At 41.4% G+C, this 121,896-nt stretch overlaps 11 protein-coding genes and 2 long non-coding RNA genes across 19 annotated transcripts in view; 10 read left to right on the plus strand and 3 right to left on the minus strand.

The window, feature by feature from the left end:
* The window catches only part of gdf11 (growth differentiation factor 11), a 24,132-nt gene extending 23,148 nt beyond the window's left edge, over positions 1 to 984 (plus strand). For both annotated transcript variants that reach the window (XM_069709489.1, XM_069709498.1), the window contains exon 3: positions 1 to 984. This exon is cut by the window's left edge. The gene's annotated coding sequence lies outside the window, so the exon portion shown is untranslated.
* Positions 985 to 18,001: 17,017 nt separating this feature from the next.
* On the plus strand, positions 18,002 to 19,694 carry gpr25 (G protein-coupled receptor 25). The gene has a single exon (XM_069715232.1). It carries the CDS (start codon positions 18,138 to 18,140, stop codon positions 19,257 to 19,259), a length of 1,122 nt encoding a protein of 373 aa, XP_069571333.1. The 5' UTR covers positions 18,002 to 18,137; the 3' UTR covers positions 19,260 to 19,694.
* A 4,909-nt stretch (positions 19,695 to 24,603) lies between these two features.
* Positions 24,604 to 40,528, plus strand: inavab (innate immunity activator b). Of its 3 annotated transcripts, XM_069709523.1 has the most exons (11): positions 24,604 to 24,811; positions 28,187 to 28,311; positions 31,175 to 31,298; positions 33,714 to 33,847; positions 35,203 to 35,325; positions 35,481 to 35,712; positions 35,918 to 35,971; positions 36,252 to 36,552; positions 37,222 to 37,377; positions 37,490 to 38,192; positions 38,912 to 40,528. In XM_069709523.1, exons 3-11 carry the CDS (start codon positions 31,244 to 31,246, stop codon positions 39,002 to 39,004), a joined length of 1,851 nt encoding a protein of 616 aa, XP_069565624.1. In that variant the 5' UTR covers positions 24,604 to 24,811; positions 28,187 to 28,311; positions 31,175 to 31,243; the 3' UTR covers positions 39,005 to 40,528. The 3 variants fall into 3 exon arrangements, with proteins under 3 accessions (XP_069565624.1, XP_069565632.1, XP_069565642.1); XM_069709531.1 differs by lacking the exon at positions 28,187 to 28,311; XM_069709541.1 differs by lacking the exons at positions 24,604 to 24,811; positions 28,187 to 28,311 and adding an exon at positions 29,225 to 29,269.
* Positions 40,529 to 41,691: 1,163 nt separating this feature from the next.
* On the plus strand, positions 41,692 to 50,991 carry adipor1a (adiponectin receptor 1a). Of its 2 annotated transcripts, none has more exons than XM_069709559.1 (8): positions 41,692 to 41,780; positions 43,321 to 43,536; positions 43,617 to 43,730; positions 45,247 to 45,418; positions 45,604 to 45,790; positions 46,550 to 46,737; positions 46,979 to 47,172; positions 49,083 to 50,991. In XM_069709559.1, exons 2-8 carry the CDS (start codon positions 43,390 to 43,392, stop codon positions 49,209 to 49,211), a joined length of 1,131 nt encoding a protein of 376 aa, XP_069565660.1. In that variant the 5' UTR covers positions 41,692 to 41,780; positions 43,321 to 43,389; the 3' UTR covers positions 49,212 to 50,991. The 2 variants fall into 2 exon arrangements, with proteins under 2 accessions (XP_069565660.1, XP_069565653.1); XM_069709552.1 differs by having other exon boundaries at positions 41,707 to 41,950.
* Positions 50,992 to 52,149: 1,158 nt separating this feature from the next.
* On the plus strand, positions 52,150 to 55,121 carry rabif (RAB interacting factor). 2 transcript variants are annotated; one of them, XM_069709571.1, is made up of 3 exons: positions 52,150 to 52,232; positions 52,561 to 52,786; positions 53,950 to 55,121. In XM_069709571.1, the coding sequence occupies exons 2-3, from the start codon at positions 52,643 to 52,645 to the stop codon at positions 54,196 to 54,198; spliced, it is 393 nt and encodes a 130-aa protein (XP_069565672.1). In that variant the 5' UTR covers positions 52,150 to 52,232; positions 52,561 to 52,642; the 3' UTR covers positions 54,199 to 55,121. The 2 variants fall into 2 exon arrangements, with proteins under 2 accessions (XP_069565672.1, XP_069565681.1); XM_069709580.1 differs by lacking the exon at positions 52,150 to 52,232 and having other exon boundaries at positions 52,528 to 52,786.
* A 2,148-nt stretch (positions 55,122 to 57,269) lies between these two features.
* Positions 57,270 to 75,229, plus strand: kdm5ba (lysine demethylase 5Ba). The gene is made up of 27 exons (XM_069709591.1): positions 57,270 to 57,695; positions 62,124 to 62,201; positions 62,588 to 62,710; positions 62,822 to 62,992; positions 63,191 to 63,316; positions 63,802 to 63,895; positions 64,003 to 64,109; positions 64,235 to 64,393; positions 64,509 to 64,628; positions 65,798 to 65,956; positions 66,276 to 66,457; positions 66,573 to 66,735; positions 67,156 to 67,275; positions 67,522 to 67,716; positions 68,121 to 68,302; positions 68,704 to 68,825; positions 68,945 to 69,095; positions 69,500 to 69,620; positions 69,775 to 70,130; positions 70,973 to 71,111; positions 71,204 to 71,383; positions 71,479 to 71,637; positions 72,206 to 72,625; positions 72,741 to 72,831; positions 72,927 to 73,114; positions 73,840 to 74,112; positions 74,249 to 75,229. The coding sequence occupies exons 1-27, from the start codon at positions 57,543 to 57,545 to the stop codon at positions 74,384 to 74,386; spliced, it is 4,470 nt and encodes a 1,489-aa protein (XP_069565692.1). The 5' UTR covers positions 57,270 to 57,542; the 3' UTR covers positions 74,387 to 75,229.
* Positions 75,230 to 75,722: 493 nt separating this feature from the next.
* Positions 75,723 to 82,012, plus strand: nelfcd (negative elongation factor complex member C/D). The gene is made up of 15 exons (XM_069709604.1): positions 75,723 to 75,897; positions 76,459 to 76,571; positions 76,674 to 76,783; positions 76,870 to 76,979; positions 77,080 to 77,187; positions 77,322 to 77,474; positions 77,922 to 78,052; positions 78,262 to 78,427; positions 78,524 to 78,658; positions 78,881 to 79,020; positions 79,682 to 79,796; positions 79,894 to 79,989; positions 80,088 to 80,228; positions 80,818 to 80,947; positions 81,177 to 82,012. Exons 1-15 carry the CDS (start codon positions 75,841 to 75,843, stop codon positions 81,209 to 81,211), a joined length of 1,740 nt encoding a protein of 579 aa, XP_069565705.1. The 5' UTR covers positions 75,723 to 75,840; the 3' UTR covers positions 81,212 to 82,012.
* Positions 81,580 to 85,918, minus strand: ctsz (cathepsin Z). Its single transcript, XM_069709618.1, has 6 exons — positions 85,660 to 85,918; positions 84,199 to 84,362; positions 83,921 to 84,100; positions 83,594 to 83,744; positions 82,725 to 82,887; positions 81,580 to 82,249 (listed from the first exon to the last, which is right to left on the minus strand). Exons 1-6 carry the CDS (start codon positions 85,785 to 85,787, stop codon positions 82,124 to 82,126), a joined length of 912 nt encoding a protein of 303 aa, XP_069565719.1. The 5' UTR covers positions 85,788 to 85,918; the 3' UTR covers positions 81,580 to 82,123.
* Positions 85,919 to 87,102: 1,184 nt separating this feature from the next.
* On the minus strand, positions 87,103 to 93,147 carry npepl1 (aminopeptidase like 1). The gene is made up of 12 exons (XM_069709629.1): positions 92,939 to 93,147; positions 91,830 to 92,015; positions 91,452 to 91,622; positions 91,277 to 91,366; positions 90,719 to 90,800; positions 90,207 to 90,349; positions 89,480 to 89,557; positions 89,296 to 89,396; positions 88,982 to 89,105; positions 88,694 to 88,870; positions 88,281 to 88,391; positions 87,103 to 87,261 (listed from the first exon to the last, which is right to left on the minus strand). Exons 1-12 carry the CDS (start codon positions 93,086 to 93,088, stop codon positions 87,103 to 87,105), a joined length of 1,572 nt encoding a protein of 523 aa, XP_069565730.1. The 5' UTR covers positions 93,089 to 93,147.
* Positions 88,390 to 90,714, plus strand: LOC138627362 (uncharacterized). Its single transcript, XR_011311378.1, has 2 exons — positions 88,390 to 88,501; positions 90,192 to 90,714. It is a non-coding gene; the product is annotated as an uncharacterized lncRNA (long non-coding RNA).
* An 847-nt stretch (positions 93,148 to 93,994) lies between the features above and the next one.
* On the minus strand, positions 93,995 to 105,637 carry ankrd52b (ankyrin repeat domain 52b). Its single transcript, XM_069709646.1, has 28 exons — positions 105,507 to 105,637; positions 104,708 to 104,791; positions 104,263 to 104,341; positions 104,099 to 104,169; positions 103,801 to 104,001; positions 103,448 to 103,535; positions 102,799 to 102,941; positions 102,421 to 102,633; positions 102,232 to 102,310; positions 102,019 to 102,133; positions 101,341 to 101,423; positions 101,127 to 101,244; positions 100,772 to 100,840; positions 100,549 to 100,689; positions 100,392 to 100,445; positions 100,172 to 100,283; positions 100,002 to 100,073; positions 99,709 to 99,910; positions 99,410 to 99,497; positions 98,891 to 99,008; positions 98,558 to 98,777; positions 98,342 to 98,429; positions 98,171 to 98,254; positions 97,584 to 97,729; positions 97,269 to 97,351; positions 96,765 to 96,847; positions 96,547 to 96,638; positions 93,995 to 96,459 (listed from the first exon to the last, which is right to left on the minus strand). The coding sequence occupies exons 1-28, from the start codon at positions 105,531 to 105,533 to the stop codon at positions 96,269 to 96,271; spliced, it is 3,144 nt and encodes a 1,047-aa protein (XP_069565747.1). The 5' UTR covers positions 105,534 to 105,637; the 3' UTR covers positions 93,995 to 96,268.
* LOC138627377 (uncharacterized) lies at positions 100,399 to 103,461 on the plus strand. The gene is made up of 3 exons (XR_011311379.1): positions 100,399 to 100,696; positions 102,427 to 103,013; positions 103,406 to 103,461. It is a non-coding gene; the product is annotated as an uncharacterized lncRNA (long non-coding RNA).
* A 655-nt stretch (positions 105,638 to 106,292) lies between the features above and the next one.
* On the plus strand, positions 106,293 to 121,399 carry slc11a2 (solute carrier family 11 member 2). 2 transcript variants are annotated; one of them, XM_069709667.1, is made up of 17 exons: positions 106,293 to 106,448; positions 110,394 to 110,478; positions 112,096 to 112,232; positions 112,381 to 112,500; positions 112,855 to 112,974; positions 113,160 to 113,266; positions 113,379 to 113,449; positions 113,542 to 113,609; positions 113,698 to 113,853; positions 113,973 to 114,131; positions 114,228 to 114,314; positions 115,207 to 115,326; positions 115,407 to 115,556; positions 115,681 to 115,754; positions 116,466 to 116,619; positions 117,004 to 117,057; positions 121,157 to 121,399. In XM_069709667.1, the coding sequence occupies exons 2-17, from the start codon at positions 110,445 to 110,447 to the stop codon at positions 121,232 to 121,234; spliced, it is 1,689 nt and encodes a 562-aa protein (XP_069565768.1). In that variant the 5' UTR covers positions 106,293 to 106,448; positions 110,394 to 110,444; the 3' UTR covers positions 121,235 to 121,399. The 2 variants fall into 2 exon arrangements, with proteins under 2 accessions (XP_069565768.1, XP_069565777.1); XM_069709676.1 differs by lacking the exons at positions 106,293 to 106,448; positions 110,394 to 110,478 and adding an exon at positions 110,928 to 111,029.
* The last annotated feature ends 497 nt before the right edge of the window (positions 121,400 to 121,896 follow it).

The following is a 121,896-nucleotide window of genomic DNA, read 5'->3' on the forward strand; positions in this document are numbered from 1 at the left end:
ACTACATCCTTTTGACTTAAAGCAATGTGTCGACTGTCTTGCATAGACGTGTTTTTTTTGCCTCTGTGTGTATTTTAAGTGAAAGCGCCCATGTGAGAATGGGAGGAGTATCCAGGGACTGTTAGCCAAAGTAGAGGATGACATGTTGTGTGCTGTAACTGTTGTGAACGCAGGAATATGCTAGAACATTTCAAAGGGATAAAAAATAAAATTAAAAAAAAAATTAAAAAAAATAAAAAGCTGGTTTAGGGGGCAGTGGTTGGAAATAATTCAACTGGTCAATTGTCTATTTATTAATAATAATTATAATGCATTTCAAGGTCTGTCTACCTCACTTTAGCCTTCTAAAAAAAACCTTGCTTTTAAAAAAAAAAAAAAACGACAAAAAACCCCAATTGTCATCAATTAAACTGTGCAAGCACTCAACTCGTAAATTGAACGTTCGCACATTCAATTTACGAGTACCCTTACCCCCCCAACCCCACCCCACCCCTCCACCCCCAACATCTCCAAAACAAAAATAGTAGAAGAAAACCACAGGGTCCCTTTGCTCTCAGGTTCAGATGGAGTTATCGACAGAGTGACTGATGGCTCTGGTAATGTGTGGTCAAGAGAAGATAATTAGCTGTGCCCTCATCTGTGGCTTAACTTTGGTTAAAACTGTTGAGAAGTTGCATTTTGAATTTTAGTGTTTGTATGTGTGAGAGTTTTTTCATATAAATATATGAGAGTAAGAAATCTCTATGTAAAAAAAAAAAAAAACCCAAATGTTGACATTTTATGATGTTTTGGACAGGTTCACCGCTTCTAACGTTTTTCTCACTTTCCCCCTTCATTCCTCCGTTCTTTGTGTAGTTAAAAAAAAAACACCCCAAATTTGTAGTTTAATGGTTGTGCATATGAATAACTGTTCAATTATTTTTGCCTTTTGTTGTTTATTTACTGTCATTTTTCTTTTGTACAATAAATCATTTATTTAGCTTATGGGATTTGCTGGTTTTTTTTCCCCGTTCTGTGCAGACGTGTAACTTCGCTGATGTCTTTGCTGCATTTTATTTGAAGTTTGCTAAAAAGTTGCCGCCATGCTACGGAAGCCCAGAATGGACAAACCAAAACACTGGTTTGAGAGAGGGCCTTTTGCAATTGTCTTTGCCAGCTCATATTTTCTTGCGTGCACAGATCTGTCTTGTCATGTGTGCACAGCTTTCATTCTCCACCGAGAGCATTTCAGACGCCACGTGGTTTTTTTTTTCTTCCTGATTTGGTCATTTTTCTCTTGATTTTTGAACTTCTTGTGGGTCATTGTTGTTAAATGATTTCTTCGTTGTCCGTTTTGTGTTTGTTGTTGTTATTTGCTACTTTGTGAAGTAGCCTGCACATAAAGTTAATACAGCTTTCTGTGTTTTAGTCATTAAAAAGAACATCCATCCTCCTGATTATTTTTATGGACAGTTTTGTTAATACATTGGCATTGCCTGCTTAAAAGTTTTTTTTTTTTTTTTTTTAATCTATATCGCATATGTTCCTTGTTTTGTTGTTTGTTTCATGGTTTTCACATGTAATCCCATGGATTTCCCATGGCAGTGCATATGGGTTTAACATAGTATTTAATATATAAATATTTGGGTTTATATGGGACATGTCATTTCATAGGTTCACATATAATCCTCTGGGTTTGTTGCATCTGCCCCTGAAACATCATGTGACCTGCAGTAACCTCTCTCAGAGCAGCTCCCCCTTCCTTCTCTCTTTGTGTTTGTGTGATTGTCTGCAGGTGTGCCAGAGTGAGGGGGGGAGGGGGGCGGAGCCACCAGCTGCACCTCATCACAATAATCAGGACCTCTTCATCTACTAAGATCTGCCATCGCCACGCTGCCGGATCGTGTTTTGGCCTTTTCGTGACTAACTTCATTCTCTATCTCTTCCCTGTCCTGACTCCCTGCCTCGTCTTCCTCACCTGCCTCGTCTTCCTCACCTGCCTCTGTCCCTGGCCCTCACTGTTGGATACCTGCTCACTCACATCAGCTGGAGACTTCTTTGGACCTGTACACCTGCGCACCGCTCCGCCCGTTACCAGCTTCCCTCTGTGGACTCACCTTCATCCCGTCAATATGTTCTTCCGTTAAATCCCCTCAACTGCTTCCTGCCTCCGTAGTGTGTCTGCATTTGGGTTCACTGGTGGAGCACCTGACAGGCTTTCCACATACATCCCTGTTTTTACGTAAGTAAATGTATGTGTTTCACGTGGGACTACATGGGTGTCACATGTAATACCATAGATTTCAGATTTGGGAATCTCTGTGGGTTTCACACGTTACACTCTGTTCCAAAAACACGTTTGTTGAGGGAAAAATACGTTTCACATTTACAAGCACGTGTTCTCTAAATATTTCAAGTTTTCACATTTTGTGTTTTACACGTGTAAAATCACATGCATAGTCACATGTCGTCACGTGTTTTTGAATGTGAATTTTTTAGTAAGGGTGTGTTTTATTTTGAAAATTGATTTCATGCTCTTTCCTCTTCCTGACTTCCTGCCCGCCGTGTCTGCTACAGATCGATGCGATCTCCGTCGTCAGCACGGCACCGAACCGTTTGTGGGATTCTGCTGACGCTGCAAATATCAACCGTTGACTTGAACTTCTGCGACGAGTCGGAAAACACGAAACGGATGGAACCGGTGGGAAAATAGCCTTTACATGTTTGTTGGGCGGAACGACGCCAAGGGTAGGTGCAATCTGTAACCTCACCACTAGAGGCCTCTAAATCCTACATAGTGCTCCTTTTAACTGGGTTTGTGTGTAATTCTCAACATCACTAACATGCTATAACTATGCTAAGTTTAAATAAGAAGAGCTGACCAAACATTTGGTAATTTTAAAGGATAATGTGATTTATTTTTTTGTTCTTTCTCTCTCTGTTCTTTGCTCAAAATGTGATGCGTTGTGTTTCTGTGAAGTTGGTTGTACCAGCTCCTCTTAACTTCTCTACAAATGTGCTTAATGCTTTTTACAAAGTAGACATTTAAGTATTACCAAATGTGAACAGGTTAGATTATTCACACTGTTTACACACAAAACTAATGTTGGCATATAGGCTACACACTAAAATAAAATGTTTTCAATGGGAAATGGGAACATTTTTTAAATTACTTTTCACAGAAGTACCACAATATGCATAAAATTACAAAATGTCATAATACCATCAAATGAAATGAGCAAGTTTTTGGTTAGGTTAGCATAATAACACATTTCAACCGAACTCTAGCAAACATTTGCCTGCGAAGGATTTGCCAGTTACGCTTAAAAAAAAAAATCTCGTCACCCCTGAGTTGCAATTTTTTGGCAGTCTGATATATACAGTGAATTTCTGGAGGGAAATGCTGAAACATTTATTTATCGTTGTGGTAAAAGTAGCTACATTTACATATTGAGTCATCACTGTTGTCAGCAGGAGTCAAACCTGTCTTCTTCCACCTTGACACACACACACACACACACACACACACACACACACTTACTTTGGTACTTAAGCCACTGGTGGCATCATGATTCTTAGAAAACAGTAACGGGCAGCAGAGGTGGCAGGAAGCAGATTCACTGCGAGGCTAATTGTTGAAAGAGCTTTCAGGGGACAAAGGTTTAGTGTTGGGGTTTTGCTTGCCATTATTTGGATTTCATATAAGATCCAGCCTGACCCAATTAATATGCCACCTGATAGGAGGGCCTCTCATCAACCTAATTTAGAGAATCAATAGGGGACAATTGAGAGTGAGAACGAAGCTCTTTACGGATGCAAACAGACAAAGACCACCCAGTACAAGCTCGAGGAGCCTGATGCCAGCAATGACATAAACCTTTTGACAAATTCTCACTCGACATAAACAAACATTCACACAGTCCCCTGCACCTCGAGTGCATCAATGTGCCGCACACATCATCAGTCATACCCGCCCTACATAGACAAGGGAGGACATTGATGGATGTTTTTATTGTTTTGCCACATAAGAAGCAGTTGTACAAGTTGGACGTGAAGTGTTAGAGGTTGAATGCTGCATCCAAAGCCTTAAGACTGCTAACATGATGAACTCTGACCCAACTTCATTAAATAAAGACTAAACTACACCATGGAGGCCCACAGAAAAAAAAAAAAAAAAAAAAAAAGTACTGTACAATGGAAATATTGAACACGTTACAAAGCCTTCAAGAAGAGCCCTGTGGGGCTGGGAGGATTTAGGAGGAGCTTTATGGCAATTATAGCCATAAAGTTTAGAAAGAAGGTGAATTGGGGGCAGCACTCAATGGCTTAAATTGCTGGACACAGTCATCAGTAACACCTTTTTGTCTGGCTCGGCGACTGGCTGCTGTTTAGAGACGGGGGCACTGTTCAGGAAAGATCACACACACACTCTTATGGGATGAAAGACTCTCGCATGACAGTAAAATAAACTCTCACAATGACAAATATTCCTCTAATAATCACTGCAGGACAGTTCATCTTTTTATTTGGTCGCAATATGTGATTTTTTGTTTTTCCTTTTTATAAGATATAAATCTGAAATCCTCTCCACTCTTGTTATAATGGAATATAAATGAAACACTTTTATCTTACCAGTCATAGTTTTTGATAGTTTTTATACATTAAGTTCGCACTTAGTTTCATGTTTTGGAAATGTTGTTTTGAATGGAGCTTAGAGATATTTCACCAGTGTAAAGACGGTCTTTTGTTTACGAGTGTCTATGCTCTTTATAGGTGCAAATATTTTTGAAATTGCTGCTCTATGACCAAAGAAAACAGAGAAAATGGGCTTAAGTATCAATATTTTTTTTCCAAATTTTTTAAAAATAACTTATCTTGTGTTTTCTTCTCTATTTTAGATTCATTCTTTGCATTTCTTGCATTGTAATCTTTATATTTTGAGTTAAAATATCACTAAATCCCTGATCTCATACTGTAGCACAGGGGTGTCAAACTCATTTTAGTTAAGGGGCCACATACTGCCCACTTTGATCTCAAGTGGGCCAGACCAGTAAAATCATAGCATAATAACGCATACATAACGACAATATTTATCTTTGTTTAAATCATTGGTGAAGGTTTTTGGATGATAAACCCTATTTTAAGGTCTTTCTACAATAAACTAGAAACATAAAGACCAAAAACTCAGACATCAGCCCATTTACGCTGTTTTTGAAGCAATTACTGGATCGATTAAAAAAAAAAAAAAAAAAAAAACGTTTGTACTCATAAACCTCCATTTTCTCAAAGAAATGCAATTTATGTCTTTCTGTAATTTTCACACTTAGCAAAATCATCCGGCGGGCCGAGCTGGACCCCCTGGCGGGCCGGATCCGGCCCGCGGGCCGTATGTTTGACACCCCTGCTGTAGCAGCTGCATCTTTATTACCAGGAGTACACAGTGTAAAAATACGCTCAATATCTTTCCTTCAGAATCAGAAAGAAATCTTTAAAACATGAACTTTATATCTACAATAATCTATTTCTATTTCCCCCCGTGCATCCATGCAGTCATGAACTCCCAGCTCACTGCAGAGGTTTCTGTGTCTCGGCTCTCATGAGTGACAGCTGTCACTCTTTTGTGCTCCCGGCCACACCATCTGGTTCACAACTGACAATTGCCGGCTCTGCTGTAGATGTGTGGAGAGCTGTAGTCCTGCCGGGGCATGTTGATGTACGGCCCCACAGAGCTAAGAGTATACCTGGGGACCGGACGACCACCCCTACCCTGAAGGTTTTCCTTTCTAACAGTCGGGCCCAAATAGGAAGTAACAAAAGTCTAAATGATACCCAGGTTGGACCATCCTCCTGCTTTTTGACCGCTTCGGATGCAGTGAAGATCTTTTCATTCTCACCACTGCAGCACCATAAAAAAAAAATCGACAATCTGTTTGAATTCCAGCTCTTACAAATGCTGGAAAACAGATTCAGTTTAAAGTTATTTAATAAGGACCTGAATCTGTCATAAAAGTGTGTATTATAACATGACTTGAAGGAACAGATCAATTATGGTCTAGATTACATTTAACACTCAAAAAAAAGCATCTGTAAAGGAAAAAAAAAATGTACCCTAGAGTTTTTTTTAAAAGCAACAAGTAAGCCAAAGTGTCACAGGCTTTCTTCTGTGAGCATCTTTACCTTTAAAGCTAAGACTTGTGTTTCAAAACTGGCAGGTGAATTGTTTAATTAAATCCATATTTAGTTACGTAGCTCTAAAAACTCTCTGGTCAATATGCGACTTCAAGAACACTGCAATTATCTGCTGCTGGTTTATTGGAGGTTGCCAGCAACAGCCAGAAGAAAATCTGGGATGCAGCTTTTGTCCGTTCTTCTCCAAAGCTGTGGAAGAAACTACCTGTAGATCTCAGGGAAGCTCGATCAGTAAATACTATTAAAAGAAAGCTGAATACGTATTATTTTACTTGAATCTACTCCTGAAGCTCTCTTGCACTTTGCACTCCTTTGCCTTTTAAATGCACTTATTCTATATTTCAACTCTTTAACTTGTCTTGTGTTTCATTTGATCTGTTCCTATGCATTTTATTTCTTTTTTTTTATATTCTTAAATTACATTTTTGTTCTTTTATGTATTTTTTTATGTGGAGAACTGCGTTTATTTTTCTTGCTGTAAAGCACTTCGAGCTGCATTTCTCGTATGAAAGGTGCAACACAAATACAGTTTATTATATGTAAAGTAGGTATTCTCAAGATTATAAGAGATTGCAGCAGTGATTAAGTGCATATGGTGCAAAATCCACACAAGTGATCATAGATTGGTTTGAACTATTTTAATGAGAACAAACATAACCCAGAAAATCTGTCACGCATGAGTGTGTGATGTGAGAAATGATTTGTCTCTGTGGTTCTCACAGGTGCAACATCCTGATGATGACTGAAAATAATTAAAACACCAGCTTCTCCTCTGCCGGTGAAAAACAATCTGCACATTCCAACCACTTATTTTGAATGCTCCTCACAGCAGTGTGCGATTACTTGAAAGTCAGTCGGACATCTCTCTTCTGGCAACGACAGCAATCAGCTCCGGAGTGAAAAACAAAACCTTTTGTCCCTCGCTGTCGCCCTGCAGTCCTGCGAATAATCCTAAATCTGCCTCATTTTTTGGAACAGCATCTTCGATCCGTGTTGCTCATGGAAACAGAATTATTATGCGGCGCTATTAATGAACCCTGAGGAAAACAAACATGACATGACACAAAACAAACAAAGCCAAAACATCAGGAGGCTCTGTTTCTATATCAAGAAGCAGTGACAAATTTGCCAGCTTCTCTTTGGAGTTGTTTTTGATCAAATTCGTTGGGATGATATAATAAAAACAGGAAGGTTACACGAGGACACAGCTGCTCTCCCTCTGTAACGTGGTCGGACTCGACACACTGAAATATTCCAGGTCACCGATCAAGACTCCAAAAACACGACCTTCGATCAACTTGGACTTAACTCCTCTGTTACACCTGAACTTGATGTGCAAGAAAAGTGACGACAAAATAAACAAATCAAAGCAAATTTGACTTGAAGTTGTATTGCTGATATACTTCAAGCCAAACTTACACTTTGAGAAATTGAGAAAGTTTCTTTTTTTAAATTCATATTAGCCTTTCTATAACTCTATATATATATGAATTAAATATTGTTTTATGACCTGTCAGGATTCAGAAGGCCTTTTATTTTGCATTATTTGAGACTGAACTGTTAATATTTTCAAGTTCCCTTTTGGTTCATGGATCATATGAGATTTACAAATTTCCAAGTTTCTTTTTTTCACATGGCACCAGTGTATTTCAATATATTTTTTTTTATATTTTTTTCCAACTTTCTCTTATTCTTTTAAAGTTTTGCTATTTATTTTGTCAACAAAAAGCTCTGTTAAATGACCTTAATTAATTTGGTCTTGTGCTTTACTGTCAGTGGTCAGCAGGCCCTAAAGGTTCACCCTCAGTGTGAGGATGAAGTGAAGTCAAAAAAATAGAAAATAAAAGAAAAATAGAGAGAAATGGCTCCCTGCTTTTTGTGAAACCCTTGCAGATTGTGACCTGAGCTCTGCAGATTTTAGATTTACAGGAAAAGTGGCATCAGAAACGGCAATAATGGGCGTCCAAAATATAAACTCGGGGGAAGAGATGCCATCGGTTACAGTGCCGGCCAATAAAAAGGGGTTGTGGATTTCTTTGAGGCTTGAGCAGTCAGTGAAAGGCACTGTGGGGTCTCCATAGTTCACATGGCAAACTCTCAAACACCCACGGGGGGGTGTGCAGGGGGGGTGTCCTCCCTCCCTCCCTCCCCTGTCATGCCTTAACTGAGGCTAGTGTTGACACAGTGCTGGCCAATCTAATTTTGATTGTCAGGAGCAAGGAATGGTGATCCTCCCCCCGCCCCCTTGAGATCATCAAGTTCATTTCTCTGGTTGCATAGGGATTTTTTTCCTTCCCTATCCCCCGCCGCCCCGCCACCCCATCTCCCCACCACTAGAACAATATTCAGCCGTTCCTGGGCCTCTCAGAGTGAGCTCACTGGAGTTAATCTCTCAGGCCTCTCTCCTCTCTTTTGCTGCCTCTCTCTCACTTGCACTCCCTCCCTCTCTTTCTATTCAAAAAGCCATTCGAGAACAGCTTGAATTAGTGACAGTTATTATTCAGACTAATGAGTAAAATCTCAAAGGCAACAAAACCAGCATTCATAAATCATTCATTCTTGGCAAGAGGGGTTTATTAATAAGTGGGTGACAAATATAATTTTCTGCAACTTATGAAATTTTAATGGTCACACATGGATGAGAGCTGCAGAGATCTGCTGCGGTGGTGCGAAACATTTAGAGGCAAATCTGTGAAATGTCACGAAGCCTTCATTGTTTTCCCAGATCTGCAGCATCAGAGAAGACAGATGGCCCTCTGCACATTTGTTTGAGTGTGTGTGTGCACGCGTGTGTGTATGAGAGAGAGTAAGTGTGTGTGTGTGTGTGTGTGTGTGTGTGTGTGTGTGTGTGTGTGTGTCTCAGAGATTTAGGAAGAGAAAAAAGGTCAGGTTTCAAGACAATGTTATTTTACATTTGAATGCCTTTATTTGGCATCATTCAAACTGTCAATTAAAACAATCCAAAATAATAAAAAAACCTAGATCATAATCATCTTACTGGATGATAAATGACCTCATATCATTATTCATGCATCCTATGATACACTAATTCATCCTAATGCTTTCCATCATTTCAGATTTAGGTATGCATGATGAGTTAATGCATAAAACGGGGTTACTTAATGTCTTTTGTGTGGCGCAGAAAGAGGGCGAAACTGCACAGTGACGAGCTCTGACATTTGGTGGACGCCTCCGACCCAGTGTATTCAAATTCAAGCAGTCGGAGACATTAAGACAGACGTTCATTTTCTCAATGAGCTCTCTGCCAATGAGATGCAGTGACAGTCCAGCAGCGCGTGGCTCTGTGCTGTAATTAAAACTGAGATGTAAAAGCAAACTAGGAAAAAAAAAAAAGGATGGGATCAGTCAAATCTAATAAAAAAAAAAGCAGGCATCAGAGAAGAGATGATTGATGATGCACCAAAACTGTTTTCATAATCTTATTGAAACCTTTACATTTACATAATAAATCAACTATACACTAAATGGTGTTAAATGTTTGTTGCATAACTCTGCAGAAATTAATATTTTCAGTTACCTTACAGAAGCTCAACTGTAAATACAGTGTAATAAATTGGCCAGATGGGGGCACTACAACTAAAGGTCAAAGTTTACACTAGTCTCAAACTCTCCTCTGTGTTTACATTAGCTTGATCCCACCATCAGTTTTCCATTGCTGCTGTTGGTTATAGATGCTTTTTTTTTTTTATTTTTTTTTGTCATATTAGATTTGTGTACTCGAGTTTCATAAAAACCTTTAAACTCAATAATAAATGTCATCTTTGCCACCTTAAATATTCATAAATACATTACAATCTACACTCAAATCTACATTTGTTGCTGCTGGCATGCAGGAATTGATTTTGTAGACTATTGTTGAGTGAAACTATAATTTACCAGAAATGTTTAAAGCAGTTAAAAACTAATTTCATACACATCCAGAATTTAAAGAGCAACCAGCTTTGCATGCTTTACAGTTTATTCACTCAAACTTAGTGCTTTTTAAAACCTTAAATTCAAACATGACGCTGTGGTGACCCTTGAAAAATGATTGTCTTTGTCATTTTCTGTATGTGAAGACTTTATAAATAAAAATGTCTGTGTTTTAAAGCACCTTTTGTGCTATTAATCAATAAGCAGACCAGAAGACCAGAAATAAATACAAAAGAGAATAAACTTTAAACAATGAACTAAAAACATTCAAACTATTACTTTATGTTGACACAATTAATACGAAATTTGTAAAGTTTACCGGACTGACAAAAGATCTGTGTTTAAATTGGGTTGATACAAATTAAAAGTGATGCACAGAAGCAGGATAATCAAACATATTCTGTGCTTTTAAACCGTTAAACTCCCCTAAAATTAGCAAAACAGCAGTTTGCACTTGAGCTGAGAGCACAACTGCAGCTTGTCAGAAGCAATCTTGACATTACGGAAAACTATTTCAAATCGAAAGATCAAAGGTGAAAGGTCAGAATTATTCTGTCAGGGGTGGTGAGTTCACTGAGGGGGGAAAACGGACCGAAGCAGGGCCCCAAACCTGAATGGAAACACAAACATCAGACACAGATGCACGTTTAAATCCCTCAAAAAAAAAAAAAAAAATGACACGTGGCTCTTTTGTGATTTAAGAAATGCATGTTTAAAAATGAAGGCGAGAATTAAAGGGGGAGCGCAGGGGGAGGGGGGGTTGGGCGTAGGTGTGTGATTTGCAAGCTGTCATATGACGGCCTTGCGGATGAAGAGCAGTAGCCCCCCACTCTCTGTCCAGTGCTCGGTGTTCCCCACCCCCTCGCTCAAACGCCTCCCCATACCCCGTGGGAGGAGGTCTGTTGCGCTGTGGCCACACTAAATCAACATCGTCCTAATGAGGTGTCACACTTGACCCCCAGCAGCCTCAGCCCCTCACATGGGTGTCAGGGCCACAATGAGCGGCCCTCCATCTCCAGCGCCTGGCTGACACATTTTGATTCATGAGAGAGCCTGGGTCCTGTCAGGTCAAAATTACCCCTATCAAAATGCCACCATCAACACATTCATCAACTCCACCTCCAAATCCGCCTTTTTTCTTTCTCTTCAAAAAACAATTCTTCTTCACAGTCAACAACGCTTCCCATGCTCGTGCTGTGCATGTGTCCAAACTGTGGAAGCACACGTCCGTGCCGACCACCTCGCCGATGCGACTCGTCGTGATCGTCCTGCCCCGTCTTCGGTCCCGGGTGCAGCCTTCTGGTCCTTAATGGCTCACTGAGTGATGAACTCTGTGTCCCCCAGGTGTTTGGTGAGCCTGTCCTCTGACCTACTTACCCACAACACTCCTAATGCAAACAGGTCGGCGCAGCTAACAAAACTGAGAATTAAATCTCAAGAGAGAGAGAGAGAGAGAGAGAGAGAGAGAGAGGCGGAGTGCTTACTCATAGCAGAAGGTGAGACACGGTTTCTTCCCAACTTCCGCTCGAGACCGTCTCGAGACAAAACTTCACGTTCATATCACTCATCTCCAAACTGCAAAGATTAAGGGTCACTTCAGGGGGAAGCCGCCTGCTCTTCCTCCCCTGGAGATCGGCTCTGTCATTATGAACACAGCTGAGGCTTTTTATCTCCCAGGGATCACCCTGGGACCAGATCATCTCCCGCTTAATCAGCACGACTCAGCAGCAGATGCTCTCCTCCAGGATCAATGTCAACCAGCGCTCCTTGGCCCGCTCTGTACATCAGTAATCACATCCTTTGTTACAGTTTGGTACAACCTTGTTCTTCTCTTTACAAGGATAAGCTCGAGCATGTTGGCCCCTCGCTGAGAAGATCATTTACTGTTAGCTGACACTCATCTCGGCCCAGCAAGCGACCATCTGCTCCAAAAACTTTCCCCTGGGACGACGATGGCAGTCCAGTACGACTGGGATACCTGTCAACCAACTGGTTCCGTCCTGAGCCGCCTACAAATGTCCATAATCTCGTCATCATTATCGTCCAAAAGGAGGATGTGAAACTGTCACTATTCATTATTTCAACCATCAGCTGTCTTCGAGCAATCTTGCGATTCATCACACACACTTTCAAGGATCTATTTCAGTTTAAGAACATCAGCAATCATGGAAATTAACATCTAACGTGCGAGAAGATGTAGGTTTACATCAACGAAGACAGAATTGCAGTGATATTAAACGAGTAATACACAGTGTGTCTTTATGAATGGGTCATAAACTGGAGTCCATGTAAAGATGTTACGACCCAACACCAATAACATTAATGAAGCAAAGCAAAGGTCTCCTGTGCCTCATTTGTGTCCAGATTTAATCACAATGACATTATAATTGAGTCAATCTAGCATTTGTTCCACAATTGAATGTTTTATTGTCAACAAAATAAAAAAATAAAATATAAATGTCTGGCTTTTTTAAAGATTTTATTGTCGAAGATTAATAAATAAACCTGAATGAGACATCTTTGTTTACGTATTATACCTGATGACCACCACTTCACCTGCAATTTTTTTTTAATTAAAACACCATTTCTACACGTCAGTTGGTTAAAATCTTTCAACTGTTTTTTATTTATTTATAAGACCAAAGTTTGAGATCACAAATATCATCATTGAGACAGCAGAAACTTTTGAATTATTTATCTTGAAGAGGAGAAAAATTCATCTCGAGACGTCTGATTGTTCCAAAGATGCAGCAGGACAGAAGTAACTCATTCTTATTTTATAAAAAAAACAAACATTGTGCTTTGTTTATTTGTAAGCCATGTAATAGTATTTCTATGTAAAACTTTAAATTCAGATATATTTAACATATGTCAGACAGTGACATATTTAAAAGTTTATCAAGTCCCTCTAAAGCTGTGAGGCACAGTTTGAAATCATGCAGGTATATCAAAGAATATAAATCCAATCAGAATAAATTAACATCATGATTTTCTTCTTCATACGACCTCCCACAACACAAACCTGATGCAGCTAAAGGGTCCTGCATGTCTCTCTGTCTGTCTTCTCTCAAAGCGGCTCAATAAGTTCTCCTCATTAAGTCAGCAGCAGATGAAACATGACTCCTTTCTTCGTGGTTAAATCGTGTGTTTACTAAATGCTCTGAGATTAAAAGATAATCTGAGCGAGAGGAGAAACATGTTGACTGAAAGCTTTCAGTCCACAGCACGTCATAAGGATGAAAATTGAGACAGTCCTCTTTCTGAGCTCAACAAATGTCACCACTGATTCTCATGCGCCGTCTCTGAACTGTGATCTTGTCATTTATGGGGCATTTGTCATCTCAGCGAGAGCAGCAGCTCAATGTTTGAATTTCTTTCTTTTTTTTGCCATCACTATACACTTAACATTGAATATTTTTTTCTCACTGTGAGTTCTGCCAATGTGTTGATGCTTGATTTGTAAAGTCTCCACTAGAGCTGTTAAAAATGTTGAGATGTCATATAGAAATATGTGAGAAGGTTCAGCTTGTGGAAAAAAAAATCCTCCTGTAAAACATGCAGTCAAGCAGTAACTTAACATTTAGTCATGACGTCACGTTATAACTCATTATAACTCAACATATATGTTGATATGAGCACTCATACAGCGTTATTATTAAATATAAATGACACTTTCTGAGCAAAGAACATTTAGGTAAGAGCTAAAAGTAAGTTTTCTGAACTCAAAAATGTTTTTTTCTAACTGTGATTTGATCATTTTAATACCACACACACACACACACACACACACACACATGAAGTTGAAGTCCTAAATGCAGGTGCTGTATTCTCACAGCCTCCACTTTACGAAGACTGATGCCCCTACAGTGCTACATGGTGCACCCTAGCAGAGTCAGCAGCTTGTAGACTGTTTTCTAACAACTTAAAGATGGAAAAATCACTATCGTGTGACTCCACTGTGGTCACTAATGATGCAAATGATGATCCAAAGTCCAACACCTAAATTTACTACTCGTATTGAGTGCCAATTATATGGGTATTGAATGAGTGAATAAGGGAGTGGGAGCCTTAGTAACCACCTAGTGAAACCCTTAGCAACCACTAACAGCCTCTGCATGGTAACCACCATTTAAAAAAAACTATGAAGCAACACCTGGGCATCATTTTGAAAATCAAACCAGAGAGTTTTGTCCAACATTTTGACTATTCGTTAATTGATACCAACTCTCCATTGGCTGAATTGGGTCCTGCACTCAAGCTGACGTTGATGAAGGAGGGTCAAATACCTGGGAGTTGTAGTTTATTGTTTGACAAAGCTACAGAGGAACTGTGACTGTGACCAATTTATCTTCCCTCCTTAACTCCCAGTAATCCTGTATATACGTCTCATCACGTGGTGCGAGCTTTAAGGTGTGACTGATTTATTAGTTCATGTAGTTTGTATGTAAATGAAGCAGAAATGGAGCACCTAGCATGAGGCGAAGCCGTGAAGTATTTCAGACAAAAGGGGAATAGTTCAAATCACTTAAAATGGCACATAATGACTACTGCGATCCATTGTGTCAGAGGAACTTTTGATTCAGTTAAACTGCTAAAACAAGAAGCTTTCACTCCCAAACAATGGACTCCTTTTCTTAAACTTTGCACTCGACAAGTGAGGAGCAAATTGTGCGTGTGTGTGTGTGTGTGTGTGTGTGTGTGTGTGTGTGTGTGTGTGTGTGTGTGTGTGTGTGTGTGTGTGTGTGTGTGTGTGTGTTGTGTGTGCGCGTGTACGAGTGCGCACGTGTGTGCATGTGACCCCCCCCCCCCCATGTCCAACAATCACCCTGACGCATACCACCCTTTCTCTCCTCAAATAAAAACAGAGTAAAAGGAAAAGAGAAATCATCCACTGTTGAAGTACTTTTACGAGATCCTCCTCTAAACAGAAAAAGGACTAAGTATCCATGGGAATCTTAGCACGTTAGGGAGGCCTTTCTCCCTTCCTCTCATCCGCTCTCCCCCGCTGCACCCATGGACCAATGCAATTGTTTATTTTCTCCTATTGAAGCTGCTCCATTCACTGGCTCTCACATTTACTCTGCTCAATTGGAGTGAGACAGCACTTATTCGAGGAGAGGAATGTAGCGTTCCACTGACAGAGCAGCAAGAATGCAGGAGAAATAATTAAAACTTTTCCAAGGAAAAAAAAAAAAAGGTACAGCTAAGCGCGAGGGGAGAACGACGTCGAACTGAACAATGAGGACTGACAGGATTTTCTGCTGTGATGAGTATATCCACACATCACCTTGACACTACAAAGTAGAGGAGTGTTTGAATAACCCAATGCTGCAGAATGGCGCAGGGATCCCATAAGGAGGTCATTCATTCGCTGCGCTTTCTTAACTGAAACTCCTCCGCAGGACAATGAAGCGCTCTCCGGCCTCTTGTAAGACGCGGCCTGTTCTCCAACCTCACTTTTCCCGGCCCCCAACAACAATAGTATACGAGCTGGAGCACGGAGTTTATTCCTCCTGAGGTCCATCCTGCCTCCAAGAGGTCGTCGTAATGACACTTTCCCTCCCTGCGACAATGGCCACGGCTGTCAAAGCCTCCTCTGTCCTGTCAGACTCTATTTATCTTTCACCTCTGAGACATGAAACAAAATCTGATAAATGCTCCTGCAGCAGAGGGAAAAGAGTCACATCCAGACTGCCACCGGCACCGTATTAGATAAACATGACCGCTGATGCACAATGCAGCAGTTTCCAGTTGCGTCAGCTGGTTCTCCAGGGTAGATTTTTCTTTGAAGGTATTTACAGTGCAGGCCTGGCAACTCATAAAGAAAAGCAACTCGATCTGCATGTCACTCTTTCACTCACATCTTCTGCTGCCACAGCCCACAGGATATTCAAGCAACAACAACTCTTTTGTTCTTTTTGAGGTTTTAGCTGCGAGTTGCCATGAAAACAAGTCAATTTTGCACCTATTTTTTGCAGCATAAAGGCTTTAAGGTCTGTACAGTTTGCATGCCCTGCTTCCTCAAACACTCAGTTCAGATAAGAGGAGAAAACTTGAACAGGCAGAACGGGGAAGAAACTTCAGGAGGAGAGACAGAACAGACAGACAAGCAGGTGATGTCTTTTTTACAAAGTAGACAGAAATGAAAATAGAAATTATTAACCCGATGCACTTTTACAATCTACTGCAGAGACAGTCCTTCAACGGCGTCTACAAATAATAAAGCGGACCTGCAAGCAGAAGGTCACCGGGTCAAATACCCGGTCTGACAGGTAGAAGTAAGACATGTATAAAAGAGTGTGCATCCTCTGTGCTTAAAGGGATGAAGCACTGTTGAGCAGAGACACATATAGACTCCAACTGATGTCTGCATATTTTATATTTTCAGGTGCAGGAAGTTTACAATGTTTCACCCTGAAATCTCTGCTGTGCTTCCATCATGAACTACGACCTACCGAGAGGCTGCAGGATGTCGATCAGACTTGTCTCGAAGTGGCAGTTTTGAGGATGTAGCAGAAGAGTGAACTGGTATTTACTTATTTTTACTATTTCTATAAATGCTGCTGTAGCGAAAAAATTTCCCCTTGGGGATTAATAAAGTAACTACCTACCTACCTACCTACCTACCTACCTACCTACCTTCAAAATTAAACAAAATGTGGTGATACAAGAACTTTAAGTTGACAGAAACAGAACATTACATGCAGGAACTTGTGGGTTTAAAAAAAAAAAATCTAAATCTGCATTATAAAACAAAATCAATAAATAGTCTCATGAGTAAATATTAATAGATTATAAAATTCATGTTAAAACACTAAATCTGATTTCCAGCATCGTACACTTGCCCCTGCCTGGTTTAAACCAGAATCACGTCTTCTTACTGAAGAAAAAGAAACTGTTTCTTTTGAAGAAGATCACTGACATTTGCTCGAGAGCCACAGTCGGTCTGACTTTAGGTAGGAGGTCAGCGTATGTGAAACACAAGTAAATCTTACCTGCCCCCTACTGGTCAGACACAGGTAATACGCGATGAAACACTTTTCTGTAGCAGGTCACGAAAAGCAGTTCAAGGGAGGAATCTGTCTCCATGTATGTTGATGATAATGATGTAGTGATTAGTGAGAGTAAGTATCTGCTAAGTAGCCAAATTCACTAACAAACATATATATATGATGAAATACTGATACCTTATTTAGCAGGGAATTTATGAAAAGATCAAAATGAAAGAGTTGTTCTTCAAAAGATTGTACTGGTTCTCTGTGATAATGATATGATGATGTTCACCTCTGTCAGTATGGTTTTCTGCCATGTCCTGTTGGTCCTTCTCATTTTCTCCTGGTCACCTGCTCCGGCTTTCTGCCGCTTCCCTTCAGTGGATTTTCAGTTGGTTCCTCAGTAAGTTTCGATGTACCAGCATGTGTTTGTTTGGTTTTCTTTGGTTGAGCTTTTTTTTTTTACTTCTTGGATCAGCGCTAACTTGGTTTGCTTTTTGTTTTTCTGTGACTTAACGCACCTTTGTGGGAGATCAGAAAGTTGCATTAAAATAAAATATATTTGTTGAGTGCTTAACATAAAGGCCTGACTTTTAGCCTGCATATAAATTCAGTGAGTTTATTTTCTGAGGTAGATGGACAAATATACATTTTAGACAACCAGCGTTGGTAACTTGTCCCATATTGTCCCACATTGTCCTTTACGAACAAACTCTTTGGCCCACATCTGGTTTGTTACAATCTGGTCACCCTAATAATGCTGCATTATAATAATCGAGCATCATACTATTGTTTTCTAATCAATAATTAAATCAAGTCTTTTTGAAGTCACTTGAACGAGGTAAGAGACGTCTTCAGAGAGGAAGTCATCACAGACACCCACTTAGTGCAGAAAGCGCTGAGAGACAAGAGGAAGAGAACTGAAAAAGGACCCGTGTGGTTTTGTCTTGTGATATCAAGTCGCTGCATGTTGACATAGTTTAGGTAAACCAGCCTGCCACAGTTCACCAGCTGCACTGCACATCTGCTCTGTGATCTCTCAAAATGGACGACTACGTTGCTTTCATAGACTACAACTACTATGCCGACAACTTCACTGACAACGGGTCAGTCAGTATCAGTTTCCCTCTGGACTGCTCCGGCTCACACCTTCACGGCTCCAACATCTTCCTGCCCATAATCTACTACCTCATATTCTTCTCTGGATTCCTGGGCAACCTCTTTGTCATCTTAGTGGTGGGCAGCAAAGGTAAGCGAGGCGGTCGTCTGGTGGACACCTTCGTTGTCAACCTGGCCCTGGCAGACCTCATCTTCGTCCTCACGCTGCCTCTCTGGGCCGCCTCCGCCGGCCAGGACGGCTACTGGAACTTCGGGCCGGCTGGGGGCTTACTGTGCAAGCTGAGCAGCTACGTCATCGCCGTGAACCGCTTCTCCAACATCTTGTTCCTGACCTGCATGAGCGTCGACCGCTACCTGGCCATAGTGAAACTGATGGACTCGAGGTACCTGAGGAGAAGCCGGTGCATCTACGGCACTTGTGCTGCAGTGTGGTTGACCTCCCTGGTGCTCGGCATCCCGTCTCTGGTGTACCGGAGAGTGGAGTCCAACAGCGATGGAGTGTCCTGTATGGAAGACGACTCCTCAGCTTTCTTTCTCTGCATGAGCCTGACCATGGCGTTGCTCACCTTCGTCATCCCGGTGTTGATCATCATGCTCTGCTACGGCACCATCATCATGCACCTCAATAAGCACTGCTTCACCGCCGGAAATCCTCGAGCCGACGCCCGACGCAGACACTCCGTCAAGATGGTTCTCTGCATCATCGTGGCTTTCGTGGTGTCCTGGCTTCCCTTCAACGTCTTCAAAACCATCATAGTCGTCTCGCAGATCTCGGAGGCTGAACTCAGCTGTGAGACTCATTCGTGGCAAAGAAACGGGTTCCTCATCTCCTGCTGCTTGGCCTTCCTCAACAGCTGTGTGAATCCGGCCATTTACTTCTTCCTGGACCATCACTTCCGAAGGCGAGCGCAGATGCTGTTCATGAGCTGCGTGGGAAGGTCGAAGTTACCGCAGAGCTACAACTCTTCAGCGTCGTTCACCAACGGCGGCACCTCTGAGAGCTTCGCAGCAACGAGTGGGAGAAGTCAGCTTCAGATGCTTCAGTAGGAAGAGGACAGATTATTATCTTAAACTGTGAAGGTGGTGAAATCATTATTTTATTATCCCCTTGAGATTTCCATATTGATTTATTTTGTATTCAGTTCTTCAAATATCGTGTCTCATTCTTCTTCTTATAATAAATCATACAAAAGTTTGCAGCCAGTATCCACCGATATTTCATTTGTTTAAAAACATTTTTGTATTTTGCATTAATGGAGTAGAGTATTAATTGTATTCATTTCAAGGGTCAAATATTTGTTAACAGTTGTAATAGGTTAAGAAATTGTAATATAATGATGTAAATAGAAACTTTTCTGACCATTAATCTTGTTATGAAATGTGTTGTTATGATTAAACTGCATTTTAAAATTGAAAGTTTAGAAAAGTATTTTTGTGTGTTAAAATGTTCTAGTTGTTTTGTTGTCAATTTGACTACAATAAAACGGGTTGTTTTTTTTGCTAATGATGATGTGCTATTATCATTTAAAGGTTGCCAAAAACACCAGTAAACTGAAGAATTTATGATCATGTTTTAATTGTATTATTATATAATAATATTCTTCAATTTAACAAAATTGCTCACCCAACTTTTGGCACATTTCACCGGTATATTCATAACTGATTTAATTGTATTATAATATATAAGTAAGAGCACATGCAAACATTTATAGCAAGCTTTTCCATAACTAAAATCGAGAAAACAACCTTCACAGTAAAGCAAGTTAAATTTGAGCAATTGCACATTTACATTATGTGCAAAATGGCAAGTTTCAAGTAAGTTTGGACCGACATTAGTTTTGTTGCTGTTCAAACATACAGAGAAGCAGACACAACTGCAGCTTCATCAAAACGTGTGCAAACACAACAGTCTTATTTTTATCTAAACTACATTTAAGTATTTATATATACACCTGTTGTTTGTGTAATATTTTGTGACTGATATTCAGCAGCAAAAGATTCCTTCCCCGTAAATGGAAATAGTAATAACAAAAAGTAATATTTATCCAATTGTAAATTATTCAAATCTCCAGTGCGGGACTGCTCGGTGTAGCTGTATGAGTCACCATGTTTTACACAGTAATTATGAGTTTTAAAAATACACTAGAAATGTGTGACCTGTTTTTGACTAGACTGAAATTAAAACAGTCTGCTTTGCTAAAAAGACAAAAGACGAATATTTGTATTTGAAAATGCTGAGACACAAAAACTAAATATTTGTGCATGTTTTCAGGATATTAATTAGCCATGTATCTAATTACGCAACAGTGTTTTAAAAAACAACTGTACTTCTCTGATGAAGGCAATGAGACATATTTCACGAAAAACAGCAGCTGGGTTTAATAAAGGACTTCACCTTTCTCTCAGGGTTTATTTTGTCTTTTAAGTGTTTCACTTTGTGCACTTTGTGTTTAGTTTCACCGACCTCTTGTTATCACAGAGTGCAACCAGAGGACAATGAATACAAAAAAAAACACACACACATCATGCAGGCTCCTCTGCAAAACTCCATTAGATACGTGAAATATGAGGTAAATCCTAGAAAACACCAAAAAAGGGAAGATGAAAATGAGAAACTAGCACTTAATCAAGTGAGGAGACGCTGAACTGACAGTGACTGCAACAGGAAACAACAGAGTGGAAGAGGGTGGAAATTTTCACATGCATTTTGAAAACACCTTCAGACCACAAAAAGTCACCAGCTGGCAGGGAGGTTCACATTAAAAGAAAAAAGAAGCTCCCAGGACATGATGCACATCTTACAAGATAACAACTGTAACAAGAGGTCTCTTGGGAGGAACTGAAACCCTTTCTAACTTATTCCTGGTCTCTTTGTGAAAACCTATTTTTTTTTGAAGAAATATGGTCACTCAGACATTAAGGTAGCCCTCAGTGCCTCCCTTCTCAGAATACAAAGGCTTTCTCATGATTATGGAAGGGAAGTCAGGTATATGAAAGTTCAAATGTTCATGTGTGCCCAGTTGTTTTTCAGTTCTATGTGTGGTATGAGTCGAGTGGTTTTAAGACTGAGGAAACCATGTTTGGAGGTGCAAAGTGCTCACACTGCTTCAAGAAGTAGATGACCATCTTTTCTCACAATAGATATTCTGCTGTGCTATCAGTTCAAACAGCAGTGGTGACTCTGATCGGGTCTTACATTGACATTTATTTTCTTTAAAGACTGCACATGCATGTGAAGTAAGAACAGGTGCGGAACGACTATTTTAGCAGAGCAGACAAATCTTCCCTATAAATCTTCATCTATATTTACAGTGATTTCTTATTTAGAGCTTTTTTTTTTAAGTGCTTTGCAAAATGTAGAGGAAATGTTCACTGTCTATTTCAAACTTGACATCTTTAATTTTGCATTCATCAGAATGAGAAAACATTAATTTTCAGTGGAAATAAATGAGCGGTTTGTAACTTCAGACAACTTTTAAGGTAAATTTAAACGAATCTTGTCTATTCGTGGTAGAAGTATGCTTCTTTTTGTGGATTGCAGTTTCAACCTGAGAACAGAGTTGTTCACAACACACACACACACACAGATGGCAGCAGAAGTGGCAGGCGCTGCTGCTCTTCTGAAGTTTGGAGAATTGGTCAAGAACACGTTGTCATACTTGTATTTGTTAACCTTTACATGCAAAGTTTTACATTCGCTATTCTCAAATCAACTCACTAATTCAACTTATTTTAACCCACATTTGGTCAATCTTAAACACTTACCCATTGACTAACAAGTATTAATATATTTCATATTACTTTAGCATATTTTATTTAATTTGATCTGTCATTTAAAACATTTGAATTTTATCTATAGCAAAAAAAGTTATGTTAGAAATGAATTGACTCCTATGAGTGGGACGGCTGGATCATTATTGTGCCAGCCTGCCACACACAAAACGAAAGGTGAGACCTGGTACGCAGACTTTCTCAGCGGCAGAGCGTCTGTTGCTGGTGATGGTGCGACCACAAATTTGTCATTTTCTCACTTGCTTCTCTTTGTCAGTTTTGAAACAGAACCAGTCATCCTCTTTGACTCATGAATTTGCCCTCAACTCGCAAAATATACAGTTCAACGAATTCTTTTTACATCCAGTTCATGTTCAGTGTTGGAATGGTAAAAAAAAAAAAAAAAAGGATCTGTAAAAGTGGAGATATATAATAATGTTTTATTGAAATACTGACAGAAGAGCAAACTGTTGAAAATGTTAGTCTTGAAAGTTTTTTTTTTATAAAACTGTCCCTAGTTTTTATTCATCAAAGACATTATTTGATTTAGGAGAACTTTTTTTCTTCTCTTCTCTGCTTGTGCTTTTCTAACACCGTTTTTTAAGGATTCATTATCATTCTCTAATTCTCTCCTAATTTTTTTTTTCTTTTAATAGTTTTATTTTAGGATGGTGTTACAGCAAAGTGATTCAATTTGTGAATCTGAACTTGAAGCTGAGTAAAAACAATAAGTTAAATATTTTCTTTGCACACCTGCCATGATCAAAAGAAATACAGATTATTTCCTGTACCAAAAATAGCTACAATACACACACAAAATACTGTCTGATTACTTATATCTGTTTTATTTTGGACCATGTCCATCTTGAAGTGCAACTGTTTGAACTTTTGAGAGGAAATGGGTGTGCACAGGAATAGTTCACAGTAATTTAGCCATGCATAAGATTTACAACAACATAATGCCAACACTGCAGTTCTCAGATGAAACGACTGGCTGTGGTTTCCCTGTTTCTGAAAACATCAAGTCAGGTCTGTATGAGTAACATCTGACAAGCAAAGTCAAATAAAAAATTCCACACTGAAAGTTTAAGATTCACTCGAAGACATATTTAATTTCTTACGTCAGCAAACCTTAAAAAGTGTCTGTGACTTTAAAAGTGTTTCCTGTTCAGTAGTTTGGACACTAAACGTACATGTTTTCAGTGATAAACATGTTTTGTGAGAACAATTATCCTTCCAATTAAAAAAATTCCCTTTCAATGCATCAAAGGACTGTGGTTTTAGATTTATTCACAACAACCAACTGCCTGGAAAATAAAACCCCTACGACTGATCTGGTTGAAAGTTGTTGTTATTTCCAGTAAACAAGCAAGTATTTATTAAAAGGAAAAAAACAGACTTTGTGTACCACTAGTCGAGGACTTTATCCTCTGTCAAAAAGAAGTTAAAAATAAATAAATAAATAAAATGAGATATCCACCAGTCAGTGTAAAAAAACATTGTGTAATTCTTAATACAACAATCTCAGACATTATACATCAGTGCAGTCAGCATGAATTCAACATATGATATCACAATACTGCATGTGCTGTTTAATTTATTCAGTCAAGTTAAGTCAGTAACCAAACATAAAGCTTACTGTGCTTTGAATTTATGATCGATGTGGTTATAAAATGATATTAGATCAGTGTGAATGTTAAGTTTTTATTTGGATGGTAAGTTAATGGTTGATTTATCAAAATTTGACTAAACTATCAGTCCATAATTTATCCATAATATTTAGAATTTATATGTGGGTTACTTCTATGATTTTCGTCATTATCGTTTATTTTACTAACTCCATTGCAGGGTCATCGGGGTTAATAAACTAACAGTATACTCTATTTTGTCTCTGCTAAATACCACAAAGTGGATTTATGGTCACATGTAGAACTTCTCTGATGTGCCACAGGATTATAAAAGTCTATGTAACGCTCTGCTGACCTCTAGTGGATGTAAGAGTACAGTGTTAATGCTGGCCTCCTCTGATACGTGTTATTATTGTCTGCAAATGCATCCTGTAAAGTGTCATCATCTCTCCTCAGAAAAATGTGCTTCCCGCAAACCGCCCACAGTAGCGCAGTAGAGAAGATCCATGTGGCGTTCACAAACCCATCTGAGGTGTCGTAACTTTCAAAACTGGCTTGGTAAACATGACTTGAATCCCCTTTAAAGTGGCAGAAAATGACAGCAAGAGCAGGGTGACACATAGAAGGAGTGTTTATCAATGTGGCTGCTGTTTTATTTTAACAAATGAAGAAACAGACGAGTAAAATCCCCAACAACAGAGGAGTTTACAGGAGAGGTGAAGCACGAACCTAAAAATAAAACGTCGGTAAATGTATGAATATGTTGTACAAAAGTACTTGCCTCATTATGTTTAATTCTGATTACCTCACTTTGACATGCACGCGCATTTGTCGCGTGTGAGAAGCGCGGTTGCCATGGTGAAACATGTTGCGATCTCCTTGTTTCCCGACAGCACTTGAAGGCATCTCCTGCGTTGCTTTACTTTACCAAGAATCCCGCAGCAGCGTCTCTAACAAAGGTCGCGTTTAAAGCTTCAGCTTAAAGCTTGAGTTTCAGTTTAGTGACTGAAATTAGACCGCAGAGACGCAACGGGAGGAGTTGGTGCTGGGGTTTTTATGCGCTCTTTTTTTGTTGTTGTTGTTGTCAGTGAAAGTAGAAGAAAAGTTCCAGCTCAGATGTTGGAAGCTGCGAGCGGATGGAGCGCAGACTGAATGGAGGTAGATGAGGCACGATGCGAGCGAGCTAACGAGCTACCGAAGGTACGAGCGGGCAGCAGGGCGGCGTTAGGACTCCTGGTTACTTTGATTTTTTATTGTTTTTATTTAGTGCTTTTGAAAATAAGTAACTGCCAGCTGGGGGTTGAAGTTTTTGTGAAGTGCTCGCCGCTGAAGGGAGTTACTGAACTTTTGTGAAAGTTGAAAGCTCGAGGCCCAGAAGCAGCTTGATGCAGCTGACAGGGCGGGAGGTGGAGCACACGCTGCTGCAGCACTTTTTAAAGTCCAGCTCACAAACTGCTCATCACACACTGTCTTAATTCTTAAATCTGCCCGCCCTGACTTTACATTACAGGTGTATGTTTATATGGCAGGTAACATCTCCTGAAAGGTAACACACAAATCAAAAGTGCTTTACAGAGTTCAAAATGTGTAAAGAGGCAGCAAAAGCACACAGGAGAAAAAAACAACAACAACAACAACACACTATTAGGTTATGAGTTGGGACTTTAAAGTAGTCAATATGTCTCAGGTCTTACCTTCTTCTTGCATTTTTAGTTTTTGTTTCCACATCTGGGCAGCATCAGAAGAACAGAAAGCTTCACCGTGTTCAGATTACCTGTTGGCACAACTTTAAAGGCTGAAGCAGCTGAGCTGAGAGGTTTGTACCGGGTCAGGAGATCCGGTAATGTGGCCGAACCTTTCAGTGATGTATAAAATGAATTATATGCTGAGATTTTTCAGTCCTAGTTATGATCCTGGTGGATCAGCTGAAGCTGCTGAATTAATGTTTTAGACAAAGTTCCCCCAAATTTTACTTTGAGATTGAGTCTCTGATCCTTGAGATATTTTTCAGGTGGTAAAAGGTGGATTTTATTATTAATTTAATGGGAATGCTGAAATTTAGGTCTGAAACAAGAAGTTTGGCTTTTATTCTTCCAGGACACACTGTTCAGATTAACATGCAGATAAATGCAGTATTATGGTCCTCAGAGCTTTCATCTCTTATTCATTCCTTTTTTTCTTCTTACAATAATAAGTATAGGTGTCATTGACAGTGGCAGTCATTTTTTTAATTGATGCGTCCGTTGTTCGTGAACGAGAAAAGTAAAGATATCTGACTGCACAGAGAAGCGATGAGTTTGCAACGGCACTTTAAAGAGGACGAGTCTGATCGGTGAAGCTTCGGGTGGTTGATAGATGAAAAGAGAAAGAAAGAAAAAAAAAAAGACCTATACAGCACCACGCAGTCACTTTTCCACTCACCAAATTTACTAAAATGTTTTAAAGCAGACATACTAGAAACTTAAACTTACTTGATATTATTTCGTCTTCAATTAGTGCAGAGCTTTTTCTTCTTCAGGCTCCCCTTCAGTTTGTGTGGGATTCCTGTTCATTGAAACATTTCTGCAGCCCACACATTCCTGAGCACTGACCTGGGGGCAAAAGGACAGAAGTGGCTTAACCCCTGCAGCTTCACTGACCTGTGGGTGCAGCAGTCATTACAGACTCCTGCTGTGCAGCCCAGCACTGCTCCAACCTGCATAACTTGGTCTTACATGGTAGAGGAGATCTTAAAAGCTTCCAGAGATATCAATCATGCCAAGTTAAACTTCAGGGAATGAGTGTAAAATGTGCAAACATGTCAATGTAATGATACAACCATTAAAAAAAAAAGAAAGTGAAACCCTCCTTTGGGTCTTGGGTTTGAATATTTCAGAGTAAACATTGTACATCAGGTTAAATGGAGAGCAGATACAAAATATGGGGAACGTGTGGTTGGAGTGTTTGATTTTAATCCGCCGTTAAATCAAACACTTTTGATCACAACAATCACACAAAAAAACTCCGCAAAATCCTGGAGGACCTTTTATCTGGTTGTTTAACAGAGATGACAACAACTCTCATGATCCCACGCTGCTTCACGACGTCAACAAACTCCGTTTTTTTTGGGGGGGGGGCCTGTTTTGATTGAGACCCACCTCTGCACACTTGTTCTCCTCATGGATGTATTTTTACACATCTTCATTACAGTCAATTAGAGCCTGTAGCCAACATGAAGCTTAAAGTCAGAGCGAGAGGGAGACGGGGTTGTTGTTTTTTTGGTGGCCTCTTAAAATTACAGGACTTGTAGTACATTCGTGCCACTTACTGTACAGTAATAGCACTTTTTATCGACGCCTTCTTGATTTAAGCATCATTACAGCAAAAATCTTTTGGCACCCGGTGGATGAAGCAGGGTATGAAGTAGTGAGAGGAAACGTGTGATCCCGCTGGCAGTTGTTGGCGCTACGCTGGCAGCAGTAGTCGAGCCGTGCACTTATAAAAGGACTCAAGAATATTTAAAGAATTTGTTTGGCCAGCTGCCGTGTTGCCAACACAAAGCCGGCTCTCTGTCTCTCAGGGACCTCTGGTTTATACAAATTACCCATGACATCCACCAACTGCACGGCTACCACAACACCGGACGGAGACGCCTGTGGGAACATGTTTGACTCGTCTTCACATCAAGCATTGTGGACTTGAAATCAAAGTTGTTGTCGTTGCATTATTAATACTGTCTCTTATTAGATTTTAAAATGCGTCTGGGTGTATCTCTGTTGCATTAGTATCTCCCAAGTTTCCCAACAGGTTACTATTTGTTCATATGACTGCCCTTCCCTCATATCTGATTTTAGGTTATCAAACTTCTCAGCATGCACTTGACGGCGTTGCAGCTTCAGGCTCTTCTGCGTTGGCCTCATTTTTCAAACCCAGAAGCTACAAACACTTTTATACAGTAAATGAATGTTGGTTTTTGACATTTCCAGACTGTGATCTCCGGGGAAGTGAAATCCAAACATGTAGATTATCGCCGACATTCTTACTGGAAAGTTTATCAGGTAAAATAAAACCGTCTAATTCAACAGTCCTACAATAAATCCAACTAATTACGTTTTCTTAATTTGATTGCATTCGTCTTATACAAGTAAAAAAAAGTACTAAATTCAACTTAGCGGTAATGTTAGAGTAGTATCAGACCAATAATAGCTTGTTTAATGGCTGTCCTAAGGAGAGAACTAAAAGTCTCCCAAACTGATATCTGTATTTGTATGTGTTATATTTTATTACATCGTTTTCTCTTCCAGCAGTGCTCACGCTGCGAGGTCTAAATGTAGAAGTCACTGAACCTAAACTTTACAGCTTTTTGCCGCTGGAGCCGCGGCTCTCTCGGTGCCGTGTCATTTGAGATGTGATCCTTTGAGTGTCTGGGAATTGCTGGACCTTTTTCTGGGTGTCTGAGCACCAACATTCCTGGAAAGCCAAAATGAATATTGAGATTCATAATGAATGCGAGCCATGCAGTTTCAGAGCAGGTGCTGCCGGATCCCTGTAAATCATGTGGACTATCCCATCGCCATGTGTTTCCCTCTTTTTTAGGGGAGGCAAAAACGGCATCCTGAAAATTGGCCTCGGTTTTGGCAGCTGGAGAAGTGTGCAGACCAAGCGGTGAAGCTTCGGGGTGCTACGTGGAAATCCAGGCGAGTAAAGTTTTAAGTTCATAGGTGGTTATCCATTTTTATCTACTTTTAAACAACCAGGAGATGGCAGTAGATCCTATTTGATCTTTTGAAGAGGCGGAGGTGAACTTTCAGTAGTTAACAGTGATTTATAGCCGTCACTGTGAGAAAACAGTAGTGCTGAACTGAGAGGGAGTCATAAACGGGAAGTTATAGAGTCATTTAAAACCTGCCTGATGTTTGGCTTGATTTATATTTCATACTGCAAGCTGTCCACAAACAAATTACAAAGTCAAACAGTGACTCTTTTGTCCTTAATTTGTTTGTTTGCCCCTGAAATGATGAGAATTTATCAAATAATCTTCCGTGTAACTTTTTGGTCTGAAAATGTTAAAACCAGGGAAAATAAAATGCCCATCGCAAGTGTCCAGATATGGTGGTGATGTTTTAAAGGTGCTTGTGTGGTTCAAAAAGTCAAGTCAATCCACAACAACATTCAAGTCATACACTTGATTTAAGATAAAGAAAAGCAGGATAATTGGCACATTAATGAGGCGGAAACTAGCACATTTTTAGCATTTTAGCACAATCAGCTCATATCTTTCTTCTTCGTCAGGCTTTTGCCATACTGTGATTTATTTTTGTTATTTTTTATTATAGCAGTAATGCTTTAGTAGCGGGACACACATTTTTGTGGAGTTGCCGCCGCCCACCTCTGAGTGGACTGATAAGAGGCCGAAGTGACTAATGTCTCGGTGTGTTGCTCATTGTCGTTGACACAGTTTCAGGCAGCAGATCTGAGTTATATGATACCGCTGTAAGTGCGCAGCCCTCTGTGTGCGAGGCCACTCCTCTTCAGCAGGCAGCGCCGTCTCAGTGGGCGAGTCTCTCATTCCTGCCCAGACTGCACTCACCTCGGCCTCGTTCGTTTCCACTGGAGTTGGGGAAGTTATCACTCTTTGGATTGTGACATTTTATTCTGCATTTTTTTTTTCCCCCTAAAGTAAGTACATTTATCAGATATTGTCCATCTGGCAGTGTTTCATGTGCTGTGTGTTAGTTAGTTTTTTTTTTTTTTTTTTTACATTAATCTAATGCCCTCTGGGTGCATTACTCTGGATTAATGTAGAATAGCGTGCATTGTGATAAATCTTTTTAATCCTCTTGTTTGAAACTATGTCAGTTTTGAAATGAATGTGTTGCCTGCCCATAACAAAGGTAGCAAAACAAATCTGTTTACGTTTTTGCAAAATATAACATAGAAAAGGAATATTTCCACACAGATAAACCATGTTTAACTTTTCATAGTGTTTAGTTGTAATGGAAAGCCATTGAACATCTACAGATCATCAAACTACTCAGTTCCCTCCCTTAAAAACTCCACTTCATGCGTACTGGAGAGGTGAGTGCAGGTCGGGAACTGAAAACTCATCATGCTGATTCCAACCTTTCAATCACAGAGTATTTGCTGCTTCTCTCCGTTGTTTATTTGTACGTGAAGCATCTTTGGGACTGGAGGTGTCCCTGGAAAAGCTTATTGAAGACGTTTGCCTCTGGGAACGTCTGCCGGCTATTTTTCAGACATTTTATTAAAGCGGAAAAAATATATTTTGTGATTAATAAGTCATTTGTTCTTTGTCTTCGCTTTTTGTCAACTTGTATTATGCTTCATTTCTTAGCAGTGGGAGTCAGAAATCGTAGATTGTGTTAACATTGCTTCCAAACGTAGCTTGGGGTTACGTCATTTTTTTAACTTACTTAGTTAGATACTTCTGTGCTGAATGATCTTGTTGTTGTTGTTGTTGTTGTTGTGTGCATCAGCTGTTTCGCCTTAACCCTCCTCACGCACAGCCCACAGCGAGTTATCTGTGACTTGGAGGTGTGAGGATTCACTCACAGTCATATGAGCTTTGTGCCGGATGTGTGTCATGTGTATGTTATACATTCAGGATGATGCCGGGGTACGTTTTATGGATCCATGAACATTACTCGATGCCATATCTAGTAGAAATGGGTCTTGTATGTTGACATGACTTCAAACCACATCATTGTTTCTTAAAACGCCGACTGCTAGGAAGCATTGTGTCGTTAGCTGACAGAGAAGCTCCCCTGTGAGCCGTATCACCACATTCCTGCGTTCACCTGGTTAATAATCAAACCAACGGGCCTCATCAACACTTTTTATTGGACACCAGCTGGATATGTCACTCATGCATCATTAGCCACTTATTGCCAGAAAATGAGATAATGGCAATCGTGACATCAAAGCAGGCAGTCACAGGAAACACCCTAGACTTGGCAACATGTATGTGTTCTCATGCTGTGACAGACGGATGACTACACCTGTCTGTTAGGTCAAGGAGGCCAGTCACACCTGAGTCACCGCTGCAACAGGTCACATGATTAAGTAATGGGCGGTCTGGGTTCATGCTGTTTTGGATTTTGACTTATTAACTACAGCTTCTCTTTGTAGACTAATGTCTGGTTATGATTAATATTGAAGTGTTTTTTAATAAAGTTTCCCTCCTTGTGACTGGACTCCTACAAGCAGTAACACTGGGACTGTTTAAAAGTCTGAATTCATCCTAGTTTGGTCTTTTGAAGCTGTGCTGACAAACAATAGCTTCACGAAATGCCAATTAAAACGATGTGGAATGTAAAAAATGTGTACTCGTTAAAAATATTATGTAAATGTGATGAATGATTTCTTTTGGGAATCATGATGTTCCCAAACAGTCTTTTACTTCTTGTTTCCAATTTCAGTTTTCATCACGTAAGCAGACATTCAATTCTCTGTAATAACAATCGGATGAATTGGCCACTAAATGAAAAGAAAATACCCCTCAGTTTTGTGAAGTTCAGGTTAATATGTAAATAAAAGGTCTAAATGTGAACTCGTGCTTCACAGGACATGGTGTGAGCCCGCATTATCCTTCACCTCCACCCAAGAACTGCACCAAGAAGTCGAGCTACTGTCATGGAGGGCAATGGAGAGATCAGCGACACTGACAGCGGCATCATCCTCCATTCAGGTAAATCTTCTTTGTGTATCACTGATATTATTTTTTAATTATGTTTCAGCACAACTGTCTTAAATCATAAAACATTTCAATTAAAGGAGTGCACATTGAAGCCGTGTTTTTCCGGCACTAAATTCCCTCCCTGTGTTTTACATTCATGCCACTGCAACATGATTATTACATTTGATGATTAAGGAACATTAAACAATGTGGTTCCATTTAGTTTGTGTCAGTGCAGAACAACTTAAAGCAGCGCCGGCACGCTGAAGCGCTTCAAATAATGTGAAAACAAAAAGAGGATTTAAGAGTTAAACATTTCAGACATTTGAAACAATTATTTATGAAAATGTTCGTTGACTATTCAGACTTGAAAGAAGCACTGAAAATTCATGCGAGGCTTCAATAGAGGTCCAAATCAAGTTCAAAACTGAGCACATCGTCCGACCCAGCTCTCAAATGAGCCCAAAGAAATAAAGTCATAGCGTCTTTGTTGGCTCTACGTCTAATGTATTTCAAACGCAATTTATTTTCAAGTAAAGATTTTGTTGTAGAGTTTGTTGTGTAAAACTGGTGGAGTTTCCCTTTAACGTCTGGATTTTATCAAGAAAAATAACTCAAAGTAATCAAAAATTTTGCTTTATTACAATTTTAACACTTGTTGCTAATAGAGATGAAATGATGAGTGATTATTCAAACTTTACCATGACAAGTAAGAAATTGTAATAAACAATGACCTATTTATGATTATTTATTTATTTATTTTTTAAACAAAACCTGTAAAAACAGACTGCAGGCTCTCAATACTGACCGTACACTGGATGTCTTCCTCTTCCGTGATATTAAAGTGGATATCTTTGGGTTTTAGACTGTTGGTCGGTCGAAACTACTGCTGCAGTTCATCCATATTGTCTTGGCTTTTAAAAACTGCCCAGTTTTAAAGACGATGAGCCACAATTTGCCCGACTAATCTTCATCCCTTGTAATTGCGTTGCTCTTTGTTGTATTTCTACTTCAGGCTTCACAGAAATGTGTGCCTATAGACTGATCAATTGTCCCACCTGGTAACAATACCAGACAATTAACAACAAACATCACCCGTGTTGCTTTTCTACGCCCGTTAGCGCCCACTGATCTGTTCGGGCAGCGCTGACATTCCTCACGCCCTAATTGAGCCACGTGACGTCTGCGCTATACAATGAAAAAGTGTCAGTCTGCAGAGAATAGGAGGGGGTAGTGTCCATCGCAAGAGGAATTCTTCGGCCTTTTGTAATGCTGTCACACTTCTTTCCTGTCGCACCCCACATGTGTGTCGCTACCTGCAGGGACTCTGTTAGTAATCTCTGAAGGTATGTGGTGCTCAATGCCTTTTTGCCTGAAGCCACTCCCACAGCCCTGAGACTAATCTTAATATCTTTAGTCACCAAGGCTACAGATACTACCCGTCCAACACACACACTTGTTTGTAGCTACAAAGATCCTCAGACTGATTCTGCAGTTTTGGTGTGACTTGTGAAAACAGCGGCGAAAACAAAAGGTGTATTCTTCTGTGGGATATCTCTGTTGTTTTGGCTGCAGATGACTCCAGAGTGAGTATCGCAATGAAAGGAAAACATACTTTCTAATTAAAACTTTGGATGAGGCAATACGACTACAGAATACTCACAAGGCAACAGAAAACAGTGAAAAACACTTCATATATTGATATACAAGACAATTGATTTAAAATAAGACATCTATAGTATTTAAGTCATTTTAATTGGGATCATCAAAGGTACATTAATAAATCCATGTTGGACTCAAATACTTTTTAAGCAGTCTCAAACATTCCTTTTCTCATACAAGATTGATTGGCTTTGTTTTAGATTAGAACTTATTACTTTATTTTCACCCACTCTTAATGCACATAAGAGTTGTCATTATAATGTAATGCAATGCAACAGCACTAGAAATGACCACAGTTGAAGCAATGTCAATAAATACTGCTTCACAAAGGCAGGAAGTGTTGCAGGGCTCCTGGAGATTCACCGGGCAGCTCTGTGTACGTGCTGTGGACGTCCATGTGCTTTGTAAGATTGCTTAATGACAGAAAATTCATCGATAAGTGTTTGTTTTTGTCTTTAATATCTATGATTGATTAGTGATTTATATTTTCTGGTCTACAACCAACTGTTATTGGCATGTCAATCATATTAAGCACTTTGAACTGCAGTAAAACTATGAAAAGTGCTATATAAATAAAGTTTGATTGACTGATTGATAAGACGGTATTTAATACATCAATTAGCAAAATTGGATTTAAATGTGCCATCTTCACGTTGAAATTACATTTAATAATTAAGCTGTTCTACCATGAGGCCTTGAGTGTTGACCACTTCATCACATGATCTCAGATGAGTCCATTTGCTTCTTTCCTGTTGTGTGAAGCAGGCTCTGACAGCCCGACGACGCACACGAAGGACGTGACCACGCACACACGGGCCATGAAGCTCAAACACCAGGAGCTCCAAGACCGGCTGGAGAGCTGCAACCTGAAGCTGAAGAAGCTCTGCATCCGAGAAGCCGTAAGTTCAACGGTTTAAAATCTCACGAGGCTTCATAAAAAATAAAAAAAAAACATGTCAAATGAGTCACATAATTATGGTGATCTAAGTTAATTAAAGTCTTTATGAAGGTTTATTTTGACCAAGGTGTTTTTATGTGTGACTGGGCGAGCTGTTACAAAGTGATGATTCAGCACCTTTTTGTGAAGGATTAATTTGGTGGGGCAGTTTTGTGCAGGATTGTGATGACGCATTTTACTGCAGGTTAACAAAGTAACCTGCAAGACTGAACCTCCATACGTGCTCGGTGATCTCCGTGTCTTCTCTAATGTGGAGGAATTAAAAGAGACACTTCAGCTCCAGTTATTAAACACCACGTCAAGAAAAGACGGGGAGATTTTCAAGGAAGAATCGATGCTTTGATCAACAGTTTCCAAAAGAAAATGGTCAGAAATGGGGACTGCGTACACGAAGATCAAGAAAAGAGAGATACTGATTCGTTTTTAAATGTGTCTCCACTGTTTTAGTTTGTTTACCTTTCCATTCTCATCCTTTCCTTTTATATACATGGTTTAGTGATATTAAATCATGCTGGCATGAGAGTTTTATACTTTTAAAAGAGGTGTCCTGGTGGATTTAAATGTTCCCATGACAACCTGAGTTTGAATCCGGCACGAGACTTAAGTCGCACATCTTTGATTTTCCTTCAGTCTGCCTCTCTCTAAGTGTCTCTAAAGTATCAAGTAAAGGCTAAAACACGTAAAGTCATTTCAACACTGGACACTGACTCAGTTGCGGGCGTGTTGCTGCCGTGCGTCGCTGCTTCGGGGTAAAATCCCAGGACAGATCGTTCTTTCCTGTCTCCTGTTGGGACACGCTCAGGTGAACTAATGGGAGTCACGACACTCCTCTCTCTCTCTCTCTCGCTCTCTCTCTCTCTCTCTCTCTCTCTGTGACAAAAGATGAAGTAAGCTCTTTTGCTGCAGACTTGGTTTTGTGTCTGTGTGAAGGTTTCTGTCTCCGAGTGACTCATAGTCAAGAGCGTTCATCGACGGCGCGTTGATGAAGCTCGTGTCACTGCGTCGTCCTGCTCTGCGTTCGGTTTGGAAACAGATACTCGATACAGCGATAAAGTGAAGCCCAAAGAATGTGTTGTGAAAGGAAATCTATGCAATCGCAGAATTGGGCAACTCGTTCCCTGAACGTATACGTCTGGACATGTAGAGTCAGATACTTGAATACTTGAACGTCATTTGAAAACTGCAACAGAAACGAAACTGAATAGATTCTTTTAACTGAGCCTCCATGAAACTTTTTGTCATTTTCAAATGTTGCATGGTGGACGGTTGGATATAAAAAATGTTTTCCGTGTGTAGGAGTTGACAGGCCGGCTTTCAGAGGATTACCCTCTGCTGCCAGGAGAGAAGCCTCCACAGATTCGCAGACGTGTCGGAGCTGAGTTCAAACTGGACGAGCAAAACATCCCTCGAGGAGCAGAGGTATAAAAAAACAAAAAAAGATGCAATAATGTCCTTTTAAACCACTTCGTAAACCTCAATGACATCATTTCAGGGGTCTCACTGCTGTCTCTCTCTCTCTCTCTCTCTCTCTCTCTCTCTCTCTCTCTGTTACACCCCGCCGTAAACCTTTACAGGACTCAAAGCTGAGTTTAGTCGACGTGGACTTGGCGCTGCAGATGAAGATATATGAAGCTGCGCGAAAGCTGTACGAGGAGGACAACCTGAGTAAGGCTGTGAGGAAGAGCCGGCTGCAGCAGTGCAAGAGAGCAGAGAAGAAACTCAAACATCTCCAAGAATCCGCTTTCCAGCTGCAGCTGGAGCACGGCCGTTCATCGCCACTCCCTGCTTTTAATATTACACAACACGGTGAGAGACACCTGGCAGACGCCATGAAAAAAACAGCCTGACGTCAAACCCTTTTCATAATTATCTGTGCTGCTCGAGGATTAATTGACTTTCATTTCAGAATAAAAGTAGTCAGAGTTGGGTACTTTTGCGTGTTTCCCAGATTAATAGTGATTTATCATTTCATTCTTCACATTTGAATGACATCTTTTGTTTTGTCTTCCAGATTTCTGCACATCTGATGACAGCTCTTTATCTGATTCTGTTGTGCAAGACGAAGGTACGACTCGACTTGTCTCAGTTTCTTCCAGCGATAAAGCTGTCGTTCTCCTTTCAGTCTCGTGTTGACGAGAGCACAATGCCAACGTTGTGCAGTTTAAAAGCAGAACGGCGTTCGCCACATGACCGGTTGGCCTGAAAATGAGTGAAAATGTGTAGAATGGATCTTGAGTAGCGTAGCTGTCATGATTTCAATTAGTGGAGAGTCTGTGGTGAAGATTAATGTGTAACGACACCAAATACTCGATCATATATCATTATTTCTGTTTTTCTGTTCCCAGAAGTCACAAGCCAGTCCTCCCAGCCGTCCTCAGGTCTCCCTTATCCAGCAGAGACCGATGCTCCCCAGCCTCAACATGTGTCCTCACAGTCCTGTGTGGACGGCTCCTACTCGTCTCCGTCCATGACTCCACACTCCCTGCAGCTGAACCTGAGTCAGTCTCTTCACCCGAGCCTCGACTCTCAGTTGAGTTTAACTTCCAGCCCCGTGTACGACCCTCCCCCCATCCAGCACTCCCCGTGGACTGAGTCCAGTCTTGACCAGCCGTACCAGAAGAGCAGGAAGTTACGCTCCTCCAACAGGTAATAATCCATCATGACTCATTTTCCTGTTCATCTAGTTTTTACTACTGGAAAAACAAACTTTGATTTGTGCTGTTATGTGAACAAAGCCGTGTACACCCTCATATTATTATATTTAGTGACTCTTGGTACTTTTCTCGATGTCCTCCTCGTCTACTGTTGCACGAACCTCCTGTTTACTTCTATTACTGCTGCTGTGAGCTACTGAAAGAAGTCAGTGGTGATCAGGAATGTGCAACACTGCCATCTGCCAACAGTCGATGGGTAGAGACACACAGAGCTATAAATCTTTGTAGTTTATAACTTCAGCACACAGGTACAGTTCAGGCTTTACTACTCCAGCTTGTGAAAATGTGTTTTCTTCTTTGTCCGTGTCATGAATTTAATGTTGCGCACATTTACGAAAGTCAGTGACGACGGATTTCAGAACCATTTAGACATATTAAAACCCTTAAAGATCGAGAGTGACCCTGAACCATGCTGCTATAGACGCAGGTTACTACTTTTGGAAATAACAAAGATGTCTTTAATGTGTTTTTTGTTATTTGATTTCCTTGTCGTGTGTTGTTTTGTTATTGTAAAGTGATTTGAGACCGTGCTGCGTGGTGATTTTTTTACACCTAAAATAAAACTGAATTAAATCATGTGCTGCCATTTTGTGTGTTTCAGTTCTCCAGCCAAATCTGAAGTGTTGCCGCCGCTGGAGGTTTGTTTAGCGCAGTCTGCTCTGCCGCACCAACTCTCCCATCTGAGGGTGAGCCGCTCCCAGTCCAACAGCACGCCCTCCACTCCGGAGATGCGTCTGCACCGACAACTCTCCCTCAGGTAGCTGCACCTCATGCACATCTGCAGTGCTTCTATTCAGAAGCTGCGTTTGAAGTTGTGCGAGGTTGTTTTTTTTTGTGCCTCGTTGATATTCTTGCCGTTACCTGCACAGGCTGTCCAGTCCTGAATCTCCATTCGATAAGGACCGCGGTCGATCCAGAGGCCCGAGGAGGCGACTGACCGAGTTCTCTATCACTTTACCGGAGACTCCTCCCCCTGCGGTGAGCTATGGGAACCACGCCGGCTCTGAGGACAGCAACTCTGAACACTCGTTTGCATCTTACAACAGCTCCCTGTGTCAGGAGCTGGCCTGCGATGTGCCCAAACAGTATCAGTCTGCGCTCCCGCACTCGAGCCTAGTCGGCGGCTACGGACCTCCGGCCTTCCCGCCTACCGGCTTCTACCACTCTCCCAGGCACCTTTCCAGCCCCGGGATCCAGAAGGCCTATTACAACGAAGGCATGGTCTACCCGCTTGATATGGACATGGGAAGGAGCTACATCCCTCAGCAGGCTCCCTGCACCCCCAACAGATATGAATACTGGTATAAAGACACCGTGGTGCCCCACCAGAGACCACAGAGGCTATTACCTCCTGATGTCAGATGCATGCCTCCAACTCAGTGGGACCATCCACACTACCGCTCCGGCGGTCTCCCCCGACAGGTAGTGAACGAGCAGCTGAAGTCGTGGCACTGGCGCAGTCAGCTCAAAGGCCCCCGGTCTCGCTCTCTGGACAGACACGGAGCGGTCAGAGTGAAAAACATGGCGGCCCGGGAGGCACCCTGCTACCAGACCCAGAGGTACCACGACCAGGTGAGCACACAAAACTCTCTCTACACACAGCAGACATTTGAACATCTCACAGAGGCAGAAGCACAGGTTTGGATTATGAGATTACTGATGGCTGAATTCCATTTAGCTGCATCATTTTCAGGTTCCTTTCATGAGTGTACACCTGATAAATTTGTATTATTGCCTGTTACACGCTAAATTGCTGGAAGAGAAATTTTTGATCAAATGGTTCTGAAATTTATTTTTTTTTTTTTTTTTTTTAAACCTAAAAACTAATATTTTACTAGTTTAAGTGCGAAGTTGATGATTTTCACCAGAAATAAGTAAATATTGGTACTAAACAAAAGAGCACGATTGTATGCTTTGTGATCGCTGGTTTTAAAACGATGAAAGCATATCTGTAGGTCAGATTGTGCTCCGAGATTTTTCTCAGTTTCTTCAGTTTATTTAGACATGTAAACATCTTCCTCCTCCGAGTTTGTGTTTTTAAATGCATGCAAATCACTGAAACGTCACAATGGAAGTCCAGTCGAGTGCACCAGAGTTTTTATTGATGATTGAGAAGTGCTTCATTTACCATTTAACAGTGAACAAACATGTGGTTCCTGCACTCGTCATAGTGTGACAGTGAGAATAAGCTGTAGATAGATTTGGATGTCACCGAATCAACCCTTTGCCATTTTATGTCATCACATCTTAATCATGGCTTTAAAAGATTTTTGTCTGTTGCTCACCTCCAGGTTATTCCAAGAGGAACTCTCCAAAGAGCTTCGGACGGCGTTCAGGGCCGCTGGCTCTTAGAAGACGGCTCTCACTTCGTAAGCCAGGTGTGAAGAGAAGAAACCCGAGACGCTGCAACACATCCCATTAAACCAAAGTGAAGATGAAGTGTTTATGCCCATAAAGACATTTCTTTGTCCACGGAAGCTCTGATCAATCTGTTTACCTGCCGGGCTGCGTTTGAGCACTTAGAGGAGCGAGGAAACAAACTGCAGCATTTTTACTAAATAATGCAACAGAGTACAACACAAACTACGGTAAAATTGATAGCAGTGCAGTTGTATTGGATTGGAAGTGCAACTGTAATGTGTTGTTTTTGGCCACTGTCTCTCTGTGTTGTTTTGAACCACTGAACTCAATGCTTGTGAAATATTAGAAATGGAAAAGAGGATAAAAGCTACTTCTTGCCACCAAAATTTTCCACTGCAGTTAGAAAATGAGAAATTTAACTGTTTAAAAAAGGACTTTTCTCATATGAGGTTGTTAAAATGAATCTTAGATGAATTATGATTTCCAGGTAAACTGCTTTAGGTGTTTAATCATACAACGTAGTGCTGCAGTCGATGACGTTATCTGTAGCTGAAACACACTGCCCAATCATTTTGATTTGTTATATGATGTACTTCAAACAGAGAAGTTTGCTTTTCGCAGTTGATTGGAAAAGAAACTCCTTTTCAACGAGCTGTATGAAGGAAATATATCCACTGTATATTAATGTAAATTAGCAACACACCCTTATATGTAAATTGTTTCTTAATAATGTTGATTCAGTCAACAAGTTAATGAATTTGAGCTGCTTCCAGGTTCGTCCTCTTTATCGTGTACTTTTTGGAGGTAAATCGGTCTTGTTTTTATAGTTAAATGTGTCTGCGGTTCGACCGGCTAACTTGAACTACTAATGGACTTAATCAGCTAGTTGACACTAGATATTAATTCACTCGCCTGACAGTAGCACATTGAGACAGAAGCAGGGTCTCGATGCTCGGCAGCTATTAGTGTGTCAAGTTGAAATATAAATGTTCGGAGCTTTAACTGTGTCTGTGTTGGTGTGTGAAACAGAAGATGACTTTAACCTTTCTGTTCGCACCAGTAACAATCAACATCTGAGGTGGACTTTATTCAGAAACACTACCAATATGTAAATCGACAAACAGAAGCCCACCTCTTTTAACCAAACTAAATAAAAAAACTAAAACAAGAGTTAATCACTATAATTTCAGCTACGGTGACACACTGACTGGTCTCTCACAATGATCTATTTATGTGTTAATTTATTGTGATTTGCACCATTGGACCCATGAAAAGTCAGACTTGAAATAAAAGGAGACATGGACCAGAGTTTGCGAAACAAATCCAGTGTCTAGTTTTACATTTAGCAAAAAAAAAGAAAAGAAGACCACAATCATGTTACCTTTTGTGCCTCTTTTTTTACTGTCTTTATTATTATTATTATTATTTATCAGATAAAGTAGTTTAAGTGGACCTAATGAGTTATGTTGCTGTTTAAAAAAAAATTTAAAAAAAAAAAACCTGTGAACATGTTTTCCCTGTGGAAGTAAATAAAGAGTATTGTTTCATTTTCTTGTGATGTGCTGTTATTAAAAGGGGAAAATGTGCTTTTTAGAGCACAATAAGGTTTAATACCGCCAATCACCTCTGGTACACTGTCGTTTTTACTCTCAGAGGCAGCACATAACAGCCAGTTAGTCTCTGTTAATCAACCCACTGTGTTGTGTTTGAGACGTACATCTTATATTAAACTCACATTAAATAATCATTACCACGTTCAAACAGTGTTTTCAGAAAGTGGCACAAGTGTACGTTTATTTTCAGAGGAGGCAGCCATCTGTTCATGACAGGCTGTGAGGATTTAGGCTTTCATCCAACTCAATATCTTTTTCTCCCCTCCCTCCCCCCACCTTAATATGCTATTAGTTTTGTTGATCTCAATGCATCTTTTCTCTTTCCTTTGTGACCTTCACTCTGGGTTATATCTCAAAGACGTTAAAAACAACAAGATTCTGGTCACAATGCATTTCAGATGGATTTCATGTCCCAGATATCATCATGCTGCGTATACATTCAAATAGAAAAACTGTCTGTGTGCTCAAATATGACACACATTTAAAAAGTTAGATAGATGAGACTTAATTGATCTTTATAGAGAAAATTCACGTTACAGCAGGAGGAAGAGCAGAGTAAATAAGTGATAAAATAAATAAACATAATAAATACAATAAAACGTACCTATGTATAATGGTGCACACATGTTGTGTTGCATTGCACAAACAATATTGCCTTTATGGTTGTGATTTCACAGAAATTACATGTTATCCTAAGGGGTTGAAAACGAATATAAAGACAAAAGATAGATAATGATAAATAAATATGACAGTCACACGTAACATAAAAAGATAGAAAAAAATGTATCAAGTCTGTTTTACATATTTTAAATCCTTCTTAAACTTAAACTGCACAAACTGCTTTTTGGGGTAAAGTAAGCGTAATGCTGTTTTAAGTATCAAGAGTAGACACAATAAGCTTCAGCTTCACGCTACACCTTTTTTCAGTCAAAAAATATGTTTGATTATCTTCCATCTTTTGACAGCTGTATGATCATTTGCTGTTACTGGATAAAAATCGATCTATCTGAATGAACGAAGGCCTTTCCTGATTTAATGACTCGGTTTTCCACCAACACATAAATGGATGCTTTTATTTTGAAAAACAACGACAGGTTTACGGAAGAGACCTCAATTTCCGGAAAGATTTGTGTTTCGCAAGTCGATAAATAATTCACCTTCCTGGTTTTGAAGGCTACCTCGCCAGGTAATTTTTGTTGTCCATTTGAACCCCTTGTCGCGGCAGATGTCGGTCCAGTGTTCTGTCTCTGTGTGTGGACGGTCGGTGTCGTCCTAAAGACTTCCGTCCTGCTGCTTTCAAGTTAATTCACAAAAACTGCCTCCTGCTCGGCTGGTCAGCTCAGCGCTAGCTAAAAGGTAACGTTAGCACCGTGATATGTGAGCGGTCCCCGGACCAGCTGACGTGTTAACATCTCCCCTGCTCGCTGTGTTTTCATTCAAAGCCCCTTTTATGAAGGGAGAGAAACCGTCCTGACGTGGTGAAATGCGGGTGAAGTCGTCTGTACGTTGCGGTTGTTTACATGTTGTACTCCGTGTTCCGTCCGACGTTGAGCTAACCATCATCAACATCCGTGAGAGGAGGAAAAAAAGACGAAAAAAACAACAACAACCTTTTTCTTAAATTGTAACTTGGGATCGTTTCTGGAGTCATCTTTGCACCAAAATGTCTTCAGTTCAGAAATGCTGTCTTATCGTTGATTATTTTGGCACCTCTAAGTTGAGCTGCTTCCTTTGTTCTCTTGTTATTGTTCATCGATGAAACCAGAGTTTTAAAATGAGACCCAGATTAAAAAACAACAACCCTTTTAAAACCAGCACGTACATGCATGTTTTGCCAACGGTTTTGAATTTAATCCTCTCTCTCTGTGGAAGAAAAATGTAGGCCAGTGTATATATATATATATATATATATATGCATAGTGCAATTACATGTGAGGCTCTGCACACTATTTATTGCATCTTTCCTTATATGCACATCAAACCAGCTGTGTAGTCTGTATATATATATATATACTGACATTTTTATTTTCCTACAGGTAAAATCTATATTAGAGTGGATTCGATGTCAATAGAATACTGAATAGATTAAATAACCCAGAGACACCGCTTTTTATTTATTTATTTTTAAATGTAGGTTAATTAACATCAGTCCATTTCTTCCTTGTTGACAGGAATTTACAGGTTATAGACAGAATACAAAAAAACATTAAACCAACTGACCAGAACAAAAATACTCTGCGTTTTCAGTTACTTTTATCGGATCCCCTTCAGAACCAGGTTTTAGGTGGGAAAAAAAAAAAGCTCCACATTACTGGACCTAATTACCAGGTTAGACATAAACGCAAAGAAATACTGCCCTTTCCATCATACACTTTATTTAGTTTATTGAAAATCAATTTGGGTCAATATTTGGACCAAGTGACGGGTTTTCAAGTCAGGAGTTTGTGTTTTTGTGGGCCTGTCACTAATCCTGGTTCTCTACTGTGCGGTACAGCTCAACACACTTCTGGTACCACGTATGTTTCAAATAGAAAACGTAACAGTTTGTTTTGCACGTCTTGCTTGTATTTTTTTCTTTTCTTTACGTATCTTTCAATTACTGTTTTTCCTGTCGCTGTACGTCCGTGTTTGTATCTTCCTGTATGTTTGTTCTCTGCAGTGCAGTCATATTCCACTACTGTGTCGTACACCACCCAGTAAAGTTGACTGTGATTCTGGTTCAACAGGAGGAAATTGAAGTGTACCATCTGAAGCAGAATACAGAGACTGTGAGTGGGTCATCAGGCAGTCTCCCTATGTCAGGCCGAAACGGGTCTGCTAGTGATGCAGACTGTCGGATCTCTGAGGACTGCCATGTCCCAGATGTTGAGCTGATGGAGCTGGGGCCTCTCCTGGAGGAGGGAGGGGGGAGGCAGGCAGCATCTAAAGGCGTCCATCCAGAGGTAGGACCGGTTCAGAGAACGACCAGCAGAAAGCTCTTGTGTCCAAGTGACTTCGGTAACCTCTTGTGATGTGTTTGAAGGGAGCCGGGATGCTGGGTGATGAGGAAGAGGAGGATGACGAGGTGGGAGAGGTCCTGACCTTGCCGCTTCAGGCTCACCACGCCATGGAGAAGATGGAGGAGTTTGTACACAAGGTAATAAAGGCTCTTTGGTGCAGTACACATAAGACTGATAACATTTTTAAGTGAGTAACAAGAAATTAAAGCAGATAAATGCAATAAAGATATTTATTTAGGAACGGTGTCTCCATCACTTCGTTTTTCCATCCAAGACCGATGTATTGTTATCGCGTTTTAACTCTTATATCTATCATACTGCTTTCAAACGCCCGGCATCAGTCAGGCTTAACTTGAAAAGGTACCTATTTGTTTTAGAGCATGAATCTTGATTTAACTATCCACAATGCCTCTTAAAACTTTATACATTACCACTGGCACAGTTATCGAGGTTTAACAAAATCCTCATCTACTTTTCTCTGATGATAATAATAAAGGAGCTTGAAGTAGAAGTTTATTGAAATAAAGTGAAAAACGCAGCACAACAGCATCAGATTTTTTTTTTTCCTGCATAGATCTTTAGTTTCCCTTCATGAACACACCCTGCTGTGGACTGACCCTCTTTTCAAACCAGTGGATGAACCTGTTTGACATTCATGTGAACAGGTCAGCGCACTAGTTTAGTCCCCTTTAGCTTCACATCCTGGGCTTTAATATAAGCATGATACCGCTCAGCTTCACTGTCAGTTGGTAAAAAGGTTTCGTAGGAATGCTAAAACCATGAAACCAGATACCAGCAGTGATTTGAAGCTCTCAACAATAGATTCTGCTACTCAAGTTGACAGGCCACCAGTTTGTCTTCATTGTCAAACGAGCATAAATATTGCAGCGGCCTCCTTTAAGGAGCAGAAACTCAACACTGTGCTCAGCTCATAAGTGACACAGACGTGGGATTTAATAAGACACTCAAATGTCACCGTATGACGCGAAGGTCGTAAGGAGAGGGTTTTTTTTAATTATTAAATTGCCCATTATCAAATAGTTTCCCATAATGCAAGTTAACATTGTTATAGCTTTTTAATGAATAGAAAAGGTGTTTCAACTCTGAAACGCCCTTCAGATCGCAGGGAAGAGTTGTCGCCGTGTGAACCGGCCTTTCTCGGCTTCACTCGAACCAGCTGACGGTTTCGTCTGCGACTCGGCTTGTCCAGTCACCGGTGACGCTTTATGTTTTTTCGAGGAGACACCAACTCCTCTGCTCCAGAGAGGACACATTTGTTAAAACGTGGGAGATCTCTCGTCTCACGTTCACAGCAATAAATCTGCCAAACTTCTTCCGAGTATCCCGTTGAAGCACTCGTGGGCGTTTCCCAAGTCTCCACCCTTTCTTTTATGTTTTTCCCGTTTCATCACTACTAAAAATACAACTGTTGCGAGTGAATCACGAGCACCATCCTCATTCATGTTTTAAGATGCTACAAATTATATCCAGCTGCAAGAAAGTCTTGATAAAATGGAAGCGCAGAGAACCGTCGTTGCACCGCCTCGTCACCTTGTTTCAGGTTTCAGACGGGAAAAGTTTCAAAGCATCTCAATGCAAATGTTTGTCATCGTGGCTTTAGGCCTCTGAGAGAAAGTTGTTCTTGTTTTTCAGGTGTGGGAGGGGCGCTGGAGGGTCATCCCTTTTCATGTCCTGCCAGAGTGGCTGAAGGACAACGATTACCTCCTGCATGGACATCGACCTCCGATGCCCTCCTTCCGAGCCTGTTTTGGAAGCATCTTCAGAATTCACACAGAGACAGGAAACATCTGGACTCACCTGTTAGGTGAGCATAAAATAACATTAATTATTTAACAAAGTGTTTCAGCAGCAGATTTGAATTCTGTTAACAATCACACATTTTTAACTGAATCTTTCTGTATATTTTTAGTCTGTTGGCTTTTTACTCAAACTGCCTTGTTTCATGCAGGACTTGGACAAAGAAATGTGACTCTGTTTTGTCTCCCTCAGGCTTGATCTTATTCATCTGCCTGGGCACGCTAACCATGCTGCGGCCCAACATGTATTTTATGGCCCCTCTGCAAGAGAAAGTTGTGTTTGGGATGTTCTTCCTGGGAGCTGTGCTCTGCCTCAGCTTCTCCTGGCTGTTTCATACTGTCTACTGCCACTCTGAGAAGGTGTCCCGCACGTTCTCCAAGTAAGACTTCACACGTCCTACGATGATTGTCACCTATTTTACTTTGTCATGTCATAAAGAAATCACTTGGAACTGTTTTTTTCTCGGTTCACGCCTCTTCTAGTTGGCAGATTTGTAATTTTAGTCTCCCATAAATGGCTTCATACTGGACATGCTGCTCCAGCTCGCCGTCGAGAGTTCAGTGCATTTAATGGGGGATAAAACCACAATTATAATTCAGGGAAATATTAAGAATTGTTTCTCTTAACTTTTTAATTGCCTCACAAAAAAAAAGTGATTTCTGTTTTGACGTGTTAAAGCTGCAGTAATTAAAAAAAAAAAAAAAAAAAAAACACCAAAAATGAATGGCTAGTTTCGTCCACTAAATCGCAGCGTGGATGGTTTGAACCCAACCGCTGCTGTCCGTATGCCAAATGTCCTTGAGTAAGAAATCGGACCTGAAATTGCTCCCGCAGAGCCTGTCAGCAGTTTGCGTTGAACTGCCACCATTTTTGTGCAAGTGTCGGGGAATGTGAGGCACTTCGACTAATCTGTGGTTAAAGCTGCAAGATAAGTGCATTTCCTCCGCCAGCCTGTTGTAGCGTCGCTTCATTTCTGGTTTAATCTTCATCTTATTGCATGACTAACAACACTAAATAGAAAATGCATCGTGTTTCTGGTATGTTATTGTGTGCAGGGAGAGTATGTCGTGTTTTTTTTACAGAGAAATCTTTCATCCAAACACCCAACGGTTGTCTCTGTGTCACCGTCTCTCTGCAGGCTTGACTACTCGGGCATTGCCCTCCTAATCATGGGCTCCTTCGTGCCCTGGCTGTACTACTCCTTCTATTGCTCCCCTCAGCCTCGACTTATCTACCTCACCATTGTATGTGTCCTCGGCATTGCCGCCATCATCGTCGCCCAGTGGGACCGGTTCTCCACACCTCGTCACAGACCTACAAGAGCAGGTGTGAAGCTTTTAGACGCACGGTTTCCTCTGAAATCTCCTGCAGCTGTTTGCTTCTATGTCGTAATCGCAGTTTTATCACGAGTGTCACGTGTTGATGTTCTTGCAGTGCAGAGGAAACACTACGTGCTGTGGTTAGGAATGACTGCTGACTTTTGTTGAAACATCTGAAATGATTTCACAATAACTGCTGATGAAGACCCTTTCAGAATAAAAGTAACACCCGTCCGTGCTTCTCTTAGGCGTGTTCATGGGTCTCGGACTCAGCGGCATTGTCCCCACAATGCACTTCACCATCGAGGAGGGCTTTGTTAAGGCCACCACAGTTGGACAGATGGGTTGGTTCTACCTGATGGGTGCCATGTACATCACTGGTGCTGGTCTGTATGCAGCCAGGATCCCTGAGCGCTATTTTCCGGGCAAGTGTGACATCTGGGTGAGTTTCGTAATTACTTTTGATACAGAAAGGTGGCAGGTTTCACAACGTTTAGGAAGCAAAGTGTCCCCGTCCTGACCAAAAAATATGAAGTAAATAATGTACTTCATTCACTGTTATGGAGGAGGAAAATCTATCTTGAAAAGATACCTGATTCTAAGAAATTTGTTTACACAAAAGCTGAGTTTCAATACCACTATCTTTTTTTTCATTTCACACTTTTAAAGTGTTAAAATATATTTTTAATTCCGTTTAAAAAAAAAAAAAAAAAAAGCTCTCAAGGGTTCTTATATGTTAAATAGTGTGTAAATACAACCAGGAAGAACTTAAAATAGATCAAATACTAGAGATACATTGGTATCAGCGAATAAGTTGCCTGTTATGAAAACTTTTTGCAAAGAAAAAAATTGCTGGGGATGATTTAGAAATGTTTCTGTTTCTATTTATTCAATTCAATTCAATTTTATTTATTTAGCGCCAAATCACAACACAGGTTATTTCGTGGCACTTAACACATTAAAGTCCTTACAGCAAGACTACAATATTATACAGAGAAACCCAACAATACAACAATTCCCACATAAGCTAGGAGGGAAAAAACTCTTTAAGGGAGAAAAACCTCCAACAGAGGGAAGGAAAAACTCCCGACAGAACCAGGCTCAGAGGTGGGCGGCCATCTGCCTCGACCGGTTGGGGTGAGAGGAGAGCAGAGAGAGAAAAGGACAGCATAGATATAGAAGAGAAGAACTGTTGGTGGAGACGACAAGCGCAGGGCAGAGACATGCAGCTCCATGACGGGACATCTGAAAAAGAAAGAACAGAAACTACGCGAGCGAAGGAACTGAATGGAGACAACAGATAATAAGAAGAAACTATGGGAGAGAAAAAGATGGTGAGGTATGAGTCAGTTAAAGAGTAGGAGGAAAGAAAAGAAGCTCAGCATGTAACGAGGTCCCCCAGCAGCCTCGGCCTATAACAGCATACCTAAGGGTTGGTTCAGGTCTACCTGAGCCAGCCCTAACTATAGGCTTTATCAAGAAGGAACGTTTTGAGTCTAATCTTAAAGCTAGAGAGGGTTTCTGCCCCTCCAACACAAACTGGGAGCTGGTTCCACAGGGGAGGAGCCTGAAAACTGAAGCTCCGCCTCCCATTCTACTTCTGTAAACTCTAGGAACCACAAGTAGACCAGCGTACTGAGAGAAGTGCTCTGCTAGGATTATATGGTTCTATAAGATCTCTAAGATATGATGGAGCCTGGTCATGTAGAGCTTTGTAAGTCATCAAGAGAATTTTAAATTCCATTCTTGATTTCACAGGAAGTCAGTGAAGAGAAGCTAAAACTGGAGAAATATGATCTCTCTTGATAAATCCCGTCAGTACTCTTGCTGCAGCATTTTGGATCAGCTGCAGGTTTTTAATGAGTAATTTGGACATCCTAACAACAAGGAATTACAATAATCTAGTCTAGAAGTAACAAATGCATTTATAGTTGTTTATTCAGTAATTATCACATTACCTGTCACTGTTTCACTGCTCTGGTGTCATTTTGGAGAACAGTTTATGGTTTAACTGTAAAATGTCCTCCCTCTGTTGAATATCTTTGTCATCAGTGTTTGATAACCACATTTCAGCCAATGATTCAATATTGGATTTTTTTATTTTTTAAATTTCCTTAATATCGGCATCAAGTACTGCAGACGAGAGCTCAAACGTCTGATGCACGTAGTAGTCCGGAGTCTCAGTTTACAGCTCGTTATATGTGGATACTTCACGATGTATTGAACAGTCAGGAAATGAGAGGCTGAGTCAGCAGTTTCACGCTCAGCTGTAGCCTTCGAATGTACTTTTCTTTGTTTGATCGAACACGGGATGTTACTAATACACACAGGTCTGTCTTTCGCCCGTTTTAGTTTCATTCTCACCAGATTTTTCACGTTCTGGTTGTGGCCGCGGCGTTCATCCATTTCTACGGAGTTTCCAACCTGCAGGAGTTCCGCTATGGCCTCGAGGGAGGATGCACAGACGACTCGCTGCTCTGAGAGGCCCGACTGTGACTTACTTTTCTTTATAGCCCCACAAACACACACACACACACACACACAAACACACAAAATGCTGCTGGAATTCAATTTAGTCACTTATTGCTCCATCTGATTTGCTACCATCTTGTTTGGGTTTATTGTGGTCTTTCTGCTTTGGCTCTTTTTTTGCTCCAATAAAGTAGCATTAAATAGCCAATGTATTCTGGAGGGAACAGGCACTACTTGTTACTACAATTATTATGAAGCTCAAAGTCGGTGTTTTTTTTGTTTTTTTTTCCAACTAAGATAAAAGTGGGACTTTTACCAAAATTGCGTATTCTTGAAACTGATAGTCTGCTGTTAGAAGCTCGCTCGTCCCCCGACCTTTTTCTTCATCGTCTGTTACTGTTGCACAAAGCATACAGGGAGTATTTTTTTGTGCTGTAGCAGAAGGCACATACTGTAAATCATCCCCTCCCCCAGTTTCCACGCAGGTTAGAGGATGAATGTGCTGTCCACCAGGAGTTTGGTGTAGAGCAGTCCACGACCATTTAGGTGCTTGACAACTTACAGTACACACCTATCTGTATTAGGAGGATGAACATAAACACATGCGAGTGTGTGGATGTCATCAGATATGTGTTTTCTTTTTCTTTCTTTAAATTGTTCTGAAACTGATTGTTCATATGTCCGTTAAGACGCTGAGTACCACCCACATAAACCCATTCAGCAATAAACTTTGAGCTGTACTCCGATCTGAAAGCCCAAAATCTTCTATTCTGAGATTGTTTTTAAGGTGACGTGCTGTAACATCTGTCCAGGAATACAGATGAAAGAGAAAAAAAAAACGTAGTAACGCTGGCACATTTAGAGCAATGTTTAATAAACCAATCAATACAAATATCCCTTTCCAACTAAATGTATGGCCCAGGGTCCATAAATATAATCTATGTGCTGTAATCACAAAGATAATCAGACTTTCATGGGATGTCTTTTAAATTTTATTTTGAAGTTTAATTTTTTTTTTAATTGACAAAAAAAAATCCCAAACAAATCATTTTCTAATCGTTTAATGGCACAGTGAAGCTGTAAAAGTGTGAAACTGATGTGGAGTAAGGCATCAGCGTATTTAAGGTTAGACTGAGACAAGAACTTACCCGTCATCCTCTATCAGTCAGACGACACGTCACTGGTTCATTTCCAGAGTAATTTAGTTCCTGGGCTACGCACAATGTACAGATCTGGATGGGTTCAATTATGTCCGCTAGAGATTTTTTTTTTTTCTTTTGTGCTAGATTTTCAGATGCAATGAGAGGTGTAAATATCCAAAGCACCTTGTGTGTACTATTAGATTCAAAACTTTAAATCACCATATGAGGTTTAAATTGTGTTCTGTATGATTGATATAAACTTTTAGTATTCCTGTGCCTTAGGCCAACGGAAATGTTTTTAAATAAAACGGCCTATTTTAACAGTCAAGGGAGCATCAAGGATTTCAACGTGTTAACTTTTCTTGTTTTCCTGGCCATATATACATATATATAAATATATACAATCCAATCATTATTGAATTTACATTTCCATTGATAGGTTGTATGAACTGCTGTTAAGACTCCTTTTTCTAGATGAACTTCTTCAAGCTTTATTACGAAGACTAAAACGATGTGTATTCTTGACTTTGTGTTATGTCCTGTGTAGAAAGTGATAAATCATACATTTCACTGAAATGTAAACCTAAATATTTATTAATGGTAATCTTGGAAAATTATTGGAATAAATTTTTTTCCACACGTACAAATATGGTATCGTGTTTTTCTCCGAAGCATGTTCGAAGGTTCAGGTGATTTAAAAACAGCTGGAGAGAGTAATATTCACCCGGCGGAGTCAGCAGATTTCTCACAAACATGCGACCTTGACGTTTGATGCATCAGCAGTCAGCAACTGTAAAGAAAACTGCATTCATGGCTTTCTCCTCATAAATTGTTTATCACCATGGAAATAAATGTTCTCTCTTTAAAACAGGAGTGGCAGAAAGATATGTGTTCACACTGTTAAATGCTCTCACTGTATGTTCTCTTGATAAAATAAACGGAAACATAAATTGATTGTATCAAATAGCCAGATTGCTGCAAGTATAAATCAGATTGAATTAGAAAGCACTCAAATTGCATGCGTCCGTCAAGTTTGAACAAACCAAATGTGTTCTGATTTCCACATTTTTGGCTTTATGCCGGTGAAGCCGACTCATGACCTCGATTTACTGAGTGCGATCAATGTTTTGTTCAACACTATACATAGTAAGTCTTTTCATTCAGATTTAAAAGGACTTATTGGCACTAAAGTTGCCATTTAAATGTTGCCAAACTACAAAATTATTGTTTGTTCAAATATTTAAATGAATAATAACAGTATTTTTTATTTATTTATATTATCATTCGAAGCTACTGCTTCTATACATATAGAAAGGAAACATTGTACTTTATACGCCCACATTTATTTGACTGCTATATTTATATCAACATGGTGCTACAATATCATTTAGTAATTATAATTCATTAACAGAATATACCAGTGACAGGGACCATTTTGCATAAGATTCCCATTTACTTTTACATTTTTAAGGACATTTTTCTGGCTGTACATTTACTTTGGTAAATATGCCAAATTTTACTTTTTTATATATATATTGGTTTTGCTCTTGTTTATTTAAAATATCTGAATACTTGTGCTTCTATTTCTTAAACCAAACGGACAAGTCACACTTTGGATAAAGTCAAAGATTACTAATTAATCCTAAAACTTAAAAAAAAAAACTTTGTCAATAAATTTTTTTAATCTACATTTCTTTTCAAAATATCTTTACCTTGAAGTGGCCAAGAGAGCCCGTTTAACAAAGAGGAACCAAATCTGAGCAACGTGTTTCAGAACGGGACCATTTACCGGCTGGTACACGTCACGACCAGCTATGTGCTAGCCTAGCCCAGTTAAATTGTCGGTTTTACGGTCGTATTTAGTTTTTTTTTTTACTTCAACCTTCAGGTATGTGCTATTTGGTCTAATGAAAATAAGTATAACTACTCGTTATATATATGTAATGTAGGTATTTGTTGAATTTAGTGTTAGCATAGATGGTAGCATAGATGCCAGAGGCGGGGCTACCCATGCGACTGTATTCTGTCATGACAATTAATATCCTTCTTATTATCTTTTACTACAAATATATCGGGTGGTGGTCGAGCAATACTTCTAATATGTACGCTGTGCGTAATTAAAAAAAATGAATAAATTTTAATTGACACGGACTTCCGCACTACAAAGGCTGAACACTCGTACTTCCGGTCCAACCTTTCTCTTCTCACCGAGACAGCTCGCTGAGAGACAGAGAGACAGACAGAGACAGAGAGAGGCCCTGTCCCGAGCCTCTTTGTTTCGGTGTGTCCGGGCTCGAGATGGACGACAGCCGGGAGTCCGGAGAGCGCGCGGACCGATCCGACCTGGTTTCTGACGACGGAAAAAACACCAAGTCCGTGTTGTGTCAGCGCTGCGGCTCCAAGGTGTTGTGTCCCGGGATGGCTCTGTTCGCGGAGAGGGAGGTAGGACGGCTCACGTCCACCTGGAGGGACAATACATGTGGTTTTATAAAGCTGCGACATGCAAAACAAAATGACACAGGATGATAAGAGCAGGGGTAACAGTATATCATATATATATATATATATACAGTATATATATATATATATATATATATATATATATATATATATATATATATAAGTACTCATCTGAGGTGGTTTTACTTTACTATTTTTTATTCAATTCCATTTTATTTATATAACACCAAATCACAACACAGGTTATTTCATGGCACGCAACACATTAAAGTCCTTACAGCAGAACTTTACAGCATCACACAGTTGGTGGTGATGGGAGAGCAGAGAGAGAAAAGGACAGCATAGAGATCCAAAAACATGAGCTGTTGGTGCAGACACACGCAGCTCCACGGATATCTGAAACTACGCGAGCGATGGGAACTAAATGGAGAGACGACAGACAACGAGCAGAAACTATGGGAGAGAAAAAAGCATGAAGTTAATGAGGTGTGATGGTGAGATACGAGTGTTTGTAGAGAGGGAAGAAGATCAGCGCATCACGAGGTCCCTCGGCAGCCTCGGCCTACAACGGCATCGCTGCAGGATGGTTCGGGTTCACCTGAGCACTGACAGCTTTATCCAAAAGGAAAGGTTTGAGTCTCAAAGCTTGAGAAGGTTTCTGCCCCTTGGACACAAACTGGGACCCTGAAAACTGAAGCTCCGCCTCCAGTTCTTTAGAATTCACATCTTTCACGACTATATCTACTTCTACTCTACAGTTTAGAGGGAAGTGTTGTATTGCTCGCCTCTAAATTGACTTGACAGCAGGAGTTCCTAATCAACAGAAAATAATCTCCAACTCTTCTCATAATCAATTGTTTTTTTAATAATTTTTTAACTGAAAAAAATGAAAGAAATCCCCTGATTTAAGCTCCTTAAATCTGAATGTTTTTGGTTGTGGACAGCTGGACAAAACAATACCTTTTTTTGAGGCTCCAGCTAATCGATTAATTGAGGAAAATAATCACCAGATTAATTAATGATGATAAATAAATGTTCCTTCTTGTTTTTGTTTTTTTCATGATAGAGAAATAGATCTGTTGACCTGTGAAATCAGGCCTTTGGCGAATACTCGTTCACAAGTTCCACGTTTTGCCTCCCACCAGCTGTTCCTGCCGTCCATGCGGAAAAAGAGCGGCCTCGGCGCCGCGGACGGCTCGGCGGACGGCGACACTCTGACCGCCCACTGGGTCGTGGACGACATGTACACTTTTGAGAACGTGGGCTTCACCAACGACGTGGGGAGGATCAAGTATCTCATCTGTGCAGACTGCGAGATCGGGCCGATCGGCTGGCACTGTTTGGACGACAAGAAAAGTTTCTACGTCGCTCTGGAAAGGGTAAATCATGAATAGTATCCAGGCGTGTGTGAGGCCACAAGAACTTAAAAAAAATAAATGTGGCTGTGCCGAGTTCACGCCAACTTAATCCATCACACACACGCACACACGTTTACAGATACGGTTATGTGTTTATAGTGACAGGGTTGTGTCAGGTTCATTCTCATCGTTCACACTAACAACAGTACGACTATGTTCAAATAAAAATGTTTTTTCCGAAGCTGATGTTGAATGCCGTCCCTGCAGTTTTCTCCTCGATGAAATTATCGAAGTTTCGTCATATTAGTGTTTTCAACCCCTGAAAAAAATCAAGGCAAATCAAATATTACTGTGTTTTGAATGCAGTCTTAGCTCATGTTGTTGTTTTTTATGTTTTTTTTTCATAAAACAGTTGAGCAATTAAACCATCAGATTTATCAATGCACGGTAACTCAAGATTTTTTTTTTTTATTGGTGGTCAGATTTACAGTCAAATGTTGACTAATTTCACCTTCTCAGATTTGAAGCTTTGCTGCTGTTCTTTGGATTTTGGACTTCTGGTTGAATAAAAACCAGCAATATTAGAAAATGAAGCCCTGAAAATAAATACAAAAAACCCACTGTTAGGAAGAATCATCTGTGTGGGATAGAGGTGAACCAACTCTTAGAAACCTCTCAGTGTTCAATACTTTAAGGTGCAGGTTCCGTTTTCACCACTAGAAGCCCTCATTGCTCAACACAGACTTCCTTTATTTCCTGGCTGCCAGCGAATTTCCTTTATGATGTGGTCCTTTGTTGTTAGTCTGTGTTCTGTGCACCTGTCAGCGAAAGGCTCCACCACATCACAGCAGCGAGCTGAATACTCTTGTGTGGTGGTGGTGGTGGTGGTCGACCTGTTTGAGGTTTCATTTGAAATGTCTTCTTTTTTTTTTAAAGAATAAAAATAATGATGGATGCAGTGTTGGGTCAAGAATACTGTGAAGATTGGCATTAGAAATATGCGTGGACTTTAAGCAGTTGTGCAAAATTTGCATGCTTTAAAAAAAAAAAACATTTACAAAAATGAACGGGTCAAAGCTGTATATACATTACTGTCTGTTTGGAAAGTTATGTATTGTTGCGGAAGAAGTATTCAGATCCTCAAACGTAAAAATACTCCATAACAAGTAAAATGTAGTATTAGCAGCAGGTTTGGTCTTTCTGACTAATTATTAAATCCTATATGATATCATTAGATTGTTTATACTGAAGCGTCTGTGTAAGCAGCATATTACTGTTGTTGCTGCTGCAGGTGTATCTATATACAGTACTTGTGTAAATGTGTTTGTAGGATCATATCCAGGATGATGACAGAAAAACCAACTAATCCCTGTATACATAGGATTCAAGCTTGTCACCTTTAAACCTGCTCAGCTCATTTTTTTCCCCTCTTAAGACCAAGAGACAGCTGCCATGTAGAAAGTCCTCTCAGTTTACTGTCCAACGGGAAGTTCAAATGAAACAGAGAACAGGAAAATTCAAATCAGGTCTCACAGTGAAACAAAAGACGCAGTCCGTCATATTTTTAGCAGCAGTTAACCGGAGAAGTCATGTCCACTTCATTTACAACACGTGTATCTGTTGGAAAAATTACTCAGAGGCTCGGTTCAAAATCAAAAATATCGGACATTTATTCTTGCAAGAAGGAGCAAATACATGCACCCTCAAAGAGAGGTGTCCAGCAATGCTCCCAGATCTCCTCCGTAGGGCAGCTTTTATACAGTGTGACAAACAGTTGACAGTCACCCCCATTCCCTTTGTATCTGCTTTCGTATGGTGATACAGAGTTGGTTGTAGGTCACAAGATAAGGACACAGGGGACTCGTCAATTAGATGCAGAAAGCAAAACAAAAAGGAATCACTTGCAAATAAGAGAAAACCGAAGAGACTTTCCAGAGCCACAATGCAAACGAGGAAGAAACAAATCTTTTTTTCCATCAGTATCCAAAATGTCACAGGTCCATCTGGCCCAAATCCCATAATTTGGATGTGGGATTACATCAGTGCCATAATCTTTATTTTTTTTTTTTGTAGGATGACAAAACTGGTGCTTGGTGAAAAAAAATAATAATCAAAAAGTGGTTTAAGATTAAGTGATTGATAAAACAATGTCAGACTTAAGACATACACTATCAACCAGTAGATAATAGAGGATTTAAACAGTCTACAACAGCAAGTAGAGCTGAACTGATGAGACAATTAATCACAAACTATTTTGATGATCAATGGACTGTTTTGTGTCATTTTTGAAATAAAAAAAAATGTTAGAAATGTCTGTTTTCATCTTCTTACCATTGTTCTGGCCATTTTTTGTAAAAAAATATTTAAACATTTCATCGATTAATTGAAAAATGTATAACAGATTAATCAACAAAACAAATGTGCCACAAAGTCCTGTATATTTCAGCATTTTTGGCACATGTATATATATCTATATTATTTAAATTTTGCATTGTTATAAGGGCTATACTATAAGCACGAGGAGTTCAGGAGTTAGTGTTGAACAAACGTTTATTATAAAAACATAAACAGCTGAACCATCAACACGTGACGAGCCTCCACCAATCAACGAGTTCCTCTAGACCATTTAAAAACGAAGTGCCGGTCAGCGCGCAAAGATCTGGTGGATGTGTTCGAATCGGAAGCGCCGAGGTACCGACTGGTACGTCTATTCTCTCGCCGCAGCCGGGCGGAGTCAGGAATGGCCAACCACACTCGTGTATTCATTTGTCGACCGATTGAACTCAGTGCACCGTCGGGACGTGAGGTGAAATAATCCAACGTATCCAACAGGGATTCAATCATCTGTGAGGAAACCACGGAACCAATAAGATATATAATACTAAAACGAAGTCTTCTCCAAGTGTTAGCTGTGTCAGCAAACTCTGTCGTGCTTTATTTTCAACGATATTAAAACGACGTTGAAGCCGTAACTCTACCACAGCGCAGTTTTACAGCCCTTCAACTCCTAATATGATATAAAAATATTAATTCACACGCAGTCATTGAATCTAAAAACAAAACAACAAAAAAAAACAACTGCCTAAAGTGCGCTTTTTTTTAAATTTATTTATTTTTTGCTGAAGAAACAGCCACAGAGTGTAAAAAATAATAATAATTGCAGCCTGGACAATTCGCGGGGTGTCTACTTTCTGAAGCGGACGGACACCGTGCCTGGCTGTCACCAGCTCGTCTCCAACTAGATAATTCGTCTTTGACTTGAATGAGTGGAGAGTGGACATGAAGTGAAAGACCCGACGTTTCACAGCGAGACTATTCGGCGCCTGGAGCCCCTTTTCAAAAGAGATAATTTCCGTCGGAGTCACAACGAAGATGCAACGATGACTCAGCCGCAGCTGAATGAGTTCATTCCGCCTCCGGAGTGCCCCGTTTTCGAGCCCAGCTGGGAGGAATTTGCCGACCCTTTCGCGTACATCAACAAAATACGACCAATTGCGGAGAAAACTGGCATTTGCAAGATCCGACCGCCTCAGGTGAGCGCCTCTTCGTCTCCGCGGCTCTCCGGGGGTGTTCGCGGGGCGTGTTGGCCTCCGCGGCGGAGGATAATGTAGCAGGCAAAGTTGTGTTTTTAGACAGGTTTCCAACATGGCGGCGGATTGCGGAGCTCCGAGTAAGAATAGCCTGTGTGTGTTTCTGTGTGTGTTTCTGTGTGTGTGTGTGTGTGTGTGTGTGTGTGTGTGTGTGTGTGTGTGTGTGTGTGTGTGTGTGTGTGTGTGTGTGGCTAGCTCCAACGGCTGGAAGTCCTCTCACACTCAGGAGGAAATATGGGTGTAGTTTTAACCTCCAAACTGTCACAAGTCCTTTTATTTTAACAGCCGCGGTAAAGAAAGTTAAAAAAAAAAAAAAAAAAAATTAAAAAAAATAAATCCATAAATATTAATAATAATTCAAACACCGAAACTTTGCCCGAGTGCTAAAATGATCGTTTAGGTGAGCGCAGATTGAAAGTGCTTCCTGGAGTGTTAGCGCGGAAACAGCTCACCGAGATGTTGAACTCGTCGTTTGACAGCACCGACGGTTCGCTTCGGTGAAGCATCAACTCTTGTCAGCGGGATTTGACGGATTTAGCCCGTGTGAGGTACCCGAGCTGAGGGTGATCGGGCCCGTTTAAAGCTGCAGTTGTCAGACGTGTAACGCTGGCTAACGTACGTGCTCGCTGACCAACTGTTTATGGAGAGAGAGGCTCGGTCCAACTCGGCGCTTCACGGCCACATCGTGTCTGCTTTCAGACCACTTTTTGTCATGTTCACCTCATTCAACTACTAATATCCGTGACTTTATTGCAGGCTATTTATTATTATTATTATTATTATTATTATTTTTTTTTTTTGTATCCCCAAAATATTAGACTTGCAGAAATGGCCATATAACGCTAATTGTTGGTCTTACAGGAAAAGAAAGAAAATAAAGTAGTTGAAATATTTGTCCAAAAAGGACAGGTTAACCTCACAATGATCCTATTTCTGAAATGTGTGACGGGAGTGGACAGATGCCTTATCCAAGGGTGTGACCATGCATTAACGCAAATTAGATAAAGGGCAAATTCAACTGAAATTCGTGATGTGACCATGGCTGACGCAGTTACACCTCTTTTGTCAGTGTAAAAAAAACAAACTCCTAAGATCCTGAGAGGAAATGCTCTTTGTTTGACCTGTTTTCTGTTGGATAATTTCTAGTGCACAAGTTAGGAAATAGTAAAAGGCCATTTTTGCACGGTTTAAACCGACGGGTAGGGGTACAAGGGACTGAATTGTTATCAAAAAACGGGTGGGTGGGGTGACTGCTTTGACTGTTTGCTGGGCCAGTGGCTGAAAATGCACAGCTCATGTAAACAAAAGAAGGCAGTGGGAAAAGGTCTGAGCAAAGATAGCCTGTGTTTATCCTGAAATGAAACAGTAAACTAAAGGGACTGTTGATCAATCTTTTGTTCTCGCCACTGCACAAGCATTTTCATCCACTGTGTATGTCATAGCCTGTTCATTGGTGCGTAAGAAGGTCCCATTTTCAAGTTTGTGTCCACCGTTTGCTTGACACGGCGTATGCACAATTATTTGCATGCACCAGCAGTTTCATCTGAAACTTCAGACCAAAAATTAGCTTCCTGGGGGGGTGTGTGTGGGCCAAACAAACAAATAAACAACCGTAAATCCTTCTGCAGGCTGAATCCCAGCTCCCGAGAGAGGATTTCTGCTTAGGCAAATTTTAAAGTGTGTTTTTTTTTATGTTTTTTGTTTTAAATTTTTTTACATTTGTTTGTTGGTATACCGAGCATCAGATCCTCGGGCTCGTCTGGCAAATGTGGCTATAATTTGCATGTAAGATCCGGTGTTTGCAAATAAGATGCAGCTTTTTCTCCTTCATACAGTTCAAAATATGAGAGTCTTCAGAGCGGAAGTAAAGATCGAACCACAACCTGTTTGTGTGATTTTTAGGGGTGCATAGTGTGCATTTTGAATTTCCTCTGAGGTTTTTCACAGGGCACATTTTGACTGTAGCTGTTTGTCACACACATGCAGATCAGTGAGGCGCTAGCAGCTGCGTGAGGTTACCTCTTCACCACTCATATTTGGCATTTTGCTTTTTAGAAGAAGGACAAGTCAGGTCGAGACTGAAATTTGTAATATTAACTGGTGTGTTCAGACCTGTGTGGGGGATGTGCATTAAAACCCAGTTTCCAAAGGATTGTTGTTCTTTTGTGCACCAACATTGGTTGGTCTAATCTAACTTTGTCTGCAGATGACAAGGTGGTGATAACACAGTTATTGTTATCTCTACTCTGACCAGCAGTTCCCACCTAACAAGAAAAAAATGGCCTTGTCCAGGTCCACTAAATCTTGTGTAACATTTTTTTAGTGCCCACAGTGATCTGTTGGTCAAGGAAATGCTGCCTATTTAAAAAACAACAACAACAACAACAACAACATGTTTCCGTATGCTTAAAGTAACATGAGGGCTAAAGCTTGAATCACATTCATGGCTGTCAGCTAATTTCCAGACCCAGCTGACTCGGGTCACATGATCACTTTACATATCTTGAAAAATAATTCAGCACATTTCTTTTTTTATTAAATTTCTGAGTTAAGAACCAGGATGTGAAGTATTTATAGATTCATTTGATTCTTGTACACATGTAATAACATGTTAATTTCATAATTTATCAAAAACCAAGTAAACATTTTAACCAACATATTAAATTATAGTTTATTGAGATTACATTCGGTGTACGGTGCAGTTATTGCTTTTGGTAACTACTTATACGAAGCAAAAATATTTTATGCACACTGTTAGCAAACCTGCCGTCAGCATGTCCAGTTTCATATGATTTAGATTTGTATCGATGGTCTGTTTAAAAAAAAAAACACAAAAAAACCCCACAATGTTGAGCTCAGAATCTGAACCATTAAAGTAAATGTAAACATCCTGCAACGGTTAGTCAGTTTTATATTTTTATAATCCATTAATAATGTAAGCTTCTCTTTTTCTTTTTTTAAATTGCCATTTCCTGCATTTCTCTGTCTAAAATGACGGTTAAATACTTTTGACTACTGAAAAGACAAAACAGGACATTTGAGGACGTGACCTTGGACACTCAAAGTTGAATGAACCATTTTAAAGACTTCACAGTCAAGAAAGTAATCGTTTAGACTACTTCATAATAAAAATGATCACACTTTCAGTTTAGAGATTTAAAGAGGGTTCTGTGTTTTTATCAATTTTTCTAAGAATGCTTTGTTACACTGTTTGCGAAGGGAAAACTTAAAAGTTGTATCTCCAGGACGAGTGTTTCTGTCTGTCCTGCACCGACTGAAATGTCTCCGGGGAGTCTAGCGAGAGACAAATGGATTATTTGTTATCAGTTTTGTTCATACCAACAACGGCTCATTAGCCAACAAACAAACAATACACTGTCGGTCTCTGACGGCGTTTAGCGTTGTCCGCTTTGTGGTGGTGAGAAAAAGCACAGTTTCTATGACACTCAAGGACAGAATTTCACACGTCGTTATGCTTTCATTTGGGAATACTCTCACCCCCTCGATGGAGCGTAGTTTTAACACATTTAATCATGCAAACCTGAGATTATTTGAGTCGTCATCACTGACACGCTGTTCTCTAGTCTCACAGGAAGTTGAGGAGGAGGTTTATTTTAAAACGGTGTGCGAGTGCAGTTGGTTTGTCAGTAATACAGCTGGTGTGGTCAACCCCATAATGCACTTTAATAGGACTTTGGATTTTCAAATGGAATCATAATCCTGGTGACAGCTCTGTTATTAATGTTATTACATGCTCATTTTAATTGAAGGCGCATATTTAGAATTTTTTTTTGACATCACTACTAACAAGCTTGCAAAAAAGCCAGAGACGCTGCCTTTAACAGACGTGAAGTGGTTAACTAGATGTACATTTGTCAAAACAACCAGTTAGTCGTCAACTTTAAATGCTTTCTTTTGTTATATGAAACAAAACATTGTTTAAAGCTTTATAGGAAGAGTTTTCAGTCTCCTTTGTTTGGCTTTTCCTCATTCTGGTGTGCTGAGCTGCAGTACTCAAATCTCATTAACATACGACAGATTTACATCTCTAGATCTTGAAGTAGCAGCTGAGAGCCACAGACAGGATTAATGTGTGAAAGTGTTGACGTACAGACTGACACATGGTTGGTTCTGGTCCTTTCATGGGATTTGTGGACAACAAACAAAAATCTATAGTAACAGCAGTCTCCTCTGAGTGGCGGGTCTCCCGACTGCCCGTCACTCACTCAGGGCCTTGTTGTTTATGGTGTCACCTTTCTTACACATAAATCTTTAAAGAAAATTGCTGCTTTCAAAAGCTTCTGTTTCAGTGTCACTATGAAAGATTTGGTGTCATAAATAGTTTGTGTGTGGTTTTTTTTCATTCCTCAGGAGTGGCAGCCACCGTTTGCCTGTGATGTTGACAGACTGAAATTCACACCAAGAATACAAAGACTTAATGAGCTCGAGGTACGTTCATTTATTATGTCTGTAAATTTATGACGCATAGAAAACATTGTTTAAACGTGGCAGTTAAGAATGAGAAAAACCCTATGTTGCTCGTCATGTGATGATTTTATTCCGGCTTTTGATTGTACACATTTCTGCTTTCATGGTTGTTGTTTTTTCGTTCATCCTCCTTAAAAAGAATAATGTAAACCGAACGTATAACATCAGTCATGGGAGAGGATGTAGGAAGGAAGGGAGCAGATATTGTGAATAGGTTTCACTAAAGTCGTCTCGAGTGCTTATACTTTGCAGATTTGTTTTGTTATTTTGCTGATAACTCTCGTCACATTAAGGACGTTTTATGTTTATGACACAACTAACTCAGCTTTGTTACTTCCTGTTTTTAGGCTCAGACCAGAGTTAAACTCAACTTCCTGGATCAAATAGCAAAATTCTGGGAGCTCCAAGGATGCACGCTGAAAATTCCTCACGTGGAAAGAAAGATTTTGGATCTGTACCAACTGAATAAGGTGTGCAAACCCATGGCAGTTATGCAATTATATATCTTGGAAGAGGTTCATGAATAATTTACAGATTTCTACACATTTTTCAATACTGAACATCATGTTTTGCTTTCCAAGTTGGTGAATGAAGAGGGAGGCTTCGATGCCGTCTGCAGAGAGCGACGATGGACGAAGATATCCGTCAAGATGGGCTTCGCTCCAGGGAAGGCTATTGGCTCTCATCTGCGGGCACACTATGAGCGGATCCTCTTCCCATACAACCTTTTCCAGACTGGAGCCAATCTGCTCGTATGTCCCATCACTTGTGTTTTCTTTTTTTCGCAGCAGTAGACGGCCTCGTTGTTCACAGCCGAGTTTATTGAATGAATCCATTACAGTTCATTTTCAAGCTATTTGCTTTATTATTATGAACTGATCAGCAACTAAATACACATTATTAGAGTTGGAAGCGATGTGATTCTCACACTTGCCTGCTCCTGTCTGCAGAAGGCCACCTTGACCAACGACACTAAAGATAAGGAGTACACCCCGCACGACCTGCCGCAGCGCCAGTCGGTCCAGCCTCAGGAGACCTGCAGCATCGCCCGTCGAGCTAAACGCATGAGATCTGAAGTGAGTTGTTTTTTATTTTTTACTTTGTCTTGTTGCGTTGCCATTTGAGTCACGTTAAATTCAAAAGTCAAGAAATCAACATCTGGGAGAGCAAGAAAACATTCAGATACAACTGCACTAAACTAAACTCCTTTTTTTTTTCTTTACTGTAAAAAGCTGCAGGGAGATTTATTTTATATTAAAAGATCAAAAAAATATGTACTTTGTTTGAGGACGTCCGGAGTTTTGCTGTAGGTTTACTGCAGAGTTCATTTCTACTTCGAAATGTCTGTCGACTCCATAAAAAGATGTCTTCAAACATCATTTATTAGTCCAACCGACCTGAACGTGCACTCTGATCTTTTTGCTCCTTCGTGGTCAAACTACATACTTCCCATATTAGTTCTGGTTGTAAAAGGGTGTCTCTCGTGTCGTTGAGGACCCAATAAAATGTACAACTGACTCTCTGTCGCTGCCTTTTTCTTTCTGACTCACCGTGACTCCAGAGAGGCTGTTTTAAAACTGAACCTGGAGAAGTCTGTGAGAATCGACCCAATCTGAGGAGGAGGATGGGAACGTATGCGGCCAAATCTGAACCTGGTAAGAAATAAATGTGTGATTTTAAAACTAAATAAATAAATGTGTTGTTAAGCAACGTTATCAGGAACTCTGAAAGCCTCCACTGAATCTCCATCCTTGTCTTTCAGTGAGAATGTCGGTCACTCAGGTGAAAAAGGAGCCAATTGAACACAAGGATCTAACAGAATATGAAGAAACTCTATTAACTAAAATATACAAACCTCCAGAAAATAAAGTAAATGTCTTCTTTTGTACTAAAATTATAGAAAAATTGCTGTGTTTTTCCATCACCGTAATTCAAATCTTGTGTATACACTATGTTGTACTCTGCTGTAAACTCCCATCTCACTGTGTGCTCAGGTGGACCAGTACATGTGCCTGGTGTGCGGCAGTGGAAGCGCCGAGGACCGCCTGCTGCTGTGTGACGGCTGTGACGACAGCTATCACATCTTCTGTCTGATCCCTCCCCTCCACGATGTTCCCAAAGGAGACTGGAGATGCCCCAAGTGCCTGGCTCAGGTGAGCAGCAGCATAATTGGGAACGAGAGTACAATCTGCCTGACAAACCTAATTATAGTACGGCCCCTGTCGGTTTGTTTTAACTTTATTTTCCATCTTTTGTTTTGTTTTTCAGGAATGTGGCAAACCTGCTGTTGCATTTGGCTTCGAGCAGGCCAGCAGGAGCTACACACTCCAATCGTTTGGAGATATGGCCGACTCCTTCAAGTCAGATTATTTCAACATGCCAGTTCATGTGAGTTTGCATCACCTGTTAACTGAGTCGTTTCCATTCTCCTCCGTTAGTGTGCTTTTTATTGCTACTTGTCAGATATCACCTGTTTAACTGATGTCAGCAGCTCAGTCGGTTAGAAACATATGAATGAAATCTACTTTTATAAACCTCGAGAAACAAAATGTATCATGAGACTTAAACACCCACTCAAATATAACTTATTGTTTAACTTTATTTACAGCTTGCAGACCGGGAGAAGAAAAGTTGAAACATATTGGATATTGACCAATGCATGATTGAATGACTCATGTTAACCGAATCTAAATATTACTAGATTTGAATCATGACAAGAATTTCTATAATCTACGATTGCTTAGGGATGTTTTTACCTCCAGAGGTTAGACTGCATTATTTCTAATAATAAGACGTTACAGAGCAACAACAAGCAGATTCTGGACCAGATGGGCGAAGATGTACAAACTGCTGTTTGTTTCCTAGTCTTTTAAAGGATTTGAACGCTTTCTTGAAACCTAACGTTCCACCTGTCTAGCAGATTTCCACGTAATTTAATTCTGGCATTTCTTGGATTTCTTCCCAGAATTCATCTTAGAAGTAGTTTTCCTTTAACAGTCATCGTTCATGCTACTGTGTGACCCCAAACATGGCATGTGTTGCACAACAGGAAATAGAAGCTATACTGGTATTAATTATAACTGCTGTACACACCTAAACCATGATTTCACCAGCGTGCACAAAATATTCCAGGACATGAAAATGTTATGTTTTCTGAGACTGGCGTGTTTGGTAGATCTCGGAGGGAAACCATCCTGCTCTCTCTGTGACTCGGTTTTATGACTTTGGTCTGGAACAAAGGAATGCTTTGATAACACGCTTCTGAAAGAGCCCCGTTGGTGTTATCAGGTTTTGTTTCACCTACTTACTCACACGGTCCCTGTGAGGTACTCTTAATGCATGAAAAAGCGAGAGGTGAAGAGGTCAGAGGTCGTTGGGGAGGGGGAGGGGAAAGGGGGTTTGAGGGAAGCAGACTTTATGAACTGCAACGTTTTAGACAGAAGATTTAATCCAGCTGATGTCTTTCTTTTTGGCCCCAACAGTTCTGGTGGATAGAAAGGCGCCACTGTGTTTGTCTTCTACACGTGTGTTTTAATCCACTGCTCTCTGTGTGTTAGATGGTTCCTACCGAGCTGGTGGAGAAGGAGTTCTGGCGTCTCGTCAGTACCATCGAGGAGGACGTCACCGTGGAGTACGGAGCGGACATCGCCTCCAAGGAGTTCGGGAGTGGTTTCCCCGTGAGAAACGGCCATTTTGAGATCTCTCCTGAGGATGAGGTACAGTCTGTCAGTCATGGAGATGCATTATACTTTTCTACCGTCATTTTCCTGATAACCTAGAGTCTCAGACAGACAGACAGACAGACCCACCCATCCACCCACCCACTCACTCACTCACTCTGAAAAATGATGAGAAATATAATGTTTCTGTTAAACAACCACAGGTAATAATGTCACAACTGATGGTGTTTTTGTAACGGTGAACCGGCCTGGTGTCTGATGTATTGTGTTGTTAGATGCGATCAGCTGTATTTGATGGGGTTCATGTCAGAGTGAGAGGTTAAGTGGAGTGCTGAGACCTGTCTCTGACCTGCAGCATTACCTGAGCAGCGGCTGGAACCTGAACAACATGCCGGTGCTCGATGCCTCGGTGCTGACTCACATTACAGCCGACATCTGTGGGATGAAGTTACCCTGGCTGTACGTGGGAATGTGCTTCTCCTCCTTCTGCTGGCACATCGAGGACCACTGGAGCTACTCCATCAACTACCTCCACTGGTAGAGTGCTTCTGATGCATAATACAAAACCAGAGAGGCCAGACATGTGTATTATTAAAACAGAAATATGTATTTTGTGTGGTGTTACTGAGTGTTTTTTCTCTAACGTGTGCAGGGGGGAGCCGAAGACGTGGTACGGTGCTCCCGGTTACGCCGCGGAGCACCTGGAGTCAGTGATGAAGAAATTGGCTCCCGAGCTGTTTGAGTCGCAGCCGGACCTCCTTCACCAGCTGGTCACCATCATGAATCCCAACACGCTGATGAACAACGGCATTCCGGTAACCTGCTCATTTATTTATATCTAAAAGGTGTGAAACGAAGCTAGATTGCTATCCACCGAGTGTGAATACGCGTCCTTACATGTGATAATCACACATCACTGTGGGATTATAACAGTAAATATAAATCAAGCAGCTTTGGTACTTAATGCACACAGATATACGTCAAGCATTCTCGTCCTGCAGTAAGAAAGTGGATAAAAAAATATCAAACATGTTGCAGTTTATTATTATTATTATCATCATTATTATTATTATGTAGGAAAAAACCTAAACGCACATTTTAAAATATAAATCTGACATAATGATGAAATCTTTAATCGGCTTTAGGAGGCAGTTTAATTAGTCTCCACCTTCCAATTAATTAAATTGTAACAAAAAAAACCTTGTAATTTTTATTTCTCTTCTTCCCTCTGGCAGATCTATCGCACCAACCAGTGTGCCGGGGAGTTTGTCATCACTTTCCCCAGAGCGTACCACAGTGGATTCAACCAGGGCTTCAACTTCGCCGAAGCTGTCAACTTCTGCACGATGGACTGGGTACGAAAATCCTCTTCAGGTTTATTTGTTGCTTTTCTGCAAATTCCTCGTCATTATTTTCGTAGGATTTCTGTTCAAGAACTTAGAATTAACTGAGAAGGATGTTTGGTTTTAACTAAGCAGGATTAAATACAATAATATAGACAGTCAATAAGGCAGAAAGACATTATTTCAATAGAAGCCTGTTGTTTGTTTCTATCGACCCGTTGCTCTTAAATTCACCATTATCTCTGCGTTTTCTGACAGATGCCCATCGGCCGTAACTGCGTGAGTCACTACCGCCAGCTGAGCAGATACTGTGTCTTCTCCCATGACGAGATGGTTTGTAACATGGCCTTTAAAGCGGACATGATGGACGTCGACCTGGCGTCAGCGGTGCAAGGGGAGATGAGCATCATGCTGCGAGAGGAGAAGGAACTACGAGAGAAGATGAACAGGATGGTGAGCAGCTCCAGGATCTATCCTACTTATGTTTCTTTTTGCCAAGCAGATAAAGTTCAGTGATGATGGAGGATACAGGATCCATATTTGTTGCATACATCCAGGAATTTAAATGCAAATTCTTGCTTTTAATGTGGTTTGATAAATAAACTTGTTAGAACCAGTTCACAGGACACAATAAGTGAACTGTTATCACAGTTTAAAGGATGAAAACAAAAGCACACTAATGAACAGGTGTTTTTCTGTGAAAGCGGCGTATCCTTAATGATGTGTCATGTGGCCTGAATTAAAGAAACCTTGATCTCCTGAAGATGCTCATCCCAATAGAAGCTTTAGATTGGGAGATGAGGGACTTGGCTCTCCTGCCTCCCGCAGCTCTAATGACAGTGAATTTGCGTCCCCAGGGTGTGATGCAGTGTCGACAAGTCGACTATGAGGTGCTCCCAGACGAGGAGCGGCAGTGCTGCAAGTGTCGGACCACCTGCTACCTGTCTGGCATCACCTGCCCCTGCAGTCCTGGCAAGACGGTTTGCCTGTACCACGCCCAGGACCTCTGCTCCTGTCCCCATAGCAACCTCACACTCCAGTGAGTCTTCAGTAACCACAACAACTGAACATACACACCTCTGAAGATTACTGCTGTTTCTTTGTTTACCGCTGTCATCAAGGATCAGTTGAACTGCCCTTTAAAGAACATCTTGAATCAGATTTTTCACAAAATGCTAACGTCTCGCATACTGCAGGAAGATTTCATGCATTCAGCAGTTACACCAACAAAACAGCTGATTGTTTGTGCAGCTGTTACTTCATCTAAAAAGAAAAAGATGGCACAAAACCTGGCTGCCCTCTTACCCATAGGATAGTTCAGTAAACATGCACTTTTACTCGTAGCATAAGGCAGAGGAGAGCATTACTTTCTATTGAAAACAGACCAATTGAAAAGTCCCCATGGTTTACTTATTGCCTCTATTTTGTCTTTTCCTGCAGCTACAAGTTTACACTGGATGAGTTGTTCCCTTTGATGGTATCAGTGAAGCTGCGTGCAGAGTCGTACAAAGACTGGCTCTGTGATGTTCAGGACATCGTGGAGAATAAAGGAATCAAAAGAGGTACACAAAAATGTCTATTCAGAATAACCTTTATTACGCTTTACCTCCCCAGCGTATTTGAGCATCGACTTCCAACCTGCGAGTGTGTTTTCTATGAAGCTGTTGTGTTTTCCGCTCAGGTTTGGAGGAGCTTCACAGCCTGGTGGAGCAGGCAGAGACCAAAGCGTTTCCTCAAACCCGGCTCCTGGAGCAGCTGCGGACCGTCGCATCAGAGGCTGATAAAGTGGCTTTGATGGCACAGCAGCTCCTCAACGGGAAGAGGCAGACGAGGTACGACAAAAATAGATCTGATGTGTTCAGCACTGCTCAGCTGTAATGCAAAATGAAGCCATAACATAAGAAGTATCTCACCCAGGAAAGTCTTCGTAGATCCTACTAAATGTTGCATGATTATGTGACGAAGGATCAGCGATGTGATGCTCTTATTGTTCCGTAGTTTGTTTTCTGGAGACAGTTTTCCTTTTATGTTTATGTACATTTATCATCATATTGTTAGATATTAGATATTGTTTTCCCATTTAATTTACATTACAAAGTTGACAGAAGGTGGACTTAATCTTCAAGGTCCCAACATCACAGTTTAAAGGAAATATTTTGGTTTTGTTATTTTAGCTGTCGAGAACAACTTTCCTTTTCTTGCCTGGTCTGTGAAACGGTTTTAATCTGTGTTTCAGGTATCGTTCTGGAGGAGGAAAGTCTCAAAGCCAGAACGAGTTGACCGTGGAGGAGCTGAGGTCTTTTGTCCAACAGCTGGACAACCTGCCGTGTCACATCCGACAGGCTCCTTTACTGAAGGTCAGTAAGATCAAATCCAGAGCTTGAATTTGTGACACATTTCACATTAAAGTTGCCAATATTTCTTCTCCATGAATACACAGTTTGCTCGGGTGTAGCTACTGAGTTTTATAAAGTGCTCCAGTTCCCAATGGCTGTTCGATGTCCCCTCCAGGACCTGCTGACCCGGGTGGAGGACTTCCAGCAGCGCAGCGAGCGTCTCCTCTCCGACGAGTCGCCCAGCACGTTGGAGCTGCAGGACCTGCTGGATGTGAGTCTGGGCCTGGACGTGGAGCTGTCGCAGCTGCCGCTGCTGAGGGAGAGACTGGAGCAGGCGCGCTGGCTGGAGGCCGTGCGGCAGGCCAGCGGGCGGCCGGACAGCCTCTGTCTGGACACCATGAGGAGGCTGATCGACCAGGGCGTGGGCCTGGCTCCTCACAGCTCCGTGGAGAGAGCCATGGCTCGGCTGCAGGAGCTGCTGACGGTGTCGGAGCAGTGGGAGGAGCGGGTGCTCAGCCTCATGGAGTCCAGGTGAGGACATGGAGCTTCACTGGACCTTTACACTCAAATATAAAAACATTTTTAATCAATATTAATGACTGTGGATTGCTTAACTTGTGCAAAGTTGTACTCGTGGTGCATTTCTAGAGTTTCCATACCTATTTATCTTCTGTGTAGTTCCTTGCTGTGGTTTAGATGAACAACCAGATGAACTACTCAGTAATTTAATTAAAGTATCCTCCATGTTTCAGGTTCCAAGTCAGACACTTAATCTTTTCCTCAAATGTTTGATTTTATTTCATTAGTCTGTTACCATTTATGTAAAAGAAACATCTGTCCAGTTTTCAAAGCCTCTCTTATTTCAGAATAAGGTCTTAATTAACCCTGAAAAACATTTTAAAGTGCATCTGGAGTGGTGACGGGCAGTTCATAATTGATGTAGACACCACACCACTTCCCTCCTACTAGCGATTCTGTGAAACGACAAAAAGCTTAATTAATGAACACATCTAAAGGGAGGAACACTGAATTGAAACACACTAAAGTCTGTATTTCTAAACGGTAAATTCACATTCTGTGTTGTGAAAATGTGAAATCAGCTTAAACTTCAGACAGCGCAGAGTGAAATGTGCCAAGTCTGCAGAGCCGGATCACGGCGGATAAAGAGGATCATGGTGTTGTGACAGTGTTTAACCCACTAATGGCGCCGCAGAGACACAATGATCGGATGTATTTTATTTTGTGTAAATGTGTCACAATCCAGTCTTCTCGCTGACATGGACCTCTGCTGTTGGCACGTCTCTTCATCTTTGTGTTTTTTATTTATTATATAAAAGCAGAATGTGTTTACTGAACCTCGTGTCTCCTCACAGGCCGTTTCACAGCATAGAAACTGTCGACGCTGCTCTGCGAGAAGTAGAAAACATCCCTGCTTATCTGCCCAACTGTCTGCAGCTGAAGGATGTCGTCACCAAGGCCAAGAAATGGCTTCATGAAGCGGAAACACTCCAAGTAAGAAACTAGAGACGGCCATGTTTTCAGCGCTCAACACTCGGAGATGGTCGGGTTTGAATCACGAGTGTTGTGTTGTTTTATGTTCGCAGCTTGGGGGACGTATTCCTGTGCTGGACAGCCTCTCTGAGCTGGTTCTCAGAGCGGAGGGCATCCCAGTGAGGCTCGAACCGCTGAGCCGACTGGAGGCCCTCGTAGGCGATATTCAGAGCTGGAAGGAGAGCGCAGCGAAGACATTCCTACTGAAAAACTCCTCTTTCTCTCTCCTTGAGGTAGGCAGCGATATTACGGCGTGTGATTAGATTCTAATCTGTTTTTCTAATCGTGGCGGTTGTAAATAATATTGCGTTTGTCGCTATGTTCTCAGGTCCTCTGTCCAAGGTGTGACGTAGGATCTGGGCATCAGAAGTCGAGATCTAAAAAAGTAAAAGAAGCTCCACAGATCAGCAAAAAAGCTTCAACAAAACTGGACTCCGTTTGTGACGTAGAGAGAGCTCTCTCTGAGAGCAGGGACTCTGCCTCTGCTGTGAGTGCAACGGTTATCCTTTTTCTCTATCGTAAATACACTGCAGTTAGGGATTAACTGCAGGGATGATTGTGACCAACTGTGTGTTGAAACGGTTTCATTTGCTGAAGAAATTTTTTTTTTCTTCTGATTCCTCATTTAAATAAAAATACCACCTATTGTTTCTCAAAGTGCTGCTTAAAAACCACGAGACCTAGACACTCCAAATGGGCTTAATACAGACAAAAAAATGTCCCCCAAAGAAATGAAAAATTCTTTTAACAGGCTGTCAAATACTAAATGTACTTTTGTAATCGTTGAACTCGCTGATCTAAGGACTCAAAATGTCTCCTGAACTTCACAGCATTGTTTAACGTTTTGGCTGGGAGGCAAAATTCAGGGAAAGAAAGCGCTTTGACGTTTTATGATTGGCACAAAGAGGCAGGCGGGTGAGAGAAGGATACACAGAAACATGACTGCTAAATTATCAATCACAGGAAGTGATTAGTGGCGAGTTTACTTTGACACCAGTAAATAATGACACAGAATAAGATCAGATTTGACTCTTGTCTAATTTTCTCTCTTACAGATGACCACTCTCGCGGAGGTACGACAGAGGGAGATGGAGATCTTGTTGACTCTGAGGGCTTCGAATGAGTCCAAGCTCCTTCCTGCTGAAAACTGTTGTGCACTTGGTGTTTGCGTTTGCCAAAAGGCCCCCTCAGGTGCCACGGTGCAGTGTGAGCTCTGTCGAGACATTTTCCACTGTGGCTGCGTCACGACAGCTGCAGACCTCGAGTACGGCCAAGCCTGGCTCTGCCCGCTCTGCCAGCGGTCGAGGAAACCTCCTCTGGACAAGGTCCTCCCCCTGTTGGCCTCTCTGCAGAGGATTCGCGTCCGCCTGCCAGAAGGAGACGCCCTGCGCTTCCTCATCGAGAGGACGGTGCGATGGCAGCACAGAGTTCAGCAGGCCTGCACGGAGGGAGCGCTGGAGAACGTGTCGGCGATGGTCAGTGGAAAACACTCATCATAACGCTGCTTTATTTTATCACTGTTGTGAGACTTGATGGCCTTGTAGACACTGTCGAGCAGTCACAGCTACTGATTGTCGTTTACTGTTTCAGGGCCGAGTTGGATCCAGAATATCCTCATATCTGACTCAGGAAATAAACAGTTCATCTTTTTACATGGAGCACCAGTCGGTTCCCGTCCAGGGTGAGTGTTGAAGCTCGAGCTATCGGCCCTCTTTGTGTTTCCTTCTCTTTTTAGTTCACCTCTGACCTCTGTGCTGCTCATCATCTCTGTCACAGGACTCGGCCCCGAGCTGGAGGAGCTGATGGTGGAGGGATTCCTGCTGCAGGTCACCCTGCCCGAGACCGAGCAGCTGTACAGATACCTGCTGTACAAGCTGGTGCCCCTGCCTTCACAGAGCGCCCCCTGTGGGAAGAGCACAGAACAGGAGCAACCGTGTCAGAGACCTAGTCCCCACCACAACAAGGTACTGACAAACACCGCTGAGTTCACCTCTGGTAGAGCAGGTACTACGACCACATGGAAAGATCAGCATGAATCTTCTAAAAAAGATAAAATAATTAAAAAACAGAAATGACAATTTAATATAAGAACAGATTGTACAGATAAGAACAGAAAAGTTAACAGTTGATTAAAAGTAATGGCTGAGCAGCTGCAAAAATAAATGCAGACATAAAAATAATGGTCCAAAAGGGAATTAATGGTTGAAATCATTAGCTGAAAAAATAGATAATGGTTCAAATTGATCACTAAACATAGTGGATAAACTGTTGAAATTTCAGTGAATAGCTGATAAATGTGGCGGCTAAACGTAGCGGGTGAACGGTTGGGAAATGAAGCAAATATTTATAGATAAACGGGTAAAACAGTTGGCTAACCATCATTGATAAATAAGGCTGGAAGTAGTCGAAAAAAATAGTTATAATAGCTCACTGGTAATTTATAGAAGTTCAAATTACCAGTGATGGATATATTGGTGAAAGTGACGGGTAGATGTTAAAATACACCGCTTTAACTAATGAGTAAATATCTCGGCCCAAACAATTACATTCTTTTTCATGAGGGTTGAATAAGATCCAGTTTAAAATGAGTTAAAATAAACACATTTGAACACGAGAGGTGGTGTTGATGATGAAGAGGCCTGCGGCAGCTAATCTCCAAGTCTAATTTAAAATCCTAAATCGTTGGCAGAACGGAGTGTCCGGTCTGAAGAAGGAGGCGGCGAACGCTCAGAGCAAACGGACCAAGCGACGCAAGGAAAGCTCCGACTCTCAGCACAGCGAGAAGGCCAAGAAGGTTCGCAAGAAGAAGCCCAAGAAAAGCAGAGAAGGCAAAGAGAGGAGCGAAGATTCGAAGAGGACGTGTTCTCCCTCACACACCGTGTCTGACCCGGCTCAGTCAGATTCAGAAGAGGACTACTCGCTGTGCGCCGCACCGTGGTGCCGAGAGCCGGAGGGCGACGAGGTCCGTCTCGTACACCAAGTTCACATCTCATATTAAACATCTCCTCTTTTTTTTTTTTTTTTTTTTGTCTTGTTTCGCTCAGATTTCCAACGTAAAATGCTATAAATACTTTTCTTTTGTATTTTTTCCATGTCAGGTAAACTGGGTCCAGTGTGACGGCAGCTGCAATCAGTGGTTCCACCAGATCTGCGTGGGCCTGTCTGCTGAGCGGGCGGAGAGCGAGGACTATGTTTGCATAAGCTGCACACAGCCAGACTACGACAGAGGAGACTGAAGACCAAACAAAGTCATGCTGAAGGATCAGCAGTTTTGTTTTTTTTGCAAGCCGCAGCACCTGAACTGTGTCCTGTGGCTCCTCCCCCTTTTACCTTCTGGCTTGCCCTCAGTGAACATGGTGCTATTTCCTTTTTTGTTTTCTCTCCCACTTACTAAAGACTTCCGTCACTGTTTTTTGTCACGTGGCTGGTTTTTCAGCTAATCAACTAATCCTTTCTGAAACTTTCCAAGACTTGATGCAGATGAGGTAAAAACATTTTAAGAACCAACAGCGCAGGGATTTTTCAACCAAAAAAATGTCAAATTGACATTTTAGAACTGTTTTTCTTTTTTTTCTTTTACATGCATCTGAACAATGTGAAACCTATCTTTCTCTTGTAGAGTAAATATTATTTATCTAAGCAATAGCTACACAGATTAATTGAGGTTCAGTTTTCACCTGAGCTATATTTGTCTGTAGAAATACTTTGATAAAATGCCTTCCTGAAGCAAAAACCCTGAAGAGTTCACTTTATGAATCCTACGATATTACACAGTTCGGTTACTTTAGCGCTGTCTGCAGAGCCCTGGGTCCCTCGTCCTCGGCGGTGGGTGACTCTCGATTTATGATCACAAAGTAAGAATGAACTGTCCGACATCAAAGGAATGTACATTTTGTTTCGGGGTGGATTTTCCCTTTATGGTTGAGGATGAAAATATTGTGTTGGACGTAGTTTTAACACAGACTGTGTGATTTATTTGCCACGGGTATATGACCTTTTTTTTTTCCTGCTCCTTTGGGTAAATAATATAATTCATATGTTGCAGTTTGCATTATTAAAATAAAACGTTTGTTCCCACATGTGCAGACTCGTCAATCCTCATCTCACTGAATTGTCCTACAGGTGAAACGTCTCTTTCTGTCGTCTGCAGGAGGTTTTAGTGGGTTGATGTTTTATTTCATTGTGACATGATGGGATTCGCAGACACTTTAAGCAAAATATCAACAAAATCACCTACGGTATCAAATTACAGTATATTTATTTCAAAAGTTCCAATGTGTATTCTACATTCATCTTTATTTTTTTAGTTTCTCTGGTGTTTTGATTTGGTTGGTGTCATTTTTCTTGCCTGTGAAAATCTGTCACCAACAACCTTTGCTTTAATTACTTTTTTTCTTTTTCTTGAGTGACACGTTGAATTATGTCCAATTATAAGATTTAAATTGAAGTAAATTGAGCCTGACAGTCTGAGCTCGGGGAATAATCCCCGCGGCGTCAGAGCGGGGAGGGGGCGTGGCCTGTGGGGAGGGGGCGTGGCCTGCAGGTCACCGTCTCGCCATTTTCCTCCTGTTGTTGTTAGCTTCCCGGCTAACGAGGCTGGCTAGCTGCTCCGGCTGCTCGGCATCCTCACCAAGTCACACGGCAACACCTGAAACTCACAGCCGCGTTGTTGTAGCTCGTCCCCGGCGTCATGGACGAGGAGTATTACAGCAATGCAGGAGACTGGGAAGGCACGGAGGGGAACCTGGTGAGACTTGTTGCTGTTTGACTTTACGTTGGTTAGCAGCGTTAGCTTAGCCGCAGCTAGCAACGGACGCTGCTAATTTTGCGGCGACCGAACATTCAAATAACATTAAAATGACATTAAACTAACATTAAACTAACACCGAGTTCATGAGCGAACAGCTCGCTTGTTTTAACGTGCTGTTTCGTCTGAGCTCGCTGACTAACGACACAGCTGGTGGACACGAATAACCCGTTTGTTGTGTTTCTGTCACCGCGTTTAAATGAATGAACTTTGTTTTTTTGTTGAATCACGTTGAAAAACAAAATCGCGCCAAAAGACGTGTTGCAGTGTTTTTAATCCTTAAATTAAACTGTGTTTAATACACTCGATGCCAAACAGCAGACTATTATCGTTGCTGAATTTATTCTAAAATCTACTGTATTAAAACACGAATCACCAAATGTGTGTAAACGTGAATAAACATGAAGCTCAGCTGCTGTGGGGGGAAACACCTCCTGTTACACTGGGAGGAGGAGGAGGAGGAGGAGGAGAAGCACCGACACCTGCATCTCTGTGTCTCAGGAGGAGGGTTACGGTGAAGGAGAGAATGACGGGAAAACCCAGGAAAACTGTCTGCAGAAGTTCTCCAGCCGGGATTACATCATGGAGCCCGCCATCTTCAACACCCTCAAATCGTAAGAGTCCTCATGCAAACATCTGAACACGGAGGAAAAGACCAATGAAATGGGGGAGGATTGGATCTGAAGACGGTAGAAACCTTGTTGTTGTTGTTGCAGGTATTTCCAAGCAGGCGGATCTCCAGAACATGTGATCCAGCTTCTCTCTGAAAACTACTCCGCCGTCGCCCAGACTGTCAATCTGCTGGCCGAGTGGCTCATCCAGATGGGTCGGTAGCTGCCCGGTCCAATCTTTACATCCCTGATATGTCGGAAAGCCGCGTCTCATCTGTGATTTCCTTCTTTTTGGCTGCAGGTGTGGAACCTGCTCAGGTCCAAGAGCGAGTAGAAAACCACCTCAAGAGTCTCCTGATAAAACACTTCGACCCCCAGAAAGCTGATTCCATCTTCACCGTGGAGGGAGAGGTGAGATTTCAAACCTCGACTCCTATCTGACAAACCCTGGGCAGTTAAATCCAGAGTTGTGAATCAACCAATTCTGTCTCCTGTGTTCTTTTGTTTTTAGACTCCCGCTTGGCTCGAGCAGATGATAGCACACACAACGTGGAGGGATCTCTTCTACAAGCTGGCGGAGGCTCACCCCGACTGCCTGATGCTCAACTTCACCGTGAAGGTACAGTCGCACCCGACGCTCATTCATCACATACTTCCAGAGTCTGTAAATTTGCTTCTTAGGTTTCATTAATATTGTTTTCATCACGGTAATTAGAATTGTAAACGTAATCTTTAGTTTTTTTTGGTGTGAAGCTCATTTCAGACGCAGGTTACCAGGGAGAGATCACCAGTGTGTCCACAGCGTGTCAGCAGCTGGAGGTTTTCTCGCGGGTGTTGAGGACGTCTTTGGCCACGCTGCTGGACGGAGGAGAAGAAAACCTGGAGAAGAACCTGCCCGAATTTGCTGTGAGGCTTTATTCATCTGTTTTGTTAACTGTGGTGCAATGCAATATTAGTGCTGTTACATTTATACAGGGAGGATTTTAAAAAAAAACAACCATTATTTTTGAAACCCACTTCCATCTTTTCAAATTCAAAATCCATGATACTTTATCTCTGTAGGTTGTAGTTCTCTATATGATCTTCTGCACATGATGGTTGATGCTAAAACAATCATTTAATCAGTTAGTCTCTCAGCTGAAACCCTTCAGCAACTTTTTTTTACCGTTTTATAATTAAAGTAAATAAAATATCTTTAAACTTTAAACTGTTTTGCCTGATTAAAAAAGAAAAGAAAAGAAAAAAGCAGTTTGATGTTCTGGCAGACCGATTGTTTCTGTAAAAGCCCGTCAGTACGTGTGTTGGTTTCTCTGCTGCTGTGTTCGCTGAGTCGTTCCCTCCTCTCTCCTGCAGAAGATGGTGTGTCACGGCGAGCACACGTACCTCTTCGCCCAGGCGATGATGTCCATCCTCTCTCAGGAGGAGCAGGGCGGCTCGGCTGTCCGTCGGATCGGCCAGGAGGTGCAGAAGTCTGCACACGAGAGGTACCGCCTGCTGACTTTGCTCTTTGGTTTCATGGACCAAGTCAATGTGGTTAACGGTGTAAGATTACAGGGGAGGAGGTTTGGCTGATATTGTCTGCATGCAGATATCGTGCCTTAACGACGGATGGATAAAATGAAAGCGTTCAGTCGTGTACAGATAACAGGTTTCAGTGTTGATACCAACTCTGCGGTCGTGCTTCACATCTCAGAGGTCACGATGCCAGTCAGATAACCCTCGCTCTCGGCACGGCGGCGGCCTACCCTCGAGCCTGCCAGGCGCTCGGCGCCATGTTGTCCAAAGGAGCCCTGAACCCTGCAGATATAACGGTTCTGTTCAAGATGTTCAGCAGCATGGACCCTCCTCCTGTGGAGCTGGTGAGGACGCAGCGTCTCCCTTCAACCCGTTTTATGTCCACCGCTCGCTCGTTCAGGTGCAGGTCATTTGAAATGCTTGTGTTTTCTTGTCTTCAGATCCGAGTGCCTGCCTTTCTGGACCTGTTCATGCAGTCGCTTTTTAAGCCGGGGTCAAAGATCAACCAAGACCACAAACACAAGTACATCCACATCTTGGCTTACGCCGCCAGTGTGGTGGAGACGTGGAAGAAGGTAACGCGAACGATGAAGTATAACGCTTGTTGTAACGTAAATGAAGTTACTGACGGCGGACTGGTTGGTAGTTCCAGGTCTGATGTACTCGGCCACCATCTGTGTCAACTGTCAACAATCAATCTGCTCTTTTGTTTTCTTTATGTCTCCTTCAACTGATGCTTCCGAAAGTTCTCTAAACACGTGTTACTTTAAAAAAAAAAAAATTGTATTCAAACCCAGAACAAGCGAGTCAACATCAACAAAGACGAGCTGAAGTCGACCTCCAAGGCCATCGAGACCGTCCACAACCTCTGCTGCAACGAGAACAAAGGAGCGACGGAGCTGGTGGCTGAACTCGGGACTCTGTACCAGTGCATCCGGTGAGTGGACCGACCAGACACCGTTGATGAATAGTAATAATCATAATAATAATAAACTTTATTTTTATAGCACCTGTCATACAAGAAATGCAGGACAAAGTGTTTTACAGCAAGAGAATCAATCACATGCAGTGTTTGACATAAAAACAGATATAAAGGAACATTTACAAATATAGAAAAGAAATTAGATGCATTAGAAACAGATAAAATGCATAAAATTAAAGATGAATGTTTAAATCTAAAATTAGCAATATGCATTTTAAAGGTTCAAAGTGCAAGAGAGCTTCAAGAGTAGCTAGTTAAAGGCTGAAGTAAAGAGAAATGTTTTTATCTTTCTTTTAAAAGTATGAACTGAGCGTCCCTGATCTCCATCTAACTTGGTCCGAGCTCATTCACCGCTTTGTATGAAATAGATTATATTTAATCAAAAATATTCAGGAGATTATTTGATCATAATAAATAAAAGTATCAGTTTGTAGCGCCGGTAAGGGAGCGAAGTAAACCTGGAACTCAACAAATAGATAAAGACCAACAATCTGAGGTGATGACAGCGTTTGATTCTCGGTGCTTTGGGCGCCTTTCATTTGGTGCTCAGCGTGTTGGAGTTGGACTCCGGACGTCCTCCCTGCTCAGTGAACCTGCTGCCTCTCACTGTGTTCAGGTTCCCAGTCGTCGCGATGGGAGTTTTGAAGTGGGTGGACTGGACGGTGTCTGAGCCGCGGTACTTCCAGCTCCAGACGGACCACACTCCGGTCCATTTAGCCTTACTGGACGAGGTACCGCCGCGATAACGTCTCGTTTCAAATTCCCCCGTTGAAATGACAGTGAAAAAATAAATCAAATGTAAATCCGGTGTTTTGTTTTCCACCACAGATCTGCACGTGTCACCAGCTGCTGCACCCGCAAGTCCTGCAGCTGCTCATCAAGCTCTTTGAGACGGAGCACTCTCAGCTGGACGTCATGGAGCAGGTGAGACGCCGCTCGTTTCGTTTCTTCTCTTCTCTTGGTCTTTGTGGAGAAACTGCGACCGCCAGCTCACCGCAGGTTTGGTTTCACTTCCCCCGCAGCTGGAGCTGAAGAAGACTCTGCTGGACCGGATGGTTCATCTGCTGAGCCGAGGCTACGTGCTGCCCGTCGTCGGTTACATCCGCAAATGTCTGGAGAAACTCAACACGGATATCTCCCTCATCAGATATTTTGTTACCGAGGTAACCGCTGCTTTTTATCCTCGTTAGTGATTGATTGGATGACGTGAGGGATATAAAGGGATCCCACATTTATGCGTATAACTTTTAGTACTAGCGTGCTTTATACTTTATGGTCTCGAACGCAGTTTAATATGTTGTTTAACACAATAATTTGACTTTAAAATTTCTGAGTTTACGGTTTCATCTGATTTCTTTAATCCGTTAAACGTTTTCAGAATTTTCATTCTTACTCAAATTTTGAATATTCGTTGATTGATCCTGATTTAAAACAGGCCTTTTATTACCGTTTATCAATATTAAATACTTAAATCAGCCACATGAAACAACGTGAACAGAATTATCACCTGCAGCTCGGTAACGGACTTCAGCTAAAGGTTGAGAGTCAAAGAGCTGAAGGACAGTTCATATTAGTTCCTCAGAAAATGGACTGATGTGCAAATATTTGCTCACCTGTTGCCAAGTGGACAAAAACAGATTTGCACGTTTAAGCTTTAAAAGACATAAACAGCTCGATTTGGTCGTCGGGCCTGAAGTCAAGAACCTGGAACCTTTTGAAACCGATCTCACCGTGAAGCGTTTCCTCCCGAAGGTTCTGGACGTGATCGCGCCTCCCTACACGTCCGACTTCGTGCAGCTCTTCCTGCCCATCCTGGAGAACGACAGCATCGCGGGAACCATCCGCACGGAGGGCGAGCACGACGCCGTCGCCGAGTTCATCGGTGAGTCGCGCGCCGACATTCATGTTCTTGTGGACAGTTTACAGAAATGAATTCCACGCACCTTTCAGAGGTTTACGAGTCGATAAAAAAAACAAAAACTATCAGAGGAAGTGGATTTTAGACTTCAGTCGATGTTAAAACAGGAATGTAAAATATTCTGTACTTCCTACTCTCCTCATCTTTTTGAAGCGCTAAACTGTCGAGTTTTTTTTAATTTTGTTTGTTTCAGCTCATTGCAAATCAAACTTCATCATGATTAACTGAAGTGGAAATGAAAGAGTTCCTGTGGAGAGACCGCAGGAGGGAAACCGAGGATCAGTTGTTTCAGCGATGACCAAAGACTCTGCTGAAGCACAGAAGACACGGACTTTTCAAGTTTGACCAAACGAGCGGACATCATTTTTCTCTGGAGGCGACAAAAAAAGCCAAATGACATGAAAGTATTGTAATAAGACGGACTGGTCGACGGAGACGCCTCGGAGATGCAGCTAAATGGGTCCTTATTTTTTCGCCTGTATATTTGATTTTCTATGTTGGTTCGAGCAGTTTTAAAATAAAAGCCTGAATATGTATTATTGTTTTAATTGTATGCAGTTGTGATGAAAACTCAAAACGGAGGTCGGGCGATGCCGCACGTTATAGTTTTGTGTTTATTTCCAGTTTGAAAACAGCAAATATTCCACTTCCTGCAACATTTGTGATGTGTCGATTGTTCAGCGTGAAAAAACAGTTAAACAATTAAAATGATCAAAGCTTGAGGTCGAGTGCATTTAAGGCACGTTGAAGCTGAATAGTTTGAAATCCCTGTAGTGCAAGATCGTCATCCAGCGTCGGAGCAAAGGAGGACAAACTCATCACCGTGTTCTTTGGCCGAGTCGCGATGCATTTACAAACTAAAAACATTTTCTATCTACGCTGAAAACTGAAGAACTTCTGTATCTTCTCAGTGTCGTGCTGCTGAAGCCATTTAAAAGTCTGACCTTCCCGTGCTAAATAACATCAGATGTGAGCGGGTTTGGTTTCCAGCTGGAAGACCGTGGCACTGATTTACAAGTTAAATAATAATTCTCTAAAACAAACAAAGAAGCCCTGAAATTATTCCCTTTTTCAACATTTCCCATATAAAAAGTTTCCCTCCAGCTCAGACGGGAAGACGCGAGCGTCTCGGGGATCCTCTCAGAGGTATTCTTTGGGGACGACGGGGTCTCCGAACATGCAGTCCTCCTCCAGCGCCAGGTTGTACTTGCTGCCGCTTCCTCCCTTGTAGGCGCTGGTGACGATCCGGAGCCAACCTTTCTCACCCTGAAGACACGAGACGGGAAACATGTCTTCAGTCAAACTGTGAAACCACGAGTGTCGTAATAATACGGTTTGTTTTTTTCCCCATCGACGGTTGGACAAAAACTATTTTTAAGAGGACACCTTCGACTTCTGTGATCTTCTCACTGCTTCCGAGTGGATGAAGCGGTTTTGTTTTTGTGCACATTAATCAGGATTCAGAAAACATCTCGCTGTCGGTCAAATCTGATTAAACCACAGTTTCACTCTTTAGCCGTCTTTTACCTCAAACTTTTAACTTTCTAGTCCTGAATATTTAGCGTACAGCTGCTTCAATACTTTTATAAAATATTTTTCTCTCAACTTCAAATGACAAAAGTCAGATCAAAAAAAGATCAGTAAAAAAAAAGAAAGTTCTATTATAATGTAGAAGATGTGATAACGAGCCGAGAGACCCGTCCGCATGTCGTGTTTTCATTCCTCTGCTCGATGAACTCACCCACGGCTCTCCCCAGGAGTTGCGGACGATCCAGTACTCGACGCCGTCCTCCACCCCCCATCCCGCCACCGACACGATGTGGTTGATGAAAGCCTCGTCGTGGTACTCGGAGTAAACTCCTCCCGCGTACGCGTCCAGCTTGTCGGTGGCCATGATCCCACAGCTGCGAGAAAACAAAAACGCCAACAGGTGACTTCCTGTCTCGGGTGGAAGGAGCTGAATGTTCTGCCTGCAGGTCGGTCGAGTTCACCGAATGTTTGTTTTCAGCTGATTCTTTTCATTCCTTTTGTTTTGTTTTTATTTGCGCTCCTCTGCAGAGCTGCGCGGTCATGAAAGATGTTTCAGTCTTTGTCCTCATGGAACAAACAGGAATCTGAGATCGGCCCGTCTGGCAACTTTCATAAAGTCGTGACTCGTGAATGTTTAACCTCATTAAAAACGAAAATGAAGATCTTTTTTTGGTGACGCCTTCTGAAGTGCAGATTTATAAAAACTCTTGATTTCTGTGTTTCTGTCCCACTTTAAGCCTTTTTGCTGTTTTGGGTTTATATGCGTACACCTAGAAATCTCACGGTTTCTTTACTTTCGTTGAACACGAGCAGTTACAAGTCGAAGAAACAGACGTCAAATAACGTTAAATGAATAATCAGCTACTGTTATTTTTGTTTTTAAGTCACGACTGTCAAAAAGAACAATAAGCTCTCTCTACATGCACAGATGTGCTTCACTTTTTTTGCAGCCCTGATATATTTCGTTAATCCCCCTTTTAACATAAGAAAAAAGTATTTGTATTAGTGTGAACAAGGACTTTGTTTAAATACAAAAAAAGTATTCAGCAGCATAAAAAAGAAAGAAGAAAGGTTTCCCACCTGATTGGTCCTCTGGCGTAAATCTCTGCCATCATCTTCTCCCTCCCGCTGACGTCTCCGTACTCGTCCACCTTCCACAGCGTGAAGTTCTTCACGATGTTGCACACCCCAAAGGTGGTGCAGGTGCCGCATTGGTTGAAGGGCTTGCAGTCTTCGGGGGAAAGAGACGCAGAACATGCAGAGTTCACAGCGTGAACGAGACCGCTGACTTTGTGACACTCTCTCTCTCACTCTCTCTCTCTCTCTCTCACCCTCTCACTCTCTCACTCACCCTCTCACTCTCTCACTCACCCTCTCTCTCACCCTCTCACTCACTCTCTCACTCACCCTGGTCTTTGGCCTGGTAGTTGTTGCAGGTCTCATCCGGGATGCCGTGTTTGTTGGCGTACTCCCAGACCCCGGTGTGATCCCCGCCGTGGCAGGTTCCCGCTCCGCCGCAGTCGACCACGTGCTGGACGGACAGATAGGCGGACGGCCACGCCCCCTTTCTCTTGATGTTGATGCGATCTGAAGAAGAAGAAGAAGCACGAAGTTTTAACGGTCACTTTCCGACCGGTACAAGGTGAAACGGTAAAAGAAAAACAAAAAAAAGCGGTGCGTCCTACCTGCCATGGCGCTGGTGCTGCCGTGGGCCCAGCAGGAGCCGCAGTACTGAGGGATGTGCTGGTTGCGGGTGGTGCTGACGTAGTTGGTGCCGTTTATGTTCCTCCAGTCCCACGACTTGGGCAGATCGGAGACGTTCAGGTACTCATGAGGACGAGGTTTGGTCCTGTGAACAGGCAGCTTTTAGGATGTGTGTGTGTGTGTGTGTGTGTGTGTGTGTGTGTGTGTGTGTTGTTGTTGTTTTTTTAATGCGTGATCCCGCTTTTCTCCGTTTTATGTCAATGTAAACTAAATGTCAAAACAGCCTGAAATCATGTGAAAATCACATCGTGTGTTTCAGCTGCAGCGTGTTAAGATTGTGAACATTATTTTCTCCATCTTCGGTTTCATTTCCCTTTTTTATTTTAATAAATATTTTTAGGGCTGAAGAGGAACATTAAAAAAGAACATTTCCTTCTCGTCTTCTGACACTCACATGTTGGAGGTTTTGGTATGAAGTTAATTTAGTCTTTTTTTTAATGCAAGAATAAAAGACAGTTCACACTGCAATCAAAAAGTAAAATGAAAGAAAACACTTATGAGCTGAAAATAAAATGATCTCGATGATGAGAACAAATGATCCCTTAAAGTTTTCTTGGTTTGGTCACAAACTTGAGAATTATGCTGAAATCTGCGACCAAACAGAAGTTATTTGTTTGGGATCCAGATCATTTTATTATGAGTTCATATATTTTTTTACAAATAACCTTGATTTTTGATCACAGTGTAATAAACCTGCTCTTAAAACTCATTTATGCTTACATAATAAAAAGACACAAAACTACGTACGTGTTTAGTATTATTTTGGTGCAGACGCAGTTAAGTTCCATATTATAAAGCTGATTGTGATATTTTTCATTCTAAATAACTCAATTTAAAACCATTTCGTTTAAAACGTGTAACACACATACAGGCTTTGGTCAAATATAAAATACAGCTAAAACACGAGTTCTTTTATTCCGTGATATTTGTTGATGTCTGTTTAAAACAGATGTAGAAAGGTTGGAGGGGGTTTCTGAGGTGAATCTTTCTTTCAGGGTTTTCAGTGAGACTCCAGCGTCCCATTACTTCCTCGAACCGTGAGTCACCAACCTCAAACACGCGCTTTCTGTCTTGGGAAACTTGTTTTTTTTTTTTACAGCAAACAACAAATGAAACCAAAAGTCGAGACTTGGTTCATTTTAAAACAGATTTTTGTTTTTGTACACACCTACTTTAGCTGTATTTGTTGTCTTATATTTATCAAATTTAATTGTAAAACTAATTCTCCTTGTTGGTTACCCAACTTATCTAATGCCTGTTAACAGCTGACATTAGCTGGCTAATACATATATATATATATATATATATATCTATCTATCTCTATGTATTTCTAACGTTTGGGGAACTTTTCTGGAAACCTGCTTCAGATTTGTTGAACTTACGCGAGTCCAAAGCCGTCTCTCCTCGGCGCGCGCACGTAGCACGGGCGCGTCTGGTCGAAGAACAGTCCGGCCGACACGCAGCACGACGCGGCCGCGAGCAGGACGACGAGCGCGGCTGTCCGCTCCATCTGCGACACCGAGCAGGGCTTCACTCAACGGCGAGGAGAGAGGAGCGAGGAGCCGGGGCGATACCAGCGAGCTGTCAGCCTGAAGACCGGAGGACGTCTCTGGGAGTCTCAGCGACGCGTTGCGCGGTTTCCAAGCCAAGGTCACGTGACCGCAAACAACCACCACGTGATTTATAGCGAAGTCACGTGTCACAGACGGGAAACAGCGACCACGTGAAGGCAATTAATCAAACAACATTTCAACTATAGTAGCATTAAGTTATAATGAAATAATCACCAAAGCCTTCAGAAACAGTTTCATTAGGTGACACTGGACGCGGCATCTAAGAGAACTGCTGTCTGGTAGTTGATGAGCCCCCTGAGGTTATAGGAAGTTTATAACGTGATTATCGCGTAGCTCGTGATTGTTTGAGTGGGTTTTCCGAGTTTCATTCCAACATGCTGATTTAAAACTTTAACTCGTGACGGACTGATAAGGGCCGTCGGCCCGGGGCAAGACGTCAACACAGCTGTTAGAAACACAATGAGGTCAAATGTCAAAATGATGATTGGTGTGTAAAGGTCACTTTAGGAGTGAACTCGACAGGAATGAACTTTAACCTCCACTGAAGAGGTTTTTGTTTGTTTTTCCAGGAGCTTTTAACTGCTTCTCAACAGAAAGAGTTGATGTCAGCTTCAGAGTGTTTTCACAGATGGCACCGCCTTTATTGAAGACAACATGATTGTCACAAGGGTGGTCAAAAATAACACGTCACTTGTGCTGACATCTGACAAATACTTCATTCACAGTTTAACATCTTGCATGTGTACTTTTATGCTGACAAAGCATGTTCTGTTAAAACTGCAGGAAGCGCTCGGTTTGTTCCAGAGTCCAGAACAGGAACAAATCTGGCTTCTCTGATCCTTCGTTCAGTATTTTTCACAATGCGACAACATGTATGGCATGAAGTTTGATTTGCATAAAGCGTGAACTCATCCTGCTGATGAGGTGGATATTTGAAATCTGTCAAAAACAACAACAACAACAACAATAATCACAAAAACAAAACCGGAATGAATCTGTCATGAAGACAAACCATCTGCTCTTCTCTGATTTGATAATAATACAAAAGTAGCTGAATAATGGAGAAACATGTGCCGAGTAAGGAAGACATGTGAAGGCCTGTGGGTTTCTCATAATCATTTCTACCACATCTGATTTACTCATGATTATATATTTTTTATTCAGTGAAGTCAAATTGAATCAAATAGAAATCGGTTGATCTGATTGGCTGAGCTCTTGCTCCAGCGCCGGGATGGGTGGGGTGAACCGTCCCTACACCAGTCTTCGTCTTTTGCAGTCACGCTCCATCTGGTCTTCGGACATGTGGGCGGGAGCACCCAGAGGAGACACTCGGTTCAGCATGGAGTCATCGGACGCCTGACCGAACAGGGCCATGAGCAGAGCCACGCCGAACCCCGTGGCGCGCTCTCCCTGCAGAGGAGGACGACAAACAAGGCTCAGATCCTAACGTCCTGCGTCGTTACCCAGTTAATGTGGTTTTAAAAGCCACTTCACCATAAACGTTACTGCGGCGAAGCTGTAAAAATCTGTTTCTGAGACGGCACAACGACACTTAACGAGAAGCTTTTAGTACAGCGAGAATGATGGTGAGCCCTCGTCTTTATGAGCCGAAACACAAGACGAGGACGAGCGTCAGGAAATCACCTGCAGGAGAGTTAGAAAAAAAAAAAGAAGAAGAAAAAGCCGGGGAAATCTGCTGCTTTCTTCAAAAACAGAGTTTCATCAATGAGGAAGGAAACATCGCAACTTTACTCATGTTGGCAGCGGACATTTTATAGACTTAGTTAAAGTTGCTGTTAAGCGTCATAGACCAACCGTAAACATTGTGCTGACTGGTTTTAGTATTTAGTTTGTGTTTAAAAAAAAAAAGAAAAAGAAGATTAAATTCTATTCGTCATCAGCTGGAAGTTTTACAACAACAGTTGTGTTTGCGGGCTCTTAAAAGTTAAAGGTTTCCACGCAGAGCTGCAAAAATGAAGCTGCATTCAGACCCGACACGTGTTCCCTCATGTTCCTCAGATTTGTAAATAAGACTCCTTTTTGCTCGTCTGATTTCAGCTGAATAAATATCTTGTAGAAAAATAAAGCAGAAAACATCCAGTGGCCCAAAAAAGAATTTGGATGCTTTGAGCCAAACTTAAATTTAATTGTATTTTACTGCATTAAAGTAGAAGCTGTGAAAGCAACTTATAGCTATTTGAATGAAGGAGCACAAGCACATGTGTCAAGAAAAATATTCCACAAAAGAAAAGACGATAAAATTTACATGATCTAACACTTTATGAACAACCGGACGAACCTCTGAAAGTATTTTTTTGATAGTTCAACTTTCTAAATAGCTTTTGTTGCCACCGTATACATACAACTAATAAAACTTCCATTTGAGGTATCCGTCTATCCGTGTGCACACCGCAGCCTCCGGTACTCACAGCATGAACAGGAGAGGCGATGTCAACGTGGACCCAGACGCCGGGCCAATCGAAGCCCAGGTGGGAACCAATGAAGAGGCCGGCGCAGGAGCTCTGGGCGTTCTCCCGGTCCTGTCAACACACGACGACATCACCTCAGAGACGCACCCAAAATATACCCCAACAGCAGTCCCGGCACAAATATTCTTCTTTTAATAGTAACACGGAGCACAATGTTTCAGGTACATTTAAAATAAGACCGTATGTTACAGGCCGATTCAAAAGGAACCGAATACGATTACTGAGCTGCGCCTGCTTATGCGTTTGGACTTTGAGGCCTTCATTCATACGTGATTTGTTATGTTTGAATGTAAACATTATTCAAAATCCACGCTGTCTTGTCGCGTTCTGGTTTCGGGGAGTTTGTCACTCACCGCCACGGAGTTCTTCATGTCGGCCATGGCGGAGGTGAACTCGCTGAAGTGCAGCTCGGGGCAGTAGACCAGCGGGTGGGCGAGATCTCCGCTGCTGCGGCCGGCGCGCACGCACGCCACCTCCCACTGCTCGCTGTTGGTCATCACGGCGGCGTGGTGCTTCCCCGTGGAGATCCCCTGACGAGCACAAACAGGAAGGCTTCAACGACAAAAGGTCGGACCCTCTCTTCACGCCCGGACGTGTCGATCCGAGCACCTGCTGCCTTCGGTGGAACGACGGTGACCCACCTGCGCCCCCGTCAGCGTGGCCATGTCCAGAATGATGTCGGCCGACAGGTCTTTGCTGGCGTACACGACTCCATCAGCCAGCACCAGCCGGCCCTCCGCATCCGTGTTGTTGATTTCCACCGTCCTTCAGAAGGAAACAGATACATTATGGACGTTTAATACCACAGCTCAGGTTTATTGCTGGTGATGTAAGATGACGCTCTTCGTGTGCAGTCGGACGAGCAAGAACAAACCAAAACGGGTGAAGTTGATACTCTCGTAGAGAAAACTCAACATAAACGATACGCTATCGTTAATAAAAAAAAGCGTCTCACTTTCCAGAGTAGAGAGTGTGGATGTCGTCGGGTCGCGTGGCCGCAGGTCCGACTGCGTTCTCAGCCAGACAGAAGACTGCGTGGAGGTTATCCTTAAAGCCCTGAAGCACACGGAGAGTCTGATTAGGAAAAAAGCCCCGAGATGCAGCGGAGGCCGACTGACTGACAGCTGATGTCGTCTCACCTGTTTGATGGTGGACTTGAAAGCTCCCAAAATGGCAGCAGCTCCTCCGCAGTCTCTCTTCATCCCCGGCATGGTGGTCTGCAAGGAAAACAAAATTAAATCACAAACCTTATTTACATAAGATGACTTAATTGGATCTCTAATGCTGCATCTCTATCTGCATTGAGCAGGACACCGACCCAGCGGTCCATTTACACTCAAAGCTTTTAAGCTGATCTGGTGCAACAACGTGAGAACGGGATTAAAGATGAATGTAACAGATCAGAGGTGGCAGAGTGCACGGTCCAGGATTACAGACATCACTAAAGATGATCTGGTTGTTTTTTTTAAAGGACCACAAAGACGACACAGAGTCAAAATATGTGGCGATGCTGCAGCTGCATCATGGGAGAGGATTGACAGACTGACCCGTATAAGTCAATTTACATCAACAGGATCCTGGTGAAGATAAACGGTCTGAGGTGGTCGAGATACATTAACAAAGTTAATAAAGTTGTATTACCTGATAAACAACTAACAATTTGATTCCTCCTTAAATTACATATCTAAACAAAGAGACCAGCCACATGCAGTCCAAATAGCTTTTAATATGTTTAAATATTCTTGAGTTTGGCCCGCAGGTTTCTTTTTTTTTTAAACGACGTGATTTGTGTGAATTAACGAGACACAGACTCGAGGCCTCCTGACAACCGCGACTGTCTCTTCTCCACAGGAACGAGGAGCGCACCTTTCCCTTGATGCTGAGTCCTCCGGTGTCGTACACGATGCCCTTTCCCACCCACGCGATGGTTTGGGTCGCACCATCAGGCGTGTGGCTCAGCACTGCCAACGCAGGAGGATGCTCGGCTGCCTTTCCAACACCGTAGATACCTGACGCGGGAGACAGAAAGAAAAATGTAGTTTTTTGATTTTGAAGGAAGAATATTTTGGAAAGGAGGAAGTGAAACTGGCTTTTACAAAAACAACAGAATTATTTTAATGAATTATTCACAGCTGAAAAACAACATGCTGTGATAAAATGTTTCTATCAAGCTAAAAAGATAGTCTTCAATAGAAACCAAATAATAATTTTAGTGATTTGCTTTTTTTCTTCCAACAGTAATTGCACAAGTTGTTTGTGAAGCAAAAGAGCTAAAAATCACATTTAATGCAGTCAGCGTCGAAGCGATAAGAAAGTCTGTGGACTCGTCAGGATATCAACTAACGACAGAAATAAACGGACATTTATAGGCGCAGCACCTCCAAACCCTTTTTGTTTCAGTTCCTCTCCTTGAATGATGACTGGAGTGATTCCAAGTTCAGTTCCTACAGCTTTGATTTCCTGAAACAGAAACGATCGTCTGTGACGGAAAGCTGCAGTAAAAAACTAGTTGGACAGTTAACACGTTATTTGAAGCCGTAGTTCAGTGTGTATAAATGATTATTAAACGGTTTATAACACAATATCCTGCTGCTGCATATCAGAGGACCGATGACACACATTTTTTAACCCCCTTATGTTACTTTCTCTGAACATTACCCATGATGCAACAGAAAGCGTATTTTTTTTACAGTCTCACCACTGCTACTCTAATTTTTCTTCTTTTCTTAGTTTTAGAACATGTGAACTAAAGTAAAAGTTCACTCGTCATTTTTATGATAATCTTACTTGACGGTGTTTTTTACAGAATCAATAAGAAATGCATCAGGATATATTTCCACTGTAACGCATCGGTTTCTCTGCTGGACATTTGTTCATGTTCCCGGAGAGTTGTTGAGAGTTTGACATGTTCCAGAGAGAGAAAACGTTTCACTCACGTCTAAGAAGTGGTCCGTGTTCATCTCATTGCAGGGAGTGTCCACAATACGAGCCGCCAGCCGAACTCCGTCAGCAGCGTTGGACAGACACTGAACAGAAGAGGCAGACTTGTTTGTTAAAAACGTGCTTTTTCTGAGCAGAATACCAGAAACCAAAACATTTCCTGCGCGATACCTCGAGCTCTGCGACATCCAGAGGATTGCCGTCTTGGCCGACGATCACGAACTCCACGGTCACGTGTTTCTTCTCGGCCCTGCGGGAGGATGCGGAGCGGCGGGAGAAGATGGGGAAGGCCCTGGAGACGGCGCAGGAGGAGGCGAACACATCTGAACGCTCGCACACCACCTGGAGAGGTAAGAAACGCCCACGCGTGTTACAACACGGCCGTCTCATGACACACCGGATGACCCAGATCTGAGCGCCACGGGACTCCCAGAGAGACTCGCGGAAGGACAGCGTCGCTTCTGCAGCAGCATTTCTGTTCTGTAGCTAAAAGTGCTCTCTGACCTCCCTGAAGGAGAACAAACACAAAATCGAGATGAAGATACTGACCAGGATGCAGCGGTTGTTCCCCCCGGGGAGGCAGGACCGGACCAGGCGGGACAGAAAGTGGGCTGAAGAGGGGCTGTTGTGTCTGCTGACCCGCGAAGGAAGGGCGGCCACGGCAGCGTGGTTGAGGTACAGAGGGCAGCTGTCCGTGGGGTTCGGGTTCAGAGCGCCGAGAGCCGCCTGCCAAGTCTGAAACATCACCACACCATCAAAGGTTCATGATAGATGTTCACACTGCCCGGGTTTTGTCTCCCGATGAACGCTTCATTTTTCCAACAGAAGAAATCAGACAATATGTGAGAAGGAGTTTTAAACATTAGAGGCTTCCTCCTGTCAAAATTACCAGTTTATGATGATTTTTTTTTACCATCCAGGAATAATAAATGCGTAAATAAATGTCAGAATGCCTCTAAAAACTGGGTGTCAGAGCCACAAGTGTTGAATATAAGTACATTTGAATTTCAGCAATATTAATAATTTCATTTCGGATTTATGCTCACTAAAAAGTTCATCTACCCTTTGATATAATGGTTTAATGAGGTCACGACAGCAGGGAATTTTTTCTGTAAACATTTTTGCTTTGAAAATGGACTGAGCTGCTGTGACCACAGCGGTCCTCCGGAGACAGACACGGTCCTCCGGAGACAGACACGGTCCTCCGGAGGAGACACGTCCTCCGGTCACCGGGAGGGAATGACCCAGAGGCAGGGAACAGAAAGCTGGACTTTAACCTCAGCAGTGCTGCAGTGTTCGTGGAGAAGTTGATTCCCACGAACTGTTTATGAAGTATGAATACTTCGTTTATGAAGTATGAATACTTCGTTTATGAAGTATTCATACTTCGGTGTAATAAACAGCTCGTTGATAATAAAAAACGTTATTAACGTCCTTGTGGACTTTATTACCGACTAATAACAACCAGACTCCCCACACGTCTCGAGTACTATTAGTTGATGTAACTAACCAGCTGACCTAGAGATGGTCACCCACGTGGGACTAGTTAACTTGAGCTACTTGTTTTCGCTTTGAGAGAACTTAGCCGCGTTAGCTCGCGCTAGCTCCTGTTAGCTTGGCGTTAGCACCATCTGTCTGTCTCCGTCCACCAGATTCACCTCTTTGCTGACGACCGGCTGCAGCTTCCCTTTGATTTGGCTCCAGCTCACTTGCTGCAGGTTGCTGTGCTGCCCGATGATCAGGACCGGGCGGCTCTGCGGCTCCGAGTCACCGGCGGACGCCTTGAACTCCAGCACCACATTCGCCATTTCGGTGACCAGCTAACGGATAGCTGGCTGTCGGTTAATACTGAACATCCGTGCAGCCCGAACCGGCGACGGCGGCCGGGAGGGGCCAAACTGCTTTTGGCCTTCGAGTTTTGTATCGGCGATCTGTCGACCTCTGCTGGCGAGCAGCAGGAACTGCACGAAGACGTCAGAGGATGGGTTAAAACTTCTTTTTTTTTTTTTTTTTTTTTTAAGTATGTCTCCAAACAAAACTGTTGGAGCCATAATGTAGTTATTGTTTGTTTTGTTTCATGGTTATATATTAAACAGGTGACCAAATGTATACCAGCGTTTGGGCAGTATCATAGGGAGCCTCCGGTGATGGGAGCCAGGTGGTGAATGGGGAGCATACAGTCTCTTTATTGTGTTTGTGGCAACGTGTCCGTGGAAGTGTTTAATGCTTCCTGTTGAATGGAAACCGGGATGTACTGAAATTGCTGAAAGGAAAGTGAACTGTGGCGATGGACTCAGCTGTTTCTACCTGCTGAGGTGAGCTTCTGTGTACGACTACAAGTAATGTTGTTGTTTTTTTAAGGAAAGACACTACAAAGAATGATTTCAGTCTTTAGTTTGTCCATTTGTCTCTTTCTTAAGTTACCTCAGTTTTTCTGTTGTCCATTAGGTGTTTGTTACCTTCGCAGAGGAGGTTTTAGATGTAGTTTGTTTGTTTGTTTGTTTGTTTGTCAGCAGTATTACAACAAAAATACTGGTCCAAAATTCATGAAAGATGGTGAAGCAGGGTTCAAGGAAAAACCCATTAAATGTTGGAGTGGATCCGAAATGCGGGGTGAATCCAGGAAAACATCTAAGGCCTACTAAATGACATACATCTTTAAATCCAGTAGGTGGCAGTACAGTTCAACGGGGACAAAACAGAGGCCATTCAGAAACCCTTCAGACAGGAGATTTATTTGTTTCTGTCATATGAATGCCAACCACAACGAAACCACAAAGAGTATTCAAGTTATTACACCCTGAAATGTCAGTACGATGTATGAAAGTCACACAGCTTGTTCACATGAAACACTGCAACAGTTATTCCTGAAAACATTTGACTGCAACATGTGCAAAAAAAAAAAAATGTCAAACCAATTTTTCCCCTATTCATTTCAAGTGTGAAAGAAAATCTGCATAATAAGGACACCCTACTGTAAAATGTAAACTTTCATGTCAGAGTGCAAACAGTTTAAAGCCACTTTAAGATAACACAGTGGGTATTAGTCATGAAAACAGGGAAGTCAATTAGGAAAAGGGCAAAAGCTTTCAAATGTGTTGCTTTCAAATTATAAAAAGGGTAAACGCTTAATGCACAACACCATTTACAAAATGTTGATCTCTAAAAAGAGGCAGTGACATTTTTGTAGCCGTACAGGTACATTGTGCTAATTCATTTAACTAGTTAAAAACAATTATCAAAAATAAAAAAAATTGTGAGCGCAGCCATTTTTCTTTATTTCAGTCATAAAATATCTAAAATATTTAAGAGGAACAGATTTCTTGAATGTCAATAACAGCTTTGGGATTTTTTTCACTGAACCACTAAAAAGACAGAATCATAAAAAAAATTGATTTATAAATTTAAAAAAAAATTGTTGTTAGTGTTTCATAGAGCTTATAATTGCATCTGATTTTTTAATTTCACTTCTTTGTAGAGAAAACAAATGTAGTGATGAAATAACTGATAGATTTATGCAACATTTTATGAGTCATTAAGCAAAACTGCCAAATAGCTCAGAGTTGCTGCTTTTTTTTGGTTTAAGAAGTTTTGATCAGAAAAAAAATAAACTACTGAAAGATGTCGTGGGCCCTTAAAAATAATCCACCGATCAATAATAAAGCTAGTTAATGTTATGCTGCAAAAAAATGAAATGTCACTATTACTAGAAACGCAGGACTTTCGTGCTCAAAGCCTGAATGATTTTTTTTTTTTTAAACCGTTCGTTCAAGCATGATTTTTATTTCTTTGACCTTTTTCACTGAAATCGGATGCGTCTTTCGTACTTTGCATTTGTAGCATCCGGCTCCAGATGTGCTTGTTATTGCACCTCCACTACAGTACACCCTGACCTGAGGTTACGTCTCCATATTCTTCAAAATAATACAAGTAAAAGGTTAACTTCATTTGAACAACTATACATATACACTAGACTCAATAGACTATATCATTAAAACTATAGACATGCTTGTGACTTATATTTACTGAACTGAAATGTAACTCATGATAATATTAGAATAATGAGGTTATTCATGGCAGGATAAGAAAATAGAGTCTTATTAAATTGCATAAAAGGTTTACAGCACCTGTTAGATATTTTAAAAGAAGAATATTAAATGTCTAATATGAAAAATAGCGCTTGCACACACACATTTAAATCAAACACGCGCAACAAACACCCGCACATTCAGCTGAGGACGAACATGCATGCTTCAGGTTTTGGTGGCTCAAAAATAAAAATAAAATACTGAGAGTGGACGGGTGTAATTCAAGAGGAGAGGCTTGTGTCGTATGCTCGCGTTAATCCTTCCATTCATTTCTAAAGGTTAGTACTTCATTAAAAAAAAAACTCGTAACCGAGAGGATCATCTAGAAGGTGAGCTAATATTAGTAATGTGTAAGACTAGATTTTAGAGAAGCTACTGGTGCCCGAGTGTGGGCTGTATGAGCAGCTACATGACACATGTTTAAATGTCAGGACACGAGAGAGAGCGAGAAGGAGCTTTGCATGATCAAACTTGTTGGTGGAGACTTTGGGCTACGCTGGGGTGACATTTCACTCCCCAGTAGTGTGTGTGTGTGTGTGTGTGTGTGTGTGTGTGTGTGTCTGTGTGTGTGTGTGTCTGTGTCTGTGTGTGTGTGTGTCTGTGTGTGTGTGTGTGTGTGTGTGTGTGTGTGTGTGTGTGTGTGTGTGTGTCTGTGTGTGTGTGTGTGTGTGTGTGTGTGTGTGTGTGTGTGTGTGTGTGTGTGTGTGTGTGTCTGTGTGTGTGTGTGTGTGTGTGTGTGTGTGTGTGTGTGTGTGTGTGTGTGTCTGTCTGTGTGTGTGGGTGTCTGTCTGTGTGTGTCTGTCTGTGTGTGTGTGTGTGTGTGTGTGTGTCTGTCTGTGTGTGTGTCTGTGTGTGTGTGTGTGTGTGTGTGTGTGTGTGTGTGTGTGTGTGCTGCTTAAATCAGGCTTGACACAGGTTCCCACCGGACCCGCAGGTGGCTGCAATGACACAGTTCTTCAGGATGGGGCTGAAGTGGGAGGCGGTGCCGTTAGCAGCCTCTCGGGGAGGGAAAGGCTTCATGGTGGAGAGGATCAGGGCCAGGCAGTCTGCTACGTTTTTGTTGGGGGCACAGGCCAGAGCGGGGGTGTGGCCTGCCGGGGATCAACGGGGAAAGAGGTTAACCCAGCGTGTCCCTCGGGGGAAGGGGGGAGGGGGAGGTTACTGAAAAGGTTACTCACCTTCTTCATCTACAGCCATGACTGCTGCTCCTCTGCTCAGTAACACCTGCACTACAGTCGCAAGGCCTTTCCTCGCTGCTATGTGGAGCGGCCTGTGTGAGATACAGAGACAGATCTGACTACATACTGAGAACCAACGACACCACAATCAAGAGTTTACATGTGCACAGTCGTAAGCTAATTATTTCCATCATTTCATAGTTTAATACTGTACTCACATTTGGAGAGCGCTGTTTCTTGCATTTATGAGGGAGGAGTCGGTGACCTCTCCCAGGATCAACAGGGCACACATCTCATGACCCTGCAGAGTAAAACACGTTGTACTAAGAGTTAATGTGTGAAAGCAATATTGTACAAACTCCTTAAAAATATAGAAGATGTCCAAATGTAAACTTTCTGATTGAAAATGTAAACAAATCTTTCTTTTTTTCTTTAATCTTGAATTAATTTAGTGAGTTTCACACGGTGCAACGTTACAGCACGTTGTTACATTCATATTGTTAGAAGCCATTTCAGGGTTCGATTAGGTCAAATGATATTAAAAGTATTCTATATTTCCGAACAGTGTGAATAACATTATTGTAAAGTTTGATTCGATTTTAAAACTGATTTTCAACAGGAGCCTCATTATATTTTTGCCAAATGATCTTTTACTAATTTCATGCAAAATGTAAATGTGCCACTGCATGCATACGATACATCCATATGTGTGTGCATGTGACCTTGCTGCAGGCTCGGTGCAGGGCTGTGTTATTATTGACATCCACCAGGGTCAGGTCTGGCTTCGCCTTGTGCAGCAAGAACTCTGAAACGCAGAAAAAAAAGCAACGACAAACACAGAGTATTACATTTTAATGTGGAGTGACACTCTATCAGTGGTACAGGGGAATGAAAGGAAACCATTGGTGAGGACCGTGAGGCCCAAAACCCCAGTACACACATGCTCAGAGAAGCTTCTGGAGTTGAAGTCGGTCTTAATTTGTTTTCAGGTGCAATAACATTTTTAAAAACTGACCACAGAAAAGTCAGTCACATACCGACAGCCATGGTCTGTCCACAGTCAGCAGCAAACATCAGAGCGGAGCCCCCACTGTGGTCCACAGCGTTGACCTCTGCTCCCTGGGCCAGAACCAGCTGGAGCCCAGCAACGCTTCCTGAATAAGCAGCTGCATGCAGTGGGGTCCTGCAGTCAAGCAGAAATACATATAAAAATAATACGGGAGGTCAAAATAAGAACAGGAGGTCAAAATAATAGGAGGTGACGGATGCACGGCTTCAGAACAACAAACTACTGTTCAGTTTGTATCTTTACATCAAGGAAGGTGATGCAAAATAAAAAAAAGAATGTATGGCTGAATTTAAAAATCCTACAAAGGAATTAAAATCTATATAACACAACAGAACTTAAAGATGTTTACCATTTAAGTATTAGCAGATATGTTTAATGACCTAAACATACTCTACATGTCATAGTGCCTAAAGAAAATTAAAAAAAAAAAAATGCTTTTATGGGATGCTAAGTTAGTTGTAGTTATTTAACTGATGTATTCTCACTGTTTGGAAAAGTACGTTTACATCTGCAGTCCATTGTTGTGTGACGGTTCGTTCTGAATATCAGACCCACCTTCCTTTGGTATCACTAATGTTGACAGTTTGAGGGCCGACAGTCTTCACGAAAAGTCCAGCAGCAGCATCATGTCCATTAACTCTGTGTGGGAAGAACAGAAGTGTTAAAAGAACCACAATATATTTTCCATCTAATACCCAGATGTACATCTATAGTTATGTTACTCACAGAGCACAATGCAATGGGGTGAAAAAATTTCCATCCTGGTTGCTAAAACGTTTGTTTTCAAGTAAAATGTGTAAACATCCTTCATGCCCTGAAGAAGATAGAAAAGACGAGGACAAATTATCATTCAAATCTTTGTCAAACGATGTAAAACAGTATGAATATTTATACATATTATTGTATCTCTTTATGTCCATAGTTGCTCGGTGACTGTCTCACCGTGGTAGGCGGCCCAGTGGGTGGGCGTGTAGCCAACGTAGTCCAACATGGAGTCCAGAGGGTCGGCTTTCTTGGCAGCTTTTAGCAAACTGTGGAGCAGCTCGGTGTGACCGCGGGACGCTGCGAGGTGTAGCGGAGTCCTTCCCCGAGAGTCTCGACACAGAGCAGAGGCTCCGTGTTCCAGCAGAGCACAAACGCATTCCTCGCTGCCCAACATGGCCTGCAGGACACCGGATCAGAGGTGAGAATAAAAAATAAAATAAAAAAAAAAACAGTAACGGGGAAAGCTGTGAAGATCTGAATCTCTTATTTTAGAGACGTTCACACACTCACAGCTCGGTGCAACGCAGTGAAGCCTCGTTTGTCTGCAGCATCAGCCGTCGCTCTCTTCTCCAACAGGATGTGGACGCAGTCGGTGTGATGTCCCAGCGCTGCCAGCATGAGAGCCGTCCTGAACAACAAGAAACACTATTTAATGCTGTAAGTGTGAGCAGGTAAATAATTCTCTCATTATGTCAGAATTGTCTTCTCTGGGTAGCTCAGCCTTTAACAAATACATGGTTTTGATACCTGAACGAAGACAATCTACTGTAAATAATAATTTTACTACTGCTTACAATCAGTACAGAAAAACAGTTTTTAACTGAAACACTTAGCTTTCTCACTCACGGTTACAAAAAGACTGGAAAAATATTTAACTTTTCTGTAATCTAATGTAGACAAAACACTGAAAATTAAAACTAGGTGGCTCATAAACAGTCACTGCTGGAAAACTATAAAGGTATTTTAAATTCTGTCATTTCAAAATGTAATTATTAATTGATAAATGTAAAAAAAAATAGAGTCACTCACTGTCCCTGTGTGTCCTGACTGTCGATGATGTCGGCACTTTGTTCCCGGTTGACCAATAAAAGCAGACAGTCCACTTGACCCTCAGCCGCTGCATTCGGGGAAAGGAGAGTCAGATTTAGGAGTCGGGGCCACAAAGGTTTGTGACTTGGAAATAAACATCTTAACCACAAAGTCATATGTTTTATTCTCACACATACACACATACACACACACACACACACACACACACACACACACACACACACACACACACACACACACACACACACACACACACACACACACACACACACACACACCTGCAGCGTGGAGAGCCGTCCTCTTGCGCTGGTGCTCCTTCAGCGTGTACGAGGCCTGATGCTTCAGCAGAACCTCCACACACGGAGAAAAGCCTCTGTGAGCAGCCAGGTGAAGAGCAGTTTGGCCTTCAATGTCTCGAACATCCAGACTCACTAACGTCTCACACAGCAGACGCAGCGCAGTGCAGTGACCATAGTATGCCTGTAATTGCACAACAACAGTGGCGTTAAAAGCCTGTGAACCAGAGGGGCTTCATTTAAAAGGCACATCTCTTATTTGGTGTCGTACTCACAGCTAAGTGCAAAGGACTGACTGGAATATTACTTTCAACCTCCTCGAGACAGTTGAAAGAAATCTCCAAAAGCTGCAGGAGGAGCAGAGTTTCAGTTCAGTCTAGCCTGAAGTCATTTTTATCAGACAATAATATAAAGAAAAGCATCAAAATCAAAAAGTGCTTCTGACCAGTTCCAGATGCTGTTTGTTCCCGTAAGCTGCTGCGTAGTGGACGGCGCTGTAGCCCTTACTGTTCTTCAGAGTCGGGTTCGCCCCGTTGTCAAGCAGGTAGTCCAGACACCTGAACGCAAAGAGTTAAAGGAACGTCGGGAATCCTGTGTGATGAGGTTTTATTCATTTCTCAGCAACACACACTACTTTGTGCGTGTCACGGGAACATGTGACTTACAGAGAGGCTTCATGTTCCTTCTCCACACGGTCTGGCTGTGAGTTTGCGTCCCCGCTGTGGAAACAAAGAAATCAAAATCAGGACCAGTAATGAAGAATTGCCCACTGTGTGCTCTGTCCCGGTTACCTCCTGAGTAAAACCATGTAAAGTCTCTCACCCACAGAAGGTGTGTGAAGCAGCGGCGTAGTGCAGCGGGCTGCAGCCCGTCAGATCCGGCTCGTTGACCTCGGCGCCGGCTCTCACCAGCGACACCGTGCACTGGCTGTTCCCGTTCGCTGCAGCGTAGTGCAGAGGAGATCTGGGAGGTAAGAAACGGAGGACAGCTGTGATATCAGGTAACAGAGTTCAGCTCCAACATCCAGATTTTCAGCACTGCTCACCTTCCCAGGTTGTCCTTTATGTCCAGCTCAGCAGTGCTGCTTAACAGCAAATTCAGACACTCAACATTTCTGCAAAACAAAGAATAAACGCAGTTGGAGTCTCGTCTGAGCAGCTCAGCCCAGAAAACACATTTAAAGTGGACGTGTATGATTTAGGAAAAGTTTTTTTGAATTATACTTTATAAAAATATCTGTTGCATTTGAGTGACGGACACCAAACAGTTGGTTTTTTTCATGAATATACTGACAGTGATGGCTGGTGGTCATGTTACATTTAATCTGTGGTCCAGGGATTTATTGCTCATTTCACAGAGTAAAAATAGTCCGAGCGTTGATATGCGTGTTCACCACTCACCCTCCGGAGGCAGCTGCATGCAGGCAGGTCCTCCCGTGGTCGTCTAAGAGGTTTACATCGAACCCTCTTGCTGACATCTGACCGCCCGTCAGAGGAGGCATGACGTTGTAGAACTGGCCTGAGAGAAACACAAACGGCACAAACACTTCAGTAAGTGATTCAAATCTAACGAGGAGGAGGTTCGATGAGGAAACGGGGCTGAACACATTCTCACCGTTAGACAGTAACTTGCGACAACAGTCTGGGAAACCGTAGAGCGCCGCCAGATGTAGAGGAAGCATCCCATAAATGCCCTGTCTGTCGAGATCAGAACATCGTTTAATTTGAGTTGGGGAATAAAATTCTCTCTGAAATTGTACAATCGTTGTTGGATCAGAGGTTTAAATGTTGTTGGAAAGACTCTGATGTTTCAGGTTTCCAGGTTCTTCCATATTATCAGATTCATTCACACTTTTAGAAAAGTCTCAGTCATAACTACAACTTTGTGTTGATGCGAAGGGACATTTCAAGTCAGAAGCTTGTCGTTACGATGCCTTCGATGTCACATGAACACGAGATAAATGTTAACAGTCAGGTGTGAATTTTATTTTCTGTCCTCAGTTCGCTTCTCCGCAGAGTTTAATCGCGTCATTTGAAATAACTGAATCTGTATGTGTGGGCCTATTTACTACATCATTAACTAAAGTCTAAGACAATTAGTTATGAGGTTTATAAAGTACTGTGATGGGTGCAGACGTTGAAATCTCCTACATTTTCTCCCTTCGGCCGATATTTATCAGCAAGCTTTTGGACAAAATCAAATAGTTTCTGAAGGTGTTTGATTGTTACTGTGAACCTGCTGACTTCCTTTACCTGCCATAATTAAACATCCTTTAGGTTTGGACCGACTTACCTGCCTTTGTCAGCACCGTTTGTCAGCAGAGTACTGATCAGTAACTCCTGACCATATCTGGCAGCAACATGAAGAGGAGTGCTTCCATTTACGTCGATGCAATCTACCTCTCCACCTGTGCACCGGTGGAAAATTGAGCAGTTATTTATACCTCAAGTATCCTTAATCAGTCACATGTCACAACAGGCTGTTGTAAATATATTTGGCTGTTACCATTTTGGATCAGAATCTGGGAGCCTGTGAAGCGCCCGTGCATCGCAGCCACATGCAAAGGGCTCTTCCCTTCTTTATTCTGTTAGAGGGAGGTAAAGAAAATCGTACGTTTATTCGATCCTCCTGTACGACTGCAGTTCAGAATCTTTTTTTTTTTGTAATTTCTCGTCTGTTGTCTCGTCTTTTTACCTGCAGGTTGACGTCGGCGCCGTTGTTGACTAGCAGCTCGAGACACAGCACGCCGCTGGAGGAGGTGGCGGCCAGATGCAGCGGCGTGTTGCCGTGGCGATTGGGCTGGTTGATGTTGGCGCCGCAGTTCACCAGTTCAGTGGCGACGGTGTCCTGCCCCATGTGACAGGCCATGTGGAGCGCCGTGTTCCCGAAGGAGTTGGGTTCATCGGCCTGAGGCGAACGCAGAAGAAAGAAGAAAAACGGAGCGGTTTAACGTGAAAACTTAATTTAAAGCACTTAAAACTGTCGTCTGGTACAGAACGTACAAAACATAAAATAAATGGCAGCTACCGTGGAAAGTTATTTTCTAATAGTGACGTGACCGGACCACTTTACCTCCACTCCCAGCTTCAGGAGGTACTTGACCACGTCCAGCTGTCCGCTGACGGCTGCAGCGTGCAGCGGAGTGTAACCACGCTTGTCCTTGCAGGTCACATCTGCACTGTGAGACACGAGCAGCTTCACAACCTCCGAATGTCCTGTAGGAAGAATTCAATGTTCACTTCAAGTCAGAATGAGTTCATGTTGATGAGACAAACAAATCCTACATGGTTAGTATGAATGCAAAAATATTATATTATAACCTTTAAGCATATTAAACATTAGAACACTTTAAACAATCAATCGTGCGTTGACGAAGACGGAAACTAGACTTCAAGGCAGAAACAGAAAATCAGCTTTTAATTCTCTGTAAGCTTTGATCGACATTTAACTCTTTTACACACGAAAACTTTGGACTCGTTGAACAGCAAGAATCTTTTCTGCAAAATAAACATCTCTTCACAGGATGAGATCCTTCAGTCCACAAAGAAATATAAACGGACAGACACAGAATCACAACACAGAGTACATATACATGTATACGTATTTTTTACTATCTCAGAAACTCTGCAACAGGTGTGTCCGGTACTGACGTACATCTTTTCTTCTTTATACTCCCTAGAGACAGTTTAAGTGTGTCTGTTAGGAGGGAGACGCCACTCACCGAGGTACGCAGCCCAGTGGATCGGCTGCCTCTCCTTCTTATCTTTGGCAATCACGTTGGCACCTTTACACAGGAACAAGTTCACCATCTGCACAAACACGAGAAGTGGATAAAGCAGTGTGTCTATGCGACTATCGCGGTCCAGTGGACAGCGTTGTGTTTGTCCTGGGAGCAGTTTAACATCCTGGCACATTTATCCGAACATTATCATATCACAGCTACTCAAAGGAGCAAATATTGTGTGCAGCTAGATTAATACAGAAAATCCCAAAGGAAATAAATCCACTCTGAAGCTTTGCATTGAAATGCTAAACAAAGGTTTAGGAAGAAGACGATCCACGTCCCGGTTTTACCTCTCCGTGTCCGTTGTGCGCTGCGTGATGCAGCGGCGTCCTTCCTGACCTGTCGGTTATGTCCAGGCTGCAGAAGTGCGGGATCAGAACTCCGGCGCAGCCCGTGGCCCAGTTCGCAGCGGCCATGTGCAGCGGTGTGTGCCAGAATTTGTCCCGTGTGTTGACCTCCGCTTTGTGCTTCAGCAGCAGATCCACAGCCCTCTTGAGAGAAAAGAACAAAGAGTCAAACGTGAAGATCTGCTCGTCAGTGGCTCTGCTTTATAGATATATTTCTGGAGTTGTGACGATAAGAGCGTACTTCATTTCGTGAGGCGGCCGCTCGGTGTAAAGGAGTCAGCGACCCCTGGTCCTTAGCGTTGACGTTTGCACCTGTAACAACGGTTTGGTTTTTTATTTTGTATGTGATTGACTCACTGGATTAATTACTGGGACATATTTCACAGTAAGATTTGTGTTTTTTACCTGAACTAATAAGTAGGTCCATAACATGGACATTGCCCATATAAGCAGCAGCATGAAGTGGTGTGCTTTGTTCTTGGTCCTGAGACGGAAGAAAAAACAAATAAAACAATGTCGTTGCAGGAAAAAAAATTATTTTCCATTTTATCTGATTATCCAGAATTATATAAAATGTATAGTCTGACAATGTGTTTGCACAATTAAATCTTGTTTAATTCCTGCGCTACGTGTTTTAAACTTTTTATCTGACATAAATCGTGAAAAACGTCCGTAACCTAAAATATACACAATGCTTTGCAGGAAATTAGTTTACGATATAACTTTCACACACGAGTACAGCAGAACTCGATATACATTATTGAACCCAAAATATACTTCACGCTCGTCTGTTTGACATCGAAACTTGTAAAAACATCAGGACTGCTGCGTGAATGTGGGATAATATTACCAGTGAATTGACATCTTCTTCATGGTTCAACAAAAACGTCACATCTTCTGTGTTTCGGCTGAATATGGCCTGGACCAACGGAGACTGAAAGAGACATGTAGAAGAACATAGAAAAACAAAATGCATATTAAAAGGACAATAAAATCCGTTTATTATTGATTTTCTCGGAAAATAGTTTTGCAGAAGGCGAAGGACCGAAGCTGTGATCAGCTTTCACAAGTGTGTTGTAACCTAGTAAATGATTTTTATGATGCCAATGACTCTGTTATCGCTCTGAGTGACATTTCCAGGGATGACGTCAATGATTATATCGACTGAGAAATATTTTCATGGAAATGATGCAGTCTGCAGCTGGCATCTATTTCACCACAGATAAAGAAAACTTCCGTTTCAGGCACGCAGCACTCGTTGCATTTAAATTCCTGCAACGCCTCATCAAACCTCAGCAGGACACGATGGAGACGTTTATCTGAAAATGATGTTTACAATGTTTTTTGTCCGTTTTTTTTTTTTTTTTTTTTTAACTTTTATCTACCACTGAGCACAAATGTTATTGTGTTGGTTGCATTGCAAAATCCAGACTTCAAAACGCTGTGCAGGAAATGATCGTGCAAAGCTCTCCCTGAAACCGAAACTGAATCTCCGCGTGCATGAAGTGGATTCGGGATGTTGAGGAGCGTTTCACAAAACTTTCCTCGTCATCTCGCTAACATGGCTAGCCAGCTGTTAGCAGCAGTGAGAAGTAGGGCAGGAGATAAAACGTGAAGTTAAGCAGCAGAGAAAAGGCGTCATTAACTACCTGGTCCTTGATGTTTCTTAACTCCATGTCCCGATCACTCGGAAAGATCCTTCATTGAGACTTTGGTGTAAACTTGACTACATGTCACTTTGGAGCAGCTAGTTAGCCTATCTATAGCTTAGTTAGCAACTGGGGTCCGAGATGTGGGCGCTTCAGTTGCCAAAACATCGCGAGATCAGTTTCAGAAACGTGATTTCGAGAGGCTTTGATGTTCTTTTTATTTTGCTGTCGTGTTCGTAATTAACCAGATATTGTGCTCGCATTACTGATCATTATTAATACTATCATGTTAGGTTAGTATTTAATACAGTAAAACTTCTAAATCATGAATCTGAACCCCAAAAAAATCACATCTACACAAATGTAAATTAAAAAAAAATACAGCTCAATTAATTGCAGTGGAAATGTTATGGTAATAATAGATACATGAATAAATAAACTGGTTAGAGTCAATGCTGGGGTGTTCAAATTATATTGTGGAAAGCAAACTAAAGCTGTCAGACAATTTATATCGGGGTAAAAAGTACAGTATTTGTATTTGTGGTAAAATGTACTCTGAAATGTTGTGGCGTGGAAGTATAAAATAGTACAGAACGGAAATACTACAAGTATCCTCAAATATGTACTTGAGTACAATAAAAGAGTAAGAGTACTGTAGTCCGTTACTTGGACCGGTTCGGCCCAGGACCAGCCTGCCAGGCTGCGCTCAGGGCTTCGTCGGCTCTCGGCGCTCCACCAATCAGAACCGTGTGGGATTGTTGCGCATGCGCAGTGTTTCGTGAACCTACACTTGACATGGAAAGAGACTTTACCCGATTTTAGCCCGATAACGTGTTTCGCTAGCTTAACATTTTAAACTCATGGTGCCAGTTTAAAAACAACCGTAAAGATCAAAACGCAATCTTTTATTTTTTTTATCACCCTCCCACGAAGTGCACACAGGTAAGAGTTTTGTTTAAATGTTTTATTACTTTGGTGTAGGTAACGTTAGCGGACAGCTAATACATCATGGAAACTTGTTAGCCTGCTCGCACAGGACCAGTTCACGTGTTGTCTTGTATCATCGGGTCAGTCGGGAGGGTTTACGAGGCTCACAGCTGCTCTCATGTGGACATCTGAGAGGTTAAACTGTTGGTAGGTTCCCAATCAGTCAACAGGACGGGAGGTCAAACGGAGTTTTCTCGTTTGGCTTCTCACTCTTTAAAGTTCACTGACACTGTTTCAGTTTCATATCAGTTACAGCTGATTTAAAAGCCTTCAACAGGACGTTACCCTCCGGGATCCCTGAGGTCGAGATCAGGAAAACACGTCGATTGAGGGTTCAAAGCTCGGAGCGGCATCGTGGGTTGATGACGTCATCAAGTGACGCTTTATGGAGTTGGCCCATTAATACTGATTATTACTTCCTCCATTGTCATACGGTTGCTCAAACTATTCAAGAGTGTGCGTGACTATAAGACGTAACTCACCTGTTAACTTAAAACAAAACAAAAACTTGTTGGCAAACTTTGGTGGAGTTCAGAGCTTCCCTGACTTCACTTATAAGACAGGAGACACTGTGCTGGAGTGAATAATTTACAGCCGTAGAGACTGAATGAACATAATGTCCTCTTGTGTTCATTTCTCAGTGGAGTTTATGATGTTAATGGTGAAGTGTTTTCACTACAGGGCGCCAGGATATGGTATTTCAACACAAGCATGATGATGTGATGTCTGCATGCACAGGGAACCACTATGTCAGTGTTTTCTAACGACTTCACCCAACCGAGTAAATGTGATCAGTTTTCACAGCAATGTTTGTAGCAAAGCTTAATATAACTTGTTAAGATGCATTGTTTGTTTGCTCAATCTTTTCTTCAGTCACCTGCTGTACGCTGACACTTTACCAGAAACGAATTAGCTGAAACTAACTAACTAGAAAACCTGAATTTAAACGGGGTTTGACAGTGATGACTGAAGCTGTGAGTCAGGTGAACATGAAAAGTGTGAACTTGTGATATTCTTTATGGCCATTCAAAGCTGGCATGATAATTATGCTACGGACATGTTCTCCTCCCATCATGTACATTTACAAAAGAAATGTTGGTGCTGTGGCCATGTCATTTATGCAACCAAAACACGTACTGAAGTTAATTTGTGCTTTATTTCCACCCTGATTTTGGCTTATTCTGTTTGTGGTTGGACCTTTTGAAACCGCTCAAGCTGCACAACGCTAAGTTATACTACATGTAACTTTGGAACGGCATTAAAGGGTCGATGGTAAATGAGTCATGTGCGTGTTCTTGATCGACCAGTTTATGTGACAGCCTGATTCTTGGCAGCTGCCTGTTCCACCGTGTTGAACCCAGTTGTGTTGGATGTGAAAGGTCTTATTTGATTTGATGGTCCTGCTGAGTTGTCATTGGAAAATAGTAAGAATGACTTGTTCTGCTAATTCTTTTCAGATTTATAATAAGAAATGGTCAGTGCAGGTCGTCGACCAGAGCTTCATACTTATTAGGAACAAATGTTAGTTTTTCATGTCGGATTTAACATTTAGAAACTGTTTTCTTCTGTGGATTTACTTTTGTTGTTTTACAGTGTTGAGATTTCTTTTCTCCTCGGGGTATAAAAGTCTAAAAGGGACACGATTCGAGGCGTGTAACCTTAGAAATCATTTGTCAGTTTGGGAGTGTTCATAGATTTAGTGATAGTAGAAGCTGTTTTGTGCAGATTAGGTTTCATTATTTTTCATTGCAGCTTCAGGGGAAGTTAAATGAATGGGTGACTGTGTGATGTTAGTAGAACAACCACTTCGATAGATTTCCATCTACAAGCTGGGTAAATCCAACTTTATAACATTTGGAAAAGTCAATATGATTTTAGTAGATGATGACACGAGGATATGGTGTCCAGACGCATGTCATACAGGCACTACTTTAGTTTAGGATTTCATGTGGTTTCAATATGACTTAATAAGTCTTTAACTGAAAGCTTTGTCGGAGTCCGCCTTTTTCTTTTTATTACCACATACGTTTAGTTGTTCATGGAGGTTACACAATCCACGACTGTAATCCAGGACAACACATACCGTGATGCCAAAGTGCTTCTAAAATATGTTGAGGTGTAAAAGCAACGTGTCACACAGGATTTAGAGGGAACTTAATGAGGCAGACTTGAGAAAGCCTCTTTCATATCTGAAGGGCAAGTTTAAAAGTCAGACAACTGTTCGGTTCACGGTGGTGTGTGTGTGTGTGTGTGTGTGTGTGTGTGTGTGTGTGTGTGTGTGTGTGTGTGTGTGTGTGTGTGTGTGTGTGTGTGTGAGAGCATGCTGGGTGGTCGTTGGCTGGAGATACGGAGAGTTGTTGGGACTTGATTGAGTTTTTGGAAACGATAACTTATGCAGAAACTGTTGCACCTGAACCATGTTTCCTCCACATGGTGTTAAAACAACAGGATAATTTGCACTGGATTAGGATCACAACGGGTTTATTATTAATTGATTATCATGTATTTATTTTAGCTATAATAACTTCACAGAGTAAATCCACATTGGGTTGAGGCATATATCATTTCAGACATCCTTTTCATGATCTCTGTGGTTTGTTTGGTAACTGTGCCTGCTGACTGTGACACCATGAGAGCACATGACAAATAGGTCAGTGCCTGGCCTTAAGACAATTTCACAAGGCTGCACACTTCATTAAAATTTACTTTTAAGGCTGCAAAAACATTTAGATTTTACTCCAACCTCAATTTTTACTCATTTAATTCAACAAGGATGCAAAAATATATTGGATTGATATTTAGCTGGCTGTGCAACTTGTCTCTCTGAAACCGAAATGCTTCTCTACTAATCCTACAAGGAGGAGCAGAGACGTCTTTTTGAGAGCATTGCTCATTTTTGTGTCTTTGAATGTGACCGTTTCCCTTCAGTGAATGCTGCCTTTTCCCAGGAATACGATCACAGGCAGGATTACTAAGATAACAATGCAGAGGGAGAGCAGAGGGAAAGTCAAGAAGCTCAGTTTCAGTCTTTAGAGGAAGGAAAAAAAAACCACAGTGTCGAACAATGTACTGACCCACAGCAGAGAAGCTCAAATGACCTTATTCTGACAGTCTTATTAGAAAAAAACTGTCTTTTTCCAAAGAAAGTGGAAAAGGTTGATTCGTTTTCACGTTTTATTTTTGGGGCATTTTAGGTTTTACAAGAAACAAGCCACATTCTGCTGGTAGCTATGATATTATTACCCACTTCTAATGGTGTTAAATTAATTATTACCTCTGACGTGCCAACGACCGTGCCACTTTGATGTGGCACGTTGCTTCGAGCGCATGTTCATGCGGAGGAAGTGGGACTCTGCTGGAAACTGTGACCGTTGGAAAAGCTGCTCCATCGGCTGGTCGTCTTTTACCTCATGTGATCTCACGGTCATGTGACCTACACTCTCTTTATCAGAGAACACACTTTTATCAAATACAGCCACAGTCCCTGTGGGCTGATGTTTTGCGTTTCATATTTTTGGTCAGAAGTGAAGGAAGTGCTAGATTCAGTTAATGAGTGTGCGCTCGTTTCGACAAGAGGGTTGAGGCTGGTAGTGGAAGTGAAACTCCTGCGTCGGTGGTCAACTTGAGGTTTCGTATGGAAGGTTCTCATGAATATTGTGGCCTTTGACTTCATTATGACTTGTGAATTTTTTTATATTTTTGTAATACAAGGGGAACGAATACTGCAGTCATGTTTCATGTTGGATTTACTTCCCTTCACTTAAAAAAAAACAACAACCTTGATAATTATTCGTTTACAGGCAAAGGCGTCACTCGGGTAGCACAATAATTGGTTTCACTTTTAAATTAAAGAAAACATTTTTATTTTAACTGAGATTATGTAACTGTCTTTTTTTGCAGGGCGGCTGATATTTATCCCTCAAGTTCCCAGGGATCCCTCAGCCTGCCCTGATGAAGGCCGAGCAAGACGGAGACCTCATGGAAGGTAACTGCTTAAGATAACAGATACGTTACAGTCACAACTCACCATGTTGTCCAACATTAAACACTCTGGGCTTTAAACCAAGGCTGCAAACACAGTCTGTGTGCTCATGGAGCTGCGTAAAACATTATGCTACTTTAAATTTTATACTTAGAAAAGTCCCACACAACACGTCTTAGACACATTGTTATTTCTCTATTTCTTATCCTGGAGTTGGTTTAATAATGAACTAATAATAAATAATTAGGATTGAGTTATTCAGTTGCCATTTTGCAACTGTGAGTGCTGGTTTTGTTGTGTGTGAATAAAGGGCGGGATCTTATTGATCCTGCTCACACATGTTTGCACTGCGCGTCCTCTTTCCTTCTCTCCCTTCACTGGTCATTTTTAGAAACACGACGTCAGAGTGTCGCTGAGACATCTAATGTAAAAGAAAAAAACAGATGATGAAGGCAGGGTCATATAAAAGCTGAGACACTGTTAGGTAATAGTGGACTTTAGGACCAGGAGTGAGTTGGAGATGAAGGGAGGAAGGAAAGAAACGTCCAAACTCCGTGAGTAAAACGCTGCATTTACAGGCCTTTTCTAAGGCCATGTTAAACAATAATTATATATTGAAGAAGTCATGTAGTCCTTTTCCTTTATTGTGTAACATGTTTGTGGAGTCGCTGGGTTCAAGTGAATAATGTAGAGGTAATTGCAGGTTATTGCTGGCAGAGTACAAAACATATAATTTAATGTCTTAAACTAAATCACTTCTAGGTTTATGATAGTCGTTGAATTGTTTTCAGCACTGAAGTTTATGTATCTAATCTTCCAAAGTGAGTACAGTTCCTGTAATAAAGCTCCTTTCCTGAGTCCACACTGACTGTTTAATCGAAGAAAGCTGTAAAGATTCATTCACCTGTCGTGTCTCGAGTCAAACCTTAACGATTCCTGGTCTGTTTTTAAAACGTGATTTATTAAAATTCAGCTTAGCTAAATGTGAGTGGAGGAAATTTTAAGTTGCAGTCGTATAATTTTAAGACCAGAGTTGCAAAACAAAACAAAACAAAAATCCCTTAATCACATTGGCACGTCTCCCGTCTTAATCATTATGTAAACGGTGTCAATCTCAACTTTGACCTAATTTGTTTTCTTTGAGCTGAAGTGGAGAGTTTGGTTTAGGATTTGCTGAAAAGCATCAAAGTGACATGAATGTTGTTGGAGAATTGTTGCTGATGTCCAAAAATCTTTTCTTATTAATCACATGAAATCAAAGAGTTTCTCGGAGCAGCGCACTCTGCATCCAGCTTCTTCCCCATTGCACATTAAACTTTCATGCATGTAAAGCAGGTGCCATAATTCAAAAGGTAATTTAGTTTGTGTTGCGTGGCCAACAGGACTCTGTAGCTGTGATTATTCCACATCACTAAATCTCAGCCATTAAGCGAATGAGGTCAACATTTTAAAAACAAAGCTCTGGGTTTAAAAAAAGTAATTTTCTCTAATGGCACCCGAATCACTTTGGTTTACAACTCATGGAAAGATATACTGCAGCTCTAGCCATGGATAACTTCCTCTTTCTCCTCGGTCAACACTAATCAGAGTGCCTGTGTTGTTCCTCCTGGGTTTTGTTAGAGGACTCGCCTCAGGAGAATGGAGTCCAGACCAACCAGTACAGCTCCATCTCTCCTCCGGCCTCCCCGGTGGCCCAGGACGAACCCTTTTCCACTTACTTTGAGGAGAAGGTGCCCATTCCAGAGAGTCCCAACCAGGTACCGCCTCACAGCCACCGCTTCATGTCATCTAATCAGAAAAAAACACCAAATGGATTTTGACCTAGATGAAATTGCACAATTAAATACGTAGCATTTTAAGTTAAGTCCGAGTACTAGGAATGAAATGCTGCTGCTTTCCCCTCAGGTGTTCAGTTTCCGTAAACTCTGGGCCTTCACTGGACCGGGCTTTTTAATGAGCATTGCTTATTTGGATCCAGGGAACATCGAGTCTGACCTGCAGTCTGGAGCTAAAGCTGGCTTTAAGGTGATCAAAACAAAACCGGCTGTTTACTTTGCTGAGTTATGGACGACTGTTGTCTACTGAAGCTTTTCACTCCATATTTGAGGAAGGCGTTTACCCAGATACATGCTGTATCTTTTTTGCTGCTTCTCCTTAAAGTGTTTAATTCTTCTTTTTTCAAAGCATATATATGCGTGGTCGTATTTTGTACTTAGCTGTTTTTTTTTTTTAATTGTAATACCACTTTTGAATGTTATTTTTATTGCATCTCAACGTCCAAACGAACAAATTCACATTGGAAGTTGTCGTTTTAATTTGGCAGTCTGCTCAAATTGAACTGTCACAGGATGTAGCGCTGATTGAGTCTTTCCTCCTCAGCTCCTATGGGTGCTCCTTGGAGCCACCATCATCGGGCTGCTGCTGCAGAGGTTGGCTGCACGCCTCGGGGTCGTCACAGGGATGCACCTGGCTGAGGTCTGCAACCGCCAGTATCCCACCGTGAGTGCTCGCTACTCATCTAAACTTCCTCTTTGGAGCTGTGCCTGTAAAATGACTGTAGCTGTGTCTTTTATTACGTGTTCTTAAATATTTGTGGAATAGATTTTGAGAACGTAAAGAAGACAGGATTCAAATGTTCTGCTCTGCTTCGTTTTCTTTACATCTTCAGTTGTTTGTTTTTTCAGGTTCCTCGGATCATCCTGTGGCTGATGGTCGAGCTGGCCATCATCGGCTCCGACATGCAGGAGGTCATCGGCTGCGCCATCGCTCTCAACCTTCTCTCTGTGGGCAGGTAACGTGTTTTCATGATTGTTAATGGAAAATGTACACATTTTTACAGATTTACAAAAATAAATTATTGACCAAAAAAACCAAAACAATCCTATTCCTTCTCTGTCCTCCAGGATCCCGCTGTGGGCAGGAGTTCTCATCACCATCACAGACACATTTGTGTTCCTGTTTTTAGACAAATATGGTATGAAGGTCTAATTTACAGACATACAACCACTGAGTATTATCGATATAGTGTTGCATCCCTGTGTTTACGCATTTTTAATATCTCTGCAGGCCTGAGGAAACTTGAAGCTTTCTTTGGCTTTCTGATCACTGTCATGGCTATTAGTTTTGGTTACGAGGTAGGCCTCCCTCCGACTTCCAATATAATTCAAGTGTTTGTGTTTCATGGGTGTTTAACATGTCTCCCTGTGTGTCTCCTGCCGTCAGTATGTGCTGGTGAAGCCAGACCAAGGCGAGCTGCTGAAGGGGATGTTTGTACCGTACTGTTCGGGCTGCGGGCCGTTGCAGCTGGAGCAGGCAGTGGGGATCGTAGGTGCCGTCATCATGCCCCACAACATCTACCTGCACTCAGCGCTGGTCAAGGTTAGAAACATATACTGTAGCGTGTATTCTCTGCATGAATGTTGTTTTTGAAAAATTTCTCGTCATATCATCCTTATTAGTAAATTATGAGATTTGATAGTTTTTCCCTCTTCCGTCAGTCTCGGGAAATTGATCGCAAAAACAAGAAGGATGTAAAAGAGGCCAATAAGTACTTCTTTATCGAGTCATCTGTTGCCCTCTTCATCTCCTTCCTCATCAACGTCTTTGTGGTCGCAGTCTTCGCTCAGGCCTTCTACAATAAAACCAATCAGGAAGTGGTGAGTATACAGCATGAAGCCTGTAGCAATCACTGCTGAATGTGTCATTTTAAGCTGTTGCTAATTGTCTGTTGTTGTTGTTTTTTCTGCCATCAGAATGACATGTGCAACGGAACCAGCATCCCTCACAAAGGCCTCTTCCCTCCCAACAACGGCACACTGGAGGTGGACATTTACAAAGGGGTACGTGTGGTCAGCATGACGACAACGACACATCCTGAGTGCTCAATTCTTTCTCATGAAAATGAAATCTGTGCACTTTAATAAAAGCTAACACTGTAGATTGTGCTGTTGATGTACAAATGCAAGCGAGGCACAGAGGAAGTGGAGCAAGTGCTCACAGCTGTAAAAAGGTAAAGAGAGACAGATAAAGACCGATAAAACAGAGGTTGGTGATTTAACAGATTTGGGAGGCTCATTTAGTGGCATGATGAAGCTGCAGTTGTGCTGAGAGTGACACACAAGTTGCATAATTTCCTGTAAAGAAAGAACACGGATGTTTTTCTTAAGATACAAACTGGCTAAACAGGATACCGGGAGGATAACAACATAATACGTCTTCTATTTCTGGAACTACTTTCTACTGAAGAAAGAGTCTCTGTTTCTACTGTCTGCAGTTTTACCAGTCTCAACCTCAATGGACAAAAGTCCTCCTCCTCAAAAAAAATTCCAATTTAACCCCCGATTTCATCTTCTTTTTTTTTTATGTTGTTTTTCTGAACACAAACTGCAGAAACCAATTATTGTGGCAAACATTTAGACTCTTGTAAGCTGAAAAATCACAGGCTCTGCTAACGACATAAATGATGATCTCATCAAGTCGTGTTTCTGTTTACCTGCATCTCAAAGATGAGGTCACTGATGGTGGAGCCCCTAAAGGGAATGCAGTCATTATTGATGTTATTAGTTGTATGTGTGCGTGTTGCCTGCTATGACAGTTTGTACATGCCCTCAGTTCAGAGAGGAGGTTTAATCACACAGATTAGTGGTGTAAGGGTCCTTCAAGGAGCTCACAAACAAATGTACTTGTTTTGAATAATGAGATAATGCCGTCTCTGTGGGTGTGTGTGTTCAGGGAGTGGTCCTGGGATGTTTCTTTGGCCCTGCAGCTCTCTACATCTGGGCTATCGGCATTCTGGCAGCTGGACAGAGCTCCACCATGACTGGCACTTACTCTGGGCAGTTTGTAATGGAGGTGAGAAAAACTTGCTGATAATACGTTCGAGGTACAAGTGGAGCTTCACTGTGGTTTCATACATTTTTTGAAATGTTCAGGGTTTCCTGAACCTGAGCTGGTCTCGTTTTGCGCGGGTGCTGCTGACGCGCTCCATCGCCATCACGCCGACGCTGCTGGTAGCCATCTTCCAGGATGTTCAGCATCTGACGGGGATGAATGACTTCCTCAACGTGCTTCAAAGCATGCAGGTCAGACAGAGTTATGGAGAAAGCCCTCTGCATTTAAGCCCTTTTACAAAACATACATGGTCCTGTTGTGTTGTACATAACTTTGGCCAATATTCACTGTAATTTCTCTTCTCATCATCAACAGCTTCCATTTGCTTTGATCCCAATTCTGACCTTCACCAGTCTGAAGTCCATAATGAACGACTTTGCCAACGGATTGTGAGTAAAATACATTCATGTTAAATAGTTTATATCTTCTGTATAATTTCTAAAACCTCCGTTCATCACACTTTGAGAGTACAAACTATGTATTGTACTGTTAATTGACTGGATGATCACCTCCAGCAGCGAGAGCTTCATGCCTCATACACTCATAAACAAACAACACATGTCAAACAATAAAACATGATCCAAAGAATTAGCAGCACGGTCCTCAAAACTTCAGGCTTTTCAAAATTATGGAAGTCCTTTGTTGGCCAATCGTTTGTTCTTCACCAAAAATAAAAGCAAGCGAGACAGAATCCAGACTCCAGGCTGCATTTACAGGATGTAGTTTGATGTCACTCCAGTGTTCAAAGAGGAAGGGAGAGGCATGATGGCGTCATGTCGGACAGCGAGCTGGAGAATCTGTCGTCTGATGAAACAGAGCTTGTTTGCTCGAGATTATCAGTTTACTTTATTCACATGTCGACAGATCGCTCGGTTTGAAGCTGTCCGCGTGTTGTTGTTTGTTTTCAGACGGCTCAGAACGGAGTTGCGCAAACCAGGAATTTACTCAATAGTGTGACTAATAGGATTCTGATGCAATAACACTGTGGCTCTGGATAGTTTCTGGTAAATCTGCAGAAACGAGACGTTTTATCAGAAGACTGTTAAAAATAATCAGTTTCCCAGCGGTCTAATAAAGTGTCTGTTTTTTTTTTTTTCCAGGGTGTGGAAGATTTTGGGAGGCATCATCATCCTGGTTGTTTGTGCGATCAACATGTACTTCGTGGTTGTTTACGTGACGTCGCTGAACAGCGTGCTGCTCTACGTTTTAGCTGCTTTCCTCACCATAGCCTACCTGTGCTTCGTAGGATACCTGGTGAGTTCAGATTGCTGCAAAATTGAGATGTAATTTACAGCGGGTTTTATTTACGTAAACTTATCATTTATTTTAAACACTACCTGATAAAGAGTAATAAGTAATACTTTATGCCACAATACATTCAGCAGAGCATCTGTTAATGACCTTTTTTCGTAAAACTCTTTTGTAAAATTAGAAGCTCCCTCACATATTGTGGAGATTGCTTGAAATTGTGTTCATTATTGCAGTAATTATTGTGCAAGATCACAGTTTCCTGGAGGGACTGTATGTATTTATCTTGAATATTAATTTTCCAATAATCAGAATCTTTAATACGACATGCTGAAGTGCTCCCAGACCTCCCTGTGTCTGAACTTGCTGCTCTCTCCTCGTTGTCTGCAGGCATGGCACTGTCTGGTTGCCCTGGGAGTTTCCTGCCTGGACTTTGGCAGCAGGGTAAGCAATCCACCTGCTGTGTTCATAGAGGAGCCGTCTGAGTACGACTCCTAGAGCTGAACACGACAGTAACCACCAGCATTTCTCTTTCCTCTGGGACAGACCTGTCCACAACCAGGACTTCTTAAGATCATGTAGGATCTTGAAAGTACATTTTCTGCTAAAGACACATGTTTATGTTTTTGTAGGGCTGGATATCAACATTTGAAGCTTTGTAGGCTCCCAAACATCTTCCTACGACACCAGCACAGCAGATTAGATGGCAGTATTTCATTATTCCCAAATACACCTGAAATACACCAGAAGAGCGAAAACGTTAGGAGGGTATCGATTAACGTTAAAAAATGAACAAGTAAAGCAAATGATTTTAGAGAGACATGCTATGTTAGTTTGATTATGTAAGCTTCAGTTTTGGCCACACGTGAAACATGAAATACACCTACAATCAATTACGGTTCTATTCATGATTGGTTCATCTTTAAGAATTAGAGAATAACAATAAGATCATTTTAAACAATCAGGTTTTTTTTCATTGACCACAGATAACAGATATTGTATGAAAGTAGTTGCATTTCTGTTGAATAACAGCTGACCAACCCTTTCCTAAGGTTTTTATTTTCCACATTCATTCTCGTGTTTCATTAGATATTTTTTTTTTTTACCAGTATTAGCAGTATTATTTACTTCAGCACATCCCAGTCTGTTCTAATGTCCTTCAGCCTACAGATGTGAAGCCCGTCTTCCTGTACGATGATTTCCACTCGCTCTACCTCAGTGTCCTCCAGTCTAAACATTTCTAATGATTTAAGAATATTTCTAAGATAATATAATTGTTATTACGTCTACTAAAAAGCTTCAAATGATATCCAGCCCTGATTGTGTGAACAAACGTTTTGCCTACAGGTTGTTGTTTTTTGTTTTTTTAAGTTATGAGCCAACATGTCTGAACAACACTTTTCAGCATCATGCATGCATGATGCATATACTTTAGTGTGTCACTGTGTTGGAGTCCTGCATGAACGTCTGGTTAATGCAGCCAAGTCTGAGAGAAAAGGATTTTAAATCTAAGCTTCGGATTGTTAGGTCACATTTTGCAAAAATTGTCTTGAATGGAGGAGCATTGCTGTCCGAAAGTCACCTTGTTGTTTATTGACCTGGTGTGGAGCCGACTCATGAAGAGTTCAGATAATTAATGAAGCAAACTGCTCCGCTTTTAAAAGGATTGCAGCTTCGTTCTCAAAACTTCTTTTAGTGCCTCAGTGATCAGGACGCCAGAGACTCCAGTTGAAGTGAGCTCATCAGATAAATACAATTTAATCGTTTTTAGCAGTGTGCAGGAGTTGCTTTAATCCTTCTCAGCCGTCAGAGCTGTGGTGGAAAGTGGTTATTTGTAAAATACTTTTATTTTTTTTTTAACCAGACTTAACGTCTTTATCGCACATGTTTTTGCAGAGCTTTAGGATATACGATGTTGACAGACACATGATAGCGATGTTGGAAACGTATTGTGATTATATTTGTTCTATCACAATGTGGTTGATATTTCTGACAAATTCACGGGAAGATATTTAAAACTGCTATGCAGAGAGATGTGAAAGATTTGCTTTTGTGTTTGAATAAAAATATGATAGTGAGGATTATTGTGAATGCCATGAAGAAGTCAAAACAATTACAGAGGGAGTCCAGTTTATTTCTAAAACCCATAATCACACGTCTGTGTCTGAAGGCTTTTACAGGCTGTACAGCATACGACTCCGTCCCAACTGTGACCTGCACATTTTGTCGTTCCAGAGCTTAGAATAAAATACAGTCATCAAGTATTCAAATAGAGACGCATTTATATGTAATGAAGCTCCAGAGTCCTGCACTCTGCACAGTGACCTGAACCCCTCCTAATGTTATACTGTGAAGGTTTATTTTGCCTGTGAACAGTTTAAAGTCGTCAGTTGATGGCAGGGAGAAAACGTTGGGAAGGAAAATGTTTGTTTTTCTAGCATTGCTAATTTTCCATTTGCTAGTTTTTATTTAGTTACTTTTTATATATATATATTTTTAAAATCCTTTAGCTAAACTATGATTATATAAGCTGTTTTTATATATATATATATTAAAAAAAAAAAACCTAACCAAGAAAAAACAAAACAAATCAATGCTATTTAGGAAGAAAGTTTTTTTTTTAGCATTATATTATATCATTAAGTGCCATCCTTTCCTCTTTAGCTTTCTGTTGTGTCTGTATTATCCACTCAGCTTTCACACTGTCAGTCTTTATCAGTCTCTAAATCTGACTGAATATAAAATAATCTGAACAGTAGCCTGATGTGGAAATAAACCATTTTATTTTTAACCCGGTAAGGCAGCAAAGCTATTGTGGGAAGTGGAAACAATACTTACTTCCCAAATCAGTTTTACTATTGAAGGACGTCATGTCTTTTTAAAATATCTTCAGTGTTTCAGGAAGTTGATTCCCAACACTACACTCTCTCTGACAGAGTAGAAAGCAGCAAACACAAAAACACTGAATTTTAAAGTTAAACTGTGCATACTTCACTAAACAGAGATCTACTAAAGCACCTGACTCAATATTGCCTAAGTTGGATGTACATAATGACTGTTTAATACACTGGAAATGAACTGTAGCGCAGCATTCATACAACAAACACAGTTTCAGGTCTCAGTTTCTGTCAGAAGTTGTTCTAATTTTAAATGTTCTTTTTGGTACGGTGGATCCGGTACAATTTCAGCACTCTGGTTCAGAGTTCTCATAAGTTTTCATAGAGGTGATGAAAAAAATTTTTCAGGCTCATACGGTGTGATTACAATTACCTCGATATGACAAACGCACATTTGTGACAGAGGGAACTTCAATGTAGTAATGTCTGCACTCACTTCTGCTCTTTGGGATTGATTGAAAAAAATGTCTGTTCTTTGCTGCTGGATGAAGCACACCATGTGTCCAAAATAAATGCAAGTTATGGATACATGGACATTTTGTTGGCGTCTTCTGTCCGAATGTCTCCAGAAGGACTCGTGATCTTTGTGTTTTTAACTGCTAATTTAGTTTAAACCTTTCGAGTGGGACTCTTACATGTACATGAACACCCTCTCTAAACAAGTTTACTAAATGTGGTTTAAGCCAATAAGTGCCAGATAAATCTCTGGCGTTTTTACCATCTGATGTCTGGTGAGACGTTCCCACTGAATGCGTACTGAGCATTCTCACCAGAGACTTCTGGTTCAAACTTAAAAGACAATAAATAAAATAATTCAATCATGTGGCTAACATAGACTTTCCAAATGTTATCAGACTGAATGTATTTCATAAGATAGTGAAATGAGTCATTTCACAGGGGTTTTGATTCCTTTTATTACCACAATTGATCAGTTTTACAGCCACAACGAGAAGCTACGGCAGAATCAGAGACAAAAATTCTGCACTGAAGGTTTATATATAGAACAAAAATCTAAATTAAGAGAAAACCTAAAATTTGAAAGTTGCAAAAAAGAAAAATTATATGGAAAAAGGATTGTTAAAACATTGTTTAAACACAAATTATTCCAGTTTTTGTTGACAACATGTAACATAAAGTCACAGTAACTTCCCTCGTAGTACATTAGACAATAGAAAGGCTTTTTTTCAGGACTTTCCAGGATTAAATGAGGAAAGTTGAGTTTGGAAAATAACACTTTGACCCAAGGTGAGCACCGTTAATTAATCTGTAATTATAAAATAATCAAATGAAAACAGGGTGTTGATCTTGATGTTTTGAAGTAAATATTTAATTTTGCTTATCATCTTGCTATCTGCCAATTCCTGAGATTTTCTCTTAATATTCCAATAACGAAATATGTAATGTGACAGAAAATGAGCTGCAGTAACACAGACGCCGTCACAATGAGCTCAATCTGTGTACTTAGCAAGTCGTTGTGTGTGTGTGTGTAGTTTAGACCTTGAATTTTCTGCGAACACACAAATGGTTGTTTTTAAAATTGAAGTTGTCCTCTTGACTGGTGAAATCATGCTCAACTGTTTATGTGATGAGTTTAACCGGCTGTGGACGTTTCTCACTAATAATGAAATGTCTTCTCTCTCTTTCAGTTGCACATAGGACCGTCACGTCACACGGACATGTACTTACTGAACGATATGGACACTGATGACCTGGTTGAGAGATAGAAGGACACAGTGAGGGGACAGTAGACCCCCCCCCCCCCCCCCCCGCCCCCCGGTCAGCTGACCTGACTGAAGCGTGGGACCACTGAAGCTCGGCCAGTACGTGTTCGTCGTCACCTCTCGGTGCCTAACGTGTTTTAAAGTGTCCTTATAGCACACACGTAGATGATGTTTTCAAATGTCTCAGCAGCCTTGGATAGAAACGTGCTGCAGAGGAATGATATTTAAAAGCTGGATAAATATCTGGGCTCTGAAAAGGAGACATGTCTAAACTGTGACTGTGACACAGTAAAAACTATATGATCTAAGAAAAGATAGTTGTAGTTTCCAGTCACAAACTGCAAAAACATAAACTGACAATACCAAAAAAAAAAATTGTTCCAGAGTTGTAAATTCAAACATTGGTGCACTAATTTGTACCTCTTTTATAGCCACTAGGTGAAAGGGCGCCTAGTTTTTATTATTCATGTATTTTGCCATTTTAACCTTTTTTTAAAAAAAGAAAAGAAATAATATTAGTAGATGGTAAAAAAACAAATCAGATGTGAACACTTTGATTAATTTAAACACCAACGCTGCTACATTATGTTTCCATTATTCTATTTAAAACTAAAATAAAGATGTTCATTTTGATATTAATGTCAGCCTACTAAATTATCATAATT

This window comes from Brachyistius frenatus, unplaced genomic scaffold, assembly GCF_029030835.1.
Source record: "Brachyistius frenatus isolate BFR_SWC_R1_liver_20210118 unplaced genomic scaffold, ASM2903083v1 Contig_4, whole genome shotgun sequence".
Lineage (NCBI taxonomy): Eukaryota > Metazoa > Chordata > Actinopteri > Embiotocidae > Brachyistius > Brachyistius frenatus.

Coding starts and splice junctions, on each gene's coding strand:
- adipor1a (XM_069709559.1), top strand. CDS start 43,390: ATGTCAGGCCGAAACGGGTCTGCTAGTGATGCAGACTGTCGGATCTCT. Junction 45,791..46,549: donor GTGTCCCGCACGTTCTCCAA/GTAAGACTTCAC, acceptor GTCTCTCTGCAG/GCTTGACTACTCGGGCATTG. Junction 47,173..49,082: donor CGGGCAAGTGTGACATCTGG/GTGAGTTTCGTA, acceptor CGCCCGTTTTAG/TTTCATTCTCACCAGATTTT.
- kdm5ba (XM_069709591.1), top strand. CDS start 57,543: ATGACTCAGCCGCAGCTGAATGAGTTCATTCCGCCTCCGGAGTGCCCC. Junction 71,384..71,478: donor CCTCTTTCTCTCTCCTTGAG/GTAGGCAGCGAT, acceptor CTATGTTCTCAG/GTCCTCTGTCCAAGGTGTGA. Junction 74,113..74,248: donor GAGAGCCGGAGGGCGACGAG/GTCCGTCTCGTA, acceptor TTTCCATGTCAG/GTAAACTGGGTCCAGTGTGA.
- gpr25 (XM_069715232.1), top strand. CDS start 18,138: ATGGACGACTACGTTGCTTTCATAGACTACAACTACTATGCCGACAAC.
- npepl1 (XM_069709629.1), bottom strand. CDS start 93,088: ATGGCGAATGTGGTGCTGGAGTTCAAGGCGTCCGCCGGTGACTCGGAG. Junction 91,367..91,451: donor TGGATGTCGCAGAGCTCGAG/GTATCGCGCAGG, acceptor TCTTCTGTTCAG/TGTCTGTCCAACGCTGCTGA. Junction 89,397..89,479: donor TCAAGTCCACCATCAAACAG/GTGAGACGACAT, acceptor CGTGTGCTTCAG/GGCTTTAAGGATAACCTCCA.
- inavab (XM_069709523.1), top strand. CDS start 31,244: ATGGAGGGCAATGGAGAGATCAGCGACACTGACAGCGGCATCATCCTC. Junction 35,326..35,480: donor ACATCCCTCGAGGAGCAGAG/GTATAAAAAAAC, acceptor AAACCTTTACAG/GACTCAAAGCTGAGTTTAGT. Junction 35,713..35,917: donor TTTTAATATTACACAACACG/GTGAGAGACACC, acceptor TTTGTCTTCCAG/ATTTCTGCACATCTGATGAC.
- ctsz (XM_069709618.1), bottom strand. CDS start 85,787: ATGGAGCGGACAGCCGCGCTCGTCGTCCTGCTCGCGGCCGCGTCGTGC. Junction 84,101..84,198: donor CAGCACCAGCGCCATGGCAG/GTAGGACGCACC, acceptor CTTCTTCTTCAG/ATCGCATCAACATCAAGAGA. Junction 82,888..83,593: donor TACGCCAGAGGACCAATCAG/GTGGGAAACCTT, acceptor GTTTTCTCGCAG/CTGTGGGATCATGGCCACCG.
- nelfcd (XM_069709604.1), top strand. CDS start 75,841: ATGGACGAGGAGTATTACAGCAATGCAGGAGACTGGGAAGGCACGGAG. Junction 76,980..77,079: donor TCTTCACCGTGGAGGGAGAG/GTGAGATTTCAA, acceptor TTTTGTTTTTAG/ACTCCCGCTTGGCTCGAGCA. Junction 78,659..78,880: donor TGGTGGAGACGTGGAAGAAG/GTAACGCGAACG, acceptor ATTCAAACCCAG/AACAAGCGAGTCAACATCAA.
- ankrd52b (XM_069709646.1), bottom strand. CDS start 105,533: ATGGAGTTAAGAAACATCAAGGACCAG. Junction 104,342..104,707: donor AAGAAGATGTCAATTCACTG/GTAATATTATCC, acceptor CTTCCGTCTCAG/GACCAAGAACAAAGCACACC. Junction 98,255..98,341: donor ACCCCATTGCATTGTGCTCT/GTGAGTAACATA, acceptor CTTCCCACACAG/AGTTAATGGACATGATGCTG.
- rabif (XM_069709571.1), top strand. CDS start 52,643: ATGGACGACAGCCGGGAGTCCGGAGAGCGCGCGGACCGATCCGACCTG. Junction 52,787..53,949: donor CTCTGTTCGCGGAGAGGGAG/GTAGGACGGCTC, acceptor GCCTCCCACCAG/CTGTTCCTGCCGTCCATGCG.
- slc11a2 (XM_069709667.1), top strand. CDS start 110,445: ATGAAGGCCGAGCAAGACGGAGACCTCATGGAAG. Junction 112,501..112,854: donor GAGCTAAAGCTGGCTTTAAG/GTGATCAAAACA, acceptor TTTCCTCCTCAG/CTCCTATGGGTGCTCCTTGG. Junction 116,620..117,003: donor TGTGCTTCGTAGGATACCTG/GTGAGTTCAGAT, acceptor CGTTGTCTGCAG/GCATGGCACTGTCTGGTTGC.